Source organism: Phocoena sinus, chromosome 18 (genome assembly GCF_008692025.1).
Source record: "Phocoena sinus isolate mPhoSin1 chromosome 18, mPhoSin1.pri, whole genome shotgun sequence".
Taxonomy (NCBI): Eukaryota; Metazoa; Chordata; class Mammalia; order Artiodactyla; family Phocoenidae; genus Phocoena; species Phocoena sinus.
Genome location: NC_045780.1, coordinates 71,333,947 through 71,478,125, shown reverse-complemented (window position 1 = coordinate 71,478,125; position 144,179 = coordinate 71,333,947). Strand labels below are relative to the sequence as shown.

Sequence of the window (144,179 nt, the reverse complement as noted above, 5' to 3'; positions counted from 1 at the left end):
TTAAAAACTGAGGAAATCTGAATGAACTATGGACTTTAGTAATACTAATGCATTAACACTGGTTCATTCATGGGAACAAAGGTATCACAGTAATCTAAGGTGATAATAATAGGAGAAACCAGGCGACGAGTCAGATCTTCCTCGACTCACAATGGGGTTACATCCCAACAAACCCCTCCTCAGTTGAAAACACTGTAAGTGAAAAATGTATTTAACGCGTCTAACCTACCAAACATCACAGGTGAGCCTAGCCTACCTTAAACGTGCTCAGAACACTTACATTAGCCTACAGCTGGGCAAAATCATCTAACACAAAGCCTACTTTATAATAAAGTGTTCAATATCTCATGTAATTTAGTGAACACTGTACTGAAAGGGAAAATCGGAATGGCTGGCTAGGTGCAGAACGGTTGTAAGAGTATTGGTTGTTGACCCTCGTGATCGCATGGCTGACTGCGATCCAGGGCTCACTACCGCTGCCCAGCATCATGAGAGAGGATTGGATCGCATGTCGCTAGCCTGGGAAAAGATCAAACTTCAAAATTCAAAGTATGGTTTCTACTGAATGTGTATTGTTTTTGCACCATCGTAAAGTTGAAAAATCCTAAGTGGAACCATCATAGGTAGGGGATCATCTGTATCTGGAAAATCGCTGTATTTTCTTCTCAATTTTCTGTAAATCTAAACTTAACTCTAAAACCTAAGTTTCCATTGGAAAAAACAACAAAAACTAGCCCTTGCTGGACAATGTCCTCCTACCCATTGCACAGAAAAGACTGATGTCTTCTATGGCTCTAACATAGTGGTCACAGCAGGGGAGGCTCAGATCCCGGAAGCTGACCTGTCTTTGTATCTGGGTTGAGGTGGAGTATGGTCTCCATAAATGGGCATCACGTCTTCATGCTAATCCAGCCCAATTCCTTCCTTTTGTTCATGCCACAAGCATCTCCCAGTTCCCTAAGTTCAAGACTTCAGAGTCAGCCTCTCCTTTTTTGTCCCATTTTCTAAGCCCCGTCGCTTCTAACTCATCATTTTATCTCAAATCCAGTACATCGACTCAACACCATGGTCTAGTTCAGGCTCTCAGCATCGATCATCCACACACCTTTATAATTCTCCGTGCCCCCAGCCTCTCTCCAGTTTCAATCTGTCCTCCAACGTCACCGGAGGTAGCTTCTCCAAACAGGTATTTCATGGTGCCAACCCTGCTTAAACGTTTCCCACTCCTTTCAGATCGAATGCACACCTACGAGCACTCACAGAAGATTCTGTACTCTCTGACCCCAACCCATATTTCCACTTCCTTTCCCCACCCCTCCCTCTGATACACCTTACACTGAAGTCACACCAGGTTGCCACTGCACTTCACAAATACATTTTGGATGCCCAGGACTTCGAGCCTTTGCATGTCCTTAGAGCTCCGACAGGAATGCTCACGGCAGAGGATACCTCTGCTCACAGCTTTCTCTCACTCCCCCAGACAGGGACTCTCCCTTACAGCGCCACCCACATGATTATTCCGATTTTCACAAGAAGAATCTCGCACGTGTGAGGACCACCTGCCACCCACCCGTGTCCTCCACACCTACAACAATGCCTTTCCACGATGGGAACCCAATTCATGTGCGTGCACGCTTCCACTCAGCAGCTCCCCGCAGCCCCTCTGGGCCACACTCCCTGGGTCCCCTTGTCGTCACCACCCTCCACCTCCCACCCCCATCAGAACCTTCTTTCTGAGATGACCACACCCCTGCCCACTCTGCTGAGGGTCAGCCAGGACTGTCTGCAGCAGAATTACAAAAGAGGTGGCACCTTGAGCTTAGCCACAAGGCAAAAGCACAGGAGGCAACACAACTGGTGACTGCCTCTCTCCCCTTAGTAAAATATATTTCCTTGTGTCGCTGACTTGTGTCCTTTGTATCCGGCTGACTCGAGATGGAGCAGCTACAGCCCTCAAGGGGACAAGGGAAACCATCTGCTTTCCCTAATAACTCTAGCGTTCCCGTGCTTCCTCTCCGACTAATGAGAGCTACAGATTCCAACAGAGAGCACAGGAGTGGTCCCTGCCCAGCCCCAAGCCCAGAGGCTGGTGTCCCACTAGCCTGGCTGACATGTCAAAGTCTCCTCCTGGCCCTCAGAATTGATGAAACACTCCCCCAAAGCAGCCAAAGATACCATCAGATCACAGGTCCAAGAAAGGAGTAATGAATTGCTTAGAAACCAAATTCATAAGAGAGGAAATTATAAATTTCCTCAAATAAGTTATACAGAAAGTCAAACATGTTCACACATACTGGTTTTTAAAACTAAGCTTAAAAATTGGGCCCTAGGGGGGCTTCCCTGGTGGCGCAGTGGTTGAGAGTCTGCCTGCCGATGCAGGGGACACGGGTTCGTGCCCTGGTCCGGGAAGATCCCACATGCCGCGGAGCTGCTGCGCCCGGAGCCATGGCTGCTCAGCCTGCGCGTCCGGAGCCTGTGCTCCGCAACGGGAGAGGCCACAACAGTGAGAGGCCCGCGTATCGAAGGAAAAAAAAAAAATTGGGCCCTGGGGAATGATGGCGGAAGAGTAAGACGCGGAGATCACCTTCCTGCCCACAGATACACCAGAAATACATCTACACGTGGAACAACTCCTACAGAACACCTACTGAACACTGGCAGAAGACCTCAAACCTCCCAAAAGGCAAGAAACCCCCCGACGTACCTGGGTAGGGCAAAAAATAAATAAATAAATAAACAGAGACAAAAGGATAGGGACGGTACCTGCACCAGCGGGAGGGAGCCGTGAAGGATGAAAGGTTTCACACACTAGAAGCCCCTTCGCGGGCAGAGACTGCGGGCGGCGGAGGGGGAAGCTTCGGAGCCACGGAGGAGAGCACAGCCACAGGGGTGCGGAGGGCAAAGCGGAGAGATTCCCGCACAGAGGATCGGTGCCGACCGGCACTCACCAGACCGAAAGGCTTGTCTGCTCCCCCGCCGGGGCGGGCGGGGCTGGGAGCTGAGGCTCGGGCTTCGGAGAGGACTGGGGTTGGCGGCGTGAACACAGCCTTCAGGGGGTTAGTGCGCCATGCCTGGACGGGAGGGAGTCCGGGGAAAAGTCTGGACCTAACGAAGAGGCAAGAGACTTTTTCCTACCTCTTTGTTTCCTTGTGCGCGAGGAGAGGGGATTGAGAGCGCTGCTTAAAGGAGCTCCAGAGACGGGCGCGAGCCGCGGCTAACAGCGCAGACGCCAGAGACGGGCATGAGACGCTAAGGCTGCCGCTGCCGCCACCAAGAAGCCTGTGTGCGAGCACAGGTCACTATCCACACCCCCCTTCCGGGGAGCCTGTGAGCCGGCCACTGCCAGGGTCCCGGGATCCAGGGACAACTTCCCCGGGAGAACGCACGGCGCTCCTCAGGCTGGTGCAACGTCACGCCGGCGCAACGTCACGCCGGCCTCTGCCGCCGCAGGCCCACCCCGCACTCCGTGCCCCTCCCTCCCCGAATTAGCGGCTCCTTTAACCCCGTCCTGTCTGAGCGAAAAACAGACGCCCTTCGGTGACCTACACGCAGAGGCGGGGCCATATCCAAAGCTGAGGCCCTGGGAGCTGTGAGAACAAAGAACAGAAAAGGAAATCTCTCCCAGCAGCCTCAGAAGCAGCAGATTAAACCTCCACAATCAACTTGTACCGTGCATCTGTGGAATAGACAACAAATTATCCCAAATTAAAGAGATGAACTTTGAGAGCAAGATTTATGATTTTTTCCCCTCTTCCTCTTTTTATGAGTGTGTATGTGTATGCTTCCATGTGAGATTTTGTCTGTATAGCTTTGCTTCCACCATTTGTCCTAGAGTTCTATCCGTCTGTTTTTTCGTTTTTTTTAATTTTTTTCTTTTCTTTTTTCTCTTAATAATTATTTTTTACTTTAATAACTTTATTATATATTATCTTACTTTATTTTATTTTACTTTATCTTCTTTCATTCTTTTCTTCCTTCCCTCCTTCCTTCCTTCCTCCCTCCCTCCCTCATTTCTTTCTTTCTTTCTTTCTTTCTTTCTTTCTTTCTTCTACTAATTCTTTCTTTCTACTTTTTCTCCCTTTTATTCTGAGCCATGTGGATGAAAGGCTCTTGGTGCTGCAGCCAGGAGTCAGTGCTGTGCCTCTGAGGTGGGAGAGCCAAATTTAGGACACTGGTCCACAAGAGACCTCCCAGCTCCACATAATATCAAATGGCGAAAATCTCCCAGAGATCTCCATCTCAACACCAACACCCAGCTTCACTCAACAACCATCAAGCTACACTGCTGGACATCCTATGCCAAACAACTAGCAAGACAGGAACACAACCCCACCCATTAGCAGAGAGACTGCCTAGAATAATAATAAGTCAACAGACACCCCAAAACACACCACCAGACGTGGACCTGCCCACCAGAAAGACAAGATCCAGCCTCATCCACCAGAACACAGAAACTACTCCCCTCCACCAGGAAGCCTACACAACCCACTGAACCAACCTTAGCCACTGGGGACAGACACCAAAAACAACGGGAACTATGAACACGCAGCCTGCAAAAAGGAGACCCCAAACACAGTAAGATAAGCAAAATGAGAAGACAGAAAAACACACAGCATATGAAGGAGCAAGATAAAAACCCACCAGACCTAACAAATGAAGAGGAAATAGGCAGTCTACCTGAAAAAGAATTTAGAATAATGATAGTAAAGATGATCCAAAATCTTGGAAATAGAATAGACAAAATGCAAGAAACATTTAACAAGGACCTAGAAGAACTAAAGATGAAACAATGATGAACAACACAATAAATGAAATTAAAAATACTCTAGATGGGATCCATAGCAGAATAACTGAGGCAGAAGAACGGATAAGTGACCTGGAAGATAAAATAGTGGAAATAACTACTGCAGAGCAGAATAAAGAAAAAAGAATGAAAAGAACTGAGGACAGTCTCAGAGACCTCTGGGACAAAATTAAACGCACCAACATTCGAATTATAGGGGTCCCAGAAGAAGGAGAGAAAAAGAAAGGGACTGAGAAAATATTTGAAGAGATTATAGTTGCAAAATTCCCTAATATGGCAAAGGAAATAGTTAATCAAGTCCAGGAAGCACAGAGAGTCCCATACAGGATAAACCCAAGGAGAAATATGCCAAGACAAATATTAATCAAACTGTCAAAAATTAAAAACAGGGCTTCCCTGGTGGCGCAGTGGTTGGGAGTCCGCCTGCTGATGTGGGGGACGCAGGTTCGTGCCCCGGTCCAGGAGGATTCCACGTGCCGCAGAGCAGCTGGGCCCGTGAGCCATGGCCACTGAGCCTGCGCGTCCGGAGCCTGTGCTCCGCAACGGGAGAGGCCGTGGCAGTGAGAGGCCCACGTACCGCAAAAAAAAAAAAAATTAAATTAAATACACAGAAAACATATTAAAAGCAGCAAGGGAATCCCCATAAGGTTAACAGCTGATCTTTCAGCAGAAACTCTGCAAGCCAGAAGGGACTGGCAGAAAATATTTAAAGTGATGAAGGAGAAAAACCTTCAAGATTACACTACCCAGCAAGGATCTCATTCAGATTTGATGGAGAAATTAAAACCTTTACAGACAAGCAAAAGCTGAGAGAGTTCAGCACCACCAAACCAGCTTTACAACAACTGCTAAAGGACCTCCTCTAGGCAAGAAACACAAGAGAAGGAAAAGACCTACAATAACAAACCCAAAACAATTAAGAAAATGGGAAAAGGAACATACATATCGATAATTACCTTAAATGTAAGTGGACTAAATGCTCCCTCCAAAAGACACAGATTGGCTGAATGGATACAAAAACATGACCCATATATTTGCTGTCTACAAGAGACCCACTTCAGACCTAGAGACACATACAGACTGAAAGTAAGGGGATGGAAAAAGATATTTCATGCAAATGGAAACCAAAAGAAAGCAGGAGTAGCAATTCTCATATCAGACAAAATAGACTTTAAAATAAAAGACTATTAGAAGAGACAAAGAAGGACACTACATAATGATCAAGGGATTGATCCAAGAAGAAGATATAACAATTGTAAATATTTATGCACCCAACATATGAGCACCTCAATACATAAGGCAAATACTAACAGCCATAAAAGGGGAAATCGACAGTAACACATTCATAGTAGGGGACTTTAACACCCCACTTTCACCAATGGAGAAATCATCCAAAATGAAAATAAATAAGGAAACACAAGCTTTAAATGATACATTAAACAAGATGGACTTAATTGATATTTACAGGACACTCCATCCAAAAACAACAGAATACACATTCTTCTCAAGTGCTCATGGAACATTCTCCAGGATAGATCATATCTTGGGTCACAAATCAAGCCTTGGTAAATTTAAGAAAATGGAAATTGTATCAAGTATCTTTTCCGACAACAACGCTATGAGACTAGATATCAATTACAGGAAAAGATCTGTAAAAAAGTACAAACACATGGAGGCTAAGCAATACACTACTTAATAACGAAGTGATCACTGAAGAAATCAAAGAGGAAATCAAAAAATACCTGGAAACAAATGACAATGAAAACACAATCACCCAAAACCTATGGGATGCTTCAAAAGCAGTTCTAAGAGGGAGTTTATAGCTATACAGTCCTACCTTAAGAAACAAGAAACATCTCAAATAAACAATCTAATCTTACACCTAAAGCAATTAGAGAAAGAAGAACAAAAAAACCCCAAAGTTAGCAGAAGGAAAGAAATCATAAATATCAGATCAGAAATAAATGAAAAAGAAATGAAGGAAACGATAGCAAAGATCAATAAAACTAAAAGCTGGTTCTTGGAGAAGATAAACTAAATTGATAAACCATTAGCCAGACTTATCAAGAAAAAAAGAGAGAAGACTCCAATCAATAGAATTAGAAATGAAAAAGGAGAAGTAACAACTGACACTGCAGAAATACAAAGGATGATGAGAGATTACTACAAGCTACTCTATGCCAATAAAATGGACAACCTGGAAGAAATGGACAAATTCTTAGAAATGCACAACCTTCTGAGACTGAACCAGGAAGAAACAGAAAATATAAACAGACCAATCACAAGTACTGAAATTGAAACTGTGATTAAAAATCTTCCAACAAACAAAAGCCCAGGACCAGATGGCTTCACAGGTGAATTCTATCAAACATTTAGAGAAGAGCTAACACCTATCCTTCTCAAACTCTTCCAAAATATAGCAGAGGGAGGAACACTCCCAAACTCATTCTACGAGGCCACCATCACCCTGATACCAAAACCAGACAAGGATGTCACAAAGAAAGAAAACTACAGGCCAATATCACTGATGAACATAGATGCAAAAATCCTCAACAAAATACTAGCAAACAGAATCCAACAGCACATTAAACGGATCATACACCATGATCAAGTGGGGTTTATTCCAGGAATGCAAGGATTCTGCAATATATGCAAATTAATCAACGTGATACACCATATTAACAAATTGAAGGAGAAAAACCATATGATCATCTCAATAGATGCAGAGAAAGCTTTTGACAAAATTCAACACCCATTAATGATAAAAACCTTGCAGAAAGTAGGCACAGAGGGAACTTTCCTTAACATAATAAAGGCCATATATGACAAACCCACAGCCAACATCGTCCTCAATGGTGAAAAACTGAAAGCATTTCCACTAAGATCAGGAACAAGACAAGGTTGCCCACTCTCACCACTCTTATTCAACATAATTTTGGAAGTTTTAGCCACAGCAATCAGAGAAGAAAAGGAAATAAAAGGAATCCAAATCGGAAAAGAAGAAGGAAAGCTGTCACTGTTTGCAGATGACATGATACTATACATAGAGAATCCTAAAGATGCTACCAGAAAACTACTAGAGCTAATCAATGAATTTGGTAAAGTAGCAGGATACAAAATTAATGCACAGAAATCTCTGGCATTCCTATATACTAATGATGAAAAATCTGAAAGTGAAATCAAGAAAACACTCCCATTTACCATTGCAACAAAAAGAATAAAATATCTAGGAATAAACCTACCTAAGGAGACAAAAGACTTGTATGCAGAAAATTATAAGACACTGATGAAAGAAATTAAAGATAATACAAATAGATGGAGAGATATACCATGTTCTTGGATTGGAAGAATCAACATTGTGAAAATGACTCTACTACCCAAAGCAATCTACAAATTCAATGCAATCCCTATCAAACTACCACTGGCATTTTTCACAGAACTAGAACAAAAACTTTCACAATTTGTATGGAAACACAAAAGATCCAGAATAGCCAAAGCAATCTTGAGAACGAAAAACGGAGCTGGAGGAATCAGGCTCCCTGACTTTTGACTATACTACAATGCTACAGTAATCAAGACAGTATGGTACTGGCACAAAAACAGGAAGATAGATCAATGGAACAGGATAGAAAGCCCAGAGATAAACCCATGCACATATGGTCACCTTATCTTTGATAAAGGAGGCAGGAATGTACAGTGGAGAAAGGACAGCCTCTTCAATAAATGGTGCTGGGAAAACTGGACAGGTACATGTAAAAGTATGAGATTAGAACACTCCCTAACACCATACACAAAAATAAGCTCAAAATGGATTAAAGAGCTAAATGTAAGGCCAGAAACTATCAAACTCTTAGAGGAAAACATAGGCAGGACACTCTATGACATAAATCACAGCAAGATCCTTCTTGACCCACCTCCTAGAGAAATGGAAATAAAAACAAAAATAAACAAATGCGACCTAATGAAACTTCAAAGCTTTTGCACAGCAAAGGAAACCATAAACAAGACGAAAAGACAACCCTCAGAATGGGAGAAAATATTTGCAAATGAAGCAACTGACAAAGGATTAATCTCCAAAATTTATAAGCAGCTCATGCAGCTCAATAACAAAAAACCTAACAACCCAATCCAAAAATGGGCAGAAGACCTAAATAGACATTTCTCCAAAGAAGATATACAGACTGCCAACAAACACATGAAAGAATGCTCAACATCACTAATCATTAGAGAAATGCAAATCAAAACTACAATGAGATATCATCTCACACCAGTCAGAATGGCCATCATCAAACAATCTAGAAACAATAAATGCTGGAGAGGGTGTGGAGAAAAGGGAACGCTCTTGCACTGTTGGTGGGAATGTAAATTGATACAGCCACTGTGGAGAACGGTATGGAGGTTCCTGAAAAAACTACAAATAGAACTACCATATGACCCAGCAATCCCCACTACTGGGCATATACCCTGAGAAAACCATAATTCAAAAAGAGTCATGTACCAAAATGTTCATTGCAGCTCTATTTACAGTAGCCTGGAGATGGAAACAACCTAAGTGTCCATCATCGGATGAATGGATAAAGAAGATGTGGCACATATATACAATGGAATATTACTCAGCCATAAAAAGAAATGAAATTGAGCTATTTATAATGAGGTGGATAGACCTAGAGTCTGTCATACAGAGTGAAGTAAGTCAGAAAGAGAAAGACAAATACCATATGCTAACACATATATATGGAATTTAAGAAAAAAAAAAGTCATGAAGAACCTAGGGGTAAGACAGGAATAAAGACACAGACCTACTAGAGAATGGACTTGAGGATACGGGGAGGGGAAGGGTAAGCTGTGACAAAGCGAGAGAGTTGCATGGACATACATACACTACCAAACGTAGGGTAGATAGCTAGTGGGAAGCAGCCGCATAGCACAGGGAGATCAGCTCGGTGCTTTGTGACCACCTGGACGGGTGGGATAGGGAGGGTAGGAGGGAGGGAAATGCAATAGGGAAGAAATATGGGAACATATGTATATGTATAACTGATTCACTTTGTTATAAAGCAGAAACTAACACACCATTGTAAAGCAATTATACTCCAATAAAGATGTAAAAAAAAAAAAGAAAGAAAAATTGTGCCCTGGACCACTGAATACCAAGGGGGTATTCCGTAAAGCCCTTTCTTTGTTTTCGTACAATTTGTCTAATAATTTGAATTATAAAGCACATGAGTTTTTTCCTCTAGTTTCCTGTTTGTTTTTCACATATATTATCTCTTCTCCTAAATAGTAATTCTTATTCTTCAAAACACATCAGGCTAACGATTCAGTGTGGCGGGGTGGAGTTTGGCACAAAATTACTGGAGACCAGTGCTTACAGGTGTGGCCCAAATTTGCTTTATGTCAGTAAAATTCCGAGTGGCATGGACATCTACACACTACCAAATATAAAACAGATAGCTAGTGGGAAGCAGCCGCATAGCACAGCGAGATCAGCTGGGTGCTTTGCGACCACCTAGAGGGGTGGGATAGGGAGGGTGGGAGGGAGGGAGACGCAAGAGGGAAGAGATATGGGAATGTATGTATATGTATAACTGATTCACTTTTTTATAAAGCAGAAATTAACACACCATTGTAAAGCAATTATACTGCAATAAAGATGTTTAAAAAAATAAAATTCCTCCCTTGCTGAAAAGAACTAAATTTTTTCCCCTGGGACCTAAACCTGTCCTGCATGATCCTGATAAGACCTGATGTGGTTCTATACTCAAAGTAGAAATTCAGTGAATGTTAAAAGGCTAGCATTGTTTTAGGCTACAAGTTTCTTAAAATTTTTTTAGCAAATTTTATAAACAAGTTTGCCAATGTCAAGAGCAACTAATATCTTAATAAGAATCAAAATCAGAAATACCGTAGTTTCTTATTTCAACAGGTTCTACATTTGATCATTAGAGAGCAGTAATGTAAAATGTTTCTATTCTTTTTTGCTCTCCAAACTGATATTTGCAGCAGAGTTAGCAGCTGATAACAGAAAGGTTATGAAAATTCTAGCTAAAATTAAAGTGCCAAAACTGAATCTTCTGGATAATGAGAACTGATTGCCTCTATTACTGAAGAGGAAATGAAAACAGCAATAGAGAAATTTGTAAGTAGCAAGTGTCCCATGATGATGAGTACCAATTGGAAGAGGATAAAGCTTTTGAGGGAGAATCAAAAGATCTGTTGTGCAAGATTTATGAGGACTGTCTACTTATGAGACCCATGAAAGCCCCAACGCAAGAGCATTTGTTCTTGTAATCTGTCAAAAGTTCCAACATTGGTCCTGTTTGCTTAATTAATTGCACTGGAAAAAAACAAAGCCCTCCAGGTAGGAACTGGATGACATAATTCAGCTTGAGATGGGCGGCGGTTTTTTGCATGGCTGCACTTACTGTACGTGCAAAATTTCTAATTTGTAAGTGCCAGCAAAGAGATCAGACCTCCCTTCTATAGCGACTTTTGAATTTGCACAGAAGCCTTTATCACGTAGAAGAGAGGTATTTGCAGAAGCTTTTAAACTTATTTCATTTTCAAGAACTGTAGTAAATGAAATATAAAACGTGAGCCCCTTTGTTACTACATCAGTTACCAGTAAGGGTGCTTCCTTCTCCCTGGGAAGAAACATGTGGTACCTAGATGCCTTTTCACTTCATTTCATCTGTTGACAAAAGAAGTTTATGTTCAATCCAATAGTGAAGTGCTTCAAGGTAAAAGTTAAAAGTCAACCATTCTTGGTAACTGTGTACTTCATTTCATAGTAATGTGTTCATTCCACTTTTCAAATTACTTTTAAAACCTGGCCTCATCAAAGCCAGCAGAATCTGCAATTAAACACTTAACAGAAAAAAAAAAAAAGACAAAGACAAAAACTAACTGCTTAGCAAGTCGCAAAGAATAAAATCCAAATCTCTTCAGCTAAAGGCAACTTTTCTGACAGACGGTCTTCAAGTAATCTTTACAAACTTTGCAGTTGATCGTTTATTTATTCCCTTTGGTTTTTCTCAGAAGATAGCCCCATACTCACTCACAAAGGAAAAGAGAAAATTCCATGTTATTTCAGTTGCTTCTGAAATCACCCTACCAGACAACACAAGCACACTTCACATCATTCACCTGAGAAGAACTTGACTATGGTGACATCAGAATCTCCCCACACTCCCATCTCTCAGCACCTTTTGTTTCGATTTGACCTGAAAAGCCCTTAATACAGATGAACGGCTCAGAGGGCAGGTTCTCCTTAAGGCAAGATTTTCCAGCCTGGGAGCTTATTTGACTCAAAATATTTATTTCCTTTCCTTTTTATACAATTATTAAGAAATTTTATTTCCCAATGAAGTAAAAGGTTAACTATAGCATATTAGAGAGTGAGGAATTGTACCCCCATGTTCACTGCAGCATTATTTACAATAGCCAAGATGTGGAACCTAAGTGTCCATTGATGGATGAATGGGTAAAGAAAATGTGGCATATGGCATTAAAAAAGAGACAATTGTGCCTTTTGTCACAACCTGGATATACCTTAAGGGCATTATGCTATATGAAGTTAAGTCAGACAGAGAAAGACAAATGCCGTACGATCTCACTTATATGTGGAACGTAAAAACAAACCAAAGCTCGTAGATACACAGAACAGATAGTCAGTTGCCAGAAACACGGAGTAGGAGTGAAATGGGTAAAGGGAATCAAAAAGTACGAACTCCTAGCCATAAAATAAATAAACATGGCAACTATAGTTAATAATACCGTAGTGTACATTTGAAAGACGCTGAGAGTGGTTCTTGTACGTTCTCATCACAAAAGAAAAAATGTGTAACTGTGTGGCGATGGACGTTAACTAGATTTATTGTGGTGATCATTTTGCAATATATTCAGACAAGGAATCATTGTGTTTTACACCTGAAACTAATAGTGTTATACATCAATTATATCTCAATAAAATGAAAGAATCAGGAATTAGTAAACCTAGGTATACTTAAAGGTACTTATGGAAAGAATCTTTTAAAACATTAACAACTTTGTTATAATACACATTTGATTTATAAACTGATTTTTTGACATTTTCTTATCCTCTGTTTGCATGTGAAATTAATATCTCTACTTTTCAAATATCAAAACCAGGCTAACTAAAGAACTATTGTAGAGTTTTATGGTTATAGGAATATATTGTTATTGCACTTTGCCAAGACTATTACACATTACTGGAGACGTCATAACAAGAAACAAATTGCTGGGGAAGCTATTAACTATTTAGTATTTCTAGCCCATATGGAAATACTAATATTATGTATTCATGAAGATATGATAGGTATGTTTAGTACGAAATTAATATTCTCTCCATGGAATGGTTGGGTTTTTTTGGTCTCGCTTTTGTTTTTAGCATTTTGGCCAAATTCTCATAAGTACCAATGTCTTTCAAAGTTAGCACAGGTAGGTCTTCCTCATGATATAATGTACTGGGGAGACTGCATTCCAGAACAATTGATTATGGTTATGAGAGCTATTTCAACAGATTGGCTGACCCATCAAAGAAGGAGTATGCCAAGCACAGAATGGTAACGAGGCATTGCTCAAGGGGTGGCCGGCTTTCGAGAAATTCTCTAGGGTTTCATTAGGGGCCGCACACTCACCACTCAGAATCATCAGACTCCAAGGCCTGTTGAGCCAGTCCTCAAACCTAGATGCAGCCTGAAAGAACTCAAAGCAGGCTGAAGGGCCATGATCGAATGGGAAGCGTTGGTGTCTGTGTGTGTTTGTGTGTGTGTGTGTGTGTGTGTACAGCCTCTGTGCCTACATTTGCCAGAAGGTAGAAAGAATCAGAAGAGGTGACAAGTGAGCTACACCTTGAAAAGCGACTCAGAGGATGTCTTATGAATAAGGAGGGAAAAGCCCTCCTGTAAGGGGGGAGTGAGTGGCACGCAAATGCCCAGCGGTCTGAGCAAACCCTCTGAGTTAAAGGACAGCAAGATGTTCACAGCGGCTGGATTGTAACGTGAAGGGGAAAGCTGTGGTGTAATGTCCGTTTCTCCCTGGACAGCTGATGATTCTGGAGGACCATCCTCCAGGACTGGCTTAGAGATACCAGCCAGGGCACGTGATCCTTTAGGGCCCAGAAGGATGGCCTCGGAGGGGCAGAATGGTATAATGTCGGCAGAGACTGTGGCCCAGATTCTGGAGCAGATTGCCTGGCTCTGCCCCTTTCTGGCTTTGTGACCTTAGGTGTTTTACTTACTCATCTGTAAAATGGGAATAGTCAGAGCATCTGTCTTAGGGTTTTTATGAGGATTAAATGAGTTAATTATTTGTAAGGCATTTTGCAGGCATCAGGCAAAGAGTAAGCATTACTTAAGTGTCTGGTAAATAAAACAGTGCTTGCGGCAATTAAAACATCAGCTCTGGGCTTCCCTGGTGGCGCCGTGGTTGAGAGTCTGCCTGCCGATGCAGGGGACACGGGTTCGTGCCCCGGTCCGGGAAGGTCCCACATGCCGCGGAGCGGCTGGGCCTGTGAGCCATGGCCGCTGAGCCTGCGCGTCCGGAGCCTCTGCTCCGCAACGAGAGAGGCCACAACAGTGAGAGGCCCGCGTACTGCAAAAAATAAATAAATAAACAAACAAAAAACATCAGCTTTTTATCAAGAGTACTTGCTCTGGATTCCAGGCTTGAAGAGAGCCATTTTTTACAAAAAGATACTTCAAGGATCACTGAGGTCTCCTGAGTCTAGAATCTTAACCCAATAACTTGCTCAAGGAAGAATTCCAGTCCTGACCCATGTATTTAATTGAACTGAACCTTACGCAAGAAGTTATGGGTTGTATCCTAAAGGTGGTAAGTACTGAGCTCCTCAACAGAAATTGAACATGAGCCTCTTGGCTTTAGGAGACAGGTAAGGAAAAAGACAGCAGATGGATGGGTCCCAGGCAGAGCCAGGAGAGAAGCTTCTTCCCTCAGGACTCTCTGATTATCCTTTTCCTCTCTGAAAAGAAATCATTCCTTTTTATAGGTTCTTCAGAAAGAAATACAAGGTTATTAAGAACATTTTTTAATTCACATAGCCCAGATATTTTGGGGTAACTGTGTCATATTACTGAGTTATGTGTCCAGATTGTATATTTTAAAAATTGCTGTGTATATATATATGAGCAAATGAAAAATGAACTGTGAAATTCCTTATAATTGCAGCTGCAATCTCCTAAATGGAGCATTAAAAATTTTACAGGAACCTCTGGGTGGCACTTTGTCTTCAACTTAAGCCTGTGTGGCATGAGAGTCACACAAACCTCATTGAGACAAATAGAAATGGGGGACAGTTTGCTAAATCGTTTGAGATTTCTATGGCAATCTACTGTCCTCTACTCAAAATAATGAAAAAGACAATATGCCAATTTCATCACATTAAAAGAAATGCATATATACATGTATGTGACACAAAATTCTGACTTTTAAATTCAGTCATACTAATGAAAAATATGTCAGGACCAGCGTCTGTTAAAAATTAATTATTGTAGTTAACAATTTTAGAATAAAAATCTCTTTCCAATGTTTACAACTTAGAGACTTAACATTTCCTTAAGATGCAAATTAATTTGAATGTCTCAGCCTATCTCTCCGCCACCCCAACATCATTCTTCCCTAAATAAAACTTTACCTATAAAAATAATGGGTGAGAAAACCTGGATAAAAGATAACTTACATGTATCGATAACTTGGGCTGGATGGAAACCATGACAGACTTTCCTATGTGATTTCTGGAAAAAACAACTACATCCAAAGATGCTCCCTTTAACTAAATAATAAAATTTCTTTTGAAAAACAATAAGAAAAGGAAGTCAGGAAAATAAAAAGAAGAATGCTTTCTATAAGAGACTAACAAAAGATGTCTCATGTCACAAGTTATATTACCTTTCAATACAACTGTGCTCCCTAGTGGGGACTTCTGAAAGGTAAATTTTTTAGAAGTTCGTTTCATGTAAGCATCACCACATATGCCAAATGATCCATTAAGGATACTCCATTATAGCTTAAAGAGTTTTCAGTTAAACACACAGGGTATTGTGGCCTAAGATGCTAAGAAAATACACAGCTCCGTTTCCATTTGATGTAACTCTACAGGAAGATATTATCCACAGAACATCTGCTGCATTAAGGCAAGCATTTATACAATGCCTTCAGAACAATTTTGAAGATTCTGACCTCTCTGGACCAAAGTCCATCTGTCTTAAGGTTTTGGAAAGTTGGTCAATTCTCATTTTCACACATGAGATCTGTGTATACAGAGGGTGCATTGCAAACATGCCTAAGGACTTAAATTATATCCTTGTGTTTCCTCGAGAACTTTCTACCACCAAGCCAACCCACCCTTCTGACCCACACCTCCAAGACCTTCTGTCTCGGGTCTCTCTCAAGCTGGGAATGTCAGAGATTAGAGTATGGACTGTTTGAACTTACTCTGAGTTATTCTGCTCTCTATGTGCCATCCCACTGAGAGTCAAGGGTCCTGAAAACACCTTTGAGCCCAGATTACATAAGGAGTGTCTGCATGCTTGGAAAGAAAACCAATAGCTGCAATTCACTGAGAACATCCTAGACTCCACACACTAAGCCTGCCCTGAGAACGTTCCGCCACGTGAGCCCCTGAAGCCTGTTCAAAGTCAGTGGTGCAAAAATATCCCCAGGGGATCTTGAACAAGTGCAAAGCCAAAGATGCAAAAGAAAGTTTAGACAGCTTACTTCTGGAAAGTGGAGTTCTCCCACATGGTCCTTTATGTTTTGCTTTCTTTCCACTCATTTGCTCGCCATAAGTCACCAAACTCAGTTACGCAGGATGGAAAGAATGCCAAGAACCCAACTAGTCTGAGAGAGATCGGGAGTGATGTGAGGGGGCTATAAGGACCAGGGAGGACGTGAGCCCTTATCTTTAGGATTTTCCATAAAAGTGGAGGCAGGGAACGAAGGCATTCTAAGTGGGTGATGGCAGGATGAACAAATCTGAAAGACAGGAATTGCCATGGAGTATTCAAGCAACAGAGAGCACGCCTGCTTCACCGGGTGGAAGGTCTGTGTCGAGGATCATTGGGGTGGCTGGGGCCAGATAGAAAAGGTTCTTGAATGTCAGCCTAAGGGAGCTGGAATTTAGCACACAGAAATGAGAAGTCATTAAAGGCTTTTGAGATCATGAAAACCACATTTCAGGAAGGCTTATCTGATAATGATGTGCAGAAGAGATTTGGAGGGACAGGGTGGATTGAGGAAAACTGGAAAACAGGAAGTATCAACGTGCCCTCAGCCAAACCTCTGTCTTTAGCTCCGTTTGGTGACTTGGTGTCAGAAGGAGAAACCCAAGCAGGGGATAAATAAAGAACTTCCCCCATCCGTCTCACTGTCTCCCCACTCCCCAGGGCTAATCCCACCCCATCCCCTAGAACAAGCACCCCTGGGAGAATCCCAAGTCCAGCTCTGTACTCCTCCTCTCTTTATTCACTTGCTGAAGACATACAACTAGATAAAGAGAAGCCTTTCCTTTTAAGGGCACTGGATTCTGCTTAGCTGATAAGGACCCTTTAAGATCGGCAAGTCCTCACCTGGGACAGGGCCAACTAAATAGGTCTGAATTGCCCTGGATAAAAGGCCTCAGTCTACAGAGCCTCCTTATCAAAGCTACTAATCTTTCTGAGTATTCTTCAAGCTGTACTCAGCCCTACTGAAGTTTTCTCCCACCTGCTTGTCAAGTTTGAGGTCAAGTTTGAGGTCCACAATGTTGCCAAATGCCAGGTCAGACTTGCCAGTCTCATTCTAAGGACAGCACACCTCTCTTTCCAGCGAGACCTGTGCTGACCTCAGCTTGCTTGACCTTAACTTGTCTCTCTAGCACTGCGGGTTTCCAGTGACCATAATGGACCTGACCCACCTTCTAATATGGGTGCAGTCACCTAAGGAAGTAGCAGCCATCCAGTCATAGGTGGGAAGGAAAAAGGAAGCTTCCATCAAAGCATCCTCGATTTCTCCTATCATACCGTAGTGAAAGGGCTAGAGTCAAATCATTCTAGAAGATAAAATGTACAGATCATTTCCACGGGGTCTTGTGAAAGTCAGAATCATGTCAGTGGAATTCAATCTTAAAATGCCTTTGTGGCACTGGTATTAGGTAAAAGGCCCAGAAACTCATAGTGATTATGTGCACAGGCAAAAAAAAAAAAAAAAGAGAGACAGAATGAAAAAGAGACTTCTTTGCTTTTCCTCTTTCAAAGAGATGTAAATTGGGTCATTGAAGAAAAACTCAGAATGCTGGCTCTCAAGAAATCTTCATCACTAAATTCAGGTCTATTCATTTCTTTCCTGTTGTACAAATCTGGAATGTTTTTTTATAAAATATTTACATCCTAAATGAAGTTGAGAGAAGGCAAAGAACAGAAAAATGGAATTGTTAATGAAATGCAGTGGAAGATAACAAAGGTACTGAGGGACTTTGTTCTATTTAGGCACCTACATAAAATACTACAGCCTAAAAGTAAAATATCTATAAGCAAACGCAACCCAAAGTCCTGAAAATGCAGATGTGTCTGACAGTGATACCCAGGGATGTATGATGGAAGGTCTGAGTTTGTTCTTTCATTAAACAGTTATACCTTTAATAACAGGAACTTATTAAAGTTTAAGGAGAGATAATTGAGATCAGTCTTGAGGACCAGAATGAGTTTGGCAAGTGGAATAAAAGAAGAGAACATTTCTCATAGAGAGAAGAGAACAAATTAAGGCCTAGAAGCATAAAGGGGCAGGAAGCCACTTTCAACTCTTCTTAGCCTGTGTTCATTCCAGTGGAGGTAAATGACCTTTGAAAAGTATAAAGAAATGAACAAATGTAAGGAATTTTATAATTGCTTTTATCCTTTGGAAGCTGAATTTGTACAATCTGTATTTCATTCTAGAGATACCAAAAATAGTATAGCATATAAGTGAAACAAGTCAGAGAAAGACAAATACTGTATGTTATTACTTATATGTGAAATCTAAAAAATAATACAAACTACTGTATATTCAAAACAGAAACAAACTCACAAATATAGAAAACAAACTAGTGGTTACCAAAGGGGAGAGGGCTGGCAGGGAGGGGCAAATTAGGGATATACGATTAACAAGTACAAACTACTAGGTATGAAATACATAATCAAGGAAGAATCAACATTGTGAAAATGACTATACTACCCAAAGCAATCAACAGATTCAATGCAATCCCTATCAAACTACCACTGGCATTTTTCACAGAACTAGAACAAAAAAATTCACAATTTGTATGGAAACACAAAAGACCCCGAAAAGCCAAAGCAATCTTGAGAAAGAAAAACAGAGCAGGAGGAATCAGGCTCCCTGACTTCAGATTATACTACAAAGCTACAGTAATCAAGACAGTATGGTACTGGCACAAAAACAGAAATATAGATCAATAGAACAGGATAGAAAGCCCAGAGATAAACCCATGTACATATGGTCACCTTATCTTTGATAAAGGAGGCAAGAATATACAATGGAGAAAAGACAGCCTCTTCAATAAGTGGTGCTGGGAAAGATGGACAGCTACATGTAAGAGAATGAAATTAGAACACTCCCTAACACCATACACAAAAATAAAGTCAAAATGGATTAAAGACCTAAATGTAAGGCCAGAATTATAAAACTCTTAGAGGAAAACATAGGCAGGACACTCTATGACATAAATCATAGCAAGATCCTTCTCGACCCACCTCCTAGAGAAATGGAAATAAAAACAAAAATAAACAAATGGGACCTAATGAAACTTCAAAGCTTTTGCACAGCAAAGGAAACCATAAACAAGACAAAAAGACAACCCTCAGAATGGGAGAAAATATTTGCAAATGAAGCAACTGACAAAGGATTAATCTCCAAAATATACAAGCAGCTCATGCAGCTCAATATCAAAGAAACAAAACCCCAATCCAAAAATGGGCAGAAGACCTAAATAGATATTTCTCCAGAGAAGATATACAGATTGCCAACAAGTACATGAAAGGATGCTCAACATCACTAATCATTAGAGAAATGCAGTTCAAAACTACAATGAAGTATCACCTCACACTGGTCAGAATGGCCATCATCAAAAAATCTACAAACAATGAATGCTGGAGAGGGTGTAGAGAAAAGGGTACCCTCTTGCACTGTTGGTGGGAATGTAAATTAATACAGCCACTATGGAGAACAGTATGGAGTTTCCTCAAAAAACTACAAATAGAACTACCATACGACACAGCATTCCCACTGCTGGGCATATACCCTGAGAAAACCATAATTCAAAAAGAGTCATGTGCCACAGTGTTCACTGCAGCTCTATTTACAATAGCCAGGACATGGAAGCGACCTAAGTGTCCATCAACAGATGAATGGATAAAGAAGATGTGGCACATATATACAATGGAATATTACTCAGCCATAAAAAGAAATGAAATTGAGTTATTTGTAGCGAGGTGGATGGACCTAGAGACTGTCACACAGAGTGAAGTAAGTCAGAAAGAGAAAGACAAATACCGTATGCTAACACATATATATGGAATCTAAAAAAAAAAAAAGAAAAGAAAAAGGTTCTGAAGAACCTAGGGGCAGGACAGGAATAAAGATGCAGATGTAGAGAATGGACTTGAGGACACAGGGAGGGGGAAGGGTAAGCTGGGACGAAGTGAGGGAGTGGCATGGACATATATACACTACCAAATGTAAAACAGATAGCTAGTGGGAAGCAGCCGCATAGCACAGGGAGATCACCTCGGTGCTTTGTGACCACCTAGAGGGGTGGGATAGGGAGGGTAGGAGGGAGACGCAAGAGGGAGGGGATATGGGGATATATGTATATGTATAGCTGATTCACTTTGTTATAAAGCAGAAACTAACACACCATTGTAAAGCAATTATGCTCCAATAAAGATGTTAAATAAATAAATAAATAATCTTACTATCTTCTCACCTGTGAGGTCTGTTCTGATCTTTCCAGGCAAGCAATGGTAGTATAGTAGTTTTGCCTTCTCCCTTCTTATAATTTTTGTTATCTTCCCAAGCAGTGATCACTCCTCTCACATCTTCTTGCTCTGAGGAGGTTAATTTAGAAATAACTCTTGACGTCTTTTTCCTTTTCCACAAGCATTCTTTCATTCTGGGCTTAATCCTCTTAGCCACTATTCTTTGTCGGTTATGGCTATTGAATAAATATTTGTAAATTTAAAAAAATTTTTAATAAATAAATTAAATAAAATAGATAATCAACAAGGATATATTGTACAGCACAGGGAATTATAGCTGTTATCTTGTAATAACTTTTAATGGAGTATAATCTGCAAAAATACTAAATCACGATGCTGTGCTACTGAAACTAACATAATATTATAAATCAACTATACTTTAATTAAAAAAATAGTAGGCATATTAGGGGCATTATCCCTTTGGTAGACCACAGAAAAACTTAGTACCCAGGTATTTGCTCCTGAACAAAAAGAATAAAACAGTGGAAACTTCTCCTTCTTCTGCTCTTTCACCAAGTCATAAAGCGCTCCTTAACTGACCTAAGGGTCTCTACAGAGAAGAATGGAGAACCACACAGGAAGAGTAGAAATGCAAAAGAGAAATCTAATAATTTCTTGAAACATTTTATCTACTACTCTCCCCTCCCCTCTGTTCAGTGGCTCTTAATGTTGCTAGGTTCTGGATTCGTCCAAGAACCGATGAAAGCTGTGGACCCCCTCCCCAGAAAATTGCACACGTTGGTCAAAGTTCAACCCAAAGAACAGAATCCACCTGGGAATTGTATTTTGTATTTTTCACCCACGACAGAACAGAAAGGCTCCCTGGATGGCAGAAAGTAAGTTAAAAAGCATAGAAAAAGAGTTAACAGAAAACAAGCACAAAAATATCTGCACACATGTAGCCTATCCAAGGGCTCCCAGCTCAAAACTTCGCCATAGAAATAGAGACCTTAAAACAACAAGCCCAGGATGAGATAAGACAGGGAACAAAGCACTCTGCATTAAGCACCGAAGAAAAACAGAACATGGTTATTCTTTCATGTCAACCTGTCCACCCTGCAAAAGCTGAATTGTACAAGCCACCCTGCAAAAGCCGAATTGTAAAACCAACAGGAGAATACAATCATGTGACTTGATCTTCAATTTCCTCATCTGCAAAGTGGGTACAATAATAAAATCGTACCCTATCTACCTGCTGGCATGGCTGTGAAGGTCACCATAGAGAACATATGTGCAAAAGTTCAGAAGCTCTCAAGTGGCTATTATTATTATGTCTGATCCAAGATATAGATCACCTTTAGGGAATCGATAGATACTTCTATAATCCACTTGAAAGGAAAGGCTATTACTACTGAAGTGCTCTAATCAATTAATAGTAAATACTGCATTCTAAAATTAGCTGCCTCAACGTAAGTCCACTAAATAATATCTGACTGATCAAGTAGCATTTCCACGAACAAATATCTATTAAACACGGGTGAATCTGAAGCAATGTTATTATTGAACCAGTATATATGGAACGCCAGATGCACCCAAATATTACTCACAGGAAACAAGCACAGGGAGCTGAAGTTCAGCCTCCTACTGGAAATGCACTTTAAACTCAAGAGATCCCATTGGAATTCACCACCCTCCCCTCAGCCCAAACTCCCTCCTCTCTCCTTTTCATTCTCACCATCCATAGCATCCCTGTCCACCTGGGCTTTCATCACTTTCCATTCCACTTCCCGCTCCTTCAACCCCCATATTCAGTTAAGCAGCAAATCCTGTCATTCAACCACCAGTTGAATGACACGTGGCTAAAGGCAGTGGTGTCCCAGACTGGAAGAAACCCGGATTGCTGAGCCATCACTCCAAGGACAATCACCCTGAAATTTCAGGGTTTACCTTAGCATAATCAAATGCGTAATTAAGGTCCAAAGATAATCAGTATATCTAACCTTAGATGATCTTAGAATAATTTAAGTTCAGACACCCCCTTCCCATCTTACACAACTATGCATCCTGATTTTACCACCCTTCAAATTCATGGCTATTTTTCTTGTCCTCCTCCTACTTACCCACATGATTGCCGTTCTTTCTTACATCTCATGCCTTTCTTCTGGGTTCAATCTTCTTTTTCCCAAAGTAAATTTATACTGATGTTTTTAATCAGGAGTTTTGTTGGTGGAAAACTACTCAGGCTTTCTTTATCTCTAAATCTCTTTATTTTGCCCTGCCTCTTGAGATATAGTTTAACTGAGTATAGAATTTTTACTAACTATTGCTTTCCCTTGGCACCTTGAAAATATTATTCCATTACATTCTAGCATCTATTTTTGCTGACGATAAGTTTTATGTTAGTTTAACAGTTATTCTTTTGTAGCTGAGCTATATCTTTTTCTCTGGTTGCTTTTTTTTTTTTTTTTTTTTTTTTTTTTTTTTTTTTATGCGTTACGCGGGCCTCTCACTGCTGCGGCCCCTCCCGTTGCGGAGGACAGGCTCCGGACGCGCAGGCCCAGCGGCCATGGCTCACGGGCCCAGCCGCTCCGCGGCATGCGGGATCCTCCCAGACCGGGGCACGAACCCGTGTCCCCTGCATCGGCAGGCGGACTCTCAACCACTGCGCCACCAGGGAAGCCCTCTCTGGTTGCTTTTAAGATCTGTTTGCCTTCGGTGTTTTGAAGTTTCATCAGGATGTGTTTACGTGTGGGCTTATTTATTCAACTCAGGATACACTGAATTTCCTAATCTGAAGGCATATGCCTATAATCAATTTTTTCAAAGTTTCAGTCACTAAGTCTTCCAGTATTTCCCTTTCCCCTCCTTCTCTTCTTTCACTCTGGAACTTCTACTAGAAATATGTTGGACCTTCTAATTCTATTGTCCACATCTCTAAACTTCTCTTTGTTATATTTCTATCTCAATCTTTCTGTACTGTATTCTTGACAATTTTTTTAGATCTTCCAGTTCACTAATTCTCTCTTCATCTGTTCACTAAAACTGTAGCTCTATCTGGACTTTATCTTACCCTCTGAGAATTTTATTTCAAAATCTTTTTTTTTTTAATTTCTAGAAATTCTATTTTGTTCTCTGTCAGATACATCTGGGCTACTCTGATAGTCTTGTTCTCATTTTGATAACTTATGCATTTAATCGTGCTGTAGTTACTGTCTGATACTTCTATCACCTAGCCTGCTTGGAGCCGAAGCCTGTTGTTTGTCTTCCCTGCTGACTCCTTCAGGAAGAACTGTTTTCTACCAGCTTTGAGTCCCAGTTCCACAACTGAATAGGCATGTTATCTTGGGTAAATTACCTAACTAAATTCAGTTTCCTAGTCTGTAAAATGGAATTAGGGACTAATTCCTGTTTCGGAGTATTGCTGCAAGTGTTAAATGAGGTCATATGTCCATAGCCCTTAGCATAGAGACTCAGCTCTAAAAACATCACTTCTGTTACCAGTGCTCAGCTCTGGATTCTCTCTAGTACCTACCACAATGCCTGCTACTTGTTGGTACTCAGTAAACGTCTGATAAAAAAACAAAAAAGTAGATGAAAAAATTGAAAGTTAAATCAGTTATGGCAAACCTTGCTATAAAGAATTATCCAAATACTAGTACTCCTCCGGCTATAAATGCCTAACTTATAAATACCTCAAATATTCATTCATTCATTCTCTATACAAGAACGACCACTGTTCTAGTGATGCGATAAATGACAATGAATGATACAAAGCGCCTGCTCCCATGGGGTTTGCATTCCAGTGGGGAGGATCTGACACTAGATAGAGCATTTATTAGATAATTGATTGACAGATAGATACATAGGAAGCAAAAGGGGAGGAAGGAAGGAAATAGATAATGATTAAGGCTTAGTCAGAGAATTAAACTAAAGTGATGCACTGGGAAGTAGTTGGGTTAATACTTTAGATCTGAATGGACTTACGCTAGAGTAACACTGAGCTGAGATCTGAAGGATAAGAGAGGACCAGCCATTTGAAAAGACGAATCAAAGCATCCAGGCAAATGTGACAATGAATGCAAAGGCTTTTAGGGAGCAGGCTTTGCTCTTTCAAAAATCACAACGGCTAGTGTGTCTAGAATGCAGCCACATTAGGGGACGATGGTCTAAGACAAGGTCAGGGAAGTAGACATGGGCCATATTATGCAGGGCTCTGTACACCAGGGTAAGGAATCCGGAGTTTATGTCATCAGTGCTGGGAAGCCATTGGAGAGTTTTGAACAAGAAAATATCATCTGAGTTCCATTTCCAAAATACCACACTGGCCGATCGATGCTTGAGATGGAGAACTGTTTGAGCAGATGCCAAAAAACAAAACAAAACAAAACAAAACAAACAACAACAAAAAATGAAAGCTGGGCAATTGCATCCTTTTTTCCTGACCCCCAATCTACCCTGAAACTGCTGTCACTGCCACCACTACTCTACCATCACCACCAGTGTCCACACACAAAGCTCTGGTCTCATAAGGCCATCTGGTGACCAGATTCAGAACTGTTTGATCCTGTAGCCTCTGAAAACACCCACATCTTCCCAGAAAAATCCCCCAAAGTCTTCTAACTTCTCAAATCAAACTCTTTCCAGTCCTACATTTAAAAACATCTGTTATTCAATTTAGTTATTTTCTTTCTTTTTTTTTTTTTTTTTACAAATAGAGAGCAATAGGATCTTTTATTATTTTTCACTGTAAGTAAAACAAAGTCTGGACTAGGCTCTAATGTCATAATCTTACAAGGCTATAATTTTATTAGTGAAATTTAGTATTAATCATAGTAGGTTTCATGGGGGGGACAAAATGAGCCTGAAGTTATTCCTCCCCTTACAAACCACTTACAAACACTTCTAGAACATAACTAAGGGGTAACCAAGATAATTTATGATGTTGCTTTACTAAAAAGGTTCGAAGTCAATCTCCTGTATGTATTTTTAGTTCAGAACGTGGTCCACATGTGTAATCATAACATCTGGAACAGCTGGTATGTGCCGAAAGAAGTTCATGATATTTTTTTTTCTTTGCTTAAGATAGTAGCAGTTTGAAAGATGAAGCTTTGTTTCAAAGAGGAAAGCTATTTATAACTGGCAGTTGGCAACTGTTAAAGCTAGTTCTGGCTAAAATATATATATGAAACGAACTGCCCTTTTCAGCGGTGTAACGGTCAAATCAGAAAACCCTCAACTTTCTCCTGGCTAATACAAAGCAGCTCTTTTTACATTCATTTAAAAATATTACACCAGGGCCCTTTTGAGAGTATTTTTCCACTTGCAATAATGTGGCTAATTGCAATGATATAAGGAGACCTACTTTGCTACACTGATATTTTCTTGTCCATCAAATTGAAAGATTTTAAAAGCGATGCTTACTCACTCAACTTTATTCAGGAAACTTTGACACATTATAGCAAGTCTGTTAAAAATTTATTTCCCTGGGCATAAAGAGCTCCTGCTGCTTTGCTAGGCGGAGCTGAAGCAATGAATTTTTACCCCAGACATGACTAGTTGACTCTTACTTTGGGGATGCTTTTGGGTCTTCCCACATCAAAGCGAGATCTGGAAAAGAAGTAGTAAAATTCCTCTTTGTGGGAAAATTAATTAACATGTGATTTTCAGTATCTGTTAGTGGATGAAAATAAGACAGGTCTGTTGAAAAGCACTGCACTCTTGGTAAAGACGTTTTTCTCCCAGCTCAGCCTTCTTGCTATCTTATCCCAAAGTACCTCCTCTCATGGGAATACTCTACATGAAATGAGTTAGGGGTCTTAGCCCTCTTCTTAGCAGACACTTGTCACAGAATCTTTCACCACCATCGGCAGCAATTAGCACTAACTGGTACCCTAGACAGCAGTGGAACAGGAAGGTCAGTGATGGAGTGAGCGGGCCGAACGAATTACCCTGTCGCCCCTGGAAGTGAACTTATCAGTTCTGTGCGGAGGTGCTCTGTTCCTGCTACCACTGCCGGGCCTGCGAGTTGGATGAAGGAGGAATTTATTCTCTGAGGCTGTCCAACAAGAGTACTGGGGAAGGTCAGGTCACGGAGTGGGTCAAACAAAGCTGTTGAATTATGACCACTAAGCAGCCATCACCCCAAATTACCTCACCCCTTCCCGTCTCTCCCTGTCGCTTGAAGTTTCCTCCTATAATGTTATAAATCCAGTCAAAAAGCAAGTGCTCTGTCAGCATTTTTCTCTCCCGTCCCAGAGCCCACACTGTTTATACTCATTGCTGTACAACAAGATCACTCGGAGGCTGGGAAGAGACGTCATCATTTGTCTTAGCTTTGCTTCCCTATATATTCATCCTCCCTCCTTTCAGGAGACACAAGGAGGGATGGTGTAAAAATAAGGAAAGGAAGACCTGTGCAAAACTTTCCCTTTGTAGAATAGTCATTCCACTAAGTGCCCTTGTGTTTTGTCGTTCTAATACCTTCACCATAGCTACTTTAAGCCAATGGTTTGAGAAATCCTTGAGCGAATTGTCAGGGAGTAATTAATAACTCTTTCCTCGGCTACAAGTAGCCACCAGATGACTTGGCACCACTCATAAAACAGCAGAAGGCAAAGGAATGTTGGCATCCTGCCACCTCATGAAAATCACTCCTCCATTCCACTTAACTCAGATGCCAGCACTTTCCTGAAGGCTGAGAAGAGAGGAACAGAAAAGGGAGTGGGCATTTGATTAACAACATAACAAATAAACCAGAGCACCAGCGTATAAGTCAGTGCCCTCCCGCCCTCCTAAAAAGAACAATACATTTGAAACTCAACCCAAACTATTCACTTTCCACCTTTGCGTTACCTAGAAAACACTTCTTATCTGAGTTTTTAAGCATTCACTTGGAGAAAAGAACCAAGAAGAAATGGCTGACCTAGAAATCATTCAGCCTTGCAGGGATGCCGGAGCCCAGACATTAACCAAAGCCAAGAGGGACCTTTCAGGACCATTTATAACCAGATCAATATGTCAACTAGTCTTGCCCTCAACTCACTCAAGCTTTTGTTGGAATTGAAAGATTAGCCCAGAAAAGAACCTGCCAGAAGAAATGTATAGGAGACAAATTTGTTCTGCTTATCTTCATTTGCCTTCCTCAGAGGAATCCAGGATGAAGTTAATGAGGTATCTGGCCTGGACATCTTTTATTCTCATCCACTGACAAAACACCTGACAATAGAAAATGTTTCGCAGCATTTGTGAAATGAAAGAATGGGTAAATACCTGGATGGTCATTTACAGGCTAGTAAAGGAATAAACTTTATAGCAATTAACCGAGCTCATTCCATTCAGCCAAACTGATGCTCTTGGCTAAAGCCCAGAATTAAAGTGCCTGGAGCAAAATGAAAAACGTGTAACACTAGCTAGAGGGTGACGTTCTTTCATTTATTCAATCAACAAACATTTATCAACAGTTAGGGTGTGTCAGCCCCTGCACTAGGCACTTGGGCACAAAGATAAAAAGCATCGACTCTGTGTCAGTCAGAGTTCAGTTTAGTTGAGAGGGTAGAGATGAGAACAAAGAATGACAAAGCAGTGGGGAATTGCTCTCCTCGGTTACATCAGGAGGGTCCCGGGGAAGGGGGCTACCAGCCCTGGGAAGGTGACTGAGGAGGGACATTTGAGCTGGGCCTTTGGAGAGTGAGCAGGAAACCAAGATGGAAAAGGAGGATAGTGTTCCAGGCTGAGGGGGCAGGCGGAAGAGAAGGAAGGGGCTCCTTGGGAAGAGAGAGTAGTTGAGTGTCCAGTTCATAAGGAAAATGAACAGGGTAGAGAGAAAAGGAGGCAGAAAAGGTGGAAAGAGGGGAAGAAAAGTTGTGGGGACTAAGAAAGCATGTGGGGTGGAGTGTGGGTGACCAGGGCCTGTGTGCTAGCGAGAAAGAAGTTTGGACTTGAGTCTACAGGCCACAGGGTACCACAAAGGAGTAAAGTAGGGGAGTTAGAAGCTCAGATCAGCTGGAGGACAATTTACCTAATTCGGTTGGCTGGGTCAGTGTCCCTTTGTTCCTGTTCACTTCCTGGGTGTCCTTCTGGAAGTTTGAATGAGTGAATGTTCGCAGAGAGATTCTGTTTTTTTAAAAAACAACACAGTGTGGAAAATAGGTTGGAGTAGAAGAAAAAGTCAAAAAGACCGCTTATGGCTATTTCAAGGGCAATACTTAGGAGATAAAACGGATAAGCCTCGATGACTAAACGATCTACGAATTAAGAGAGAAAATAGACTTGAAGATGACTCAGAGGTTCTAGCGCAGTACTGAAATGGTTGAAGAAATGCTTATCAGAAGAAGACTAGAACCTCTATTTTTCACTCCAAATAAGAGGCACTGGGCTCTCAACATAGATTCAAGATTTTCATCACTGTGTTGAACTATTACATGCTTAAAGGCATAGGCCAATGGCAGGTTTCCCACCTGTGCCAGAAAACAGCAAGAAATACTTTGATCCTGACAAGCCTTACAGAGATCAAGGAAAGTATTTTCTTAAAATATTGCAGTTTAGCAAAGGTACAGTTTTTGTTTTCTGTGCCTATGGTGCATGAGAAAGCAAAGGCGACGTTTGGAATTAAGGATGAAAATGCATTTCAGTGATAAAGCCCCATGTTCATTCATTGCTAAATTCCTGATTTTAAATGCAATCTCAATTTTACTCTCCCCTGAGAAAAGCACGCATTTGTTTCTGTATTAAAGTTAGAGCTCAAAAACCTGTGCGAGGTCCAGAAACAACAGACAATGATAGAAAAGTGAACCATGTTTCGTATGAATATGAGACAGACAGTGGCAGTGGCTTGTCTGGGCCAGGGTGGCCCCTCCCTCGGTCCTCCTCTGGCCCAGGCCTTGGGGACCCAGACCTGGGCATTTTTCATTTTGCCTTTGGCACCCAGAGCACAGGCTTTCAAATATGCAGACAAATGGATGGACATAGCTATGCAAATAGTCTCTTCCCTGTTGCGAAATGTACCTGAAAATCACATTTTCCCAAGCTTGCCCTCAGGCACTTTAAATACTCAAAACCAGGTAAATGTTTCAATTTATGCTGAAGTTTGCAAGTACTCCACTATGTAGGACTTTTACTCAACTCCAAAAGGAGAAGGGTTTTGGTTTCTTCTAATTATAAGCCAATTAAGTATAGTTTTGCACAATAAGGTATTTCATTTGGTTTTTGTTCTGTATCAAAGTGACACAGGAAAATTATTACTACTTCCTAGCTGGTTCTAGCCATTGGTTTTATTTTTTGTTCTTCCTCTTTCTTTTCTCTTACAAACCCCGGGAATCAAGGGTAAAACACGTTTTAATAATATTTATGTTACAAATGTAAACACAGGGAAGTCAGAAAATATTTTAATAAGGTTTTCAAAGTCATTATAACTCATCCAAGCTGTTCTCATGCAAAATCCTATATTCTTGTCCTGTTTTCTAACTACCTAGTTTACTGAGGAAAGGATAAGTGTGGGTAACCCCTGTTTGCAAAGAGAATCTTCATTTTTAACTTCTGTTGACTCACATTTGTAACCCAGATAAAACGAATGACTGAATTGTTTTACTTATACTCACAGGGAAGGCTTCATTTTTCTTACTCTATTACTTGGTAACACCTATCAAGAGCTAATTGAATTGACTATTCATAATCTACTCTACCTCCTCAAAGCCATGTTCTACTTCCCCTTTGGTTTACGATCTGAAACATACCAAAGATGACCTGAAGCGTGTGTGAATTTAAATCCCATATGAATTGTGCCAGCTTTTGTATTTTGCCTTTACATTCAAGAAGAGCTTTTTTCTTTTTTTTCAACTCCCAGGCCACCAAACCCTTTTATTAATAAGCTGCAATAGAGTGAGATTAGTAACAATGATAATCATAAACATCTCTGTTTATTGAATACAACTTGGTGAGCAATGGTGTCAGCACTTTTTATCCACTTACCTCGATTAACCTTCACAGGAAATGAAAGGTTCACTGCTCTTTCTCCATTTTTAGCCTGGTGGACCTGGGTCTGGGCTTTGGATAGAAACCTGCCCACTTCCATCCAGTGAATAACTGGTAGATTCCCTCAGGTGAGGGGTTCAGAAGGCCCCCTGAGTGTCACGAAGGACTGACTGACAGACTTCACATTATGTCAGTGGAAAGGGGGAAACTGCAGACTCCAAGCTGGGGATGTTTCCCAGTTTCTGTGAAATCGAAGGGGGTAGGAGGGGTCAAAGTGTTGGAATGTTCTAGAAATTGTAAAAGCCCAGCCCCCCCCCCCCCTTCCCCCTGAGTAGAGGGGACCTCCTCTGTCCAACTCCACACACAGCCTGTTTGCTCAGGGGACATACTGGGAGACAAGGAGGAGGGAGCTCATGTGCACAGAGGTGCCAGCCTTCCCACCCAATTTGGGGCCTGCAGGACTCCTGGGGTCTGGTGAGAAGCCTGGATTTGGCATTTCTGCCCTGTTCTGATTGCCTGTTTCATGACCTTGTTTGCTGCCCAGGTCAGAGCAGCTCCCTGAGCCCATCAGGGGGCTGTCCTTCCTGCTTCTCCAGTCACACGATCCCAAGTGACATTCCAAAACATTGCTCCAGGGTCTTTGCTTGGGTTGGGGGGGAGGGTCAGCATATTTCTGTGCATCCAGTTCCCTCTCCTAGCATGAAATGACGGCAGCCCTCTCTTTCTGCAGCCCACCAACATCACCTCTCTGGGAAACTGGAGCCTGGTTACAATGCTGGGACACACTTCCAATGGGATCAGCAAAAATCAAGTAATCCTTCTCTAATTCCTCTGTGCTATTTTGGACAAATTGACTAACCCCAATGCATAGAGTTCCCTTGTTGCATCTCTGGATCCATCGAAGCACCCAGGAATGCTGGGGGGGCGACACATTCTGGGTTACAGAGGAGGACCCTGACTCCTCTGGTCTTCCCAGACATGACAGCTGATGGGAGGCCTTAGGGACCAGTCCCCTGCAGAGGCGTTAAGAAGAGCTTTTTTCTGACTTCTCATATAGAGACGGAAGAAAACAAAAAAATGGGCCAAACTAAGCCGCCTGCAGAGTGCCCTCTAGTGAAAGACCGAGGATGCTGCCTTCCAACCCGGGTCCTGCCCTGACAGGATTTGTTAGGGGAAAACCACCTCGTCTTCCTGAACCCTGCACAAAACATTTTAAGGATCTAACTCCCAATGCAACAGATATCTTGACATCTAATCACAGCTGCCTGGTTGTATTACTGTTACACTATTAAAATTCCAAATCAGCTTATTAGTGTATGCATTTCTTCCGTGAATAAAAACAGGAATTCTAACAGAACTCTCCTTAAGTCGGTAACAAAGCCGGAAACCATCAAGATGATAAGGCACTAAAACCTGGGGAATTCATCTTTAAATTGCTATCAAAGGAAAGAAAAACCAAAAGTGTGGCAGTCATTCAATGTAGCAACAGCCTCTCCTAATAAAAACCAAAATGCCATGGGTGCAGATATTGACCAAGACAAAGAGGCAAAGTTATGTCTATTAAAGATTATTCATCTAAGTGGCCATTTGACAAACCTTAGCATTGTGAGAATGTTAGGTAAATTTAAGGTTTCACTTTGTATGGCCTGTTTCCACAAAAGATTTGAAATAGTTCAAAACAAGATAGTATGGTAAGATGATCTATTGAGAGAAATAATTTCTCTAGAAGGAATTGAAGTTAGAAAATAAAAGCTTTTCCCCAATGACATTGGGAGGCACTACGTGCTACTTTAAAGCTGCATTGTCAATGGAAATATGGCTGTGAGTGGTGTCTACAAAGAACTAGACACAGAGCGCAGACCCCTGGGAACACTGGCAAGGGCTTCCATGACCCCCTAGGAGAGGCAGTCACTTCCACAAACCAGCAGGAGAAGCAAAGCCCCACAGATGGTGAAAAAGCACTGTTTACTTAAGTAGTAACAGTATCAGCTGCCCTGGACCAAAAACTCTTCCCACTTTTTCCAGACCAAGCAAGCCTCTGGAGTTCTTGAACAATACAAAGAGTAGAGCCATCCTAAGATTAATACAATGCTCTTCACTAACCCTAAAGACTGAGAATACCTGTGTGTTCTTAATCTATTTTTAAAGTGAGAAGTATAATTTTTTTCACACCGATATTGTGGTTCATGTCTGTTTTCATAGTAAAATATAAACAGACCTAGGAAATTCAACTCAAATAAGAAGTGGACTAAATATGCCAGCTCTAGCGGTCAAAATGGCTGTCTTTGCCTCGATGCTATTTTGAAATGATCAGGTTGCACTGAATGGTAAGTAGGATTTCTTTTAAAAGGGAAAGTTCCAAAGCAGGTTTATTACTGTGACTTACCTTGAGCTTTCTGAAGAAAACATAAATGGTTGTAAGAAAATATTGAATGTGGCTTTCAAATTCCCTAAATGAATCTACATATATAGGAAAAATGTCTAACGTCAGATAGGAAGATCACATTCCTTCTTGACCCTTCAGCTAGGAGCCAAGTTCAGGTAGGTACTTATAATTTCTCATCTCCTTCAGGTGGATGACCGCTCCCTACCTATTACTCAACCCTAGCATGGGCTTGAGTAATTTCATCGGTTAGCAAAAGGGAAACATTGGACTCTGACCTTGCAAAGCAAATAATTCTTTGAGTTTATGGCATATAGGAATTTCCGCAGGAAATCCCATACTCTCCCTGGGTGGGCCCAGACATGTACAGCAATGCATTTCACGACTGCATTTCCTGTAGACCTGAAGTCTAAAGTCAGATTCCTAGAAGCAAGATTTCTTGATTCCTTCCATATCTATGAAGTACAGCCACTGCCTGCATTCCATTGTTAAAGTATTATGTTCAGAAAAAGTGCTTTCCATCTAGGTCAGACCACCTCCGAGCACTGCCTCAAGTCTGGAAGACCACAATTTAAGAGGAGATATTGAGTAATTGGAGTATGTCCAAGGAATATAATCAAGATTCTCAAAGTAATGTCAAATGGCACATGATTGAAAAAGCACTGGAAATGTCTGGCTTGAAAAGGACAGACTGTCTCATGCTTCTCTCATTGCAGCTTTATAGAAAAGCCTTGTTTTGTGTGGAGAGGCTTATTTTTTGTTAGATCTAAGAGGCAAGCAAATTTCAGTTCCATATAAGAAAGTACTTTCTCATAATTAGAATATACTGCATTTTCAGAAGATGATTTCACACTAAATAAGAGGTTGGACTCCTAACCTCGAAATTCCAGGTTCCTAATCGTCTATATAGCTGGTTAGTTCTTTTTAAAATATGTATATATATATTTTTTGGCATGAGGATTCTGAATCATTTCTGGAGTCAATAGTTTCTTCTAAAGCAGCTCAGTCAGACAAAAACACTTGATTTGATGCCAGTAGGTACGATTCCCATCACCTTACAGATGGGGTAGTAGGTAAAACCAAGAAGGCATGGACTTCAACGTTTGACTTAAGTTCAAGTCCTACTCCACCATTTGTAGCCTGTTGTGACCTAGGTTACCTAGCTTAACCTCACTAAGCTTTCATTTCCTCATCTGTAAAATGGGATAATACTATTTAGGTACACGACCCTCGTAAGAATTAAATGAGATAATGAATATAGGGAGCTTAGCGAAGTCCCTGTGGCTCAAAGAAACCCTTCAATAGAGGGCAGCTGTGATATCAGACAACTCACAGCCCTTCATTGCCCCTGCACCTCAAGCACTGCACTGTTTGAAGATTTTCCACATGCATCCTAGACATCCACATACAGAGGAAGGTGGGTGGGGAAAGGGAAGGACAAAAAGTTTTGTAGGCCTCATCCATACACAAATAAATACCTCTGAACACACACACATTTCTTCTTAAAAACTTTTTTTTTGGTGTAACTGTGGATTCACGTGCAGTAATAAGAAATAATACAGAGACATCTGATGTAGTCTTTATACATTATACGCCTTTTAATGCCATGTTATTTTCTTATGATGTTAGGCATTGTTGTCTGGTATTTTCCCTCCATCCAACGTATTGACGCAAAAAGTGGAAATAATAAATGTTGCTGAAAGCACTGAGAACCTGGGTGAGTCTGTGAGTCACTGTTTGGGGCCTGTGAGTCACTGTTTTTCCCTTCTCTCGACACATCTAGCCCCCGGTTGAGTCTTCCTGTCTAGGTAACCTGCCCACTGCTTTGTGGACAGCACAGTCCCTGTCCTAGGAGACTGAACTTCCTGGATTCTTGGAAAATGGTGGGTTTTTTTGGCTTGTTGAGCAAAGGGTGTGGTTTGTGTTGAACATGGTAATATTCCAATTTCTCTTGATTAATCAATTAATATTCCAGTGCTGAGGTGAGGTAGTATGTTTTCTTTCTTCCCACAACAATTAATTAATCTGTATTGGCTGAGCCCCAGAGAAAATGTATCCTAGGATATATCTGAGGTTGGTTTCAATACAGTTGGGGGCTTTCAGGTGGAAAATTCTCCATTTAGCAATTACATGCAATGAGAAAACTCGGAATTCATAAGTGATTCAGTAACTCACAAGCCACGAGAGTGCAATAAAAGCCACAGAGGGACAACCTGAGCTGGATTCGTCACCTACACCAAACCAATACTTCTCCCAAAATGGCTAATGAACAGGATCTTGTAGGGAGATTTTAAAAAATACAGATTCCTATACCAAAATGCACCCCTACCAACCCCTGAAGGTTCTAATCCAGTGGGTAAAGGCAGGGCCAGGGAAACAGTATTTTCTCTAAAGTTTCACAGGGGTTCTGAGCGCCAGCCAGCGTTGAGAACCACCACTCTGAGCCGGCAGATCAACACGATGCCTGAGCACTCGTATTAGGAAAGAGAAAAGGAATGCTTCCCTCCAACCCCACTTTCAGAATATTCCAGCTGCTTTTATTTTTAATTATTTTTTACAGTGATGATGACGAAATCCAGTTTTTCAAGTTACTTCACAGAGATCATCTAGTTGGAGGTATGATTAGGCCAGTTTCATGGAAGAATGTGGCTCTAATTCATCACAAATTTGAAAAGAGAAAAAAATGCTACACCCCATTGCCAGAATATTTCACTAGTGGCAATAAAAAAAAAAAAATCTCACCAATGCCAACATCTTCTAGCCTATTGGGCAGGTGGGGAAGGTAGGTGACAAATGGGGTGCTTGCCCAGATACCTACCTACTGCGGTGAAACCAACAACTCCCGCACCCCAGGCCTGACAAACTCCTTTGCACCACAACAAATCCTACCCCAAATGCTGTCACTCTTGTGTATATCAGAACTTTCCCTCTAAAAAGACAATACAAGAGTTGGGAGTCAAATCTCTGGTGCTAGGAGCATCTACACATATTTTAATTAAGAGCCCATTTGAATATGGAGCTATTACACACTGTAGCAATAAAATTAAACATTGTCACTGCCTGTTCTTTAATAGCTTACAAGCATTTTATATTCAGAGTCCCCAAGCTAGAGTTTCAAGAAATATCCCTTTAGTCTTTGACTGTGAAACAATCTCCATATAATTTTTCATACTTCCTTTTCACTTCACAGACTATTTATAACCACACTTAATGAGCTAGACTCAAAATGAACATAAATGGTACATCAACATAAAAGAACATTAAGGGCAAGCAAAAAGGTTAGTCTGTATCATACCATGCTGATAAAGTTGTCTTCCCAACAACTTAGAAAGGATAGAGCCTACAGGAATATATGTAGGGGGTTCATGGAAGGTCCCACGGGGTAAAGTGTTCATTCGAGGAAGAGGGTGCATTTTAAGATATGAATGATCGGACACAGAATACGGGAAAGGGCGCATCTCCCTGATATGCCAAAATGCCCTCGTTTCAAATGATTAACACTCAAGGTTGAAGTGTCATGTATGACAACAGCGGTTCTCAAAGTGTGGTCCCCTGGCCAGAGAACCTGTTAGCGATGCACATTCTCGGGCCCCACTCCAGATCTGCTGAATCAGAAACTCTGGGGTTGGGACCCATCTAGTTGTGTTTACCAAGCTCTCCGGGTGATTCTGAGCCACGCTCAGGTTTGAGAACCACTGTACTACAAGAAATGAAAATATGGCCAGATATTTATACTCTTGCCTCTCCTCCCCTCCCCCTCACACACGTACACAAACGCACACACATGCAGCCAGGAGCACGTGTATAGTGTTCGAATAACTGGAAACCAGCCCTTGTTTTCCCTCTTCTTGGAGACTTTATTTCATTTCGTGTACACAGCGCTGAGGCAGGGGTGGAATTTAAACAATCCCTAATGAAGGCAGACGGCACCACGTATTTATCACATTTTACTGTGCTGTATTTACCCCTTACCGCTTTGGGTACATTTGCATATAATCTTTCATAATTCAATTCACTTGTTTAAATCATTTCTTTTATTTTCACTTATTTATTCAGATGGGGAAGTTCATTTTACAGATCACTGGGGCCTCCCAGTGGCAATGTTTGGTAATTTCAGACTCGGATTTAATTCCCCGAGTTTTGAGGGAATGGTATCCAAATCCCTAGCCTTTCACCTAGTTGGTAGAAGCAAAAGATAGAGTCAATGCACGCTTTTTATCTGAAGTGGATTTTATGGGCATTCGAGCTGACATGTCCTCAGATGCTGGCTTCCACTTCTTGCACCTATCAGACTCCACGTTCGGGCACTTGCTGAGTAGAGAGGTCGGTCAGTGGGCTTCGGTGTCTGCTGGTCAGTGTACACAGGAATATGCGTAATAAATAAAGAGAGAAACTTGTCCTGCGATTCCTTTTCCTCAGTAATCTTGAGGTTTTCTCTCTAGAGTTTCCTGCCTACCATCCCGCCTTGGAAGTTGTCACTGCCCCGGGTAGCCAAGTCCCGCCGGAAGTTTACATACATCCTTCTCTGTTTTCTGGAACATTCTGTGCTCTGGCTCACGTCGCCATCCAGAGGCGATGGCCAGGGTCCTCTGAGCGGGGCCCTCAGGGACAGCCCCTGACAGCTGCCCTGTGCTGACGTCACGGCAGCAGGCACCGGCCCGGCCCCGCCCGCATCGCCTAACATCCAGTCAGCGGTCCAAGCCTCCCGCCAGGGTGTGATGCTTACTCAGCAGTATCTGTATCGCCCTCCCGGAACCGCGGGGCCTGTCAACGGATAAACCTCAGGCTGATGGACGCCCTTGGCCGTTTCCACTTAGCCAAGTACTCTGGTGTCCTTCCAGTCTCCCCAGCACAGCCCCGGTGCCCTCTGCTGGGGCTGCAGAAGGCCACGCTGCCTGAGTCAGTTCTGCCCTCGCCTGGGAAGATTGCTGGAAAGGTGGTTTCCTGGACTGGGATGCTCCCCTCCCCCCGCGGCTTAGCTCCGTGCTGATGCAGAGTGAGCCTTCCCACCTAGGAACAGCCCTGTAAACAGCCGCGTCACTGACAGATCGGATGATGTTCTAAAGTTCAGCCCCGCCCCCTTGGCCTTTCCCGCTGAGGAGTCACCTGAGGGCATCCTCTGCCTTCACCTCATTCGGCCTGAGCTGTTTTAAGATCACTACATATCTTTAAATTAATCTTTGTCCGATTTCTTTTTTTTGCAAAGAAAATTTTATTTAAATCTTTGCTTATACACTCATTCTCCTAGTGATTTACTGTTCACAATGCAGATACATAGCAATAGTATCCCACTTACGCTAATTTGTACAAATAAAGACAGCATTCACTAAATTCAGAGCAATTAGTGAATTGCTCCGAATTAGCTAGAATAAAATTCAAATTCAGGATTTTCTTGCACGGTTCAGAGTGGAAAATGGACACAGGGCAGTTCTCGAAAAGAGCAGAAGCTTTGGTGCCTTAGAGACCGAGGTTCCCATCCCAACCGGACACACATCAGAGAAGCTGCTCACCCCCACTGAGCCTCAGTTTCTTCATGTGTAAAATGGGCTAATACCTCCAGGGTATTAGAGGTATTCAGTGAGCTCTATGTAAAATATCTAAAACAGAGACCAAAGCTGTGAGTATTCCGTAAATGGAGTTGTTTCAGCAAGGATTATTAGAAGCTACAGTTTTTCCAGAGAGTGGTTCAAGGGGGTTACTCTCGGCTTCCCAGAAAGCGCCCCTGTCTCCATCTCCTTTCCCAGCCACAGGTTATTTCTCCAGGAAGTCCTCACTGACACCCTGGTTGTGGATTAGTTCCCCTCCTATCACCACACCTGACACTGCACTGAAAACATGTCTGTCTCCCCCTCCATGCATTGACTTTGCTGCATCTGCCCATTTGCACTGAACCTGAAGCCTCCAGGAGGACTGCCCCATCCACCTTGTTCACTGTGTGTCTACAGCCCCTGCCTGGGGTTTCAGTAAATACTGAATGAATGAATGACAGCCATTAGATGGCTACCTAGAGAAGAAAAATAAAATATCAGGAAAGTAAAAGGTATTTACATTAGTTATTTTGCATTCTTATAATTGCCTTTAAGTCTCCTTGAATTACCTTCAAAAAAATATGAAATCTGTTCCCAGCCGCTCTAGCACTTTGCTCCCCCCACCCCAAGAATGCTGCACATTCTTATTATATATTATATTTATTAGAATAATTGTATAATTATTCCAACTAATTATAATCATATTAGAATTATTCCTCAATTCCTCTTTTGAATACATGATTATAAAATATGCTTATCATGTTTGACACCCTTCTCATTCTTAAACTGACGACATATTAATCACAGAGATCCTAAGGAAGAAGGAAACCCTTGGTAGAAAAGTGTTAATAATTTACTAGTTGCAAACTGTACTTTTACCTCTGAACACCAGGTGGGTAAAAAACATTACTCATGTTTTTTTAATCTAAGGATTTCTTACATTTTTATGGCCTGTTCTTTGGGCTTATTTATGATGGTTTGGGACAAAGAGAAAACCTTTACCATTACGATTCATACTCTTCCAACAAAGGAAACACAGAAAGAGATAAGAAACCCAAATTAAACCATGGCATCAGATAAGAAAACCCAAATTAAATCATCTCACACACACACACACACACACACACACACACACACACACAAAATCCACTGAAGGTAAGGGGTGACTGATAATTTAAAATCAAAACAAAGAAGAGTATAGACATACGGACTGTGGACAATGAAAATATGGAAATTTTCAAAAGCCTAAGCTACAAAATCTAGCATTACCAAATAAAAAATTTTCAGATGCCTTGTGTCCTGTATTTGTGGCATTATGAAATAATGCCTAGCCATTAAAGTATTTTTATATGTATGCCTTATTTTAGTTTTAGTCAGTTTGTGCTTTTGTTTAGAAAATCTAACAATACATTTTGGTATGCTAAAGTGTTAGTAATTAGCAGCAGATAGCCAATATTTTCCTTTTTTTTTTTCTGTTAATGCCATTTATCAAAAAATTGACCTGGACATCTGTTTTCATTTTTAGTGATGCTTTTAAATTCCTTGATGGTTGAGTGCCAATTCTAAAACTTGATTGGATTTCAAGGAAAGACAATTGCCTCAGAAACAAAGAAACTGAGAGAAGTGAGAGGAAAAACTCCTGCCTTCAAGCTTTCCCAGTATAAGCATTGTTGATGATAGAGGCCAAAGGTTAGTTCAATAGCACAGGCAGTCAATGGTGTGTGCCCAGCAATCTAACTACAACATAGCTATACGCAATCCGAGTAAATACTCATGTCCAGGCCAGAAACTCTTAGTAAAAGGAGTTAGTATGACCACAGTACTAATTGATGCTACCTAAGGCCACCTAAGACACAACTGTCCCATTAATACAACCATACAATTGTACAGAACACTGTCTTTGATTATGTGTGAAACTTGGAAGCAGAGCCCATACTGAAATTGGGCTTGCAGGTAAATATTCTAGACTTAATTTCACATCACAAACTCAAAAATGTCAAAACCTGGATGTGGAAATCATTTGTGAACTATTTCCAGACTCCATAAAGCAGACATGAAGAATTAGGTCCACACACAAACACACCACCAAATATCTATGATTTTTCAATTTTGCTTTGCCCGTATCCCCTACGTTTTGTGAAAGGATTTACCTGCTGCATTCCCAATCTTATTTAGTACTGCCTTATAATTTGGTGGAAAAAATGCACATATTTGACAATTTTTTTACTTCCTTCACATGTAGATTTCCATGAAAATTAAGTTAAAGTGGAATTGAGAAAAGAGGCACAGTATAATTAACTTTCTTCTAAACTTATCACTAAGCTTACTTATCTGATCTACTTAATTTGACTTTAATTCTTTTACTTCTAGAGCCCAAGATCGTTTTCAGAATTAGTACATGTAAATATTTTCTTGTATCAAAATCCTACCCAGTGGATATGTTTTACTACCAAAGGATATTCAGAAATTACTTATCTGCTCTCATGCCAACAGCAATGCTTAAAGCAAGTTGGACGTGATCTCTGTGTACCAGGCATTCACAGAGAACACCAAGCTGCTGGAATCTGAGGATTTAAAGGAAAAAAAAAAGGAACATTCCATTCTGTTATGTTTCCTCATCTTCCTTCTTTATTCTATGGCTCCAAATCTCTTAGGAAGTCACCCAATGTCACAATTCTTTATCCAAAAAGGGAACCAAATGTTAATATGGCATGAAAACCAATGTTTTAACATTCTGGTAGACAAAAATTGGTACAAATGAAATAGGATAAATCAGTAAATTCTAAGACAGAAGATTTGAGTACAGTATTTAGTTTCATAAAGTCAGCTGATATGGCCTGGGGCACAAAAACTCTCGTGTTTACATGCATATAACAGAAATTTTAAGCTGCAGCGTATTGCCAGCAAGTTGGTATGTCTGCTGTGAAGCAATAATGATTCTGTGATAACCTCTATTAAAACCCTGACAGTCAGTATTGTTACTCTATTAGAAACCCAGAAAGTTACTGCAAGAAATAGACTAAGGTTTTCAGTAGCGTAGTTTAACCTGTCAAAATGAAAGAGAGAAAGAGAGAAAGAAAGAGAGAGAGGGAGGGAGGGAGGGAGGGAAGGAGGGAGGAAGGAAGGGGAGCAAAGACAAAATTCACAGTAAATTCTCTTGGGTTAAAGTTAACACATCAAATCCTAGCCATTAAAAAAAAAACTGTAAGATAGAAAAAAGCTACTCAAATTACATCTTTTGGAATTCAATTACTGTAAAATTGAATCTAGAAAAGTGTGGAGAAAAGATAGCACAAAGATAAAAGTAGACAAACACGCAGAATGGAGTGAAGCAGGAGAGACACAGGGTATGTGGGTGGGTGCTCCAATTTGCAAGGGAATGCTATAAAACAGAATAAAACAATGGGTGTTGAGCATTGTGTTTGACAGATTGACACTTGGAGAAAGAGGAACTGTTAAGAACCACACGGCTGGCTTGGTTCTAACACAGTCTTTGAAAGAAGGACACTTTAGTCTAACTAAAAATAGCTTAGTAGTGATATACAACCTTTTTTTAACAGAGGAGCCATTTTTTTCATTTGTTACCCCAAGATTCATGCTGTTTCACCTAAAACCCTCCTAGAAGCCTCTGAGACAGCTTCTCGGAACCTTGAGACTCTGCTGGCCAGCTCAAAAACCACAGTGGCAGTAAATTCTTTCAGAGTCAACAGACCCGAATATAATGTGGGGGAAGGAGGGCAGAGCCTCGAAAACATACCTCGGGTCTAGCTGTGTCTGACCTCAGCGCGGCCACCTGGGGGCTCAGTCCTCGTTCCAGCCCCTGTTCACTCTTTTGCTCCCCGCGTGTGCTGTGCAAACGACCTCTCAGCCGATGACTCTGATGTTCTTTGTTCTGTGATGTCCAGCAGCTCGGACCAAATACTCCGGAGTCAGCCTCACACTCATACTCAACATGGAGAGAAGGTCGGTGGGCATTAGCTTCCAGACTCTTCTAGAAACGACCCCTTCTCGCCACCTCCGGGCACAGTCCCCGCCGGGGCCCGGGCTGCCATCCTCACCACAGCCTCCCCGCTGGTCCCTCCGCCCTGCGTAGTATATCCTAGGAACATCAGCCGGAGTGGTCCTTACACGGAGGGGTAACTGCTTCACTCCTCTACTCCAAACCATCCCGCGATCCTCCGCTTCACCGGAGGAAGAGCCAAGGTCCTCGCAATGGCCTTGAGGTTGCGGCTGCCCTGATGTGCTGCGCAGACCCCTCAGGAGGACTCATCGCCTCCACGCGGGCAGCGCTGCTGGCCAGCGGCCCTGGGCTGTCAACGTCCGCGGGCATCGCCTCACCCCACCCCCGGCGTAAGTCACCTCGCCCAAGGTCACAGCCTTCCCGGGCCACCCGCGTCCGGTGACTGAGCGACACGGGTTATCAAGGCTCAGCAGCCTCAGCGCCCCCCGTCCCCGCACCCAGGTCCAGAGCCCCATGGGGGTGGGTCGGCTGAGGCCGTGCACGGCAGCTCCACTTTTGCCCCGCTTCCTTCTGCCCCTTCCACAGGTCTTGATCCCCACGACACTCCCTAAAAATGGCCTGCACATCAAATGCCTCCTCCTGGCCTGCTTCCGGAGAACCCAGCCTGCCACGAAGGCCCCGTCCCGCCGCGGATGCTGAAGCTTCCTAGCCTCCCCGCTCGCCCTGCTCCGAGCTCACTGGCCTCCGATGTTTCCTCCTGAGGACCGGTGGGCTCCGGCTTTAAGGTCCTGGCAGAGATGTTCCTTCTGCCTGGGACACACCTCCCCAGATACCTGCACTGCTGCTTCCCTCACCTCCTTCCAGCTTCGCTTAAATGTCACCTTCTAAATAAGCCTCCCTGACACCAGAGAAAAAGATTCTCATCTTCTCCTGATGCATTTGCTTACCTTTCCAGGTACTGATTTCACTTGAAAGAAATGACTTCACTCACTTACAAAAGAGTTGGAAAATTACTGTTTTAAATACATAAAGGCAGAGCAATGGTTAAAAAAAAAACAAAACACGGGCTCTGGACTCAGACCTGGGCCTGAGTGCCTAGCGCTGCCACTCTGCAGCTGTGTGGCTCCACCCCTGGTGGCCTCGGCTCCTTTACCTGTGCAGTGGGTATACTGATATTACATAGACTCTTAGAATGGTTGTGAGGATTAGTTGACTTTATGTACACAGCAGGCTGTGAAAACTATAAAGGGGCGTATAAATACTGGTAATTATTGAGAGATGACCCCAGGAACCGTGCATACCAAAAAACCCACTGAGAGTACATTTGCATCCTGGCTTAAGGTCAGAGTCCTAGGAAATAAACTTTTCAGCTCTGTTCAACCCTGAGTAGACTGAGAACTTCCAGCAAAGCAGAAAGGGCTGGGCAAGTACCACCCCGAGGGCACAGAGCCTGCCTAGCCAACATCACCGAGAACCCGGAAGAGTTACCAACCGCTAGACTTCTTGCGTGGTACAAAATCCTAATATTTTGCTCTTCTTGCACTGACTTTACTTACTTCATACTTTATTCTAATCTCTAAGGTCCTTGTGGAAAAAAAAAAAGCACATTGGATTTCAAATATCTAGGTCTCTATATGTTTATCAGAAGAGCTTTAAACTTTAAAACCAGCCATATGTCTGGTTATTTGAGATTAGAGACTGAAATCTTTTCATGTGTATTTTTATACACATGAAAAGTTTTTATATTTATTTCTCTTTCTGTGATGCAGAATAACTGTACTTGGCCTAAAAGTAAAACAATGGCTCCTCCAAAATCTCAACTGATTTTATGTTTTCTTCCATTCATTTTTCATTTACTGGAGTGAAATGTCCTTGCCTGTAACCTCGAATCCACCAGCTTGACTGATTTCAGAGGGTGTGCTGGAGACCCACCCTGCCAAGCAGAGAAGACAGACCACCAATAAGCTGGCACTAATGAAGCCACAATAATCTAACATTGAGCATTACCTTCTCTGTCTGCCTAGTCAGATTTATTTGTAGAGCCCACTATAGTCCGTTTCATTATTTCTAAAGAGAGAATCACATAAGCTTATGTTTAAAACATTTTAGACATACTATTATTAAAAACCATCATTCTACAGTTATACATTTACAATAATTGCACCATTTATTAAGATGATAATAATTATAAATGGTACTATAGAAAGATAAGGAAAGCAGACATTGTCCTAACCAATTACCACACAGAATGGCTTTGCCATCCTATACACCTGTGTGCTATATCTGGGAAAATCCCTGTCTGGGGCAAGGTGCGTGTGCACGTGTGTGTGTGTGTGTGTGTGTGTGTGTGTGTGTGTGTGTCCCCTTGGGAAAGTCAGCTATATCAGATCATCCAGGTTCTTTGTTAAAGCAATAATAATCACTAGAAATTGCTTTCCCTTTCCAAGTCCTCCTCTGAGGATATCATGCACTCCTCCAATTTTTCTTCATAGCTTTATACAACTTAATATTCAGGCTAGGGAAACTGGAAATCTCCTCCAGGTTAAACAACTCCTTAAATCTATCTACAAATTTATTTTCCTTCTCCAACCTGAATTTCATGACCCAGAGGATGACGGTGGTTTCTTTGCACAGATGGTCAAAGGTAATGAGGAGTTCTTCCAGAAATGGATGAGCATAGACAACATCGGCCGCCAGGATGTAGTCAAAGTTGCTGGAAGCCTTGGGAAAGTTCTTGTCTAAAGCTACACCCCAGGAGAGCTCTTTAACCTGAGGCAAATGCTTACATTTCATTTTGGTGTTTTGGGAAATATTACATTGCAGGTTTCCAAGTAACTCAGGTAAATCTGTGGCAGTCACGTGTGCACCTGGGAAACAAAGGACAGTAGGAAAAGTAACCTTCATGGGATAAGGTAAAGCAATTAGGTTTCAAGCCACCATGCACTTTGCAATTCTGCACAAATGCTAACCTCATGTCAAGGACTGGTCAGTACACACAGGAGGGAAATCCCTTCAAAATGGATGCTAAGGCACCTTTATGCCTCTCCTTAAAAACAATTAGATTCCCCCAGGCACTTCTGCACTCTGCTGCATTTTTCTGTTCTCCTGGTTTTTTGTCTGTCTTGTTTTGTTATTGTTGCTGTTATTTTCTATTTATCTACTTAAAAAATCAAGAGAAAGGGAAATTCAAAGTATTTGGTACCCTCATTGGAACAATCAGATGTCACAATTGAAAGATGAAAGGGTTCTTCACTAAAAGAAGTCTGAGCCCCAGCCACGTGAGACCAAACGGGTGTATATAACACTGGGCATCGTATCGTTGACCAGGAAGTGCTCAAGTGTGAGAAATGGAGGGAGGAGAGAAGACTTTTCAATGTCATTACATGGAAAGTATCAGGACACCCATGTTCATGCCCACATATAGTGCTCATACAACCAAAGATCATAGACACAGGACAGAATGCTCAGATGAAGAAGAGATAAACAATCCCCAAGGTAAAAGTGAATACTGGTGGTCATTGTCAGGAAGAAATCAGAAAGCAAAAACCAATAAAATTTGGCCCTTAAAGTGAACTTTGAGCAGTAGCGGAGCCTGAAAACAATGTGTAAATAAGCCTAGGATTGGCTGATTCTACATCATCAGACATGAAAGAAGAAATGGAAGGGAAGTCTAGTTCAGCCCAGACCGGTTTAGAGCCCATTCTTCACCCAAGATGGCAAGTTTCTCTGGCCACTGACTGTATTTTCTGGAACATATTAAAATGGGAGGAAAATAAGCATTTCATTGGTAGAATCACAGAGATATGAATCTCTACATTCTAGTGGGGTGGGTGGGTCTATCATTTTTCACAAATCTTTTTAAAATCCCAAGATAAGGAAGGACCCCCTCTGTCCCCTGACCCTGCCCATAGGAATAGAAACTATCTGACTATTAAGATCTTTGTGTCTAGAGAGGTAAATATCATCACTGACTAAACAAAGTTTCCAACTTTTGATATTTATTTCAAGTTATAGGAGCAGACCAAAAGGATCAAACCATAATTCAAAAAGACACATGGGGGCTTCCCTGGTGGCGCAGTGGTTGAGAGTCTGCCTGCCGATGCAGGGGACACGGGTTCGTGCCCCGGTCTGGGAGGATCCCACATGCCGCGGAGCAGCTGGGCCCGTGAGCCATGGCCGCTGGGCCTGCGCGTCCGGAGCCTGTCCTCCGCAACGGGAGGGGCCACAGCAGTGAGAGGCCCGCGTAACGCATAAAAAAAAAAAAAAAAGACACATGCACCCCAATGTTCATCGCAGCACCATTTACAATAGCCAGGTCATGATAGCAACCTAGGTGTCCACTGACAGATGAATGGATAAAGAAGATGTGGTACATATGTACAATGTAATATTACTCAGCCATAAAAAGGAATGAAACCGGGTCATTTGTAGAGATGTGAATGGACCTAGAGTCTGTCATACAGAGTGAAGTAAGCAAGAAAGGGAAAAACAAATACCGTATATTAACACATGTATGTGGAATCTAGAAAAACGGTACAGGTGAACCTAGTTCCAGGGCAGGAATAGAGACACAGACGTAGAGAACAGACATGTGGACACAGTGGGGAAGGGCAGGGTGGGATGAATTTGGGGATTAGGTTTGACATAAATACACTACCATGTGTAAAATAAATAGTGGGAACCTGCACTATCGCACAGGGAGCTCAGCTCAGTGCTCTGTGATGACCTAGATGGGTGGGATGGGGGGCAGGGAGGTCCAAGAGGGAGAAGATATATGTATACATACAGCTGATTCACTTTGTTGTACAGCAGAAACTAACACACTGTAAAGCAATTATACTCCAATAAAAAAATATTTTTTAATTATGAATGAACGACTTCCCAAAACACAAATTCTGCTCTAAAATGAGGAAGCCTTCAGGAATAAATCCAATGTGCCTCTGACGCTGTCCATACTAAACGGAATGGTGACTTTAGAAAGCAATATCAAGACAGAGCAATCTGAAAATTATATTTGGAGGGGACTTCAAGGGTCTTATATTTCCCCAGTGTTTAGAAAGTTGTAAACTGCTAAATCTTGAATTCCTCTCAAGAGTTTAGAGTGGCAGGTGTGCACTTCTGAGGATGAAGGAAATCAGGACAGATGTGGGCAGCACATGTCAGAGAAGGCAGCTAAATTAAGGCCATGAAATAGATAACAGCAACAAAAAAGACTGAACTGAAGCAGGCTCAGGCATACATATAGACAATCACACATTTAGTTGGAAAAGAAGATGCTGGTGAAAGAACAAGGGATTGCAAAAGAAAAATGGAAATAACCGAGAAAATTGATGGACAAACGCCTAAACTTAGAAGCAGACGTGATTTCTCATACTCTTTCTCTATTCTAACAGATGCTTTTTCATAAAAGCATAGGACTTCAAAACCCAAAAGGAATATACAACTACATGGCAATGCTGAAATGGGGCTAAAATTTAAATAAAGATCGTCTGAGTCCGCATAGTCAGCTCTGCTTATGCCTAGTATTTCACACGTCCTCCAGCAGTCAGGATGCTGGGGTGCACATCCCAGTCAGCCAGGATAAAAATCCAGCTTCCCAGAAAACCAAATGGGTGACTTTAACATCAGTTTCCTGATAAAGCCCATTCAACAAATTAAGGGGTTAAAAATAGGCCCAGGTCATAGTAAACTGGATAGTAAAAGCAACTAATGATACAGGATAATGGAATTCGCTGATCCCACTCAATCAAAAACAACTGCTTACCAAGTAAACTCGCCACGATGGAGACTAACCCTGTTCCAGCTCCAATTTCAATCACATTTTTGTCAACCAGGTTATACTGCTTTACATTTGTTTCCAGAAAATAGCATAGAACAAGGGCCTATGAAAATTCAAAAAAAGAAAAAAGTAGTGCTTGGCAAGTAATCACAGAAAGTAAAATTAAACTCTATTAGATAAATACCCCACGAACGCTATGATACGTATGTGAGCCCATGTGAGTGCATGTGTGCATCCATACACATCACTACAGAAAATTATCCACAGAAGTACATCCTTCAATAGGTTCAACACTTAGGATAGGAAAAGTCCTTGGGGATTGTTGGGGAGAAAAGAGAACTAAGAATATAGAGTTCAGTTACTTAGGCTTGATTATCCTTAAAAGAAGCAACTTCTAATAATAACAGTCATTTTAAAGAAGTGTGTGGGGTTTCCCTGGTGGTGCAGTGGTTAAGAATCCGCCTGCCAATGCAGGGGACACAGGTTCAAGCCCTGGTCCGGGAAGATCCCACATGCCGCGGAACAACTAAGCCCATGCGCCACAACTACTGAGCCTGCGCTCTAGAGCCCGTGAGCCACAACCACTGAGCCCACGTGCCGCAACTACTGAAGCCCGCATGCCTAGAGCCCATGCTCTGCAACAAGAGAAGCCACCACAATGAGAAGCCCATGCACGGCAACAAAGAGTAGCCCCCGCTCACCACAACTAGAGAAAGCCTGCGCACAGCAACAAAGACCCAACGCAGCCAAAAATAAATAAATTTATAAAAGAAAAAAAAAAAGAAGTGTGTGTTTGGGATTGAGGCAGACAGTGTGGGGAGGGGGTCTGCACCCTTCACAGGACAATTGATAAATAAGTGGTGGTCTTTTAGAATATTCTGCGTGTTGAGACTGAAATGGATTTCATTATAATTGTTTAACTCAAATGGAACCAGTTAAATGGGAAATTAAAATGTTTACTATTCTAAACTTCTGTGACTTAGAGTCACAAAAAACTGAAGGTGTAAACAACACTCTTTATTAACGCTACAAATCAGAAATAGAATTCATTGGTAAAAGCATCTTCCCTATTTCGTGATTTCTAAATTTTAGTGTTGTTTGAGGTCACAAAAGAGAACCATGGAGCCTCCTTTCTCCTTCCAAACAGTATATAATAACGAACAACATTGGATGAGAACTCATTGAAATGCAGCAAACTTTGTATGAATTCATACCGATGGCCAAACAATAGCACCGTAACAATCCATGGCTTCAGTAATCCGAATCTCATGACCAACGAAATGAAATCCCTCCCAGGAGATGGCTGTTACTAAAGTTGGAACAAAACACCTCCGCATGATCTCTGCAACCACTTTCCTGTCATCATCGGCTTCTCTGTTCTCTGAAAGGAGGGGAAAAAAACACAAGGCAGTGGTTGTGGTACTAAACCACAGCGAAGGAGAACCTGATGGAGGTGCAGCATCTCTACTTATGCTCAGTTGCTTTTGAATAGGCACTGATTTTAGGTGCAACATAATAATAGTAAGGTAAGCTATTTGAAAATAACTCAACAGAAGCTAATATTTCATACATCAGGATAGCAACATCCTTCTGAATTTCACTGAGGTTGAAATCACCATTAGACATTTCTGCGATGCTATGTGAAATAAACAATAACTGATATACTTTTTTAAAAAGCAATGTATCTTAAAGGCTACCAATCTATTCACAGAGCGAAAGAAAGATTGGTGATGGAATCTAAGATCTCAACTATTCGTATTGGCTACACAGTGCGATGCCAGTTATTTGAATAATGGAATAGTAGCAGATCTTTTATGACCTGCCTTTACCCAGACAAAAGACATTTGATACCACCCAACAATATACCCTTGTATTATTTTATTATTACTTATTTTATATTATTATTTGGTGACAACTCATGGCATCTTAACATCCACAATATCACGTATGTTTCATAAGCAACATCAACCACCAATTACTGAGCACATACTTCACAGGCCAGACCACAGTAAATATGTATATAATATTTCTCGTAATTTTTGCAACAACTTGTGAGGTAGGCATTATTATTTGCACTTTTACAGATAATGAAACTAAGACTCAGAGGGCTTTGTCAGCTTGACCAAGCTCATGCAAATTGTAAATGAAGGAGCCAAAATTTGAGCTCCATTTGGTTGCTCTAAAGCCACTCTCTGCACTATTAAAAAGCTATGATATAATTTTTAAAAATCCAGTTGTCTCTAAGAATTCAGAAACTAGTTATGGGGCTTCCCTGGTGGCGCAGTGGTTGAGAGTCCGCCTGCCAATGCAGGGGACACGGGTTCGTGCCCTGGTCTGAGAAGATCCCACATGCCGCGGAGCGGCTAGGCCCGTGAGCCATGGCCGCTGAGCCAGCACGTCCGGAGCCTGTGCTCCGCAAAGGGAGAGGCCCGCGTACCGCAAAAAAAAAAAACTAGTTATGGAGCAAGATACACATCTCTCTCTAAGCCTCCATTTCCCTGTTTGTAAAATGTGAAAGATAAAAGAACCTACATCAAATAGTGTTGGAAGATTTAAATGAGATGATGTATGTAATGTGCTTAGCACTTTATTACATAGAGTTCAATAAATTATTATAATTATTGTAATTGTAACTTATTATATTTTGGTCATGAAACTAAATGATAAAACAAGATCACCACATAAACAAAAATATTGGATTGTGTGGTACTTGATTGAAAATTCTATAGTTACTTGTAGAAGCAGTGAGTAGAATGGTGGTTACCAGGGGCAGGGGGTGGGGGAAACGTGGCGATGTAGGTCAAAGGGTACAAAGTTTGTAAGATGAATAAGTGCTGGAGATCTAATGTATAGCACCATGACTACAGTTAATAATAATGTGCTGTATACTTGAAATTTGCTAAAAGAGTAGATCTTAAATGTTCTCTCACACACACAAAAAAATTTAAGAAAATGGTAACAATGTGATGTGGAGTCTATGTATCTATACATGGAGGATAAATTATAGATTAGAGGTATTTACCGCAGAATGGTGACATCACTGTGAACTGAGAAAGTAAGACTGTTACTCCAAAGAAGGGACTGGGAGCTTAAAGATGAAGAGGCATCTTTGAACAGCCCTAGTTGGGGAATAATCCAGGAAACAGATGAGGTCATACGTTAGAACACTCTGGCACATTTCCCCATGTCTTCCTCCTTTTCTAGTCCCTTACTAGCTTCTCCTTGCAAGACAGGAGAAGCCATTCATCTGATTAGCAGCTTAAAATGTGGATTGGACCACGGTTTTTCCTAGTGTGAGGGGTAGCTGTGCCTTAAAATGCCAGCCCTCATGTGCTGATACCCCCTTCCCACCTCCCTTCATGAGGTAGGCTGAGCTGGGCAAAGCCCTGCCTCAGAGAGAACTTAACCAATAAGAGTATCTAGGGCTGCAGTCCTTTATTTTCAAGTAGAATAGAATCATTGCTTACATCTAGATGATATGTTAAATGTCTGCCATTCTAAACATGTCTTTCAAAATTCTTGTACACACCTCAAGGCTGAAATTACATTCAGCAGTCCCAAATTCATACTTGCTGTTTTGAAATATTTTTTAGTACAAGATACAGAAGATGATATGAATAAATGGAGAGAGGCTCTATACACAAATGGGGTGACTTATACTATAAAAATGTCATATATATTCAATACAATATCAATCATAATTCCAGTTAGCTTTTTTAAGAAACTTGATATACTCACTCCAAAACTTAAGTGGAAGAATAAACATCCATAAAGAGTTAACTTTGTAAAAGAAGAATAAGAGGTAGGAGAATATCTGCTTTATTAGATATTTAGGTATACCACAAAGCCATAGTAACAAAAACAGTATGGTATTGGTGCAAGAGATAAATAAATGGACCAGTGGGCAAAATAGGGATCTCAGAGACAAACCCATGTAGATAGAGGGGGTGGGTTAGCTGCCACATTATATGGAGAAAAATAAAACTGGATCTCTACGTAAAATCTTTTATAAAGGCAGATTCCAGAGGGATTAAAGACCAAATGTAAGAGGAAAAAAAAATTTAATAGTATAAGATGATATCTTTGTGAAAGTAGGGAGGAGAGAACCTTCTTAAAATCCACAATACCCAAAAGTGATGAATATTCTTATATCAAAAGTGAAGATTTCTATTCTGTGAATGAAGATTAAAAGTGTGGATGAGATTAAAAGATGACAGATGAGAAAAGATCTTCTACAATGTCTAAGACTGAAAAGAGATAATATCTCGAATATACAAGAAATCTGTATAACCTCCAAATTGACAAGGAGAAAGATAGTAACCACAATGAAAAATAAGCAAAGGAGATAAACTGGCAGATTACAGAAGACGAAACCAAAAAAGCCACAAAGCAACATGGAAATGTTCCAACTCAGATATAGACAAATTAAAACAAGGTATCTCTTATACTCATTAAACTTAACAAAAATTAGAAGCTGGACAGTGCTGAGTGATAGGGGGCTTGTGGGGATGGCAGAACCTCAGGTACCACTGGTGAGAATACAGAATGTTGCAGTCATTCTGGAGAGCAATCTAAGGTATTTTGTTAATCTAAGGTATTTTGTAGGACATTTTGTATAATGTCCTACAATCCAGCAATCCTGCCCCCACCCCCAAATTTTTACACAAGTCCTTAAATGGATATGCGTGAATATATTTATCAAAGATGCATATCAAACACACTAGAATGGTTGCCAGGAGGGAGGTGGAAAAGGAAAGGAAGTAGGAAATGCGTAAAAGAAGAATAGATGAATGGATGAATGAGACAAAATACAGAGAGATATACATACAACAGTGGGGTCTTTCTGAGATGATGAACATGCGCCATGAAAGTAAGTGAAGGCCTCAAGAGACTTTCCAATCTCTCCACGGCACTGAGGCAAGAATGGGAGTGAGGGGTCTTGAGTCTCTGAGTCCTAAGGGAAGATGTAGTTGTCAAACTGTCCTATGAGCTCCAATAACATCATTTCCTAGCATTCGAGGAATATAGTGGAAAGATGGAGGTAAATTAAGTTTGCCCTTGTTGGAAAATTCCTTCAGTGGCCATAATCCAGCAGGGACATTCAGCCAAGATGATTTCCGGTCCTAAATTCTGTGATCCCTTCACAGAGCCCTGTCTAGGATCCAGACAGAACCAAGCATTCTCCAAAGGACTCTAATCTCACTGTGTGCCACAGAGGGGCCCCCCTCTACCACCCACTCTATCACCACCACAAACACTGACCTTTGGCAGAGATGCAGAGAAAACAAAGAGATGAAAAACGGATAGTCTTCAGCATGAGTCACCTCTTCTAATATATTTCACTATATTTCTCCTTAAACCACGGCCTGTATTCACATTCACAGGAAGAGCTCTAAGAACCAAATAATATTGGTAATATGTTGTATTTGAACTTTAACTTTCACTTCACTAGATTCACTTGCCTTGCTAAGATGGGGGGTGGAGGGGCAGCTTTTGCTCTGGAAGTTCTTTAGGGAAAAGCAGAGAACATTAATTGCTTCCTTGACCTTCAGCTGAATGTGCCCTCTTGGGTCTCCTTGCAAACCCCTTGTAAATGCAGCACCTCTTTGAAAAGTCACCTAACGTATCAGGGATTAATAGATGTTAGAGTACACTAAATCCCAGGAGCGTCTCCTAAAGTTCCAATCATTGTTCTAAAAACTTTGCCAGTGAATATCTACAGCTACCACACTGACATCTCCGACTTTGCACTTTCTTTTAAAGGTTAGTTGACCAGATCAGTGCTGCTGTCCCAACAACTACAGTGTAATAACAAATAATTCCTGTTTTTTCACTATCTTTCTAAATAAACAGAGCTAGTCATTTTTTTTAATGAATGACATCTTTACTTCTATATAGAAATGAGATTAAAAATATATATGTGAATATATTACATAATCAAAAATGACTTACACCCCTCCAAAATAATCTTCTAAGAGATTTCATGAAACAACAGTAACCACTATTAATTGCACATACACTCTAAAAGAACACAATTCTATCCATCGTACATGGTCATTTGAAATTAGTCATACACCTAGGATGACCACATATCCTTTAGAAAACATCATCAAGCTGAAGAAAATTTAACTGACAGTGTTTTAGTATTCTCTTTGGCATTTAAAGACTATGTAACTACCACTCATTCTGTAAGAAGAGACACTCATAAAAAATAGCATAATTTATAGCAGGAAACCAAAATATACTGAACTTGGCTACTTGAAATAATTTGTCTAGATGTAATACATTGGATTTTAAAAGCAAATGTACACACATGAACAATTATGTCCATCTTAAAACTTTGCTGTTTTTCAGCATTAACTTCTATTTAAAGATTTTGAGGTAAGAATTTTTTTTTGGCTGTGCCTTGCAGCTTGCAGGGTCTTAATTCCCCGACCAGGGATTGAACCCCAGCCCACCGCAGTGAAAGCACCGACTCCTAACCACCGGACCGCCAGGCAACTCCCTGAGGTAACAATTTTAACCATAGTTATTCATTTAAATCAAAAGACAAGTTTAGTGTTTTAGCAATATCACCACCCATTTCAAGGTTGATGACAAGAACCATTGGACAGGAATCTAACGCGAAGAGCTGCACTATTACAAAGGTGTCCCTAATGTCACCTTGTTGTAATAACAGGGGGACATCTATACTCCAAACATAATACACAAAGAGTGGGCCCCTCGAAGTGCATGCTTAGTTATTTGTTGATTATGGGATTGAATCTTGAGAAGGTTAATGAATGAGTGGATACTCTTTGGTTTTTAGGTAAGATTTGAACAGCAACTTTCCCCCAAAATTAACAGCATTATCACACAACGGAATTCTGGTTTACACTTCTGAAGAATAATTTTTCCATACATATTCTCTGCTTGTTATCTAGTACTTAGGCTTCAGGATAAATAACTAAAACGAGGAAATGTTACACAAAATGTTGGATTTGGTTTCCCGGCATGAAAATCAGAAAACTTCTGATATCTACCATTAGATAAGAGCTATCTACTAGAATCTTAGAGTATTATTTTATTAATGAATTTAATATTGAACACAAATATTAAAACAGATTGTAAATAAAACATAATCAAGAAAGTATTACATTTATGTTGCTCTCTTAGGCTTATCTATTTTAATGCTTTTTTATACATAAAAAGGCTTAACACCATTTTCCTGCTATTAAATCTTTGCTGATAGTGAATAAAATCTACCAGGTGCTCTTGTTCGCCAGAGAATTAAAGGGGTTTCAAGTATGAAGTAAAAATTAGCAAGATTCTGCCCTTCATGATGATATTTTTCTTAAGAGGAAAATTTGACAGTGAATTGATTTCCAAGGCTGGATTGTAAGAAGCCTTCAAAAATAGAGGCTCTGTCTGTATTCTTCTCTTTTATACTTTTAAGGTCAATAACAGCAATAATAAATGGAAGGGTCAAATCACAGAAATAGATGAAAAGAAAAAAAATTCTTTAATAGCTATGACAAGTGAATTCAAGCTTCCATTTGAGGGCTGTCACAGAAAACTGTCTGTGAAATTTAAAGTAAAAACCCCTCAACGAAATGAAAGACACTGTCATTCAATCGAATCTTCTATTCAAATATGAATGTCATGTGCTTCTTAGAAATACCTAGAGAATTTTTTTTAAAGATGATAAAGGTATTTTCAGATTAGTGAATGGTCACAGGTAAACCTGAAAGCTACAATTCTGAATGCCTCAGCAATGTCAAGGTCTCGGGCCCTTATGTTGAAACTAATTCTTGAGACATTTTCACAAATGTTTTTTGTCTGGATGTCCATGTACTTTCAAGAATAAAAAGAAGCTGTAACTTTCATCACGTGGCTCAAATGATAGCTACAATTACCAAAGAAAGAAAATTCATTTTTTTACTGACACTGCTCAGGATGCAAGTGGGAAAAAACAGAACCAAATCTAGTTGTACTCAGAGCCTACTGCTGGGATCATACCGGGGAGAGACAATTAAACAGATGTCAATGAAGTGTGATAAGTAGAATAAAAGAAATATTTCTGAGGTGCTATGGGAAGCACCACTGCTTGGTCAAATCAGGAGAAGCAGCCTCAAGGAGGAGACATTTGAGTTGAGGTGGAGGGAAGGGGAAGGCTGCCAGGCAGAAAAGGAAGGAAGCAAGGTCAAGGGAGACACAACACTGCCAGGGTGTGGAGGCCAGCTTGAGAGCCTGGAAGGACCGGGGAGCTGGTGTACAAGCTGGTGCAGAAAATAAGCCTGAAGAAAGCAGGCTGGGATCAGACCTGTGGGCAATGTTGACCTTTCTTCTACAAGGTGAACAGGAGCCAATAAAAATCATTAGGACAAGAACTGACACAATCAAAATTGGTATTTGAGAATTGACTTCTGGCAGCAGCAGCTGAGGCTACGTTAGAAGCTAATGGGAAGACGCAATAATCTAGACAAAAGATGCAAGAGTCTGAAGTGAGGCAGCAGCCCTGGGTCTGGGAGCCAAGCGTGAATTTGTGAGCTCTTGAGGCAGTGGCAGATGCCCTGTCGAGGGCAATAAGTGACGTTCAAACTTGACATTCAGCCCTGAGTTTTGAAGATATCTGAGGCAGATAATCATGTTTGAGTTATTTTTATTCAACACGTGGGACATTTATTAGTCTTATCTAGCAGATACTTATTCAGGTTACTTTTTAAACATGTAAAACATGTCGATGGATGATTTTCACATTAGTAATTATGCGGCTATAGTACTCCAACTAGTATATTAATATATTAACTCAAGACTCTAGTTTGGTATGTTTCTTAAGCAGCAAACTTAAGAATTACTCAAACTTCCTTCTTCTTCTGTTGAGGCAATGTTGCTTATAAAGGCCATATTTTCCATTAATCCAACTCTGTAAAGATTTATGAAGATCCTTGTGAAAGACTTAGTGCTATCCCTAAGTAATACATTGTACCTGGTCCTGAAAAGAGTCAACTGACTAGTGGCTGGAAATACAAGATCATCCCTAGTGAGCAGATTTTAAGTCCAGCCATTAGGCCTCAGTTATAGCTAATTCATTCGTTCCCTCATTTACTGAGTACACGGGCACTGTGAATACAAAGATAGAGCAACATATAAGTGGTCGAATAGAGACTTAACTAGTTAACTCAAAAACAGAAAGAGAAAGCTCCATGCCTCAGAGAGCTCAGCAAAAAATGACCTGAGCCTTGATGACTATAGGTTTGTAAGTCAGATAAGAGAAGGCAAGATATGCTGTACGTAGGCATCTACATGTGCAGAAGCCCACTGGCAAAAGACTCTTGACCAATTTTCCAATTTGGGAAACTCTGAGAACTCGAATATAGGATAAGTGGTGGTCATAGCATGAGATAAAACACTGTGTGTCATGCTAAGAAGTCTCGATTTTATCCTATAGGAAACACTGAGGCACTGAAGAATTTTAGGGAGGAGGAGAATGTGACAAGATGTTAATTTTTAAAAAGATCATGTATCTGTGGATAAAGAAAGGGAGCCAGCCCAGGGTTGGGGAGGCCAGTTAGAAGGCAGTTACAACAGTCAAGAGAAGAAATAAGCAAGATGATGCTGCAAACAGGGGGTGAGGGGTACAGAAACATATTAGGAGGTAAAGATCAACGGGATGTGATGGTGACGGGTGTGGGGAAAGGGGAAAGACTGGCATGATTCCAGGTTTCGGGGTAGCTGGAGAAATGACGTTGCCATAAACTGAGAGAGAAAATACAGGCGGAGGGGCAAACCTGCCAAAGCAAAATTATTTTTTAATGCATCTGGATCTGCCATCTGGCACGCTGGCTACAGAGGTGTGCTGCTTGGATTAAGAGAACGTGCTGCAGCAGGTTCACCTGGCTCCTCGGAGGCCAGGCTTCCCCCGGGCTGCCCCGAAGCCGGCCCCTCTCCCGCTGCAAAGGATGCTCGTCCAGGGGGCAGCTTCTGTGGGGTGACTCCCTGTGGGCCTGCCCAAGACCTTCTCAGAGCTGTGATGCAGCCTCTGCTCACCTGGACCTGCAGTGATGCGAAGGCTCTCCCGGCCTTCTTCTGCTCCTTCCTCCTTTACCCTCCACAGACATTTCCTCCAATAAATCTCGCGCATGTTAAATCCCATTCTGGCATCTGCTTCCTGAAGGAACGGAACTAACACAAGGCAGAACGGAGGACGTCAAGTAAGCAGCTGGAAGGACAGATCTGGGAATCACTGCATGGGAATCACTGCGCCTCTGGTTAGTACGAACCTGTTCCAAGGCTGCAGACCCTGAGGAGTGTCCTTTATAACACACTGCTACTTGTGCTAACAGCCGGAGAGCCACCGTTGGCAAGAGTAGGCAACCTAAGAGATTCGGAATAGTTAACGTGGATGAGGTTTTAGACAGTTTAGATTATAATGCAACATTAGAAACCATAGACAGAGGAATTTTTAGCATCCACTACAGTCCTAACTTTAACCTGTGCATAACTAAGTGACATCCTATAATTCTTTGGATCTTCAGGCCAGTGTTGAAATACAAGAACGGGGCTGTGGGTTTGCTCCATCCTTTCCAAGCACAAGATGACTAAGTATAAACAGTTAGGACAGGAAAAGTCACTACCCTACAGTACTTGAGAACTGAGTGTTCTACTGGTTAGTGGGAGCCTTTCCAACAAAATGCAATCTGACTCTGTCCCAGTGGCACACGCTTCATCCCCTTAGCACTGTGCCTATGAATGTATTTTTAAAGCTTCAGCTGACAATGTAGGTGATTATGGGCTGTGTCTGTTCATGTTGTAAACTATTTTCTTGTTAGTTCTGTCTCCACCTTACCTTGAACTTCTTCCATGGCCTTTGTAATTTGCCGAATTATCATATGCAAAGTTGAAACCAAGCATTATGGTAATGATAATGATGACATTTTATTCATAAACTGCAGAGAAACTGCATCTTCATTCAAATCATCTAAATGGCTGGATTCTCTAAGTGATTATGACTTTAAATGTTTAGATTTGCAAAAATTACTACAGCAAAACCGTACATGTTTAAGCTACATAGGCTGCCAACACTGGGCATACACCCAGCTCTCTTGGCTTAAAGACACGCTCACCTAGGTAGAGGCCACCTGGTATGCCTAAAAAAGGCGAAGAAAACAGGACTCTAGTCCTTAGAAAATATCCACAGTGTAAAGGAGAAAGAGAAAGAAGCCAGGATAATTAAATTTGTACTACAACTGTTCTACAAAACCATGGTAATAATTCTTCTAGTCTATGTCAAGAGCATATGTCTGCACTTTTTAATCTCAAGACAGTGGGGATATATTACGTAATCTATGCAAAGTCATACTTGATGTTTAGGATGATGTTAAAAACAGTGGGTCAATTCCAAATAATTCCACTGGTGGTAGAATTCAACCTTAAATTCTCCTTACCACAAGAGGTCAAAATACATTATTATTTGCCTCTAATTAATACATCAGAGGGACCATAAGCACAGTCTAGAAATATTTTATAGCCTAAAATCATTTTTCATGGAAGCATTTGTAAAAAATCTTTAGTTTTACATAAAACTATTTTATCTCTCTTGCAATCTTCCTATCTGAAAAGAAATAACCACAAAATCACAATCATATATTTAGTGTACAGCACTTGGGGAAAAATGTATTCCACTTTTCCAGATTAAAAAAAAAAAAAACTCTAAATACCTAGCAAGTCTATATATTTGATTTATTATCTGTCAAAATTATCTCTAACATATCATCAGGCCCACAGGTATAGCAGGGGACATTAAACATTATTAGAGATAATTACAGGTTAGCAAACACAAGCCAAGATATAATATGGCTTATTATATAGTATGCATATAAGATATAATATGCAATTGATAAAAGTCCTAGCTCTCTTTATGACATCAGCGAACACTGCAACGGTAAACATTTACATTCTTTTGTTTCTCTTCTTAGAATTGGCCAAATTACATAAAGAAACATAAAATAATTTACCTTTTTGAGCTTTGAGATCCATTAAGCGATGAACTAAGGGATGGCTATATATTGATGCTTTCTTGATCATTTCTTGAAAACTAGGCAAATAATACATTAAAATATCAAATGGTAATAATTAATTCAAAATGCGTGTTAAGTGCTTTCATATTTACCTACTAAAGTTTAACATCAAATACAGCAGAGAAAATTGTATTAAAATATCTTATTAATAAATCATGATTTTAAAAAGAGTGCACTGAAATGCAATCTATCTAGTACAACCAAAATTCAGGGTCAGAAATTTTAGAAGCTCCTGGAAAAAGAAAACACGTTCTTCACCAGAGACCACCTCAGCTATCATGAAGCAGGGCATCATCTTTATACTGACTAGTCAGAGAGCGATCCTAAAACTTAAGAGGCGATTAAAACATTGGGAGACAATGGGTTTCATTCAGTGTAGTGAAAACCATAGCATTAATCTAAAACAAAGCTTCCTACATAGTAATAGATGCAGAGTCCCTCTCATCCGTGGTCATCAGCATGTACCCAGGGGCAAAGAGCCCAACCACCAGATGGTTTTTTTAAGTAGCTTCTTTAAAGAGAAATCCATACAATCTCAGCAAACACATTTAAAATTAAAGAAATTCAAGTATTTTATGCCTCTCAAGCAGAGCATATCATGTGAATAAGCTTAAACAAGCTGTAATTCCAACTTTGGAAAACAACAATTTGACGTTCTAGGTATCAGGTTTTGAATCATTTAATAATCACTGTACTACCATGAATTTATATTCATTCCTTTCTTCTAAGGCTCCCAAAACACATTTCATAATCAACACGTTTTTCTTTACAATATGCTCAGTAAATTAGGAGACAAATTATTTTCCCTACAGTTTACAAATGAGAAAAATCAAAGGTTACATGGCTAAACAGTAGCCCAAGTGGTCACCCATTTTGTTCCCAATTTAGTTTCTCTTCCATTAAAGAAAGCAGTCTTTATGACACATGCCTACCTGAAGGTCAACATTCATTAAATGTTAAGTCTGGACATACCTATATATATGAGTTAGCTGAGTTTCTAGAAGGTTAAAAAGTATCATCCACAACTTTTGCTTTGCTGATGAGACCTCTGATGGTGCCTGAAAGGCGAGCACCAAAGCACGCAGTTTACTACTGTACACACTGGCAGCGAGTCCTCACAGAGAACTAATCCTGACAGCTGCAGCTTCACAGCCTCTGATCATACAGCAGTGAGGTTGGAACGCCCATAAATAAGGGGGTTGAAAAATGTAAGTAGGCACATTCCACGTGAGTGTCTCGTGAACAGAGCAAGAGCCAACAGGTAAGTAAAAACATTCCTGCAAGTGAGTGAAGGCTATCGGGGCAAAGCGATTATTTTTAACTTTGATGCCAGGAGTTATTTAAGAGTCCACAGCTATGACGTCCTGTGAAACGGAGGCCATGTGTTTTTCAGGTCATGTGTCTGGGTGCAAACACTATTTTTAGAATCAGACAACCACACCAGAATGTTTGAGAGTGTGTGTGCAGCAGTGATCTGGACGCAGGAATTATATTTCCACAGTTCCTTCCTACTCAGAGTGAATAGGAAGGCTGAGGGTGTATGTCGCCTGTGCACCTGCTCGTGTGCGTTTAGGGCTGCATCTCAGAGTACAAATTAATTCCCCCATCACTGAAAATAGCCTGAATAAGAAGTTATTACAGGTAATGAAATCGAGCAATATTGTAAAGTTAAACTTAGGAGTGTGGGTACAGCTTCTAAGAAATACTTCACATACCACGATGGACGGAGGTCACGTTAATGTATCGGACAGGACTAGTGGTCTGGGAGCCTGATTTTAGTCATTCCTGTCAATAATTAGCTTGTGATTTTTAGGCATTGACTCAGTGTGTTTCTTGGCTTCCTCATCTATAAAGCAGAGACATAAAAGGTACATAATATCTATTTGTGAAATGAATATGGTAGGTAAAAAACATCCTGGAAACTGCAAAATCCTAAATGATGAAAACAATTATTCATAGGCAGCTAATTCTGGGCAGAGGACACACTGCCTTTTTGGGGTCTTTTTAAAACAAGAATTATTTGGAACATAAAAACCACCTGTCTCCTCCCACAAGTTATTTAAAAGATCAAGAAACCTCAGTGCTGGATTCCCTAAGAGGCAGAATATCTAAATGAATCATCTAAACCGACATGATGGCAATGATTATTTGTTTCATTGAATGGTTAAAAAGAAGTACACAGAGACTTCTGCCTCCCAGTATAACTAGAAAAGCACATTTTACACACACACACACACACACACCTGTTACAAGGCATCAGACAGCTTCCAAGGCAGCCAAGAATTCCATGCTTTTGCTGATTATTGGTGTAAAGGGGCTGAGAAGCCCAAGAGAGGAACACAAGAAAGGACACCAGCAGAGCTTTAGCTAGGGAGACAAGGGAACTAGGGAGACAAGGGAATAGTGTTTGCAGCTGGCGAGGCTGCCAGGAATTGGGAGCCCAAGATCCCAGAAAGAAGGGACGGAGAAGTAAGCCTGACACTCAGCACTGACTTTTCATTCAAGGTATTTGCACAGTAAGATGTTTAGGGCAAGATGCTAATTTTCCAAGCATAATGTGGCTAAAAACAGAGCAAAGCTCAAAAGACGAGAGAAACACCCCAGCAGCTAGTATCCCTGGAAAACTACTTTTTAGGAATGGGAGGAAACTAGGAGATGGAGTCTTACAAAGACTAGCCTTGCATCCACTCGGTCCTGATTGAAGTAAAATAACGTTCCCCTCTGCTGCCTGCCAGAATACCTTCTGGAATCCTCTCCAGAGGAAGATGCACAAGATCCACAATCTTCTATACGTAACGTCCAGCATTCATTCAAAATTTACTAGTCTACTACTAGGAAACAAACCCACACGTAACCCAGATATTGGAGCTTTTTGACACAGACTTTAAAGTAATTGTGATTAAGATATTATAAAAAATAGATGACAAGAATTACACAAGAACTGGAATCTGTAAGTCAAATAGAACTGAAAATAGAATAAATGAAATAAAGAGCTCCACAGATGAATATAACAGCAAATATAAAGAAAGCAAAAGAAAAAATTAATAAGCTGAAAGATAATTAGAAAAAGTATATGATGGTCACCATCCTAAGTAAGTTGCAGGTGTCCCACTTACTTTGAATAATGATACATTTGCTTTGCTGCTGTTTGTCTTTAACAGGCAACCTATTTTCTAGGTAATATAAGCACACTGAATTTTGAATTAGAAGATTAGAGTTCAGGTCACAATTGTTTCCTACTAGTTGGGTGAATTTGGTAAAGTCAGTTAACATCTGTAAACTTGTTTCTTCCCTTCTAAAAGGATATACCTTGGTTGCAGGGTTAAGAGAAAAAAAAGGTATACTATCAAACTGTTCTGTAAATACTGTATTTATGGCATAAGCTACTAATGATTTTTTTCCAGACTTCTATCTTTATTAGCGTACAGACGAGTAAACAGGCTTTTTTGCAAACACATCTAGGTCTTCTATTAACGGATCCGAATATCTATTTTTCCTCTCTTTCTGGATACACAGCCCATGTAGAGATTACTTTTCTGAGTGCTCCTAGTATATGGTCAGTTCAGTTCAACAGGATGGGAGCAGAAATGATTTTTCTAGTCATCTTTAACATAAGACATTCGGCTCACCCAAGGACTCTGGTTCTTTCCTCTTCCAGCAGGTTGAAACGCAGATGTAGCCGTGACCCGGTATAGACCACTGAAGCAGTACAGCAGCCTAGGGGATGGCTGAACCTGGGACCCTGAATGACATCAAGGTGCACAACTGCCTTACCAGCTCAGACTGGCCAGACTGTTGACTGAGAGGTAACGTTCCAGCGTTTAGGCCACTGCATGTGAACATCTCTTTGCTACAGCAGCTTAGCCTTCACCCCAGCTACTGCAGTGCAGGACAAATGTCAATTACCTATGAAAGGCAACAAAATTAAATTTTAGAAAAACTACTGCTTTTCTACCTACAAACACATATGCAGAAAACTCCCAATTATAAGAGCTTTGAGAAATGAGAATAACAAGAAAAAGTTAATGTCTCTCTCCCCAACCCTTCCCCAAAAGCGTTCTGCTTTAAATACCTCCAGAGAAAAGAAGCATTAAGAAAAGACTTGAGTTTATGTGGAAGTCAGTGTTGATTTTAGTAGAAAGCTGTCAGAGAAGACTGAAGCAGAAGACATTTCAAATTAGGAAGGAATAAATAACGAGCAAAGAAAAGCAGCAGCTGTAGTCCAAGTATTTGAGAAGTTGGACTGAAATGTAAATATAAATGAATATAAATATATTTATATAAATAAGATGAATATAAATATATTTTCTTCTCGTCTAGGTCGGAAAGTCAGAGGAAAAGCACATTGAGTGAGTACTGATCAACAGAAATCCTTTTTCCCTTTTTAATGTTGTCAGAAAGCATCAGATGTTGTATAATAATAGAAACATGAGGCTTCCCTGGTGGCACAGCGGTTGAGAGTCTGCCTGCCGATGCAGGGGACGCGGGTTCGTGCCCCGGTCCGGGAAGATCCCACATGCCGCGGAGCGGCTGGGCCCGTGAGCCATGGCCGCTGAGCCTGCGCGCCCAGAGCCCGTGCTCCGCAAGGGGAGAGGCCACAGCACTGAGAGGCCCGCGTACCGCAAAAAAAATAAAAATAAAAATAATAATAGAAACATGAACAGACAAAGCCTGTAAATACAAGGAAATATTCAATGAAGTGGAAAACACTAGAAAAAGGTAATATATTTAAAAATAAATGTCGAGTTTAACGTCCGCATTTTTAAAAACCACACAACAAAGACTGTGCAGATACTCTGAATTTTATTATTTCCTCACAACAAATTCATGACGAAATGTTAAGCTGTACCCAGTTAGAGAGAATACATGTGTATTTAGGTGTCTTTACATTCTCCTCTTCCTTCCTCTCGTACTTCTCCGTTTCCCCTCTTTCTTCCCAAACACAGACCTGGCGGTCACCAGGACGGGCTCTGCCTTCTCTCTGTCATCATCGCTGGAGCTGCTTGTGGTGGCACCTCCGTCTCTCCTGGGAGCAGGCTGCACTGTGCTCTGTGCATCTGAAGAGCTGACTCTTGACTCTACAGCTGCTTTTCCCCTTTGCATGTTCGCTACAGGGAAATATTCCTCATCCTCACTTGAAGAGGCATCAGATGACTGCGAGAGGTAGGCCTCCCCCAAAAACCCACCACATTCATGCCCCCGTTTAGAATCCGAAAGCCTCTTTCTTTTCGGGCTGGATGACTCTTTCCATCTATTTGTTGTGCCTCTCTTCTGGGTTCTTCCTTCTGCCTTATCAAGGAACTCAGAGTCTTTCTCCATGGCAACAGAAACTGCTTCTATTTCACTGGCTGCTTCTTCTCTTTCTTTTCTCAGCATACATGTCACAGCTCTGTTAAGTCTCTGGCTCTTAATACCCTTAGCCTCCTGTTTCTCCTGTTGAGCTAATCTAAAGAAAGAATCAATTCGGAGCTGCGTCTAAAAAAATGAAATAAAATAATAATAACTCAGACAAGCAAGTAAACTTTCTAAAGCAAATCAAAGAAATCCACCCTGATTACTGGCATTGGATGACTCTTTCAGAAAATACTAATTCATTCTCTCTCAAAAGCCGATCTCCCCCAAATGAATGACTGGTAGCAAATTTTACTTTCAAGATCGTACTTAAAGCAGTACATGTACCACCTCCATCAACTAAGCCCTCCGCCCACATATCAAGTAGGAAATCCCTTCCTCGGCACTGAAAGAGAGTTAAATATTTTTCAGGGGCCAAATATATCATCTTCTTTTAGAGCAACACAACTTCATGGGGTCTGTTTCTAAATTCTACTCTTCCCTTCTTTTAAAAACATTGTCATCATATGATACCTTCAGGAAGAAACTTCACAGTATTATATATTAGGAGTCGTAAGAAATATTCCTGACTTCTGTTCAGCAAATCCACTTTCAGGAAGACATTCTTTAAAAATAGTTACATTTGAGAAAAGTCACATGCCTGATGTTCATCACAGAATTACATACGAAAACCTGAAAATTCAAGGTCTACTAAGTGAAGTGAACCAAGTTAAATCTCTCTGACAAAATGTAATCTGGCCATCTGAAACAATGAAGGCCATGCAATACAAAGAAAAAAAACTTACCTTCACCAGTGAATGGGGGCTTTATTTATAACAAATTGCACTTATGTCTGATAATAAATATATGTGGGAAGGAGGGGAAAAATAAGAGAAAATGGACGTAAATGTTAACATCCATATTAGAGGAAGCAAACAATGAGTTAATTCATTTTTTTCACTTTCTAATTCTGGGGAGATAAACTTATATTAACGTCTACAATGAAAAGGGAGAATAGTATTACCATAAAACTTATCTGAAATTAAGGAGTAATCAGTCACTATGCCAACTAGCTTTCCTTGTCGGTGGGCGTACAATGTTTCCAGTACAGAAAGTCATCAAACAACGCGAAAGTTTCTGGAAAGCTGGTCTACCTCCGTTTTTTGTTTGTTTGTTTTTCCAAAATTAACCCAATCTAATGGAAAAGGATTTAACTTGAACATGTATCTTGCAGGAGCTGGTCTGAATTCCACTGAATGGTTTCCCTGTATGTATGTTTTGTGGGCTGCCTCTGGGGTGGGAGGAGGTCTCTGTGTGGGCAGGAACACACTCAGGGATAAAGCGAGATGCTGTTACCTACCTAAGGGAACTGAGGGTCACCTCTCCTGCCAGTACACTATGACTGAATTAGTACCTTTGATGATTCATTTACAGAATTTAAGAATATTAGTACTTGAAGACACTTAATAATCAGAACTGCTTTGGACTGGGCACTTCTTAAACTTTTTAAAAATGAAAATAGCTCTAAAAGGGTTAAATATTTAACCATAAACACCTCAGTACGCAATCCATTATTAGATCGTTTTTCTCAAAGTCAGAGTGAATACAAAAGGATATCAAAGTTCAGCCCTAAGAGTGAAAGTGGAAAATGAAGACAAAGTCCAGCTTTCCCGTTTTGTTTTCCTCTGTTCTCTTACTGAAGTATAATAATTTTTAAATGTATGTTACGTGCTCTAAAATAAAAGTAACTAGTCTTTAACAGCTGGCCCTCACAGCTTTCCTAACTTTACTCTCTATCCTGAACTTAGGAAAAGAGCTGCCGTGATTACCTGCTGGACATTCAGTTGCTTTAATACAGGAAACAGAGATTCATCTGTCTTCGTCCTGTTCCAGCCAAAATACCGCTGACAAAATATGCAGGCAGTTAAGACTCATACATGTTTTTAAAGACATTTAAACAAGTGATAAATAAAAAGGTCCAAAGAAGCCACCCTTGATTCCATTCCCCATGTCTCCAAAGATTTTCTTATTTATAAAGATTAAAATGATAAAAGAAAAGAATAACAAAGCAAATTATTCCAACATAATCATCTGGCATGATGTTCTTATAAATATCCTCTAAGATAAAAGATATTCAACTCTCATTTTAGGACATCAAAGACTCATGACTATGAAAAAAGGTTAATCTAGAATAAAAACAAATTTCTGATATCACATATATTTCTTTTTTCTTTGAGAAAAGATGTAGTTAGAGTAATACTATGGCAAACTTTTAAACATCTATCCAAATGATTATTTAAATATGCAGAAAGGAACAGTAATAGAAAAAATAAAACTAACAATCTTTTCTATTCTTTCAGAATGAATACTTAAGTATGTAGTGTATCTATGAATGCTTATCACTACTTACTTGAAATAAAGATTCTCTTTAAAACTAAAAAGATGATTCACAGTAACTAAAACATGGAAGCAACTCAAGTGTCCATCAACAGATGAATGGATAAGCAAAATACAACATTACATACAATGGAACAGTATTCAGCCTTAAAAAGGAAGGAAATTCTGACACATGCTACAACTTGGATGAAACTTGAAGACATTATGCTAAATGAAGTAAGCCAGTCACAAAAAGACCTAAACTGTATGGTTCCACTTATATGAGGAACATAGTCAGAGTAGTCAACATCACAGGGACAGAAAGTAGAATGGTGGTGGCCAGGGGCTGGGGGAGGGGAAAGGGGGAGTTAGTGTTTAACAGGGATAGAGTTTCAGTTTCACAAGATGAAAAGAATATGGGGATGAATGGTGGTGACAGTGACACAACAATGTGAATGTATTTAATAACCACTGAATGGTATGTTTAAAATGGTTCATATGGTAAATTGTATGTTATGTGTATTTTACCACAAAAAAAAAATTAAGGAGAGAGAGAAAGGAACAGAAAGGAGCATCTTAGCTGACGGAATATTTAAAAAAAAAAACGGATCCAAGTTCATGTCCCATAAGTTTTAAACCAAAACACATATTTGACTTGATATTCCTGAGGTTTGAGGAAGGGAAAGGATATTCTCTAATCTTCTCGAGATCGGGTTTGCCCCACAGAAACGACCCCTTGGACTCATCCACCACAGGCTTGAGGTAAGCGTCTGCCACGGCCGGGTTAGGGAAGCCAGGCGTGAGCTGCAACTTGCGTAACTTTTTTTTCACTTTGGTGTCATAAGGATTAGGTCTTATCTTCTTATTCTTTTGAGCTCCATGCCACCACTCGCTACAAGGCAAAGGAAACAAACCTTCGTGAGGCAGTAAGACCTTATGGCAGATGCACCGCAGACAAAGGGCTAAACGTAAAGTTCAGAGACGTAAACTCAAGTTCCACCCAACTCCAGAACAAAGCCTATGACTTACAGAATGACAATGGTGTCTTTCTCGTGTTATGAACACAGTATACAATGAGGCAATCACTGACTGACCCCTTCCTCTGGGCTTGGCACTGTGTTAACTGCTCTACAGGCCCCGTCATCACACGAGCACAGTCCTGCCACTGTCCTCACCTCACAGACAAGGAAACTGGACTCAAACAGAAGCCACGTGCTCAAGATTTCACAGCTGGGACTGGTACAATCTCCCTCCAGAGCCCACACTCAGAGAAAAGTCACAGTTCCTCTCCTTCCCAGTGGTAAAATGAAGTAATAGCAACGTATCCATATTATTTACCTCCAGTCAACTATAGTCAGGAACCAAGAATATTTAATGAAATGTAAAAATGCCAAGAAGATGTTAAAATTTTAAAATGCAGAATATAACTCTACATCAAGTGTGATCCCAATACTGGGGGAAAAAATGTATATATGCGGAGAAAGAAAGAAAAAGTAAACAGGGATATTTAAAATAATAAAAAACACTAACAACTGTTATTTTACCGTGTGCTAGGCAATGTTCTAAGCAAGGATACAGCTGTTAATTTTCTTGATGTTTTATTCCTTTTTCAATTTTTCCTTTGTGAGTATAAATCACTATGGTGGGTTAAAGCCCATTCTTGGACCCTCCTCCCAACAAGAAGTGTTGGGGTCCATGTCCCTTACCCTTGAGTCGGGCAGGCTCCGTGGCTGAGGAAGGGACATTGTGCCAGGCCTTTAAAGACTGCAGCTTCCACTTCCTGTCTCTTAGAATATTCGCCTTGCAAGCAGCCAACATGCTGTGAGGAAGCTCCAGCTCGTGAGGAGGCCCAGATGGAGAGGGTCCAGGCGCCCCGGGCCACGTGCTGGCCGACAGCACCGCTCGCCAGCCACGAGCGAGGCACCTCACGGGGCCCCTCTAGCCCAGTTGAGACGCCCCCGACACACCTGGCACCAGGCGAGGCAGCCCCACCCCGCGCAGCCTGATTGAACTGCGGATTCACAAGCAAAATCTCTGACTGTTGCTGTTTGAAGTCACTGAGGTTTACGGTAGTTTGTAATGTGGCAACGGACAACCAGAAAAATTTACACAATTAGGATAAATAAATGGCATAAAAGTTAAAAACATAAATATTACCCTCTCCCATCTACGCACTAACGGAACCTAAAAAACCCTACATCTGCTGCTTCACGTACTCATTGGTCTGAGGACCTGACTCACAGGCGTGGTCTCCACCAGTGCCGCACCTCACCAAGGCAGGAGTGCCATCTGGTGTTCTAACTTCAGTCTTCGTGCAGGATCAAAATGCAGAAAGGAAAAAAGGATCTATCTTCATCAGTTTTAAAATACTGTTCAAGAGGGCGCTGGGAGAACACCTACAATTCTCCCCTACTCTCTTGTGAATCTTCATCTTTGAAATAGTACTCATGGTTGCCAGCACAACACACTGTAAGCTCATCAAACCAAAAGGACCACCCCTCCTTCAAGCAAGAGGGCCAGGCACTTGAGGGTGGAAGATGGCATCTGCCCATCAGCTGAGCTCGGGGGACACAAGACGGGGCAGCAGCAACTGTGATAAAGTGGAAGGGTTTGTGCCCTGACCAAGCCAGTGGGGTGGAATTGCTGTCCTCTGTTTCTGGGCTATTTGGGAATTGGGGCTCAGTATTTTCAGATGCCATTTCCCCCCAGGAAAATCCAAAATTTTCTGTGAAATCTCCCCCAATTTAAATGTTGGTAGCCCACTCAAAATTAAAGAACATACTGTGTAGGCCAAAGCAAACACAGCTGGGCTGAACTCAGCCTGCAGACTCAGAGCTGCTCTGCTTTAAAGGGGGGCCGGCCGGCCAGGGTCTGGTTAGGAAAAGGGAGAGCAGAGAAGAAAGCAAGGCGACAGACACTCCCAGTCTTCTGCTCTTCCACTGTCTCCGCGCCCTGTAACTGCACCTGTCCTAGCCCTGCAGAGCCAGGCAGGCAGGGGCAGCTCCTATCTGCCATCAGCGAGCTAAAAGACCAAGGCAGAAATTGCTAGAGCTGACTAAAAACATAACCATTCAAACAGCAACAAACGAGCAAAAACTGTTGAGAGAAGAAAAACGGCATAAACAGGCATTCACTAGATCAGCATGGCAAACTCAACAAACATGAAAAAAAATTACTCTCACCAATAACCAGGACACCAAGTCAAAAAGTTAGATACCACTTTCACTTATCCTAAAATAATAATCAGATAAGAACTCAAAGACATGTATATAAAGTCACTCAAGGCAGTATTTGTTTAGACTTTTAAAAAAACCAGAAATAACAGTTGGCATTTGATTAAATCAGTTATTCATGATACATCAGAAGAGTCCTATGGAGTCATTAAAAACAGCAATGTAAATCTATACGTCATTGATAATATGCCCTGTTCTATCACCAAATGAGTTGCAGGTAACACAAAAAGTATACAGCATCGTCTCATGCTTGTAAAAAAATAATAACAGACTTATGAGTATACTTGTACGTGTGTGTGATTATATATAAAATGCATGTGTATATTGTGCATAGAAAAGACTAACACTGTATAAACCAAAATGTTATCTGTAATCTTTATAATTCATATTTTGTCATTTTTCTAATGTGTGTTTGTTATTTGTATAAAAGTTACTTGTACTTTTGCAAGTTATTTACATACCATGACTTACAAGCAACCTAACAACGTACCTCCACTATATACATTTCCTCAACAATAAGAAAATTATGAAAAGAGAGATGACGAAAACAAAAAATAAAATACAACCCTATGTGTGCTAAGGCTGGAGAACAGCAATCATTCAAACAACTTTGTATTTAATTCTAATCACTGAATCTTCAGACCAGAACATCCCGAAATTTTTGAAACCAGGAGCTACGACTGGAGAGAACACTAAAGAATCATTAAATCAGCTACTGCCAAATAGTATCCCATGTCAAACTGATGATTTTAAAAGATGCCATCACAACCTGTGACTAGACAAAAAACCACTGAATTGTACTTTAAAAGAGTAAAATTTATGCTGTGCGAATTATATATATATTTTTGAAAAATGCCACCAAGGAGCAACCTTAAGAAAGAACTACTTTCACAGACAACTTCGTAACTAGCTCCATCTCAGAATCTCCAAAAACAAAGAGTGTACCCCAAGTACAGCACGACTCTGGGTTCCGGACAGAAGGAGACGCCACCACTGAATACATCACAGTCTACACGCAGAGAGAAAACGTTTCTGGCATATAGCTCCATGCCCCCGTCTGGTCGACCTCCCTCAGAACACTCGGCACACAGCAGTACAAGCACGTGGATGCTTCTCCCTCGCCCCCAGGGTGTGGCAGCTCCTTGAGGACACCTACTCCAGCCTAGCACACTGTCTAGCACATAGTAGCTGCTCAGGAAATATTTGAATGAATGAAATGGTAAACTCTACACTCCCAGGAATTCCCACTGGACTGGCTATGTATCCTCAAACTCGGGTAAGCCTGGCACCTCTAAAAATAAATGCCTATGATTTCATCAAACTCTAGAAAAGGGAAAACAAACTTTAGTAACCCCAACCATTACCACCTCCTGTTTTCTCAGGGGACAATGACTTGTGACAGTTCACGATGTAAGGAATAGTTCTGTTTAATTTGGGTATTTATATATAAACACCTGAATTAAAGAAATTAAGAAAGGACTTACGAGAATCTTAGGAGAGGTTCCAGGCCATGTCCAGGGAATTCATTGAGAATTTCCATGGCTGTAACACAACCTACAGTTGGTATTCCTTCCGTATAATCACTTCCAAGCAAATAGGCCAAATTTATTAATTTGTTCCGGTCCAATCCTATAAGAGTAAAAGTTATTATATATTTTTCCACTTTTTATTTTATAAACATTTATTACATAACATTTATAAACACTTCATTATATAGATAATATACATGTATATATCCTTATCCAATACCCAAAGGTATCTCTCTTTCGCTATTTGAAATAGATTCCCTTTTTTTCTTTTTTTTTTGCGGTACGCAGGCCTCTTACTGTTGTGGCCTCTCCCGTTGCGGAGCACAGGCTCCGGACGCGCAGGCTCAGCGGCCATGGCTCACGGGCCCAGCCGCTCCGCGGCATGTGGGACCTTCCCGGACCGGGGCACGAACCTGCGTCCCCTGCTTCGGCAGGCAGACTCCCAACCACTGCGCCACCAGGGAAGCCCTAGATTCCTTTTTTTTAAATGGCATTGTGCTTGGATTTTTCAAGTTTCACGCATCCTTGCAGTTTTAAATGCCATATAACCTCTGACCCCCAAATTCGGCGCTCTCACCAGGACATCTCCTCTGAACGACAGTCACGCACACTCAACTGGCACCTTAACATCTCCGTGGAGATGTCTAATGGGCACCTCAGAGACAACACGTCCAGACCCGGGTCTTCACTCCCGCAACACCCACACCCGCTCCTTCCCCGTTCCGCCACCTCACCAAGGCCAGTCCACTCCTGCGCTGCTGCGAGGGAGAGGGGGTGTCATCCCTGACTTCTCCTTCTCTCACGTCCCAGCCCAGTCTACCCGCAGAGCCTCTCCACCACACTCTGGACTCTCCTCCTTCCTCTCTGACCTCACCTCTTGCCATCCTTCTCCTCATTCACTCACTCTGGCCCCTGAAGTCGTTTCCTGGGCCTGCCATAACAAAGTGCTCAGACTGAGAGCCTTACACAAAGGATTCATTTCCCCACAGTTCTGGGGACTAGAAGCCTGACCTCACGGTGTCGGCACGGTTGGTCCCTTCTGAGCCTCTCTCCTTGGCTGGCAGACGGCCGGCTCTCCACGTGTCTGCACGTGGTCTTCCCTCTGTGTCCTAATCTCTCCTTCTTACAAGGACACCAGTCGGACTGGATTAGGGTTCACCCTAATGACCTCATCTGACCTTAGTCACCTCTTTAAAGAACCTATCTTCAAACACAGTCATACTCTGTGGTACCAGAGTTTAGGACTACAACACATGGATTTGGGGGAGACACAATTCAGCCTGTAAGTATCTCCATGCCTCCCTAGAACACACCAAGCAGGCTTCTGTCTCAGAGCCTTTGCACATGCCAGTCCCTTTGTCTGACATGCTCATCCCCACGGTATCCATAGCACGTGCTTCCTCTCTACTTTAGGCTCCAGCCCAAAAGGTGCCTATTAGTAAAGCCTTTTCTGACCACAAAGGACATGTACTTCCTGCGACTGCAGGTCATTCTCGCCTCTCTTTTACTGCTCTGTTTTTCTATATGGCTCATACCACTGTCAAATTACAATTTATGTATTTTTTTTACCATCTGTTTCTCCTGCTAGACTGTTTTATTCTCTGCTGTTTCCCCACTTCCCATTGCCAAGAACAACAACCGGCATCTAGGAATCGCTCAGTGTGTATTTGCTGAATCAACGGGAGGATGAAGGATCACTGCCAGAAACAACAAGGACCATGAGGCTCCTGATTCCAGCAGGAGTGACCCCCACCTGTCTCCCCACTCTACCACCTGTGGTTTACTACGGAGAGCTCAGGTAACCAGTCAGAGCGTAACCAGGCCTGATGATTAAAACCGCAGAAAATGTCTGAACATTACTAGGGTTTTAATTTCTTAGTTCCAAATTAAAAATCGTATTCTGCTACAGAAGCAAAAGATCATTTATATGAAAACTTGTACAGATCTACCATTTCCATTAATGCACCAAATTAGCTCCTTGGAAAGAAAGAATTCATACTACAAAATTCTGAAGGTAAATTTCAGAAAGCAATCGTACTCTAAAGTCTTACCTAATTGGTTGTGAAAGTCCACATACTGGTAATATTCTACAAACTTGTTTTTATTAAAAAAGTTTTTATAGACATGCCGTGCTCCGAACAGCCAAATGTCACTGTCATCAGTGATCGTTCCGGAAGTTTGATCAGTCAGATCCAGGATGGCGCACTGAGCTTCTGCTTCCATGGGAGCCTCGACGTAGGGGATGCCGAACAGGCGAAGAAGTTCCTGAAGAGGTACAGACACACAATGACCCCTGCTGAAGTGCAGGACCCGGCCTCTACCCGGAAGTGGGAGCAGTGCTTCAACAGGTAATTTAATGCATGTGCCCTCCGGGAGTCTGATTAAGGAAAGACGTCGGTAGGTATTGTTCGAGGACACTCAAGCTGTCCACCTACCTGGCTTTCCTGGAACATCTGTCCTGTCACAGTAGCCGCGACCCGTTCTTGCTGCTGTTTTTGAGCTTTCAGTGACTCCTGCTGTGTTAAAAGGTTACTCTCCAGCGTCTCCAGCTCCTCCTATAAGATAATTTTGCTTGTAGGTAATTATATTAATAACCCAATTAAGTTCATTGGTTATAAAAAGCCTGTATTTAGTCTGACTGAAGTTACCAACAAGCTTTTTCTCCTTATGCAGGTTTCCACTTGGATTTCTGAGCGAGTTTGTAATAGCTTTAGAGTTCCCTCACTAACCCACACGGGAAGTGGACACTATCCCGGCCAGGAACCTCCACAAGAAAGGAGCCATGTCAGCAGGAGTAAGAAAATGGGTGCAAAGAGCTATTATGTCTTCCTTCATCAGCTCCTTAAAAACTCAGAAGCTACTTAACTTGGCTTCCTCAGCAATGAGTAAAAACATGATGTCACGTTATTACCAGGTCAACATCTTGCCATTCGTTGAGCAAATCGTCTGCATCTTTTTCTTCAGGTGGCTCAGTGCCCACGGCCTCCCTCTCAGAGTTGCCTCTTGGGAGGCCCTGGGGGTCACCTGTGGCTTCTTGCGTCTCAGTTCCTACTGGTTCCTCTTCACCTTGTTCAGAGGGAGGTCTGGAAGCTTCGTGTAACTCAGCTTGAAGTTCATCGCTGCTATTTATACTCTGCACTTCAATGAAACTTCCTGTACCAAAATAATAAGATCATTTTGTCTATAACTAAAACATTTAAATTACCCTGAAATCATCAAGAGCTTTCCAAAGTATCCTGAAAAATGTTTTACCCTAAAAAGAAGAGATTTAAATGTCATAGAAAACATGTAACAGTAGTATATTGTTATTAAATAAATTTATTAATAAGTGCCTGTAACTTCAAAATAAGCCTTTTCAATTAGATACACTGGCACTGTCTTTGAAATTAGGGACCACGCTCTCAAACATCTGCATATTTGCTTTATACAAAAACTTCCTCTAGGGCTTCCCTGGTGGCGCAGTGGTTGAGAGTCTGCCTACCGAAGCAGGGGACGCGGGTTCGTGCCCCGGTCTGGGAAGATCCCACATGCCGCGGAGCGGCTGGGCCCGTGAGCCATGGCCGCTGAGCCTGCGCGTCTGGAGCCTGTGCTCCGCAACGGGAGAGGCCACAACAGTGAGAGGCCCGCGTATCGCAAAAAAAAAAAAGAAAAAAAAAAATGTCCTCTAAGTTAACTAATATTGTTTTGAAATTCAAAAAGAACTACCAGGGTATGTACACAATCATGGAGTTTTTAAAAAATGTTTGTATGCTATTTCACTATGAACACAGCAAAGAATAACACTGTGACACAGAAGAGAGAACCCTGGATAAGGACACGGAAGAAACAGCTCTCCCTCTCCCACCTCCTTCCTTCCTCTCTTGATGTCCTTTCTTCTCTTTGAAAAGCATTTATTGATTCCCTTCCTTCACTTCAGGGGGAGGAGTCTGGATCTGAGGACACACTCAGGACGGAGGGGCTAGGATCAAGGGGACAGCCAGGACCAAGGAGGAGGCCAGTGATATCGGGAGCTGGTTACAAACAGAGAATGAGCAAGTAAGTAAATACATTGAAGATAACAGAAGGTCCCTCACTGTTAGACAGGGAAATTATAAAGAAGGCAGAGTGTAGAATGAGATCTGGGATGCTGGAGAAGAACTGCAGATACGAGCGTGAGCTCATGGGTGTATACAGAGCCCCACGAACAGGTGCCAGGCAGGGTTGGGATTCAAACCCCATCCAATGGCCCCAGAGCCAGAGCTTCTTGGTCTACACTGCACTGCTCTCTCCCGTCTCCACCCTCTGGTCACCTCTGCAGGGGAGCTGAACCAAGAAGGCCAAGTGTCCCCGTGGCTCAACCTCACCTGGGAACGGCTTGGCAACTCAAGTTTCTGGCCGTTCTACACATGTCCACAAACGACCACAAAGACACTACCATGAGGACTGATTCTGGGGTTAGATATAAATTTTAGTGAGTAGGCAATTCTGCAGATTTGAAATCTGTGAAAAATGAGGATTGACTGTACATAAGCGTACACAGATATAGACATATAACATACATGTGTACATATAGAAAGCGAGAGAGACAGAGAGAGAGATATGATAAAGCCAATGTGGTAAAATGCCAGCCACTGAGGTCCTAGGTGAGGGAAATAGAATGTTTTTTTTTTTTTTGCGGTACGTGGGCCTCTCACTGTTGCGGCCCCTCCCGCCGCAGAGCACAGGCTCCGGACGCGCAGGCTCAGCGGCCATGGCTCAAGGGCCCAGCCGCTCCACGGCATGTGGGATCTTCCCAGACCGGGGCACGAACCCGTGTCCCCTGCATCGGCAGGTGGACTCAACCCCTGCGCCACCAGGGAAGCCCAATAGAATGTTTTAAGATACTTTTTCAACTTTTTAAAATTTGTAATTATTTCAAAATAAAAAGTTAAAAAATTAAAGGGAAACTCACCTTTACCTTCTCCAACTAGGGCACTCACTCCCTTTAAAAACAAAAATGAAAAGAGCAGCCAAACAGCAAAGGTCAAGTTTCCTTTACTAGCTGTGTGTCCTTGGCAAAGTCACTTGTCCTTTCTGGACCTCTAGTTCACCACCTGAACAATGTGGATCTGGACGACACTAAAGCATCTCTCGGTTCCTGCAGATGTGAGATCCTACTTTTCTTTATCTCTAAAAGAGCACAAGCACTTACCATCAGATTCACTTTCTTCAGAGCCTGTTTCCTTTGGTTCCATGGAAGCTGGAACTGAAATTAAACCCTGGCCTGCAGATTCAATGGTCTCATGTTCTTGGATGGTTTTCAAGAAATTCTCATGCTCTTTGGCATTAACAGATGCCACATTTCCTAAGTCACTTATTGTCTCTAAAGGGACACTTAGTGTACCACTCGATTCTTGCACACTGACGGTGCCTTCAGGAGCAGGGTTCTTTTCAGATTCTGCTTCATCATCACTTGAAAGAACAGAGGTGTCATATTTACTCTCAGGTGGAAGAAGACCTTGCTGTAGCTCAAGCACTTTGGTATACGTTCCACTCCTTGATACGGAACTCGGACTTGTCGGAGGTGTCGGTGTCCACTCTGGTCCGCTCTGGAGCCCAGGTGCATCCCTGGGTAGCACCACAGTGTTTTCCAAAGGAACTGAATCTTTTCCATCCTTAAGTGCAATCTCATCGTTTGTCTGAAAGGCTTCCTTCACCAGGGGAATAAACGACATCTGCTCTTTTGGAACGCTAGAGTCGCTGCCTTGACAAAAGACAGTCCTCGGTAAGTGAGCCGATTCTGTCCGCTCTTTGTCGGCATCAGCGCTGGTTACAGGCTCCTCTGCGAGGTTCACACTGGCTGCGTGAGATGCTGCTGCCAACGGCACTCCTTCCCCATCTCTCATTTTAGGTCCGTCCTCAGTCTCCTCGTCAGAACTGCTCTGGAGCAGTTTCGGTTTTCTCACGCCTGCCCCTCCTGTCTGCAGGTCACTCCTGGCACGCACTTTCACGTCTTCATCATCATCGTCGAGAGCTCTCTGCATGGCCAAGAGAGTCAGCGGCGACACAGAACCCGCACGTGCGGTGGCGGGCGCGCGCCTCACATGGCGCAGCCTGCGGGTCTCACTCTCCAGCTCATCTTCTGAGCTGCCGCCCAGCAGGGCCGCCTGCAGGGCCAGTAAGGTTCTCGGGGAAGGAGGGGAGGCGTCAGGCTCTTCCTTTGGCTCCAGCTTTTCACACGGAGATGACTTCATGTCAGAAGACCTGCTGTGCATTTCACTGCATGAAGGAAGAGACTCTGAATCCACTTCTGCAACTTTCTTAGCTTGAATACCTTGAGAAAAATTAAATACTCTCACTATGTAGCTTTACAGTGTGACAACATGCTTCTAGTTAGATGAATAAGAGCATACCGGTTCTCATAAATGAATTTATAAATTCTCATTTAATCAGCAACTAAGAGTTAATTTGTTAGTTAATGTTAAAGTGGGTTGGTATGATACTACTTAATACATTAAAAGCTATATACATTTATTATTGCATTAATAATAATTATAGTCAATAAATTAAGTAGGACTTCATTCATATTATCTGGGGGTGGTAGCTTATAGAATTCAGAGACACGACATATTTTTGGATTTTAACCATCAAGTAAGTGATGGTACCTGATACCTTTAATCAAGATGTAATGTGAAGTATCTTCAGAGACCACCCTCCTTGACTCTACCTCCTTCAAAAAGCCTCCTTCATCTTCATATTGCCTTTGGATTTGTCCTGAATGTTGTTGATTCATTTCCTTTTGGACGTTTTCTATGTGTTGGTTTAGATAGTTTTTTTTAAGCAAGCCTTTGAGCTGGTACTGTGAAAAGTCATTGGACTCCTAAGGCAAAATAAATAAATAAAAGTTATCTTATATTAAATACAGATAGTATTCTCATATTTCCATCCTTTTCCCCCAAAGGGGATAAAGAACAAGTGATTTTTTTCATTGGTGGTACTTTCATACTAGAAAAAGCTATAATTGCTTTGTTAAAGGATAATCTTTCAAACAAAAAGAATTGGGCAAAAGAAAGGAAATCATGGATACTGTTTATGATTCCATCATTTACTCAAAAAACATTTATTGAGCATGTGATGCATGCCAGGCACTGTGACATGTTGATTCTGGCTTAACAGACAATCTTTTAGAATGCAAGTAAAGTGCCCAGCACAGTTCCCGGTCCATAAAAGACACACAAGAAATCACTGCAATCACAGTTATTAGTAATACTTAACATTTATAAAGCACTTCCTGAGTAAGACATTCTTCTAAGTGTTTTTAAATATATCATCCCATTTTATTCTCAACCACCGATGAGACAGACGTCATTATCTCCATTCCACAAATGAAGAAACCGAGACTTAAACAGCTTGAGTAACCTCTCTAGAGCTGCATGGCTAGTAAGTGGTAGATCTGGGGTCAAAAGCAAGCTACCAGGGCTTCCCTGGTGGCACAGTGGTTAAGAATCCACCTGCCAGTGCAGGGGACACAGGTTTGAGCCCTGGTCTGGGAAGATCCCACATGCCGCAGAGCAACTAAGCCTGTGCGTCACAACTACTGAGCCTGTGCTCTAGAGCCCGTGAGCCACAACTACTAAGCCCACGGTCCACAACTACTGAAGCCCGCGTGCCTAGAGCCCGTGTTCCACAACAAGAGAAGCCACCGCAATGAGAAGCGTGCGCACCACAACGAAGAGTAGCCCCTGCTCGCCTCAACTAGAGAAAGCTCGCATGCAGCAACGAAGACCCAGCGCAGCTAAAAACAAATAAATAAAATAATAAATTTATTAAAAAAAAAAAAAAGCAGGTTGCCAAGCCTTATACTAAATTGCTCCTATTACTATTAAGATTATTACTCTTATTACTTACCAATACTACTATTACCAATTTTGCATTTGCCCAATGTTCAGACAATGCAAAGGTCCAGTCTGTATGACTTAGAACTTCCCTTAGCTACCAGAAGGACGGATCCAACGAGCTGTGCACCATCCTACCCTGGCCTACCCATCCCAGAGGCTCTGTGGTGGCAGAAAGAGAAAAAATGGAGCAAACCATCAGGACTGCCTCTCTTTCTCCCATCCTTCCCACTGTTGTTTACATAATCCAAATTCTATTTCCTCAAAGACCAGCCAGAGATCCATTTACACTCAAGAAACAAAATGCTGGATGGATAGACTGAACCTGGATGTTTCCCCTGAAACAAAAATAAATTTACTTCTGTCCTTTGAATATCATTTCTGTACATCTTAGCATTTTCCTATGTTCACGTTCTTTGTGGAAAAGAAGATAGGAGTGATGGGAAAAGAAACAGCTCCTGCCTTTTTCATATTTTTGGTATCAAAATATGTTAATATTCTACAATGTATATTATGGGTTAAAATAACTTTTATGAACTAACCTAAGAATTGAAGCACTAAGCGTACACTAGGCACTTACTATGTGAAAGATACTGAGCTGAGTGTTAAAAATACAGAGGTGAGCAAGGTCGGCACATTTGGGTGCTAAAAATCTAAAGAGACACTACAGGGTGCTGTGAGAACACAGAGCAGGAGACAAGACCTGGTCTTGGTGGAAAGTCAAGAAAAGCTTCCCTGAGTAATTATTTATAAGTTCAAACTTATAAATGCATGTTTCATAGTATCTCGGAGATAAACAAATGACATTTACTGTAAACGTATATTGTATAAGTAATGCTTATCGATTTTCTTTTTCTAATGAAAAATTTTGCTGATATTCTTAATTCTAAGCATTAATGCGCAGTTGTATAGTTTACCTCTGGCATTGCTTCAAATAATGTTCTTCTTCGCTTGGTAAATTCTTTCATATCAGTCAAGATTTCATGCTTTATTTCAGGGGGCAGGCTGCTAAAGTCTTCAGACTCAATATCTACTGCATGAGGATTCTGAAAGAACTCCTCCTGTAAAGAGTAAAATGTAACACCATGAAATTTACACTTTATACACTTAATTCTATTCACCATGACAGATATTTTTCGGTGCTTGTATCATAAACAGAGTTCTGCATATTCTACAATAGGCTAAACACAGTTGTACATTATCTGCAATAGGCATCAAAGTGAATAGGCAGATTAGGGAATGTATCCATTTACTCATTCATTCATTCAAAAGAAAAAAAATACTTGGCAGGCACTGTTCTAGGTGCTAAGGAACTACAGAGATCATGTCAGCTAAGGTCCCTACTCTTAGGAGCAGAAGAAGACACATGATAAAAAATAAATGAACAAGATAACAATGAGAAAACAATGCAGGTTAATCTGATAGGAGAGTTAATTAGAAGAACAGAAAGACAAAAAACATTATCTGATAGAGAGGACCCCACTAGGAATAATGACCTGCAAGCAGGGACACAAAAGACACCCAAAAACCTGCTCTGGGACAGAACATCTCAGGCTGAGGGAACAGCAAGTGCAAAGACCCTGAGGCAGAGATAAGCCTTATGAATGTGAACAATATTTACAGTCCCCTTAGTTAGATAAGTTCTGTCTTGCTCTTAACCTAAAATCAAAAGTAGTCATTAGTAAAGATAAAATAATACAATGTGCTCTCTTGTATGTATGCATGTTGTGTGTGTGTAAACCAGCAAGCACTTAGGACAGGCCAGTCATTTCGCTCAGAGCTTCCCATGTTTTCCCTCAGGAATGCTCCCATTGTCCCTACGAGGAAAGCATCAATATTATTGTTTAAAAAAAAAAAGGAAATAAAGCCTTGGAGAAGTTGATTTGTCTAAGATCTCACAGCTAGTGAGCTGTAGAGCCTGGACTTAACTGCAAGTATTTCTGCCCACAGGGACCACGGTCTTCATCAAGACTGTGCTCACTTGCTGCATTAATAATGCAGGACCTTCACAAGCTGAAGAATCTTGCAGTTTCAGCTCTAAAGTCTTCTACCAGACATACCAGAATAACATGAACATACAAGAAACGGTGAGCTTGGGAATCAAAGAATGTTACCCACTCTTCTGAGAAATGTGGAAAAAATTACAAAACCTTGTATATGCAGCACAACCTCAACTTGTAAGCAAGTTGTGCATTAAAATATGCGTGGTGGTGGCTCTGCAACCTGTGCACGGTTCTCTGACCCTCTTCTCGCCTAGCTCCCCTCCCATTAAGTGGGGGCTGGCCCTAACCAGCTGCCAGTGAACAGAGCGCCATGGAAGGAAGGCTGTGCACCTCCCACAGCTGGCCAGAAAGGGCAGCGCGGGCCCTGCTGGCACTGCCTCTTGGGCTCCTGCCCCGGAACACAGTGGCAAGCTGTGCCAGAGCTCAGGCCACACGGAGAGGCCACAGGCAGGGGTTCTGGCTGACAGGTAACAACAGTTGCCGGGCACGTGGGGGAGGAGGTCTTTGAGGGGCTCCAGCCCCAGCTACCATCTGACTGCACCTACACAGGAGACGCTGAGAGGGAACTGCCTCGCTGAGCTCATCAAGCCCCAGAACAGAGAAGATGATGATGATAAAAGACTGTTTTCACAGCACTAAGTTACGCAGCAATAGGTAACCATGGCCTGTGCGTGAACATACATCTTCATAAATATATACATACACACATACCCTTGATACACATACACATACCCAAACACACACACACACACACACAGAGAGGTATTCAACTACACGGGGGCGGGAGGGGTACTAATATACAGCAAAATGTTACTAGAAGTTATTCATGGGTGATAGGCTTCCCGTATTTTTATACAAGCATTTATTGTTATTTCTATTTATTTATTGGTTGGTTGTAAAAGAAAGATGGCTTATTGTGGATATCTAGATAGGCATAATTCCATACATATGTTTATGAGTCTGTGTATATTATGTATGTACATTCACAGGCACACATATATACACACACTAAAGAAGGTTTTTGTATTTTTTACCAAGAACACTCATAAATCCATACTACTTCATTAAAATTATTCATTTGCATGTTATTCATTTCAAATAGAATAAATCCTGAATTCAAAAATTATTTAAATACCTGTAGTGCTTGTTTTTGATTCATTCTCTCTTGCCATTCTTTTTCATCCTCCTCTTCTGAACTGAAAGTCAAACACATGTTTATAATATCTATGATTTAGTGACTACCTACAAAAATATTTCTTGAGTGCAAGGTGCTGCTAGTTATGGGAGCTGCAACAGTAACACGGCCTCAGTCTCACAGTGTGATGGGGACACCTGTAAGCGAGCGATCGTAACATGACCTAATATCTCCCATCACCAGGGCAGAGCAGGTTGCCGAAGCTGCAATTAGGGGTCACTTCACCCCAGGAGCTTTGTGAAATCTCCTGCAGTTACACTGCCTGATTAAGGGGTTGAAGTTTTATCCTAGAGAAGGAAGAATCTAGGAAGTGTTTTAAGCGAGGAAATGACAACATCAGATTTGGGTTTAGCAGGTTCTACACTACCAGCCAGACACTGGGCTTGGCAGGGAGGGGTTCCCTCAGAAGGGTACGATCAGAGATGGAGACACAGACAGAAGTGTGGAAGCCAGGATGACACGATGATGGCCGCGGCGGTAACTCACAAGCTGTGTGGCCTCACAGGAGCCCCGGGAAAGGAGTTGGGGAAGGACAAGCTGGCCCTCCACCTGCACGTCAACCAAAGAAGCTGCTGAGGACTAACATCCAGCCGGAGGGAAGAGTGCACAGGGGTGCCCGAGGAAGAGTGGCCAGAGAGGGTCCCAGACATCAGGCTGAGAAATGCAAAGCAGCCACTGGATTTAGCAGGGAAGACGTAGTGTGCGGACTTTAGTGATGGCATGAGAGAGAAAACACCGGGCTGAGAAGCAGGTAGAGACAGCTGGGGTCAGTGAAGTGTAAGAAAAACCAGAATCCACGTCTCCACGAATTCTAAATAAACAGTGCTAGCACAGGCTCCAGAGAATGAGAAAAGAAAACTGCCACAAACCACCAAAACACAAAGGTAGTAAATAAAAAGTTTAGTCTTAAAAAATATTCTAAAAGGTGTCGAGAATGCGTATTTCAGATGCATTAATTCCCACATGCCTTATGTAGATAAAATAGAAAGGTTTAAATCTGTCTGAATACAGCAATAACATTTTTAAGTAGTTAAAACATTTACCTATCTTTCTCTGCCTCTTGTAAAGGTGGCAAAACATAGATGTCATCTTCTCTTTGAACTTGAGTAAGACTGGGAAGTGCTTCCTCCCTGAAAAGTACACAGAGACTTCAACAGAGATCACAGGAAACAGTATTCTGAGAGTCAATAATACTCCCCAGTGATCACACAAACGCTGATGAGGAGGTGAAAAGGGGAAACCCAGGGGCGATGGGTTCGGCCCCTGCTAGCCTGGCTGCCGGGCTGCTGGACAAGAGAGCAGCCTCCAGAAAGAGGGGACCTGGTCTCGGCGTGAAGAAAAGTGTTCTGAGAGTAAAATGTGCAAAAGCAGCGCGGCAGCTTTCCTTTCTCGTGATCAGAGCTGATTCTCACAGAACAGAGAGTTTTCACAACTTCAACTAGGTCAGATGGACACCCCATTTATTTCTCTCATTACGGAAAGGCAGCCACAAGAATCTGATGCAAATATTTTAAATTAATCTTTAAAATTAATGTAATTCCCCTCTTGCCTTTTGCTTTTTAAGGCAGTTTTGATAACTTGTCTTTTCAAAAATGTTTTCAAAAGCTTCTCGGTAGTTTTTTTGGAGTCATTGGTTGCCAAGTCCTTTCTCTGCCTTCTTTTAGCCTGTGAAAAGAAAGGATACAGGATTTTATTTCAAGGTATTAGTATATCAAAAACACTTCTGTGGGTTTTTTCCCTAGAGAATTTGGTTTGTCTGAGTTTTCGGACTATGGTTGTTTTGGTATCTTCTCCTAATTACCGTATGAGTGAATACCTTCAGGTTTTTGCTGTGGAAAGGACACCCAGAGTTTCCAACTAACCAGTACTTAATGGGCTATCACACAATATATTTGGGAAGCTATTAATTTACTTTCAATTTCTTTTAAACATCCTTTATTGTCCTTAAGTAGCCTAAAACTTGATATACAAGTAAGTAAGTGCTTCCCTAAAGGGATTATTATATTAATTAATTTCTTCTTTAAAATGCCACTGTTAAGCCAAAACCAATTCCTGATATTAGTTTTTATAAAAATACATTACTGGTATGTAACTCTGTCCTTCCACATCCAAGATTATGTCATAAGAAATCCTAAAATGTATAGAAACATCTTGTAAGAAATGTCCAAAACAGGGAAAAATGGAATAGTCTCGGTGCTTACAGTTTAATACAAGGCAGAAATATCAAAACATTCTTTCCATTTCCTCTTTTTTAACTGAGATAAATTGCCATATAACGTTGTGTAAGTTTAACTGTAGAACACCTAAGAAGACACTCTATTGTCTTAGGGGAAAACTCTCTATTGTAACTTCAGTAGTTTTATTAAAAGTTAAATATTATTGCACCTGTGATATACTTTCAGAAACAAACCTCTTTTAAAAGAAAAGTGTTTGTTCAAGATAAATTTTTAAAAGTTGAATTAAACTAGATATATGTCGAAGTTAAGTCTTGATTTCCAAAATTCTAAGGAGAAAATTTAAATTTTATGTGAACTTTTCCTTCTTTCTAAGAATGCATAAAGAAAAAAATAGATGACTCTTACCAGAGTCTGTTTCTTCAATAGTGGAGCATCCCCATCAAACACAAAAATAGGACGAATTCGAAAAAATAAGAGTTTGCAGAGCCGATGGAACAAAGTAAGAAGATGAGCATTTTCTATTGAGTTCCCATGGCGATCCCGAACTCCTTTAAGTGCTTGGTTTAACCAAATGCTAATATCTAGAAGGATTGTTAATGGAAAACACTTTGCAATTTCTTCTCTCACCCTCACAATTTCAAATTCCTAATGTCTGATATCATCCAAAGATTAAAACTGAGCACCCATCACAACTTACTTGAAACTGAAAAATGGTTAGCCCTGATGGAATCTACCTAAAATCAGTTAACTGTATTTGGGACCTGTTATCACTATTTACATTCTGAATTTTTAAATCTTACATAGACATATGTCTCCTTTAAGAAGTCTAATCGCAAAGAAGTGCTTCTTTAAAAAAAAAAAAAAACCAATGATCTGTATGGAATTTTAGTAAATTAACACAACTTTTTTGGAGAACAATTTGGCAATTCATAGCAAAAAACTTTAAAACTTGCATTCTATTTTATGTAAGAATTCCACTTCCAGACATTTATCCTCAGGAAATCATCATAGACTTACAATAAGAGTTACTTATAAGATGGCTTGTTTATAATAATGAAAATACTAAGAATAAAAGTTTTCCAACAGGTCTTTTTTTAAATTAGATTATGATATAGTGATTTGCTGGAATCCAAGGGTCTCTTAAAAATGGAAGTCGCAGAAGCACATGAGGCAGAGAGTCACAAAATATTATTAAAGGAAGTAAAACGGTTACAAAAGTGTGGAAAATATAATTCCATTCTGTAACATATGCAATATGCTAAATATTAAAAAAAAAGACTCGAAGTTCAGACATCAAAATATTAAGAGTAGTTGTCTTCTGCTGTGATTACCTAATTTTTCCTTCTTGGAGTCTTCTTATATTTTTAAACTTTACTAAAGAATGCTTTTTAACAGATTGCTTTCTATTTGTTCATAAGAGAGGGACACAGCCCTCTGCCCACTCCCCCGACCCACCATTAAAGTGCTGACTTCGGCAGTGATGGCCCGCAGGCCCTCCCCTTTCCTCCTGTCTGCACTGGCTACCCAGGTGACGTCCGCCCCCCATACCACAGCCCATAGAGCACCGAGCTCCACACACGCGCGTCTGCCCCAGAGCGCTCTCCCAACTCCAGGTCGGACGGCCTCGTTGACATCTCTACCTGATGCCTCAGCCGCTTCAGACTTACCACGATCAAAACTGCACTCCGTGCCTTCTCAGCAGGCTACTCACGCCCCCATTTCAGTGGATGTCACTCCCATCCACCCAAGCCAGAACCCTGAGCGCCATCCCACGTACGCCTCCACCCAGCCATTGCCAGGTCCTATCAGTTCTACCTTTTTATCTATCTTGAAACTGTTATGTTAGATTTCACCGACAGACCTGTAGTGAAAACTACAGTGGAAAGCTCCCACTGCCTTTAGAATAATATCCAAAAGTCCTTCCCACGGCCTACGAACCCTGAATGATCTGTCCTCTGTTCACCTCTCCTGGCTCATGTCGAGCCACTGGGTTTCTCTCAAACCCTGGAAGTCACTAAGCTCCTTCCTGCCTCCAGGGTCTCCTCCTTGCTCCTTCCTCAGCCTGAAAGAGCCCTTCCCTCTCTGAGCCTAGAGATTCCCTACCCTTAGGTCTCAGTCTAGGGGTCATGCCCTCAGCCGAGATTAAGACCTCCAGTTACACACTCCTATTCAAAAACACCTTGCTTATTTCATGGCAGAAATGTTTCTATGCACTGGGGATACAGTACTGGACAAAACAAAGCGTTTGCCCTAATGGAGTTTACAACCAGTGCGGGGGGAATCCAGACTGTGAGCTCCATGACATGTGTAAACCACAATGCTGGGCACTGCTCTCCCTCTCAGAGCACACAGGAGGCAACAAAGACCTGCTTTCAAATGAGATGAACGGTTAAATATTTAAATGAATGCACATTACCTACTTACTACCATAAAAAATTAGGCCCATCAACAATTCACTTAATAAACATTACATAAAAAATAACTAGTGGAGAGCAAGCTATTACTAGATTCATTCCTATGATATTTGAGGGCTACTAGGTGCCAGGTATATCCAAGATCCTAGGGATAGAACAGTGAACAATACAGCTATGAAAAAAACAGATAGGGCCCCTACCCCTGAGAAACTTGCATTCTAATGGGGAAAACAATGAAAATCAAGTACAGACGTCTAATACATTAGGTTGCTGGTAAGTGCCAAGAAAGAAATAGAGCAGAGTAAAAGGACAAAAGTGTGATTGGTGGTCAATAGCTCTTTAGTTAGGGAAGTCCTATCGAAAGAAGTAACTAACGGAGGCCTGAACGAACAAAGAGGAACGAGGGAGAAAACAGTGGGGCAGGAGGTTCAGCAAATGCAAACGCCTGGGACAGAAGCAGGCTTCCGTTTAAGGACAACATGGCAGGTGCACGGCCAGAGGAGCAGTAAGAGGAAGTGATGGGTGTATATAGTCACTGGAAGGTTTCTAGAATGTGACTGAAGGATCACCCCAGTGGACATGTGAGGAATAAACTATAAGGAAGCCAGCTTTAAACTAGTTACAACAGCCCGAGGGAAAGCAGAACGCAGTGGCGAGGATGATGAGAAGTGGTCAGAAGAGGATCCATCCTGGAAGTAGGATCTGGCATTGGCTTAGCTCTGTATTGGGTCAATGGTGTTGTTACTGGGTAAATATTTCTAATTGGCTTGTTTCTGGTTGCTACACCATTGTATCAGATGGAATAAGTTTCTACTTAGCCCATTCCTTTAAATGCTATAATCAACGAGAAAAATATAATTTCAGATCAGTAGCTCTCAACTCTGCTGTCCTTTGGAACCAGATATGAAGCTTTTGAAACACAGATTGCTAAACATAGGTACACCTAAAATTCTAAATCATAGAGATTGAGATCGGACTTTTTTTTTTTTAATTAATCACAGGTAGTGCCAATTCTCAGCCAGGTTGAGCGTTCCAGCTTAAAATTCTGGTTTTTTTTTTTTTACACTCTTTGACATAAACCACAGCAAGATCTTTTTTGACCCACCTCCTAGAGTAATGGAAATAAAAACAAATATAAACAAATGGGACTTAAAAGATTTGCACAGCAAAGGAAACCATAAACAAGACAAAAAGAAAACCCTCAGAATAGGAGAAAATATTTGCAAATGGAACAACAAAGGATTAATCTCCAAAATATACAAACAGCTCATGGAGCTCAATATCAAAGAAACAAACAATCCAGTTAAAAAATGGGCAGAAGACCTAAATAGACATTTCATCAAGGAAGACCTACAGATGGCCAGGAGGCACATGAAAAGATGGTCAACAACACTAATTATTAGAGAAATGCAAATCAAAACTACAATGAGGTATAACCTCACACTGGTCAGAATGGCCATTATCAAAAAATCTACAAACAATAAATGCTGGAGAGGGTGTGGTGAAAAGGGAACCCTTCTACACTGTTGGTAGAAATGTGCATTGATACAACCACTATGGAAAACAGTATGAAGTTTCCTTCAAAAACTAAAAATAGAACTACCATATGACCCAGCAATCCCACGACTGGGCATATACCCTGAGAAAACCATAATTCAAGAAGAGTCATGTACCATAATGTTCATTGCAGCTCTATTTACAATAGCCAGGACATGGAAGCAACCTAAGTGTCCATTGACAGATAAATGGATAAATAAGATGTAGCACATATATACAATGGAATATTACTCAGCCATAAAAAGAAATGAAATAGACTTATTTGTAGTGAGGTGGATGGACCTAGAGTCTGTCATACAGAGTGAAGTAAGTCAGAAAGATAAAAACAAATACCGTATGCTGACATGGAATCTTAAAAAAAAAAAATGGTACTGCTGAATCCAGTTTCAGGGCAGGAATAAAGAGGTAGACATAGAAAATGGACTTGAAGACATGGGGTGGGAGGGCGAATTTGGGGCAAAACGAGAATAGCATCGACATATATACACTACCAAATGCAAAACAGTTGGCTGGTGGGAAGCAGCAGCACAGCACAGGGAGATCGGCTCTGTGCTTTGTGATGACCTAGAGGGGTGGGATAGGGAGGGTGGGAGGGAGACACAAGAGGGAGGGGATACGGGGACATGTGTATGCAAATGGCTGATTTGCTTTGTTGTGCAAGAGAAACTAACACGGTATTGTGAAGCAATTATACTCCAATAAAGATATACTATTAAAAAAATTTTTTTTAAATTTTATTTATTTTTGGACGTGCAGTGCAGCGTGTGGGATCTTAGCTCCCCGACCAGGGATTGAACCCTCGCCCTCTGCAGTGAAAGCACAGAGTCCTAACCACTAGTCTGCCAGGGAATTCCCGCAGCTTGAAATTCTTAAAAAAGAAATATGCAGAATTAGGCAAGCTGAAAATATTTCCATAATTTAATTTGTCTAATTTCAATAAGTTTATAAAAGGCAACATTAAATTTATCCTAGGACTGGAAAAGTTAAATGTGCAGCCAAGCCAAAAACCATTTTACAGATGAGACCCAAAAGACCAGTAACATTTTGAAACAAAAAATAAATTACTTTAGTTCTATTGTTAGGCGATGGAAAATTTAATTAACCCCTATTAGTATGCAAAGCCTAAAGAGACTGTAAGATTTTGTTAATAGAGTTACATGTATTTTACAAATGTTAAGGTCCATAAGAGACAAAAGTTTAATTATTAATTCTTTATTATTTGACACAAACACTTAGATTGCATAAGTAAACAAGACACTCATCTAGAAATGGTAAAAAGACCAAATTATTTTAGGGATCCAAGAATAAATTATGAAACTCGTATGTCATGAGTAATTTTATTAACAAATAAAACCAAAAAACCTGAATATATTTCAGATATTTGACTTGGAATTCCCATGAAAACGAAACAAAGCAAAATCAATTAGAGAACAGCAACCAACTAGTCTCCTTTTACATATACGTATATATGCATATATATATACATATATATGAAGTTATCATTGTAACTACATTACCTTTGACAGTCTTCTTTTAATAATTCATTCTTTCAGAAAAGCCTAATAACCCAATGAATATGACTTCATGTCCCAAAAAAGTTTCTGAGTCATCTGAAAATAGATGATCTAAATTAAATTCTTTACATTTATTTTGGACAACTTTCTAAAAAATCAGAATGCTGAACTTCACATCACATCTCAATTGTTTTACAAATTATTAATTCTTCATACGGGCTGCAACGTAAACTGATCTAAATCTTTGCTGAAGTCTTAAGTGTTCCTGACACTGAAAAATGCTTTCATTCACATGTACAACATATTGATAGTTCTATGAAGAAAATCTTCAGAAAGCAGTAATTTGAGAAACCACTAGAGGGCAGCAATAGCACGTGTGCTTTAAAAAAACTTTCCCACAAGCTACCTGGCATAAAACTTTTAAGCCACAATTCATTACAGATGTTATTTCAAGATGACTCACATTGCAAAAAACACAATCATCATCATCATGTTACTTTATTTAAAAAATTATCAATGCTCCATTATGTATAAGTTGTCTCTATACGAAAGTCAATGGCTCCTTTCACTGAATCCCCACATCCTCTGACAGTGCATTTACCACGGGACAGCAATTATTACATGACTGTCTCCTCCACTCCGAGTGGAGATCCTAGGCTCATAGGTTCCCACTTAGGGAACTGGTGTAAGGTACCACCAGCTTCTGGAACACAACAGACACTCAGAAAAAGAAAGAAAAAGAAAATGAAGACTGCTTAATGAATAAAAAGATCAAAATGTCAGAAACAGCCTTCACATGTTTTGGTAATGAAGAAAAACATTAAACCCCAAAGGCACAAACAAAACCAGCCAAACATGCACACAATCAACAGTCCTTAAAATGTCCATCATAGAGGCTGGGAAGAAAATAATTCACTGTAGACCTTTTGAAATCTTTTCAGTGTTGTACTATATGAATTTCCTATTCCAAAATACATAACAAAAGATAATAAAAGTTACTTTTTTTTAAAAAAAAAAGGTCAAACACTTGCCCACACTTTTCTTCCTCTAACAAACATAAAGCAAGACTCAGGACAGCAGGCAAAACTACTGGTCCGAAGTCCACTTCGTTTTCTCCGTGCTGACCTCCCTGTCGGGATAACAGATTTAGAATTTACCATACTAGCAGCGACAGTCACTATTCTAAGCTTCTTTCATTTAAATAACCCCTTCATTCCTCACACCAACCCTGTGTGCAAAGACTATTATCACCTCCACTTCCCGGATGAGAGAACTGATGGATGAGAGAACTGACGCATACACAGGCGCAAAGCACCGCCCCTAAGTGATTAAAACAAGACTCCAATCCAAAGCTGTGTGACTGCAAAGCCAGAACTGGTAGATTGGGATTGACATATACACACTACTACATATAAAATAGATAACTAATAAGGACCTACTGTAGAGCACAGGGAACGCTACTCGATACACTGTAATGACCTATACGGGAAAAGAATCTAAAACAGAGTAGATATATGTGTGTATATATATGTGTATATATATATATATATATATATATATAACTGATTCACTTTACTGTACAGCAGAAACTAACACAACATTGTAAATCAACTCTACTCCAATAAAAATTAATTTTAAAAAGAAAAGAAAGGAAACATCCCAAAGAAGACCCTACACCTACCCGCCTGGGTGAGACCTTCAGCCTAACAACGCCCCTCTGCGCCCCCTGGAGAACCTGAGAGCAAAATCCTGGCACCCATCGTGCATCCGTGGCACCGACACCCGGAAAAGGATACCCACGGCAAGGACCTTCCCCTCCAGCGTCTCCGGGTTGACCTGCCGCCCGGAGCACTCCAGCAGCTTCCAGAGCCCCTGGACTCCCATGAATGAGGTGTGCCCTCGGAGCGCGTCTCGCGGGCGGGATCGCGGGAGACCTTTCACTCCAAGTCTTCCACAAGGGGCTGCACCAACGCCCCGGACCCCGAGAAGAACTCCCCAAGCTCCCACCCGGAGAAGACGGAAAACAACCAGGAGCGCACAGCTTTCCAGGGAAAACCGGCCCCGGCGAAAACCGCACTTCCCAGAACCTGACACGGCCTCGCGTTAGAAAGACGGGCCCAGAGAAAGTCGGAGGCACAGAGGAGCAGGTCCTCGTCTCGCCCAGCGCTTTGGCCCAAACTTCTGCACTCCTAACAGATGACCAGGGTGAGGAGACAGCTCAGGCGAGATAAACAGCCAAAAGACATCCCTCAGGCAACCCCTGTCTCCTCTGGGGGTGGGGGGCCGTAATCTCACACGAAATGGAGCCGCCCGGCTTCCGTTTAATGCGTCGCGCAGGGCGGAAGTCCCGCCTCCCCACGCTGATGTATATCCGCTGTGCCGTTACACTCCGGAAGTGAGGGGGTGGTTCGGTCTTCGTGTTTGTATTGTGTCGGCGCCCTGCTTCCTCCACACTGGCATCTTGTTGCTGTTAAATGTTGAAACCGTACGCAAAGCGTCTGCCTTCAGAGGTTGCGGTTTTCTAGGTGCTTTACCGGTATCAGTTTTTTCCCACTGAGCCGCCACTTGTGAAAACTCTTAATACTGAATATTGTTTTACATGTGAAAGATGGACCCTTTGGTTGGTGTTTGTAATTAGTAAGTATTTATTTGTCCGGTAACTTGTAACACGATTTAAAATCTTAACCCTTGAAATATAGTCTTCTCCGGCCTGTAAAATTTAGGAATCCACGGCATGTAGATCAGAAGTAACAAGAAACTAATTGCCAGATTAGCACCTGGGTAGACGGTGGCTCGGACCCTCGGGCTGAGATTCACACCCCGACCGAGCTACGTTATGATGTTTATCGTTGTTCAAGTCGCATTTGTTCAGAGTTAGTCTCTTCATCTGTAAACTGAGCGGGCATAAAGCCAATCTTGCAGACGGTTTTAAGCAAGGATCAGAGGTAATGTTTGCAAAGTACTTACCACTCGGAGTTAATAAATGATAGCCTTATCGTATATATTGGTTCAAATTTGGACCACTGAAACTAGATTCAAAATCAGTGAAAAGATTGATTAGAAATCAGTTTTTAGCAAAGCTATGTTCTTGCCCAAACAGATGGGTTCCAGTAGCCAAGTTTACTTGACCTAGTCACAACTAATTTTCTGTCAGGGATAATCCTGACAAAGTACTTATTTTCATTTCCTCAGTGTGTAAAGTAATCCCAGAACTGTTGTTCCAAAATGTATTTTGCCGGAATTAATATAATCGCCTGTTCAATTTTTGTCTCCCCGCCTCCAGTAGTTTACAGTTGACTGTAAACTTATTGAAATCAAGAACTATTTTGTTGACTTACATACCCCATTCCTGATATTTAGCAGGAATCCTATAAATATTGCCTAAATGACCACTTTGCCAGCGTCAAGTCTAAATCTCTGCAGGGCATCTTGCACCCTGTTGAAAGAGAATTTCCTCAAGCCAGGCAAATGTTAGTTCAGATCCCATCTGAGCCATGTCATAACCCTGAGTTATGGGCTGAATTGTGTCCCCTTCCAAAATTCATATGTTGAAGCCCTAATCCCCAATACCTCAGAATGTAACTGTTTGGAGATAGGGCCGTTTCAAAGTTAAGTTAAAAAGAGGCCATTAGGGTGAGTTAATCAATCTGACTGATGTCCTTATAAGAGGGAATTTGGACACCCAGACACTAAGGATGATTGCACAGGGGAAAAACCATGTGAGGACACAGGGAGAAGGAGGCCAGCTGCAAGCCAAGGAGAATTCAAGAGAAACCAAACCTGTCAACACCTTGATCTTGGACTTCTCTCCTCTGGAGCTATGAGAAAATAAATGTGTTGTTTAAACCACCAATCTGGTATTTCGTTATGGCAGCCCTAGCAAACTGAGACATCCTAGGATCCTAGGCAAGTTTCTTCACCATATAGAATCTGAATAAAATGGAGATGCCACTTCTTTTGTGGTTGCTCTGAGATCAGTGACTTAACATGAAACACCTAGTGGGTAATGGTGCTCAAATTAATTTGTTGAGTGAACGAGGGGGAAAAACTCTGTGGGTAAAATTGAAATACAGAGTGTGACTGGATTGTAGATCACCTTGCCTGAGCCCCTCCAGCGTCTGGGAGAAGGCAAGTTGGGAAGTATTATAGCTGCTGCACCAGCTTGGCCTGATGATGGGGCTTAGTAGCGGGAAAAGTAACAGTTTCAGGATTTGGTCATTTTTTACTACCTGAAAGCTGGGTAAAAACAAATAGCCAATGTGAACATTTCAGTACTACAAGTGCTTGTAAAACCAGAGCAACATTTCTTGAATACAAAATATTTTTTTAAGGAACAGCAACTAAGGAGTGTACACTTGATTTGTAAGAAATTGTTTCCTTTAGATGCTGTTTAAAGGGCTCTCCATCAAGATTCTGACAGGAAAATACACATCGTTTAGGCCAATAATAATAGCAAGCACTTAAAGAGCAATTCCTATCTACAAAGCACTGTTCTAAACACTTTACATGTATTAACTTATTTATTCTTCAAAACAATTCATAAAATAGATCCTTTTACCAATGAGGAAATATGCACAGGAAAAATAATCTCAACTTGCCCAAAGTGATACAGCTAGTTAGTGGAGAGCCAGTAATATGAACTTTCATTGCTTCTATGGAGACTTCAAAGAAAAATTGACCAAGAAATTAAATATGACAGGAATGCTACTAATCTTGAAAGAGAAAGGTGCAGTCACTTGCTTACACATTCTGGAAAAGCAGTCCCTGTAAGTCTCGGTGTGCTCTTGATAACTGCCAAACTTGTAAGCCAAGTTATTAAGTGACTGGATATATTAAGACATTTATAAAAGTTGATTATGCCAATAAGCAATACGTATAAACTCATCCTCTTTTCCTAGATGTCACTATATTCTCTATTTTATGTTGCATTCATCTCCTTTCTTTACCAATCTCTTCTCTGAAATATTTGGCTGAACTACATGCAATTGCTGATATTCAACCATATCTGACCTACAAAAATTAGTTTAATTTGGTTCAAGCTAAAGAATTAAGTTTTCTATTTCCTCTCATAAAGTCTTAACAAAAATCTAAAATTATAGATATATGCATATTGTCTCACTGATTATAAAAGTCAGATAGAAGATGTTTCTTATACTGCTTACACAGAATTGACAAATTGTCATGTACTTCAAACAAGATTATAAGGGTACTCCTTAAAACAAAGGTTCAAAACATTCTCATGATTAAAAGTAGAAAACAAAACTTTATTGATGAAAACTTCTTAAAAGTTCCAGTATGAAGTAACAAAATCAACAACCTACAAATCTTTCAGTCCTTTGCATTTCAAGCAAAATATTCTCTTCAGAAAAATGCCCATTTCATAATATATATCCCCTTCTGTAGGCTAGGCATGTCTGAGTGGATAAATGGATATAAAATTCAAAAGAGAAGAAAATGAAAATATTTTAAAAAATAAAAATCTGAACGTTCTCCTTGAGGTGTATTATGATGTGGTTACCAACATATTCAGCACCTTGTAATAATCAAGTTACTGATTTGAGTCCCAGAACAGCCCCTGAAATGAAAGAACAAGAGATCCTAGTTGTTTGTGAGTCACAGGTTGGCAGCAGAAGAAAAACTGACAGCAACTGGAGAGGAGCTTAAATACATGAAATCCACACTTTCTGAACTATTTCACACTCACTTCAAGCAGCTAATTGTCTACATGTTTTTAAAAAGGAAAGAGCTCAGAGTCTGGAATACGGATAGTTGCCCTCTGAGTGATGGGGTATTCCTAACATGTCCTTAATTCTGTTATCAACATATGACGCCATATGGCAACTATCAGATCTCATCTCACAGGTTACCTTGGGTATAGAAACTTCAGATGCCACTTGTTCTTTTACTCTACCCCTAAAGCAAGGTTTATTGTAGACTTATGAGTCTTTCAAGACCTAAAGTTCTTGTCAGCATTTGACAGTAACATACCAAGAAAGTCAAGAGTACCTGAATCGATGCACTAAGTTACCCATCTGCACCAATAGAAAAGATCAGTATCTTGAGTCTTTTCTCTTTTGCCTCTTTATTGAGAATCCTGAGAAAGTTGATCAGGAAAAAAATGAGGCAGGCAAGATATCACTACAAGTAAAAGAATTTCTAGACTCACTAAGTCATTTTAAATGAGCTTCAACCGCTAGAGAAAAACTAGAAATCAACAGCCCCAATGTTTTTGGGCAGATACTTAGTACCTTACATTTTGAGCTTGGGAACAAAACTGCAACAAATATCTGGGGGTCAAGTCATAAGAAATCACTTCATGCTTAAGTATTTCAAATCGTGATGCTATTGAGTGAAATTGTGTTTGATTTGTTTATGTGTAATTTTATTGGACTTTGTGAAACTGCCCAGAATGTTTATATACTCTTAACTTTTAAAAGGACAAAAAAAACTCTGTGCTTATCTGGTTATATACCGCAAATCACCCATCATAATCATATACAAGCTTATTTACTGGAGAAACTACAAGGTTATGTGTTGTACCACAAGATATGTTCCTATTTAATACAGACTTAAAATCTTGTACTGCCTTAAAGCAGTCCTGTATAGACAAGCTGTGTGAATAACACAAGTCGTCAGTATGCAGCATGGTCAGTCATTCCCATCGTAATCACTGTAACCCTGGTAACCACTGTTCCTTCTCTCATGGATACTTGACATCTTTTTCCATGTCAAGTCCTGATGGAAACTAGCGCTAAAAGACCGGCCCAGACGCCCATGCTGCTTCTTGGAGATATTGTCCTCACTCTCAGATTTGGCAATTCCCTGGGCATGTGTTGAAGGTTGTGATTCTTGCCTAATGGTTCCAAATGGAAAGTTCCAAAGGCCAAATCTTTGCCAGTTAAGTCTCTGGAATGCTATGATGCAATGCAAATTTCCTCCAACCTGAGAAAAAAAAAATGTTGGGTTCAGAAAATGATAGGAAATTAATTATACTAATATGTGGGTTCCCATGAATTCCCTTATTTTCCCCCCTTCACCTGCATCAAAACAGGGCTGATCCTTTGATTCATAATCAGATCACATTATCCTGCATCTTTCCTGACCAGCTGCCTTTACAAAAATATAACAATGCCCACAGGAGGCAAAACCCCTTCCCCCCATATGCCTGTCTACCACTCACACACGCTGTACCCGCCCAAGTTGACTATTCCAAACACCAAGATCGTTCCTCTTCCTCTCCCTCCTACGCATTCTTCGTATGATAGTAGGAAAATATGGACGGGATGTCTACTCAATCCACAGAACATACCATTCCCTGAGAACCACCCCCAGCAGCCTTGTTGGTACACATGGCTCTGCCCCATGGCCACAGTTAATCGCCCTGGGAGTGAACACCTGACCCAAGCTGGGCCAAGACTACAGAACTGGGCTGGAGGCATGCCAGTCTTAGTCTCGACCGTTCATCTGAAAGGGAGACCTAAGTTGAAAGACGATCTTCGGGAAGTAAATAGACAAATAGACAGCTAAGAACAACACAACTCCCAAGAGAATAAGACAGACTAGCTCCCTGGCCCCTGCTAACGTTCTCTTGCGTGGTACCCGTTCCCCCTGAATCCAGGCTAGACTTCTTAACCTTTCCTTTTGAAGATACCCCTGTGTCCTTAAAGTAATTTTCACTTTTCTGTCTAAAATGGTCTGAACTGGGTTTCTGTTATTTACAACCTAGAGTGCTGGGTAAAATAACTGCATTTTGGCCAGTTGAGAAATACTTTGAAATACAATGGTGTTCTTACCTTCTTTGTTTTTCGATACTGCAGCCCCCTCTCTAAGTGCCGGATATCTAGATATTCTGGATTTTGAGTGTTTAGATCAGTAACAATATCCGCCCACCTATTGTTAAGGAAGATACAGCACAGTTTTCTTTAAGTTCAAAATCCTATTGTAATGGAACTTTTCACATGAGCAATTTGCTACAAAAGCACCATGGCAATAATTCTCTTATCACAGGATTGTTGCATCCAGTAAGCTTTCATAAATCCTTGTTTTTATGACAATTCTGTTTATCCAACTATTGCCAAGGTTAAAAGTGGTTACTCTGCATATGAAATAACTATATATCAGCCTGTTAGATGACATCCTGCAGGGTAACATAGTAACATTCGGTATTTCCTTTCTAATTGGAGTCAAGTACATTTTCAAAAGATGTATAAGTTAATATGTCTTTACTCACAAACAACATGATTGATTGTATAGAAAATCCAAAGCAATTTGTAACTGCTTTGGATTGCAAAACTATTACTAAAACCAATAAGTGAATTTGGTAAAGATACAAGATTTAAGTCCTATATAGAAAAATCCATTGTATTTTTGTACACTAACGGAAAATAATTGGGAAATGAAATGTTTTAAAAATCAATTTGCAAGAATAATATTTAATATCTTGTAATAACCTATAATGGAAAATAATCTGAAAATATATATATATATATATATATAACTGAATCATTTTGCAGTACACCCAAAACCAACACAACATTGTAAATCAACTATACTTCAATTAAATAAATTTACAATAGCATCAAAAAATATACACACTTAGGGAAAATTTTAACAAAACACATATAAAACTCTATGCTAAAAATACAAAACATTGCTGAAAGAAATTAAAGCTCTAATTAAGTGGAGATATAGTCTATGTTCATAATGGGAAGACTCCATATTGTTCAGATGTAATTCTCCCCAAACTAAACTATGGATTCTATGAATTCTACTCTAATCAAAATTCCAACAGGCTTTTTAGCAGAAATTGAAAAAAGCGGGGAGAGGGAAGGAGTTAACATACTTTTTGCAGTGAATAGCAGGATGTTTTCTACTTGATTCTCCAATTAAGATCCAATATTCTACTTCCTGTGGTGAGAGGGGGCCCCTGCTAAATAAAAAATACATTCACAGTAAGCTTCATAAAATCATTCACCTCCTTGAAAATAATGCTTCAATTATACACTGATAAAAGATACACTGAAGTTTATGCATAGATAGCAGTCACCAACACTAGAATAGATATTGGAGTTTAGGCTTGAACAAATATCTGAAGGCCATTAAAGAGAAAGCATAAATTAAATTTAGGTTTAGAGGGCTTCCCTGGTGGCGCAGTCGTTGAGAATCTGCCTGCCGATGCAGGGGACGCAGGTTCGTGCCCCGGTCCGGGAGGATCCCACATGCGGCGGAGCGGCTGGGCCCGTGAGCCATGGCCGCTGAGCCTGCGCGTCCGGAGCCTGTGCTCCGCAACGGCAGAGGCCACAACAGTGAGAGGCCCGCATACCGAAAAAAAAAAATTTAGGTTTAGATCCCCTCTTACAAAATATAGGGCTAAAAATCCACCTCTCAGCATTTAGGAGGAAAAAAAAAATCCTAGCATGCTACCCGCCAGTACCCTTAAGCTACACTTCTTTCAGTTTGCATTCAAAAAGTTTCAAAAGGCATCCTAAAAATAAAACCCTAAAGCAGCAATACACCTGTAGAACTTTTAAACAGACTGACACCCTAACCCCACCCCTGGAAACTCTAATTCAGGTAGGTGTAGGGTGGAGCACAGGGAAGTATTTACACAGCTGTAAAAGCATCTCAGGTGGTTCTTAGGTTCAGGCAGAGGTGAAGAGCTCTCCTCTAAAGGGGGCCAAGTAGGAGTACCTACTTCTTCACGTTTTACATTTGACAGGTGTCTGGAGTAAGGTGAAGTTGCAGGATCAAACTATAGAAAAAAACCACAATAAACCCCACAGCCAGAGAGATGAATAGGACACTTCAGCGTCTGGAGAGACACCGTGGGTTTTCTCTTGCTTCCCGTTCACAAAAATACAACGTCCAGCTTCCCCACCCAAAGGCCGCATGGCCTCCAGCCTCAAAGAACCCACCCTACCCCAGATGACCAAGCCACGTTCTCCCAGCCTGACCTTCAGCCCTCGCTGAGAAAGCAATGCTGCCTGTTCTCCTTCTCATTCACCAATGCCACCCACCCAGATAGAACAAACCAGAACTCAGCAGGGTGAGGATAACTGTGCCTATCAATCAACGCTTCTACCCAGAGTACTCATGGCTTCTGTTTTCAACATTCTCAAATAGGACACTTCTTCCTCTGCTTTCAACTACCCTGGCATTATCTCAACCCATCAATAAGAAAACTTGCTAAGGAGGAAAAAAAGTATTAACATTCAGTCACCCTCTCTTATTTACAGGCTGTCTCTTCTAAAACAATACAAGTTTACCTGGAAGTAGACATACATAGTTGATAAAATAGAAACTTTGGATCAACAAAGGAACAAATATAACCATTAGGGTAACATGGTTCCTGATATTAGAAATAAAAATTGGCTGCAGGCTTCCTGGTAGCCAGGACAAAAGGGGAACCCTGATAAATTTCATGTTATTCACCATCAGAAAGGAAATGCTTTTTAATGTACTCAGTTGCGACAGTCTTCTTGACACTAGACTCCACAGTACATTTTCCCTGTGGGATCCTGGATGAGATCACTGAGACATAATATGTAAAGTCCTTTGCAGCCGTTTTATAATAAACGTAAAAGTGATTTTTCAAATGCCTTTCTCTTTTCATGACTCTAACAATAGTATCTAAGTGGATAATGTAAAAGCACAATTAACCAAACAATTCCGCAGACGATTAAGCTACTATGTTTAAAAGACTAGTCTCAGTTGATGTAAGGAAAGCAAATCACGAAGTCTTCCAATGTCTAATCAACCAAATATTTCTTAAATGCTTTCTACAATATATTTTCCTGGTGGAGTATCCACATAAAATACAGAAATGCTTACCTGAATGCTTTATTAGCTTTAACAGGGGTTGCTTCAAAGCCAATTGGACAAAAATAATGATTTTGACAATGGTAGATATAAGCTAACGATTCATCTTTCAATCCATGAGTTAATTTCGACAAGGCCCCAGAAGCTACAAAAAACAAAAACAAACCAATTGAGGGACCATAAAGCACTATCTATGCTTTATACAAACAACTAGTTAAGGACTCAAAGACAGAAAAGATATTACTTGGAACACATGGACGTTGCTGGGGAAAAACAATGAAAAGCTATCTAAAGGTTAAAAAATAATTAATGGATTTCAGTTTTACCCTTTAGACTGAAATTCAGGCAAACTGAATAGCAAACTAAAAAACTGAAAGTCCTTGCTTACCCAAACCTTCAAATAGCATACATGCTTGTCTACAAAATTTAATTACCATGTAAAACCTAATACCTAGTGTATATAGCAATGGTCTCAACTCCTCTGGTTGTACACATCTGTCACTTGAAATTTCTGAGTAAGCATGCCCATTATAAGCATGTTTGTTTATAAGCTTTGTACATATACTACTGTACTAATATGTCTTTCTAAAAGATACACAAAAAGTAGACATTTTTAATTAGATTAAAATATAAACATTCTAATACATTCTTCCCGTACCACAATGATCACCTTGCAGCTGCCATAATGCGGACATCCAAATCTGAAGACCACTGAGGTATATGGATAAATATAAACTCCAAACAAGTTCCAAAAATGAAAACTTTTCCCCACTAACACACACTTCAATCCCTTCTACAAACCAGAGGAAAGACTTTCACAAGCCAAGTGATAAGAACATCTTAAGAGACGGGCTGGTAGTACCACAGCATCCTCTTAATAACTGCTTCTCCTTGTATATTTCCCATGGCTGCATATATTACTTATGAAGTAATTTCAAAAGTATTACCATAAGAAATGAGTTTTCACCAGCACTAAATACTTAAAGCCATTAACTGAGGTTTCATTAACTTGCATCTCCTGGAAGACACTAAATTATTCATGAACAAATAGCCCATTAAAACTGGAAATCCTGAAAATAGTTTAAGTCGATGAAAGCTTGCAAGTTATGGTTTTTCCGATTGACTTTCTGGCCACTGAAATAGCTGAAGACCAAAAATGGCAGGTCAATGGCTGTAGAAGAGCCAAGGAGGCGGGACGCCGCCCCGACTTCTGCAGATACAATTTGTGAGTTCCAAGGAGACAGTAATATTTCTGTCTTAAACTTTTTCTCCAAGGTTTCAGCTTGGCCTTCCCCACAGATATTTACTTCATGGCGTACCACCAGAGCATACCTGCACACAAGGCAATCTGTTCTACTAAAATCTCTATTTCATAAGGATAAATAGGTCTTTCTGCTGTTTTGGGTTAATTTTCCCAGATGAGTTAAAAACTGACATCCAAGGGCAGCTCTAAATGAAGAATGATAAGACCTAAAATTCAGAAGATGGTCAATATTTCATTTCCGTAGTTGAACTTGATTGTAGAGATGTTTCAGGATAGTAAGCGAATGTAAATAGATTTAGACTCCTCATAAATTCAGTAAATACTAAAGATGTTTATACACATAAGTGGCTTAGAAAGAACTCTTGAAATCTTTTTAAAATTGTGAAAATGCCAAGTAAAAAGTTATCCGAAATAACTAAAACTTTTTAATGAAAGAACTTTATTGTAACTTCCTAATGGAAATTTTTAAATATTTCACACTTTCCTCCTTAAGTCAAATGTAACACAAAACAGCTGATTACTGTGATTATGAATAGTAGTCACATAAATATACTAGAATATATTCAGGGGCAAATGAGATAGTTATGAACATTTGCTCTCATTAATAGTCACAGTATTTCATCTGCTACAAATACTCTATGACCAAGTCCTAGTTTTCTAGAGGACAGAGGTGGTGTTTCTTCTTTGGAGTAATTATCATGCTCCTCAAGAATGTTTCTTCTTCTTACTTCAAGGTTACATAACAACATTCTGATGGATTTAGATTAGGAATCAGCGAACTTTTTCCTAAAGGGCCAGTTAGTAAATGTTGGAGGTTTGTGGATCATGGGCAGTATGCACAGTACTCAACTCTGCCACTGTAGCTGAAAGCAGCCACAGACAAAAGCAGCCAAAGGCCATGTGTAAGCAAATGGATATGTCTTTGTGCCAATAAAACTTTACTCACAAAATGGGCTGCCGGCTCATGGGCTGTTGTTTGCAGACCTCTAATTTAGATCAATAATTTTCAAACATATTTTGAGATGGAATCCCTTCTGCAAGGGAAATTTACATGCCAGCCCAGTCCATAACAGGGATGAAAGCAGAGTTGCTGTGGCCAAAGAGGAGGTATAGGGAATCTAGGTGCCCACCCCTTGCCCCCCACCAGCCCGAGGCAAACTCAATTGAGCACAGATTGAAATTTGCACACTGAATTTCCTGTCAATGGAAGGAAATTCCCATCTGAATTTCCTATCAATGGAAGGAAATTCCCATCTGAATTTCCTATCAATGGAAGGAAATTCCTATCTGAATTTCCTATCAATGGAAGACCACACTCTTTATAAAGAAGCTGAATAGCATCTCTTTAGAAAGACTGCAGCAGTAGTTCTCAAACTAGAGCACAAAGGGCTTGTTAAATAACAGATTGCTGGTACCTACCCCCTCGGTAACTGACGCAGTAGGTCTGGGGTGGGGACCGAGAATCTGCATGTCTAACAAGTTACCAGGTGATGATGATATTCATCCAGGGGACACATTTTGAGAGTCACTGGTCTAAGATTAAGAGGAAAATTTCGTTTAACTCAACTCAGGAAGTAAATTATGAGCATCTACTAACTACAACAGCAACCACAGGGAAACAAAAGATAAGGAATGCACAGTACCTCAAGCTGCCCTCATAAAACAAGTAACTTTGATATAGGGTGGAAAAGGACAGTGCCACAAAAAAAGGGTGTAATTCAAAGGAGAAAGCGCACATCAGGTTTGAGGAACAAAGAAGGGGGTGGCATCCAAGACAGAACATAATCAAGTGGCAGCATTTCAACAATCCAGACAGAGGAAAGAGCATGAGGAGAAAACAAAACCACTGCAGGGGAGGGATGGAATCAGGGAACAGCGTGTAGCCCAGTTCAGAATGTAGGGCACGATAATGTGGAGAGGTCTACAGTAGGGCAGCCCCCAGAATTTCAGGGTAAGGTCAGAAAAAGATCACCCTCTGAAATAAAAGACAGTAAAGACAATATTTAATACATTAAGCTAGTCATCCAAGAAAGTGGTTCTATTTAGGAGAAGACATATAAATGTGTTACAGATGGAAGCTAAATTCAGAACGACGTTGAGTCTAGACCAGAGTATATCGAAAAATCTGAAACTTAAGAGACAGAGCAACCACTACCAAACGCAGAGCCATGATGTGCATGGTGTAGAGAAAGCAGAACAAACTAGAATTAGCCAGGCTGCTGTACTGTGAAGAACAGTATATGTCCTGAGCGCCCGAGAGAATCCTGGTGCTTTTGATAGTGTATTTCTCACCCTCAGTTAATATATTAACATTAACATTTTTGAGCTTGTTTAGTACAAGTCAGTTTTGTAAAGCCTTATCATCTATAGAAGAACTCCAGAGAACTCTAAAAGAACTCATTAGGATGTATTTTTATACCCTCAAAGACAAGGACCAGATTCTGTAACCCAGCAACATAGTATCATCCTGCAAGGCTCCTACTCCCTTGACATCTTTTAAATCCAACTGGTACGTGGAGGACAGCAGGGAAAGACCAATCTGTTCTTGCCTGGAATGATGCTAAGGAGTTTACGCTTTAAGCAAGCACTAGAGAACTCCCAAAGTAAAAAGGGATATATTAGCACCACACGTCGAAAAAATTTATCCAGCCTTGTGTCTAATATGAACTGGAGAAAACCAGAGGACGAGGAAAACAGAATATGAACGCACAGTCCACCCAAGATGCATTAAGACACTGTAGTTAACTGGTAGCAATGGCCAGGGTGTGGGTATACATGAGTTATGTCAGGATAGGGCAGAGGCAGATATTCTTGGCTAAGCAAATATAAGAAGTTACAATATCTACCAGAAGAATAAAAATGAAATACATGAATAGTAGTGTAATTTTCAAGCTAGGCATTAAAAACAAATGAATCTAGACATCCTTGGTAGCTAAGTGAACCAACAGTTTGAAGTTACTCAAATAATAATAAAATAATAATAATACAATAATAAGAAGTGAATAATAAGTGAACCAATAGTTTGGAGCTAACATTGGCAACTTCTGGCAGAAATTTTTATTATGAGTAGTTACATCTCTAAAAAAAGTACTTCAACTCATATTCATAGTCAAATCTGTTAATTCTGTCTTTATTCCAGGAGTGAGCTCAGTTTACATTTCCTGAAGGCCCACCGGAAATAAGCCTGTCAATCAGCAAATAGGGAGTTACGAAGGAAGCGTAGTCCCCAGGAAAACTTAAAGCCTGTTGTGGGAAACAGGCCTGATATTCCTTAAAAAAAAATCTAAACAACAACAAAAGATACAAAGTATTTTTTTTAATGCACACTAACAACTAGCAATGGTTTTCACTACTGAATATCCCAGAGAAAAATGAGAAAAGCCTATCTCTGCAACTCTTTCTTCTACCATGAGAGGGAACAGAAAAGACTTCTGCTTGACACAGGCAATACTCTCCCAACTCTGAACACAATCAGAAGTCCCAGGGTCACACATGCAAGGCCAGGGGGCATCAAAGGGCTATTGAGAGCACTCCCTACGGTCAAGGAGACGGGCAGACACGTTAAAAAGATGCAAGGTAGGGCTTCCCTGGTGGCGCAGCGGTTGAGAGTCCGCCTGCCGATGCAGGGGACACGGGTTCGTGCCACGGTCTGGGAAGATCCCCCATGCCGCGGAGCGGCTGGGCCTGTGCATCCGGAGCCTGTGCTCCGCAACAGGAGAGGCCACAGTAGTGAGAGGCCTGCGTACCGCAAAAAAAAAAAAACAGATGCAATGTAATATACGGCTGCACACTCCAAATGCTAAACAACAGATGCAAACAATCAGAACTACAGGAATTAAGAGAAATCCGAGCATCAGAGATAAGACAAGGCTTGCAAGGGACCACTGATTCTTGAAGCAGAAGACAAGAATATTCCAAGGGGGAAGCAGATCAAATATCCTTCAGGAAATACGCATAGACAAAGAGACAGCAAGGAGTGAAGGGTTGTAATGGGGACGATGAACACAGGAATCAAACTGGGAAAATATAGTATTGAAATTTACTTTTGAAAATTACAGCAACCATTCCTTTCCCCTCCCAGAAAAGAGGGGGTGGGGGGAGAGAAGAGCTTGTTTATCCTATTACTCGAAGGAAAAACACTAAGGTATGTTGGAAAGTATATTCTTTCTTAGTTTCTAATTGCCTGATCAATTACGAGAGTGTGTTGACAGCCTCACTGGAAACAAACAAAAAAAATTACACACCATATAAAGCTGCACTTCCCACGAAGACAGGCCCCCCTGCAAATGCACAGAGTTCAGTTAGGAAGAATAAAAGCTAACATTTATTGAGTCTTTACTCTGTGTCAAGCAAGGTGTCAAGTGTATTACAAATATGTCTCCTTTTATCTTCACAGTGACCCCATGGGGTGGCTCAGTAAGTGAGTGTTTACGTGCCTTGTTCAAGGTCACAAAACCAGTATGTGCAGAAACCAACATATGAACTCCAAGTTTGCCTGACTCACAACCAACTTGATAGACCTGCTAAAGGTCAACAGAAATATACCCTATTCTTTGTTCACTCCTTGATTTTGATAAACCATATACCCTCTCTGCTGACAGACTCCCTGCTTGACCAAACTTCAGTTAGGCATCTCTGAGCCCTCTCCTCAGCTAGGCTGGGATCTTGGGCTTCTGCGTCCATCCTTGCTGAATCCAGTTTTAGCAAAATTCCTGCTGAAATCAGTTTAGAGAGAATCCCCCCACCCTGAATACCTGATCAACGTCCTCACCCTTCACCCTTGGCCTGCCTGTCATAAGAATCCTGTTAGGCCATTTAGCAAGATTCCCCACAGCCCCACCTTGATGTCTCCTCTTAATAACTTTCCATCCACGGAACCACTCACTTTGGGAGTTGGCTACAAATTCCCAGCTGTCTTTGTTGTATTCAGGGTTGAGCCAGATCTCTCTCCCATATCCCAGTTCTGCGTTACAACAGTCTTCAGTAAAGTCTTCCTTACCCTTTTAATAAGTGTCAGAATAAAATTTTCAAGTATCAGAATAAAATTTTCTTTAAAATTTTCCTTAACACTGTATTGTAGGTTTCTGATTGTAAAGTCAAAAGATGACTGCGAAGGGGCTTCCCTGGTGGCGCAGTGGTTGAGAGTCCGCCTGCCGACGCAGGGGACGCGGGTTCGTGCCCCGGTCCAGGAAGATCCCACATGCCACAGAGCGGCTGGGCCCGTGAGCCATGGCCACTGAGCCTGCGCGTCCGGAGCCTGTGCTCCGCAACGGGAGAGGCCACAACAGTGAGAGGCCCGCGTACCGCAAAAAAAAAAACAAAAAGATGACTGTGAAATTTTAAAAATGGAAATTGTCAAATAATTCAAATTATTTAACTAGCGCATAACTAAAACAATCCTTAGGATCGACTCCAAAACTCTGTTATAATCAAGACCCTTCTAAAATAGAACTTTGTCCCTTTCATAGTCCATTGTCCTGTTGTTATATGTTATTATGCAGGTCTGACATCAAATATTCTAAAATCCTTGCATTCCCTTTTAGGAAGAGGAACTGCAAATTCCATGCCGCTTCCTGAAAGGGTTTTAGTAGCAGGCAAGTAAGCACATGCGCGCACACGCGTGCGCACACACACACACACACACACACACGCACGGACACCATGGACCCAAACAATACAATGTGTTAAAGTAGTGTTTATGACATGCCTTGAATCTTTAAAAGTTTTTCATGCAAAGATGAAAAGAGTTAAAATATTAAACTGTATATTGAAAAGTGGCCTACATATTACTATTATCTATTATGGTTTCCCCTTGGATAAAGAGTGATAGACTGTATTTTGGATTTGCATCATGTGCCATGAATCAAAACCAATCTTCAAGATGGATCCTAAAGCGTGTGTGTGTGTGTGTGTGTGTGTGTGTGTGTGTGTAAATCTTCTATATGTTTACTTACCAGTTTCTCCAGCTGTTTTATTCTTCCCATGAGGCTTATATAGAACATACGAGCATCCTTTTACGTGGAAGTGGTCGTTAATTTGTCTAAACCACCTGAAAATAACAAGAAGACTCGCTCATAGCTACAGTTCCATAACAAAGAAGGCACTATTCCAACTCCAGAGAAATTCAGGCAGAGCCCAAGTCTGGCATATCTACCAGAGGTTGGGCCCAAACAGTTGGATGCATGGTTTACTATCAATGCACATCTACAGCATTATTATTTTGCAGAACTAGAAATAAGGTATTGCTTCTAAGCGAGGGCTTCGTACCTCATAAGTGTCGTATTTCCAGTGAAAGGGCCGAACCTAATATCCTCAAACGGGGGTTGAAAACCCAAAATATGTAAAGCTTCTTCTTGGGTGATAGCTGGAAGACTACGAAAGAAATATTGCCTTTCATTTCACAGTTCCAATCATATGCAAATATAACCTGTCTCAATGTTACTGTGTCTGTCTGATTTGCAAACAATTTTAGTAGTATTTTTCATTTTTATTTTATCAAAAATAATGCATGCACATATTTTTAGCTAAAAGGCCTAAAACAAAATATGGCAGTTTTTCCCCAATTTATAAAAAATCTGTTCTTAAAAATCTTCCATTATACAAAAAGCAACACCAAATAACTTTTGAATTTGGAGTTGAGGGATACCACTAAATTAATATACTTACTTTCCAGCTCCCATTGTGCTATATAAGAAATTCCAACAAGAAATTAATGAGGAGATACCACAAGAAGTCTTATACTGTGGTCGGCTTATGCAGTACCTGAGAAAATAAGACTGTTTTCACTTGAATGAATACAAAATATGCATACAGAAATAGAACACTCATGGCAACTGAGTGTGTTACATAATGAAAACTTTGATCATTTAAACCACCAATGTAAAATCTTTATTCATTTAAAGTATTTTCATATTTATTCAACACATTATAAATGCATAATGACAATAAATCATGTATTTTAAGAATGATGGCTAAGTATGACTATTAGTTAAAGTGGATGTTACCCAAGCCAATGGAAAATAATGAAAGATATATAAATTTAGACACCAACTATTAAAATTTCGATGTAAACTCCTAGTTGAGCTACACATATGATTATTTGCAACTTCAGTTATAGTTCCTTATACAGTGTGGATATTAACCCCTTATCAGGTATGTGATCTGCAAATGTTTTCTCCCACCTTGTAGGTTGCCTTTTCACTTTGTTGATTATTTCCTTTGACGCACAGAAGTGTTTAAGTTTGATGTAGTCCCATTGGTTTATTTTTTCTTTTGTTACCTGTGCTTTTGGCATCATACCCCAGAAATCACTGCCAAATCCAATGTCATGAAGCTTTTCCCCTATGTTTTCTTCTAGGAGTTTTATAGTTTTAGGTCCTACATTTATGTCTTTAATAAATTTTGAGTTATTTTTTGTGTACGATGTGAAGAAAAGGTCTTAAAAGACCTTTTAAGAGGTCTTTTAAGGTATCCCTCATTCTTTCACATGTGGGTATCCACTTTTCCCAGCACCATCTTCTGAAGAGACTGTGCCTTCCTCATCCTGTGGTCTGAGCACCCTTGCAGAAGATTATTTGCCTGTTTACATGAATGTCTATTTCTGAGCTCTATTCTGTTCCACTGGTCTATATGCCTGTCTTTCTGCCAGTACCACACTGTCTTAGTTACTGTAGCTTTGTAATATGTTTTGAAATCAGGAAGTGTGTGGCCTGTGTTGCTCTTCTGCAATCACCACCTTCCCTGTAATTCACTAGAGGCAGTGTCCTCAGCTGGTATCTAGGGGATAAGCTGGAATCTTGGTGGCAATCGGCACAATGTTTCCTTCTGCAACCTTCTCTGCATTTCTGTAGTGCTAATCTGGATCTCCACAAAGAACCCAGATTCTTCCCCACTGACTCAACGGCTCATACCCTTAGATCTAACCAAAGAGTCACCAACCAGTTTGGGGTCATCCATGAACTTTAAAGAAAACTGCATTGTTTGAGGCCAGCTGTAATCTGTGAGTTCTTGGCGTCTCCTTTCTGTTAGTCCAGAATGCACAGGATTTGAAAAATGTATTAGAGCCTATGGTTTGGGGATGATGCTATTTCTTTGCTTCAGGGAAGATAGAGGTTTCCACATTTTTCATTTTGCTCTTATTGTTTTCATGGGTTTGAGGGAAGGAGTGGAGTAAAAAGACCTTACTCTGTCATATTTTAATCTCCCTCTTCCATCTTAAACACTTCTTCACAAATCCTTGGGAATCAACCCTAGGCACTTTTAAGATTTTTCACATTTTTTCATCAATCCAAACTTGTTTACTGGTCTTGCTCATGACCAGCTTAAAACTTTTACCGACATTCTACTATCTTCTGTGGGTCTTTCCATTCCATCTCTAATCTTGTAATATACTCTGGGAAATAAGCTTGCGATCCTGGTAATTTTTCCCCCTCGATTATTTCTTCTATCTGTCCTTCCTCATCCAAGTCTTTATGTCCTCACATATTATACTATTAAATATAATTACTCATATATGTGGTTATAACAAATCTTAAGTCTAAGGGATTCAGAGCAAAATGTGTAAAGCCTCGCTCCAAAAAACCTGAAATTAATGTTTTTGATTTGTGTCTCTTCTCCAATACACTCTACATACTAACTATTGATACTAACAATTTATCTTTGTAAAATAACCTTTTGTTAAGAAATCATCAATGGCTTATCTCTACTCCAGAAAAAAGAATCTAAATCCTTAGCCTGATATCCAAGAACTAGATTGTGACGTGTGTTATAAAGAAAGAACACGGGGACTTCCCTGGTGGCACAGTGGTTAAGAATTCGCCTGCCAATGCAGGGGACACAGGTTCAAGCCCTGCTCCGGGAAGATCCCACATGCCGCAGAGCAACTAAGCCTGTGCCTACAACTACTGAGCCTGCCCTCTAGAGCCCATGAGCCACAACTACTGAGCCCATGTGCCACAACTACTGAAGCCCGCGTGCCTAGAGCTTGTGCTCTGCAACAAGAGAAGCCACCACAATGAGAAGCCCACACACTGCAACAAAGAGTAGCCCCCGCTCACCACAACTAGAGAAAGCCTGCGTGCAGCAATGAAGGCCCAACGCAGCCAAAAGTTAATTAATTAATTTTAAAAAAAAAAAGAAAGAAAGAACATGGACTTTGGAGTCCAACTCTCTTCAGTTTCAATACCACATCTGCGTATTTGCTATGTGATGCTGAGTAAGTTTCTTAGCTTCTCTGAGCCTTGCTCCAGACAGGCTGATCTACTTTTCATCACCAACCTGCCAGACACTTTCCCACCATCCGTTCAAAGACCTTTAGACCCTCCATCCCCTCAGATTTCCTCTCTTAAGACCCAGCTCCTCAGTGAAGCCTTTCAGTGATCAATACCGTCTCTCATGTTGGTTGTTTATTCCCACCCATCATCTGACAAATTTCCTGAGATATTTTACATTTTCCACTGTTCTCAACTAGATTGGAGAACAAACACCCGTTTTGTACATCTCTGTATTCTCAGCCCACAGTAAATGGTCCAATATTTATTAAATAAGTGAAAAAAAATCTAATATTTCTAAAGCCTCACACAAAAGGATTTTTAAAACCTCAAATTATAAAATCAGTAATATTTAAAAGCTATCACAAATTAAACATCTTTTTCTTTAGAATAGGGACTGTATGTTAAGGTCACCAAATGGCCCCAGTTGGTAAGTGAAAGATCTTATTAAAAGAATGCCAGTTAGTAAAGGCAGAAGAAATGATAGAATTTTGAAATTGCACCATTTTATAATAGGATTCGGGCAGGGGTCATCAATGGGTCTGGCTGAAACCACGAGGTGAAAAGTTGACGGTTACCTAGATGCTAACCCAATGCCACCGTCACCCCACTGATTACTTGATGGTTCCAGAAGAAAAAAGGGAACTTGACAATGTGGGCTAAGGCTGTTGCCACCTCCTTAATCCAGTAATCACTCTTAGGATCTCTAATATCAGATGACCAAACACCATGTACCTTCTGATGGGATATCAGGATGAAGGTCACAGGGCCACCTAGGCAGTATTCTTGCCCAAAATGTTCAACCAGAATCTAATCAAGTCTTTATATCTAACTTCCGGTTTATAAGGACTGAGGTTATATGAGTAATTTAGACCACCAGCAGGAAAGGAATCACACAAATTGGGGAAGAATCAGATGGGGAATGTTCTAGTTCAGAAGAGATTTATGGGCCACAACAAGCAAACACAATATGTGGTTCACGGTGGGTCCCACTCTGAACAACCAAGTGTGAAGACATTTTCGGAAAAATCCGGGAAATCTGAATTTAGCCTGGAAATGAGATGCTAAGGAAATACTGTTAACTTCATTAGGTATGACAATGGTACTGTGGTTAGGTAAAAAAAAGGTCAATTTTTAGAGATTACCATCGTCTGAGGTCTAATACTTTCCGCTGCTTAATATCTTCAAGAGGAGAATACTGAGGCCACTCCCTTTGATGTCTTCTTACTTTCTTGTCTGAAGTTTTTTTCTTGGAAATTTGCTTCTTTCCATTGCCTAGAATACAAGAGTATAAAATGAAGTCAAATGAAGATGCCAAGGCAATACAATTAATTATGTAACAAAATATAAAAGTAACTAGGTCTGAAAATGCTATTTGCAAACATACTGAAGAAATACATGTATCTTCAAGAATACGCCCCTGCCTTAAAGAGAGACAGAGAGAATAAACACACATTTAAACAACCATGAATGTTATTTCCTATCAGGTTCTTATATTCCAATTCCTGAGCTAGTTACTTAGCTAGTAAAATAATCAATCACAAAATGTTTTGCCACATCTAGAAAATAAAATTACCAACAGTAAAATATTTAACTAGACCACTTTCCAGAAAATGAAACCTTTCTATAAAACAATAAAGCCACATTAATGTAACTCTGTTGAGAAAGTAAAAGCAGTAGATCCAGTAATCCGATGATGTGATATTTAAAAATAATTCCAGGCCTACAGAGACCACAAAATAGATTAAGAATGATGTACATGGGCTTCCCTGGTGGCGCAGTGGTTGAGAGTCTGCCTGCCGATGCAGGGGACACGGGTTCGTGCCCCGGTCCGGAAAGATCCCACATGCCGCGAAGCGGCTGCGCCCGTGAGCCCTGGCCGCTGAGCTTGCGCGTCCGGAGCCTATGCTCCGCAACGGGAGAGGCCACAACAGTGAGAGCTCCGCGTACCGCAAAAAAAAATAAAAATAAAAAGAATGATGCACATAAGTACATTATTAAAATGCAACTTTAGCACCAGGAGCCAGAATGGAAAACAAAGTCTCCTTTCTGTGTGCAAGTATGTACACATGTGTGGCCACGTGCACACACACACACATCACACACATTCTCCAAAAGACACAGGGGGAGGGGAATTTGGGAGCCACACAAAAGGGGAGGCAAAAATGAAAGTGAGACTTTACACTCTTTAATTTTTATACTTTTTTATTTCCATCTAATCAATCACCCAGTCAAAAAATTATATAAATTAAAATATTATTAAATAACATCCTAGCCTCATTTCACTAAAACACCATTAACATTTCAGATAGCTGCGTGCACTTTAAAATCTCTCACACATATCATATTTTAAACAAAATAAATCTGTTACAAAAATTAAATAAAAGCTAATATTTCATTTTTATGAGTTAGTCATAAATTATAAAACATAGATTATATAGATATATGCCTAGAAAACAAACATGGAAAAGGATCCATTTTATTCATTCTACAATGAAACAATTTAGCGCCCAAAACCAGCTGGAACCAACAAGGACTTACTGTATAGCACATGGAACTATATTTAATATTTTGTAATAACCTATTAAGGGAAAAGAATCTGAAAAAAATATATATATATACACACATATGTATAACTGAATCACTGTGCTGTACGCCTGAAACTAGCATGACATAGTAAACCAACTATACTCCAACTTTAAGAAATACATTAAAAAAAACCCAGCTGGACCTCAGAAACTGTTGTTACACAGGGAATTTCTCTAATTTGTATAAAATGGCGTAATATTGAACACTAGAAAAATCAAGAAACAAGGATTTTTTTCCCCCTTCCCTTTAGTTATGCTTCCTAAGTCTTCACAGAAACGCAAAGTTTCTCCCAGAGCTGAACAACCCCTGGCAAACACGAGCAAAATCTCATTCTGACAAATTTCTTTCACTAATAAAATAAATCTTAGTGGGTGAGAAGATGGAAAATCTACTTTCCACCGTTCCTTGAGATGTCTTCACTGTCCAATAATGACTTAATTCCCTAAGGAGTTTTCCAGCCACTTAGATTTTTAGTGGCTAATGAAGCACGGTAACCTGTGACCTCAGCAGCTCATAGGGTCATCTGTACCCACCTGCAGTCCTCAAAGACTCACCTGAGCCTGCCCTCTGTTCTCTCCTAGCTTACTCCCATGAACCCTGGGATAAAAAAAAGTATATATGGTCTATATGAACATCCTTCATGACATCTCCACACTGCCAAAGAGAGAGCTGGTCCCACAGGCAAAATTCCAGTCAATTTGAGGAAGGAAGCTCTGTCAAAGTGGAAGCCACATTTGAGGGGGGAGCATAAAAGAGCAATGCCTGAACATTTTTATCTCCCCATCACGTCAACTCCAGTAACCATTGTCCACTGCCCCTTGTTATTGCCATATTCCTTCTTCCATCCCTCACCCTGCTTACAACATACCCATTTAGCTCCCAAACCAAAAATACACACACACACACATAGACACACACACACACACACACACACACACAGACTGGCTTTTAGAGAAAGGTACCAGGATAGCAAATAAAAATAGAATACTCACCATCTTTTTGACTTATATAACCACAGGACAGAGTTCCAGGCAATTACCGTCATTAGAACGTGAGGTTGGGGGGATCCCAGAAATAGGGCCAGAGAAGGGAAGAAGCCAAATTTGACCCAAATCTTAGGCTGACCCTTGAACTGTGCATGTACAGAGCAGAGCCCAAACAGTACAGCTAAGGCTAAAAGAACTGAACTGAGATTTGAGATGTCCTCAGAAGACAGAATTTGCAGCTTTAGTCCAACCAAATTAATTGCTGCTAAAATTTTAAAAACAAACAAACAAATAAAACACTCTTTGGGGGACTATATCAGAATCCAAAATCACCATAACATTTCCACCATCCTGAATGCAATCCAAAAGTACTGAACACGTGAGAAAACTGAAATATGTGACACATTCTCAAGAAAAAAGATAAGACCAACTCTGGCATGACCAGCAGGTTAAGATTTTAAAGTGGGTATTATAACTATGCTCTATGAGATGGACAAGGTGCTCTAGCAATGAATGAAAAGATAGCAAACCCAAGAAACTATTTTTTAAATGTAAATTCTAGAACTAAAGTAAACAATATCTTAAATAAACAATTCACTGAATATACTTGACAGCTATCTTTAAGAGACAAACTTTAAATATAAAAAGACACAGTTTGAAAATAAATGGACAGGGCTTCCCTGGTGGCACAGGGGTTAAGAATCCGCCTGCCAATGCAGGGGACATGGGTTCAAGCCCTGGTCCAGGAAGATCCCACATGCCACGGAGCAGCTAGGCCTGTGAGCCACAACTACCGAGCCTGCGCTCTAGAGCCCGCGAGTCACAACTACTGAGCCCGCGAGCCACAACTACTTAAGCCCACGTGCCTAGTGCCCATGCTCCACAAGAGAAGTCACCGCAATGAGAAGCCCGTGCACCGCAATGAAGAGTAGCCCCCTCTCACCACAACTAGAGAAAGCCCACGTGCAGCAACGAAGACCCAACACAGCCAAAAATAATAAATTAATTAAATAAATAAATTTTAAAAAAAGAAAATAAACAGACGGAAAAAGATACACCATGCAAACATTAGTCAAAAGAAAGCTGGAATAGCTATATTAATATCAAACAAAGTAACTTTCAGAACAACAAATATTGCCAGGAATAATGTGGGATGTTTCATGAGAAAAGGGTTAATTCAAGAAGAAATAAAAATCATAAATGCGTGTGTACCTTATCACAAGGCTTCAGATTACATGAAACAAAAATCAACACAATTAAATGGAGAAAAGACAGCTCCACAATCATAGTTGGAGACTTTTAACACCCCATTTTCAGCAATTGTTAGAACAAGACAAAAATTAAGTAGCAACATAGAAAATATGAGCAACATTTTCAAACACTTTGATCCAGTAAATATTTAGAACACGACACCCCACAACTCCAGAATGCACCTTCTTTTCAGGTGCACGGGGAACATTCAGCAACAGAGACCATATGCTGCCTCGGGAAACAAGTCTCAGTACATTTAAAAAGACTGTGAGCTTAGCACAGGGAGCTATACCCAATACTTTGTAATAACCTATAAGGGAAAAGAATCTGAAAAAGAATATATATATATATATTCAGATTTTATATATATATATATATATATATATATATATCTGAATCACTGTGCTGTACACCTGAAACTAACACCACATTGTAAATTAACTATACTTCAATTAAAAAATAAAAAAAGACTGAGGTCATATGTCCTCTGGAACTAAATTAGAAATCAGTACTTAGAAAAACCCTAAATACCTGGAGATAACATAGCATACTTCTAAACAATCATGTATCAAAGAAGAAATAACAAAGGAAATTAGAAAATACTTCAAATTAAATGACAATAAAAATAAAGTGTGTTAAAATTTGTGGACTGCATCTAAAACAGTACTGAGCAAGCAATTTAGAGCATTAAATACTTCGGTAGAAAAGTCTTGAATCAAGAGGTTAGAAAATGCAGAACAAATAAACCCAAAGTAAGTAGGAGGAATGAAATAATAAAGATCATAAATCAATGAAATAGAAAACAGACAATTCAGAAAATTAGCAAGCTAAAGCTGATTATTTGCAAAAGACAAACAAAACTGATAAACGCCCAGCTAGGAAAAAAAGAACATAAACTACCAGCATCAGGTATGAAAAAGGAGCTATCACTAAAGACCATACAGGTGTTAGAGGGAGAAAACAGACGGTTAGAAACAACTTTACGTCAACACCTTGATAACGTAGATGAAACGGGCAAACTAAACTTTGACAGAATTGATGGGAATCAAGACAACTCCATAATCATAATTAGAGATTTTTAATACCCCTCTGAAAACCCCTCAAAAAACAGGAAGAGAGAACACTTCCAAACATGTCTTAGGAGACCTGCACAGACATGATGAAAAAAAAATTATAGACTGATCACCCACAAATAGAGACACAAAATGAAATCCCCGGACACCGCGAGAATTACAAATTTACATAACATTCTGTAAAACAAGTTGATTTTGCAAATGAATGAGTAGACAGAGGTTTTACAAAACGATCAGAGAAGCCTAGAAGTAAAGTACAAACCTGACTTCTGCCTCTTTCTAGCTGTGCAGTTGTGCCCAAGCAATGTATCCCCTCTACGTCTCCATTTCTTCACCCATAAAATGAAGACAACAGTACCTACCTCACAAAATTCCTGTCTTACTGTGAGTTCAAAAGAAAAAAGTGGAGAGCATTAGTATCTGCTCCAGAACCACCACATTGTAATTGTGAAGGTTGTACACTACACCCTCTTAAACTGGGCAGTGCACAACCTACTCAGTGGCACCTGGAGACCCTGCTGAGTGTTCAAAAATTTTTAACAACAGAAAAGCCAAAATGTTATGTAGTAAAAAAGAAAACTATGGGCTTCCCTGGTGGCACAGTGGTTGAGAGTCCGCCTGCCGATGCAGGGGACACAGGTTCGTGCCCCGGTCTGGGAGGATCCCACGTGCCGCGGAGCGGCTGGGCCTGTGAACCATGGCCGCTGAGCCTGCGGGTCCAGAGCTTGTGCTCTGCAGCGGGAGAGGCCACGGCGGTGAGAGGCCCACGTACCGCAAAAAAAAAAAAAAAAAAGAAAAAGAAAACTACATTTTTTTTTTTTTTTTTTGGCTGCGTTGGGTCTTCGTTGCTGCGCACGGGCTTTCTCTAGTTGCCGAGAGCAGGGGCTACTCTAGGTTGCGGTGCACGGGCTTCTCATTGCAGTGGCTTCTCTTGTTGTGGAGCACAAGCTCTAGGCACGCGGGCTTCAGTAGTTGTGGCACGTGGGCTCAGTAGTTGTGCCTCGCAGGCTCAGTAGTTGTGGCGCATGGGCTTAGTTGCTCCGTGGCATGTGGCATCTTCCTGGACCAGGGCTCGAACCCATGTCCTCTGCATTGGCAGGCGGATTCTTAACCACTGCGCCACCAGGGAAGCCCCAAAACTAGCTATTTAATTGAGAAATATGATTCATGTCACTGCAAAACCATGAAGTAGTATGTTATTCTAGCCACATCATTAACCATTACTAAACTACTGAGTACTTATCTACAATACTTGTGTTTTACAGCACTCTTAGATTTGTTCAAAGCTCTCAAAATGCAAAGGTTATGTTTGAAGTTTCCAGTGGCAACACATTAGTGAACTAAATGTCCTACGCCCAAGATTATTTTTTAAACTATGTCGACAAACAACATGATAGCAATGTGCCTTGTTTGGTATCATAAAAAGAAAATCTGTCTGAAGGCAAGTTTAAACAAGATATATTGCTTGTTTTCTCCTTATTTTCACATGAGAACATCATGGCTCCTTCCTTACCTGATTTGTGTTTCAAATTCGTGGTCACTCCATCAAATTCAGATTTGTCAATTTCCCACGCAAGAGGTAGCTTGCCCAGGCTGTTGGATAAGTTCTCCAAGCTATTTTCTTCATTGTAGATGATTTCCGATGTACTGGTCGGGATGCCAATGTATCTTGAGGAATTATTTCCAGCAGATAAGGAGGTACTATTGGGGAGGCAAGAAGAGCGGGTTGGATTTGGAGTTTTGTAGATTGAGGTCGCCTGGTTGAGAAAGGCATAGTCTGAACAGATGGCATAAATTTTCTCCCGAGTGTGGGTCACTGGACAGCTCCATGGATAATGACCATCTCCTTTGGGACCCAAGGGTTCTCCCGAGGCACGAGTGCAGAAAGATTGTACGGCACCTTGTAGATTCTCTTCGGGAGACCTTCTCTCAGATTTGCACTCACCATTTCCAGAATCATTTGTCCTTTCTGCTTCTGCAACGTTAGGCATTGAATGCAACTATAAAAGTTCTGTTATGAGGAAGAGGTTGCAACTCTTTCTATTTCTTGAAAAACAGCTGTGACAATTGTTTACAGCATTCTACAACAATGTGAGCGCTGCAAAAATGGGCTCCTAAGAAAAGAGGGAAGAGAAAGAAAGATCAACAATCCACTAGACACTACAAAAACACTAAAAAATATTTTAAGTGTTTCATATGACTTCATTCAATAAATATTTATTTTACAGCTACTATATGCTTAAGTCATGATCACTGACCATCTGTCTTGTTAAAAATTATTTTAAAATGTTGCTTTAGGATAATAAGAAAGACAAGTAACTCAATTTAAAGATGGGAAAAATATCAGAATAGTCATTTCTCCAAAGACGGTGTAGAAATAGTCAAGAAGCACATAAAAAGATGTTTAGCATCCATAGCCATCATGGAAATGCAGACCAAAACCACAGTAAGATACCACCTCACATTGACCAGGGTGACTCGAATCAAACAGATTAACAATAAGGATCAAACAGGATGTGGAGAAATTGGAACCCTCATACACTGCTGGTGGGAATGTAAAATGGTCCAGTAACTTTGAAAAACAGGTCCTTAAACATTATACATAGAGTTACCATATGATCCAGCAATTTCACTCCTCGGAATATATCTAAGAGAAATGAAGACATATGTCCACAAAATGTTCATAGCAGCACTACTCGGAATAGCTAAAAAATGGAAACAATCCAATGTCCATCAATAGATGACTGGATAAATAAGATGTAGTCTATCCTCCACCTCACTCTCCTCTCCCCATGGGCCACCTTTCCTTTCTCTGAATGCTGTCTACTCCTTCTTCCCCACCTTTATTTAGTTAATTCCCATTATCCTTCAGATGTCAGCTCAAATGTCACTTTCTAGGGGGATGATTTCTTTGCTCCTCCAACCAAGCCAGGTCACCCTGTACAGACTCGTACCTCATTCACAGGTCTTTACCAGGGTGCAATTCTACCCTGTGTGTTAGTGTGTTTACATGATGAATGTCTGTCTCCTGCAAGTCTGGTTTTCCTGCCTACTGTATCCCCAGGGCAATTTGTAGAAGTCTCATCAACAGATATTCTTAAGTCCCTGCACCATGCTGGGTATTACTGTAAGCCAGGGATTTGGAGCCTAGATTCAGAAGGCCACCAGGAATGGCCTTAGCAATCAAGAGCTGGAGTTCTAGCCAAGGGCACTCTTTTTCTCCTTCCTGGCTCTCATCTGTGAGAACTGAGGTTCCCTAATCCAGTAAACAAGGTCATGCTGTATGAAGATTTACTAATAAAAGTGATTGCAGGACCTAAGCTCAATGACTTAATGATTTATTCATAAAATCTTATCACAAGCAACAGAAGTACTGTTTAACTCTGTGCAAAAGACATTTTATAAAATGGCCAGCTTTAAATGCACCGCTGGAGTAACGATTTTTAAGTCCCTGGAAGGAACTGCTCTGTAAAATAAACATTTGTAAGTCCAATGTTCATGGCCTGGGTTACACTCTCTTTTCCGGTTAGATTCTTAAATCCTTATTTTTAAGCATCAAGTTTGCTTAGAGAACTAAACATCTTAAAAAGTCTCTTCAGTAAAGCCTTCCACGTATGACAACTACTATGATCTGTATTCTGCACGGAAGGCCGCTTAGACGCAGGGGCAGGTAAGGACTTACTAAGGAGGACTTACTTATTGTCTTTATTACTAAGGAGAATAAGTAATATTCTTCTGAGAGCCAGACGCACTAAGCCTCAGCAGGTCTGATCTCGGTCCTTCCCCTCCAGACCCTTCCCCACGCCCTCCACGCCCCTTCCGCGGTCAGACCTGAGCCCCTTCCCAGGAAGAGGCGCCGGCTTCCGAAGGACACCGGGGGTCCTCCCGCACTCCGGCCAGCGTTGAGCCCAAGCTCCCGGGCAGGCGAGCAGAGGGCCCTCCGCCCTTCTCTGCGAAGCTCGCGGCGCCTGGAGGCCCCCAGGATGGAGGCAACAATCGCGCAGGCCCGTCCCCGCCGCGCGGAGCCGCTGTGTGCGGAGGCGGCGCGGGCGAAGAGGAAGGAACGCGGCTGCGCTCCCTGCCCGCGCCGCTCAGTGGTCCCTGCGCCTTCGAGGGCCGCGCGTCGCCGGGTCCCCGCAGCGAGGCCTCCGGGCCCCTCCTCCCGCCTTCCGCCCGGCGGGAAGCTGGAGTTCTCGGCGACGGGGAGCGGGCAGAGGCCGGCGGGTGTCAGCCTCCTACCCGCCCGGGGGCCCGGGGACGCTCGCGTGCTCAGGGCGCCCGGGGGGGGAATGGGACGCGGGCAGATCACTGCTCCCGGGAGAAGAGGGAGCCCCCGATTCGAGCTTTTGAATGCACTATTTGATAGCATTACTAATGACAACTGCCGAAAAGGAAACAGTAAAGAAAACCCCCGCCCAGGCCCGCTTTGGCTGGCGGTTCCACCGGCCCATCAGAGTTTGGGGGGTGCAGCTGAAAAGGTCGAGAGAAGGGGGGAAGGGAAGGAGGAGGCTCCCGGTACGATTTCGGAGCTGACCGTGACCCCTCCTGAGACCGCGCTGGCCCCGGGCGGGCGTGCAGGGGCAAGGGGACGGCCGCCGCGCGTTCCGGTCCCGGGCCCTGCCGAGCATGGCGTGGAGACTGACGCCGGGCGGGAGCCACCGGTATCCCCGCGGCCCCTCCAAATCGGGCTTTGTTCCCGAGAGGACTCGTCCTTTCTCTCCCGGACCCTTCCCGCCACCCTGCGGCCCAGCTCTTCACCCCACTTCTTCCCCGGAGGACGGGTCCCCACGCACTGGCGTCCACTCGGATGGCCACCGGGCACCAGAGAGGCCAGGGGCACCCGGCGCGCAGGCTGCGTTGGCGACGCAGAGAGCAGGTGGGCGGCGGCAGGCCTGGTCCGCGGCGCTCCAGTGCCCGGCGGAAGGCACAGCGCACAGTCGCCGGTGGCCACCTCGGCCCCTGCCCACAGCCCGATGTACCTCTGGCCTGTCCGGTGGGGTCGGGTCGCTGCGGCCGCAGTGGAGCCCGGCACCGGTCCCGGATCACAGCTTCCAGCGCTCGGCCCGCGACGCGCCTCCGGTTACCCTGGGGCTGGCGTCTCTCGTCCCATCGGAGCGCGCGGGGACAGCGCCCTGACGGCTGTGCCGGGCGACCGATCGTCAGATATCATTGACAACACCTTCCTTTCATCGTGTTTTATACCTGCCCTCTGCACGTGCGGGGGACAGAGTGACAATTTAAAAAAAAATCTTAGCTGTGCCTCCAGGCCCACGTGCCCCTCTACTGGGCAGCTACTATTTATTTGTCCGCTGAAAGCGGTGACAGCAAAGTAAATAAGTGAGAGATGGTAAAACCTGGCGGGATTTCCGCTAGTCCTGTCGCGAACTACACGTCCCAGGAAGCCTTGGCGCCGGACGCGTGTCCACTGCGCCATCCACTTGGAGGAGGCCTTACTCAGTCCGGGCGGACGCGCGGGCCAATCCCCTCTCCGTGCACCTTGGGCTGGAACCTGAGACGCGTTCGACCTCAATGATGCTCCAGTTACAGAAGCAACGCAAGTTTGTCATTATCCCGAGGAAGAGGAGCGGCGTGGTCCTTGCGCATTTCAGTAGAACTACTGGCACCTTTCAGCTGGACAAGCCAGCGCCCCGGTTGTGACCTTTCCGGGGAGACCCACGCGCCTGTCCAGCACAGCAAAGGACCCTACTTGGAGCCGCGTCTGCTGCTGCGATCGGCCGACGTGCCCCTGCCGGAGCCGCGGCTGGTTCCGTCCACCTCTTCCACTTCATTTATCTGTGGATCATTTTGAGTCCATCTTGTAAATGTTTAGCACTTTGCTGCTTTACTGCTTCTTTCTGGGGACAGTTCCAGCACTGGCCGAGACCGGCGGAGAGAGGCGACTGAGCCCGGAGAAGAGCGAAATATGGGGACCCGGGCTCAAAGCAGCTGTGGTCCTTCCCGCGCGCTATTTCTACATCCAGGCGGTGGACACATCAGGAAATAAGTAAGTCGAGCAATGGCTCCCTGACTATTTTGGAATACAGTTAAAACTTACTGGTTTTCCCCTTAAGTTTTGTTCGCCCAAGAACTTGTTTCTGCACAGCAGTTTAAAATCCAGGACATTTGGGTGCTATTCACATCTGGTTTTAACTGTTCTCCCCATCCAATCAATTTTTCTCTGTAGCTTTACAAATAATTTCGAATTAGCTCTTCTCCTGGCTATTTTGATAGGGATTTCCCCATGGCTGGGGAACAAACTCCTGTACTTTGCTGAAAGTACTCTTTCTAATTATTTTTGCATAAACTGTTATAAGGAATTTAAACCCAGTTGTTAGAAACTGCTTGGTTGCACCTTTCTCTGTTTTCAGGTGGACCTCTGCAGGTAAGCAGGTTTTGAAACTCAAAAGAAAAATAAAGCACTATTTGAAACTTTAGAGTTGAGGGGGAACGTATCAAAATATGAATCTTCTATGTTTGTTACAACTTTATTTCATTCCACTGAATTCAACAGTTAAAAGTATACTTGAAATTTATTTGTAGAATTCACTTCTGAAATGATTGTCTTTTTTTTTAATTGGTGGATGCTGACTGTGTGTATTTTGTAGGCAGAAAATCTTGGGACTAAGAAGTTTCCCAAAGGAAAGGAGAGTTATAAATTTTGTCACTTGTCTATAAATAGTACGATTGGGGAAACTAAATACCATCTTAATCGTAACAGCCAGAGCACTCACTCCAAAAAAAACTTTTGTACAATGTCACTTGGGTGATATACTACCTACTAGCTTTTGCCCGTGGCTGAGCATGATTTATAATACTGATTCTTTTAAAAAAAATCTTTGAGAGAGATTTTTCAGAAAATCATTATCTTTAGAGGCACCATTTCATCACAAATTTCCAGATGGGCATGAAATAAATAGTAGGTTGATAAGACTATTTTTATATATGAAATGCATAAGTATGTTCTATGTTTACATAAATTAGTAGTCAACATATCTCCTTGCAATTTTCTAATAAAACTGTTTTATGTTATCTTGGCCATTGTAATCCTCTTCTTTTTTTCCTCTCTGATCCATCCTATTCATTCTGGTACTAAAAGCATAAGGAAAAAGAAACAAGCATATGTTAGGGGGAGAATGTGGAGGAGAATAGGAAGGTTCACAGACTAGAGAACATAATCTTTGCACGGTTGTTTCTTAAAATAATCTTTATATCTCATTGTTCTTCCCATCACAGATTCACATATTCTCCGGGTGAAAAGGTGTTCCAGATTAAAATCTCAGCCCCAGATGAGCAATTCACTAGAGTGGGCGTCCAGATTTTAGACCGAAAGGATGGGTCCTTCATAGTAAGATACAGAATGTATGCAAGCTACACAAATCTGAAGATAGAAGTCAAATTCCAAGGTCAACATGTGGCCAAGTCTCCATATATTTTAACAGGTAATTTGGAACATAATTTTAACACAGCAGTATTTGAACACAATAATACATGTCATTTGATCAACAAAAACAAGTTAGTTAGCGTGGTATTTTTTTCACTAAAAGAAAAAAATAGACATTTCCTACTTGAAAGCTAAATTGAGAGTCCTGGTAAAAGAGAGAAATGCATGATTCAAATGGAAGTTACAATTTGCTAAAGAGGAAAGAACATATTAATAGAGAATTTGCTCCCTAAAGGCACAACATTAGCAAGAACAATCAAGCTATATATACGGTCGTCGATGGGGCTTTCTTAATTAGAGATATATGACTTAAGTAACTGATGAGTGTTATTGAAATTTGGTCGGTCACTTCAGGAAGAAAGAGGACTTGATGGGAGAGCGGGGGAATTGACTGTGGGTTTTTTTTTTTGTTTTGTTTCAGTGCTATTTTCCAGAGAAATTCTGTTTTCTTATACAGGATAAGAGTACAACTTTCTTACCTAGAGCCATATCATTCCCTCTCAGCAGAGACAGTACCCTAAAATATTAGAGAAGCAGGGTATATACAGACACACGAATCTTCCTTGTCTCCCTGCTCCACGAAAGGCAAACATTTTTCTAGAAAGTGCCTCCATTTCTTCCCCACACTCCACCAGGACCACACAGTACCATATAACCTGCCAACCTTAAAAGATGTCCCATTGTCTACTACTGCCTGGGTCAGGTGACAATCTGAGACTCATAGAAATAAATGACAGTGAAATCTCAATTCAGATTCTATATTATGTTAGTATTATTTCTACAAACATGTAATTAATTCATTATAATATTAATGAAATGGGTGTTCTGAGGATTACTTTGCTTCTTTATATTTTCTTTAAAAAAATATATTATACTAAACATAGTAGGGGTGTTTTATTTATTTGTATTGGTTTTATTTGTTTGCTTTTTGCTTTTGCCTCACCTCAAGGCTTGCAGTATCTTAGTTCCCCCACCAGGGATCGAACCCAGGCCCCGGCAGTGGAAGCGTGGAGTCCTAACCACTGAACCACCAGGGAATGCCCATTTGTATTGTTACTTATGATGATTTATCCATTGAGAAAAGTACCTTAGACCCTTTAAGAACTAGTTTGTATAATAGACCATTGAAATATAAATTTCTATCATTTTGTCTTTCATTAAAACAGGTATACTCCTCTGATATCCTTTTACCAATGTTTGGTTATTCTTAAGTACACAAAACATAAAGAGTAATGCTTTGCCATACAGCAGAAGCTAACACAACATTGTAAAGCAATGATACTCCAATAAAAATTAATTAAAAAAAAAAAGAGTAATGGACTATGGTAGCCACTTAGAGCAAAAAGTAGCACCGTTGGCTTTCTTTTGAACTCATGCCAAGTGGGCCTGACTGTGAAAATATCATAACACCTAGCTGTGAAGAGCGGTCAGAAGAGACTTAACTTGAGATACAGCAGGGTAATAAAAATGTTTTTCTTTTTAAAATATGTTTTCCATCAAATTGCCCTCCCCATCTAAATAGGCAAAACTTGTAAAGTCATATTACGAATATTTGTTACATGTTTCAAATGCTGAGTGAAATTATTACTGTATACTTTGTTCCTTGTGTGTAATTAGGGCCAGTTTACCATGAGAATTGTGACTGTCCTTTGGAAGACAGTGCAGCCTGGCTATGGGAGATGAACTGCCCAGAAACCATTACTCAAATTCAGAGAGATCTGGCACATTTCCCTACCATTGATCCAGAAAAGATTGCAACAGAAATCCCGAAAAGATTTGGACAAAGACAGAGCTTGTGTCATTATACCTTGAAGGATAACAAGGTACAATTCATGACTGAGGGTTTCTTGCCTTAGTGATTTTTTATTTTGACCATTTGGCTACAACTAGCTACATAGTTTTATTAAAAATCATTCTGCAGATCATTGTGATAAGATTGATCTCAGTGAAGTCAGTCGGTACTTTTAGACAAACAGTAAACATTCAGTTCTCTTCCAGGTTTATATCAAGACTCACGGTGAACATGTAGGTTTTAGAATTTTCATGGATGCCATACTACTTTCTTTGACTAGAAAAGTAAGTATTTCTTTTCTTGGATATATAATAGACGATTTGAGCCCAGGTTTTACACTATAATTTTTCAAAATAAAAATAATAACAATACCAGGGTTGTTCTATTCTGGACCCTTAAGTACTATATACTATTCTGAAGTTTTATGTCAGGTAGTATACCTGTATTAGTCTCCTAGGGATGCTGTAACAAAGTACTGTAAACTGGGTGGCTAAAAACAACAACAATTTGTTCTCTCACCATTCTGGAGGCTAGAAGTCTGAAATCAAGGTGTCAGCAGGGCAGTGCTTCCTCTAAAACCTATGGGGGGATCCTTTCTTGGCTCTTCCTAGTTTCTGGGGGTGCCCGGCCATCCTTGGTGTTCCTGGTTTGCAGCTGCATCACTCCGCTCTGTTGTCACATGGTGTTATCCTTGTGTGTTTTGACATCTTCATCTCTTCTCACAAGGACACCAGTCATATTGGATTAAGGGTCCACCCTAGTCCAGTAGGATCTCATCTTAACTAAATACAACTGCATCAGCCCTATTTCCAAATAAGGTCATTCTGAGATACTGGGGTTTAGGACTTCAGCATATCTTTTGGGGGGGATACACTCAACCCCAAACAGTATATTATAGATGAAAATACCTGGGACTTACCTGGTGGTCCAGTGTGTAAGACTCCGCGCTCCCAGTGCAGGCGGCCTGGGTTCGATCCCTGGTTGGGGAACTAGATCCTGCATGCATGCCACAACTAAAAGACCCCGCATGCCGCAATGATGATCCCACGTGCCTCAATGAAGATCCTGCATGCCGCAACTAAGACCCAGTGCAGTCAAAATAATAAATAAATAAGTAAATATTTTTAAGAAAAGAAGATACTTTACAGTAAAATTATTTTGGTACTAAACCTACTTTGAGCCTAAAGGAGAATTGCCATATGCTGAATCCTGTCCCTGGGTGTAGTGTGCTTTAGCAGGGTTTTAGTGGAGTTTTGACAATGATAGTGAAATGGCTGATATGAAAAACTATACCATCATTTTAACCATCTTGGCTTTCTTTTCCTAGGTGAAGATGCCCGATGTGGAGTTTTTTGTTAATTTGGGAGACTGGCCTTTGGAAAAAAAGAAATCCGATTCAAACATCCATCCGATCTTTTCCTGGTGTGGCTCCACAGATTCCAAGGATATCGTGATGCCTACCTACGACTTGACTGACTCTGTCCTCGAAACCATGGGCCGGTGAGAGACGGGTCCCAGACGACCCAGAGCCTTGGTTTTCTTTCCTTGGTGAGTTCTTTCCCAACAACCCTTGCAATGTGATGGTTTGGGAGAAAAATCTGTTGCACTCTGTCTTCCAGAGTCAGTCTGGATATGATGTCTGTGCAAGCCAACACAGGTCCTCCCTGGGAAAGCAAAAATTCCACAGCTGTCTGGAGAGGGCGAGACAGCCGAAAAGAGAGACTTGAGTTGGTTAAACTCAGCAGAAAACACCCGGAACTCATAGACGCTGCTTTCACCAACTTTTTCTTCTTTAAACACGATGAAAGCCTGTATGGTCCCATTGTGAAACACATTTCATTTTTTGATTTCTTCAAGGTATGACATCATCCGTGGCCAATCCTTTGTGTTTTTCCAAATACCTGCATTTGGGGGCGGGAAATCAAGGCCTGTAAATTTCAGGGGTGAGAGAGGTGAGCACAACATTTTAGGAACAGTGAGGAATGGAGCCCCGGGGACTAACCAGTTCCTAGGGGGGAAACCTGGGGTGTACTCAGTACCTAGACCTGATATTAAATATGCACCACAGGAGCTTGGGACCTGGGTAGAGCTATAATTTTCCCCCCAACTGACCCTCAAGAAAAGCATATTTTAGCTCCAAATCCTTTTTTATTAATAAATACATGTAAGTAATTTAAAAAATATTTCTCCCCAGAGCCATAGCATCATAATAGACTAAAGAAGAAATATAAACCAGATGTCTCTTATTGGGCCTTCTGGTAGGGAAATGACTTGGAATCCATCCAAACATTCTGCCCAGGAACTCTGGGGATGCTACACACTTTCTGTGTCTAGAATGTGGATTGTTCCTGTTTCCCCAGTATGGATCCTTTCTCTGACAATTCCCCTTTTTCAAGCAGTGGGATGCTGCCCTGATCTCTAGACCACTGAGGGGTTTTGAAGCCCCATGGGGTGAGCAGGGAAAAGTGGGCCAAAAAGTAGTCAGCTGTCTCCTGCAGGTGGGAAGGCCAGTGATTAGCTGTCTGTGCTGTAAATGGCCTGATTTTCTTTTGATGGGTTACCTGGTACGAGGAAGACCTAAAGAAGGCCATATGTTGAATTGTCTGTGTTTCTTCCACATGCATATCACAGAAATTTTGGAAAGAAATGGGAGATTTGATACCAAATCAAATCTGATACCAGCCATCCCTCCTCAGAGGGTGTTTTATCAGACCTTTGCTTTCTTTCTACCTGTTGAATTTGCTACAGCTAAAGACTGTTGACTACCACAGTGCTATAAATATTTTGATTCATAGGTGTTCTTGCCCCAGAGCTTGTTAATTTCATTAAAACTTGCATGTGGCCACCTGATGTTAAAAGGTAACACGGCATAGAATGTGCCATCGTGAGGTGCTCACGTGCCATCAAGAAAGTAGTAAATGGATTACAGAGTCACGATAAATCTACCTTTCCTTAGGTTGTAGCCTTAGGACAACAGTTTTATAATTTTATTGGCTGCCCCACCATTAGCCTTGTGGACCCTTTTTGAAACTTGGGGGAACATCAAAATGTTAGAGCCCTTAGCTCTAGGTCAGCATGTTATATATAATAGCGCTTACTAAGTGGTGGAGGCCATGGGCAAAATCTGGCCAGTTTGTATCTGAGGTTTGATGTGTGGAAAGAGAAGGAGAATAAAGAAGAGTGGGAAAAAGGAAATTTAATGGAGGTTCTTCTACTTTACTGCTGTTTGCAGCATAAGTATCAGATAAACGTCGATGGCACCGTTGCAGCTTATCGCCTACCGTATCTGCTAGTAGGTGACAGTGTGGTGCTGAAGCAGGACTCCATCTACTATGAACACTTTTATAATGAACTGCAGCCCTGGAAACACTACATTCCAGTTAAAAGCAACCTGAGCGATCTCCTAGAAAAACTTAAATGGGCAAAAGATCACGATGAAGAGGTAAGGTCAGTCTCTTTGTACCCCAGTTATCATGGGTTCATTTTCAATGTCTTGTGCCTGGAAAGCATTCGGGATGCTTAGATGTAGACCCTTACCTGTAAATGGGAAGCCACCTCCCCGCGGATAGCACAGATCCCTTCAGGGTAAACACAGGCATAGTGGCTTGGATTAGCTGTCCACTCTGCACGTGACACAAAAAGCTAAACCTTGGCCTTGATTATGCTCTCTCCTTTAGTCAGTTTGATTTGAGCCCCAAGCACTGCCTCACCTCACCTAGCAATATGAAAATGAAGATGGCCAGCCTGGCAGGAGGAAAAACTAACTGTGCTCTGGATTAAAATGAGGGATTGCGTGAAAGAAGCATCAAACTAACTGTCTGCTGAAAATTGTTAAGGCAGTGCATTAAGCATCTTACATTTACTTTGCAAAGTCATTGTTAGTTCAATTATTGTATGCCTTTTCTCCCCAAGAGAGGCCAATTCTAGAAGGCCCAATATGACTTCTCAAACTTTCGAGTCTTAAAATCGTCCCTTTGATTTGAACAAACATACTCTGTTAAATGTTCCCTTTACCTCACAAGACCCCAAAGATATTTTTTCCACTATTGTCCCACTAAAATGTCCTCTGAAGATCAGTTAGCGTATGTCTGTATGGGGAAAAATATGTTTCATGAAAGCATATTATTCTTGTTCCCACAGGCAAAGAAGATAGCAAAAACAGGACAAGAATTTGCAAGAAATAATCTCATGGGTGATGACATATTCTGTTATTATTTTAAGCTTTTCCAGGTCAGTATTTTCTAAGAAAATAGACATACTTGTAATTGGTCATGTTAGTAGCAAGTAATATTTCACTTAACAATTTCTAATAGTATATTCATTAAGGAGATATATGTATACCTCTGTAGGCAAAAATCAGGGATAAATATTAAATAATAATGAAAATAGTAGAAAGCCAAAGATTAGCTAATGGAGAATGCTACAACCTTAAAAGAAAAGTATTAATGTTAGAACCATGCGGTATGTGGTTAGAAAATTGGCTTCTGATCCTACAGAGTTACTGGGCGTGGATTCACATTTCCTCTCTGTACAATATTGCTGCTGCCTTACCATTTCTTTTTCTATACAGTGCAAGGTATGTTTGGACCTGTTGTGCTGACCCCATGTGGGCCGTGACTTTTCTTGGAAATTGTTTTTATGGACCTACCCATTTAGGCATTGTAATTAGAGCATATCTGACAATTTGAAAAGTTCTTTTTTTTAAAAAAAATACAGTAGTAAACAAGTAATTGGCTAATAATAGTACTAGATCTAAGTTAAGATTTTTTAAATTCAGAATTGCAGATATTGAGCCCCGTGTCTTAGGCTGAGCTGCAGAACAAAGTTTGTCATTCCTGGTCCCTGCCCCCTTTATAACCTTTCCTGGGGGATGGTGAAGTATGTAAACTGAAGAAGGAGCTGGGGGGACGTACTATTTGAATTCCTAAAGAGCCACAGGGTAGAGTTCATTCATTCAACTCACATTTTTCGAGCCTAAGCACCTCGGCCAGAGCTTAGCCCAGAGCAAGCACATGATGAATGAAGGTACGACTGAGGCTGTACCAGCCATGGTGGGTCAGGCAGAAATAGTCTGTCCTCAGATTCTCAGTCTAGGGAAGATGGGAAGCACAATTATTTTCACTACGTGGCAGAAGGTCAAAAAAATATATACCGTACGAGTCATATCAGTGAAGCGTAGACTAAGGAGTGGTCCCTTAGAAATAGGCAGCCAGTGCCCAAAGGTCAGCCGCCTCTCAGAAGCTCTGTTGTTGGGCTTTTAAGGGGAATATGGAGGACCTTGCATATCACAACTTGACATGTGAGTTAAGTGGACTGTGTTCTAGCGGACTCTGGCGTATCTAATTTGGTAAGTGGATGTTAAGTGATATATAAGACATGTTTTTGTGTTGTTTCCTATACAGGAATATGCCAGTTTACAAGTGGGTGAGCCCCAAATCCGGGAGGGCATGAGGAGGGTAGAACCACAGACCGAGGATGACCTCTTTCCTTGCACGTGCCATACAAAGAAGGTAACCAGAACTCACCTTCTAGCCAGTGTCAGAGTAAGAACTAACAGTGACCCAACTCTTCATTCATTCCTTTCCTCGTTCAGTCAGGCAACAGCTACCTGAATTCCTCCTGGAGCCTCCAAGCAATTCATTCTAGTAGAGGCAGATAAAATAGATCCCAACAAGGCAAAAGACAAGCGCCAAGATGCAGTGAAGTGAGCTCTCAGCAAAGTGGAGGGAAGCCATTTTTACTGTGAGAATTCAGATCACGTGGCATTTGAATAGATGTTTACAGTTTGAAAAGTGTTTTCACACCTATCATCTAAGAGCTTCATTTCCTTGTGAGATCGTTTCTGCAGAGCTCATCATCCCAGTTTAGGGATGGAAAAACGTATAACCATCATTATTCATGTTAACATTCATGTAAAAGCAATCTCGGTTGATACCACTACATACTGATTTTGTTTATAAAAGGCACATGCACATATGGACTTGGCAGGCTGAAGAGGACCTTAGAGATCACCCAGTAAATGCCTTCATTTTATAGTTAACAAAACCGAGCCCAAAGAAGAGTTTAGCTCAGAATCATCTATCTGGATTATAGCAAAGCAAGAACCAAAAACCAGTGTATCACCTTCAAATTGTGTGCATAATTGTGCATAAAGACAGTGTGATGGCTTGGGGGGGGGCGGTGATTGTAGGTATTTTTCATTTGAAGGAATATATACTGTATAAAGTTATTATATGTATTATATGTATATATAAAATATGCTGGCTTGACATTATTTTAAGCAACAGCATCATGTCTCTGAACGGACAAACTCAGAACTGTGGCATTGGAACCAAAGTTGAGAGCGCAGATTTGGCAATTATTACGTCCACCTCTCAAGCGGGTTTAAAAGGAATAAGAAAACTACCAGCCCCGATGGCGTGATGGAGCCACACCTCATCCAAGTTCACAGATTGTTAAATATTTAGGAATTTTTCACAGTGGTTAAATTTTGGAATCCACGTGGTGGAAGTATTTACACCATGACAACAGTACATGCTACAAATCAGTTTTGGGTGTCTGTTCTGTTTTGGGGGGGAACTGATTGGCCACCAACTGGCTCTCAGAAGTGGTGCATCATCAGCATTAATTCCTCTCAGTGCTGCAAGGCCATAAAATCAGTGAAAGCCAGTGACAAAACAGAAATTTCCAGACTCGAAACGTGCTCCCACATGGAGTTAGTGATTTGATATCAGAATGCTTCTGTTGGCTCCAAATGAAAGTGGGCAGCTCCCTTTCTCCACTCCTCTTTTTAAATTTTTATCTCTAAGTGACTTTGAGGGGTGCCAGATGATTCCCCAGATTCATAGCACTTAGGGACTAGAATGATAGCTTTGTTTATATTTTGCCCATTGTCTACTCTAGCCGTTCACTGATACCATTCATAACACAAGCCTTTTACCATAATACAGACCCTTAGATGTTCAGGTTCCCCACCAATGTGACTTTACCCTTGGGTGATTCCAAATAATAGTCCTAAAAGCCTCTAGCAATAACTTGGCTTTTTCTCCCCCCTTCTTTCATCTTTAGGGGAAAATAATTAATAGACTAACATAAGCCTTCTTGACTCGTAGAAGACTTCCTGATGGCTCTAAATATTTTGTTTCTTAATTGCAGACCAAAGATGAACTCTGATACGCAAAATACCTTTCCTTCAAATAATGGTGCTCTGAAGACTCTTCTTAACTGAAAAGAAGAAGACTGTCTTTTAAATATTAATTCCATGGACAATATAAAATCTGCTCTGTGATTGCCTGGATTATGAAGATATGTTTCTTCTTATTATTGCAGTATTCCCATGACTGACCTTTAAAGCACATTTTTAGAATTTTATAATAAAAGCACTTTTATTTTAAAAGGCTGTGTTGTGCTAATTGTTAGCTGTGTTTGGACCATGGAGCCTTAAAAAGAGAGGGTGTCTGGGTCCTGGACTCAGAGTGAAGCGTCACAGAGCCACCACCTACCCACACACAGGGTTTACATGAGAAAGCAATAAACCTCCGTCTTTTTTTTTTCTTAAAGATTTTTTTTATGTGGACCATTTTTAAAGTCTTTATTGAATTTGTTACAATATTGCTTCTGTTTTTTTATGTTTTGGTTTTCTGGCCGCGAGGCACGTGGGATCCTAGCTCCCCGACCAGGGATCAAACCCACATCCCCTGCATTGGAAGGCGGACCTCCAGGGAAGTCCCTAAACCTCTCTCTTATTTACACTATTATTTTGGATAATCAGTCCCTCACAGCCAAACCTAATTCTAACTAATACATCTTCCAAGGCTTTTCTTAATCTGGCCTCTGCCTGTATCTTTAATCAAATCTCTCACAGCTTCCTAATATGTACCCTGTAGTCCAGCAAAATCAATCCCTGTTCCTTCTGTGCCTTGTTCCTTACCTTCCTTGTACATGCTTCCCCTTGGTCTGGAATGCCATGACCCTCTTCTTCCTCTGGCTTAGATATCCTTCAGTGCTCATTGCAGGAATCACTCCCCTGAATCTCTCCATCTGTGTACTTGTATTGTTGTCTCTTCCCTGCTATGTGGTCATGATCTAAATTGTAGTCTCTCTCCCTGACCACATGTTAAGCAACTTGATAACAGAGACCGTGCTCTTCTTCTGTTTCATACTGTGCCTGAAACTAGAAAGATGCAATAAGTATTGAATGGATGAATGAATGACTGAACGAAAATTACCCTGAAATGTGATTAAGAGAATTAAAAAGGAACTTGAAGTCCTAACACTGAACAGTAGCATATGGCCCACAAATTCCTAATCGTTTCCCTTCTACCCATCTTCCAGTTAAATAATGTTATAAATTTTTTAAATTGTGGAATGTTTCACATATACAAAAGTATATAAAACATAAACCTCCAGCTTAAAAATAATTATAAGAACACCCTCATGTAACTACTGAAAAAGAATCCTGAACCTTCTTGGCCCATCTGTGCATTTCCTTGTAAAGTCTAGTCTGCTGGCGATTCTTGGTGTTCCCTGGCTTATGGACACATCCCTCCAATCTTTGCCTCTGTCATCACATGGTCTTTCCCTCTGTCTCCGTATCTTCTCCTTTTCTGTCTCTTATAAAGACACTCGTCATTGGATTTAGGGCCCACTCTTAAGTCTAAGATGATTTCATCTTGGGAGTTTCAATTACATATGCAAAGACCCTGTTTCTAAGTAAGGTCACATTTCAAAGTAGTCAGGTTAGGACTAGGACAACTCTTTGGGGGAGCCACTATTTACCCACTACATCTTCTAAAAACATTCCTTTTGAAACTAAGAACAACAAGGATTCCCATCATCACACACTCCATTCCACTTAATGCTGGAAGTCTGAGCTAACACAGTAAATCTAGAAAAGAAGTAGAAAGTTGAGGATTGAAAAACAATAAAATTATCATTAAAAGCAGATGATAGGGGACTTCCCTGGTGGTGCAGTGGTTAAGATGCTATACTCCCAATGCAGGGGGCCTGGGTTTGGGTTCAATCCCTGGTCAGGGAACTAGATTCCACATGCATGCCACAACTAAGGAGCCCGCCTGCCACAACTAAGACCCAGTGCAAACAAATAAATAAATATTAAAAAGAAGAAAAACAGGTGATAGGCTATGGTACACAGAAAATCCAAATGAATCTACAGATAAGTTGTTGGAATTAACAAGAAAAGTTGGCATTTGTTGGGCTTCCCTGGTGGTGCAGTGGTTGAGAATCCGCCTGCCAATGCAGGGGACACAGGTTCGATCCCTGGTCCGGGAAGATCCCACATGCCGTGGAGCAACTAAGCCTGTGCACCACAATTACTGAGCCTGTGCTCTAGAGCCAGCGAGCCACAACTATTGAGTCAGCGAGTCACAACTACTGAGCCTGCATGACACAACTACTGAAGTCCACATGCCTAGAGCCCGTGCTCTGCAACAAGAGAAGCCACAACAATGAGAAGCCCACTCACCGCAACAAAGACCCAACGCAGCCTAAAATAAATAAATTTATTTTTTTTTTAAAGTTGGCATTTGCTAAATACAAAACTAGTATATAAAATTCACTTGTATTTTAATATACCAGCTAGTAACAGAAATAAAAATGTTTAAGGTAAAATTTACAGTAGCTCTGAAAACTATGACATAATTATTTCAGGAATTAAATCTTGCAAAAATGCCCAAGATCTTTATAGAGAAAATTATGAAATCTCTTTAAAAAGTAGTTAAATCGAAAGATGTTACATGTCCATGGATTGGCAGACTCAATATTAAAGATGTCAACTTTCCCTAACATAATATAGAGTCAATGTATTCCCAATCTAAATGTACTCTGCCCCTTTTTCCGTGGAACTTTATAAAATTTCCTTTAAAATGTATGGACCTGCAAATCCAAGAAAAATTAAACACTTTTGAGGAAGTATGAATTGCAAGAACTTTCCCACCATATAGCAAGACACTTTATAAAGCTATAGAATTTGAGACCATGTGATACTGCTGCAGGGACAGAAAAAAATAGAGCAATACCTGAGAGCGGTGCATAAACAGACTGGAAACTTGATCTGTGATCCAGAACTACAGAGAGTTGGAAATAGGTTGCACATTTCAGTGAATGGAGCTGGGACTGTGTAGTATATTAATGATTCTGATTCCAATTTCAATGTGTGGCGGTTCTCCCCACACCACCAGGCTACTTTCCAACACCCGTTGGGTGTCCAACAATTCAACTCAATTCTGACACTCTCTACCCAGAGATAGCATCAGATTCCTCAGGTTAACGGCTCAGTCCTTCACTTCAGATGCCAATCACAGGTCCAGGCTGCCACCTGTGCTTCCAGCCAACTGGCCATAAATCAGAGGTGCTCACAACATGGGTTCAGTTAATTTGCTAGAGCAGCTCACAGGACTAAGGAAACCAGGTTAGTCACTAGACTACCAGTTTATTACAAAGGATATTAGAAATATAAAAACATCCAGATGAAGAGATATACAGAGCAAGGGCCAAAGCAAAGGAGCTTCTGTCCTCATGGAGTTTGGGGCCAGGCTTAATGACTTGTGGAAGCATCTAGGTCACCAACCTGAAAATTCTTCAAACTCCACCCTTTTTGGTTTTTATGGAGCCTTCATTACATAGGCATGATTGATGAAATCATTGGCCAGCCCCCTCCCTTCCCCAGAGCAGGATAGGAGGATGCTAAAAGTTCCAACACTCTAATCACATAGTTGTTTCTCTTGGCAACCAGCTCCCATCTTTTGGTACTTTCCAAAAGTCAACTCATTAACATAACAAAAGACCTCTTCATTGCTCTGTTACTTCAGAAATTCCAAAGATTTTAGGAGCTCTGTGCCAGAAATAGGACAAAGGAAGACAAAATACATATTTCTTATTATAAATCATAATGTCACAGATATTCATATATGGAAGAAAAACAATTGGATACCCAGCATACACTCTATCCAAAGATAATTCCAGGAGGGTTAGTGACAAAAGGCAAAACATAATATAGGTGGGCTTCCCTGGTGGTGCAGTGGTTAAGAATCTACCTGCCAACGCAGGAGACACGGGTTTGAGCCCTGGTCTGGGAAGATCCCACAGGCCTTGAAGCAGCTAAGCCCGTGAGCCACAACTACTGAGCCTGTGCTCTAGAGCCCATGAGCCACAACTACTGAAGCCTGCGTGCCACAACTACTGAAGCCTGCATGCCTAGAGCCCGTGAGCCACAACTACTGAAGCATGCGTGCCGCAACTACTGAAGCCTGAGCACCTAGAGCCCGTGCTCCGCAACAAAAGAAGCCACCACAATGAGAAGCCAACGCACCGCAAGGAGGAGTGGCCCCCCTCGCTGCAACTACAGAAAGCCCACGTGCAGCAACAAAGACCCAATGCAGCCAAAAATTAATAAATTAATTAATTAAAAAATATATATTTGTAATTAGCAAAGAGGCTGTCTCTGAATTATAGTAGTATAATAGAAGTATGATGGCAGCTGCAGTGGCAGAAGAATTATTAATTCCTTCACTTTGTGGCTCTGATAAATTAAGCCTTATAACATTATCAAAAAATGCCAACTCCAGAAGTCTCTGGAACATGTGTTTCTCATTGTACAAAACTGTTTTTCTTTACCCTGAGAAGGTTGCCATTTTAATCCGTCACAGTGGCACTTCCATAAATGGCCCGTATGTTCATTGGACCTCAGATGACACATTAGCATAGCAGGAATTCCTCTGTCAACACTGCCTCTTATAAAAATAAGTGAAAAGTAGGTTCTGACAGGATGGTGTTCATACTATATCTCTGCTTGTCTTATAAATCTTCTGTTTAAATGAACAGAGTTGAGATTCCAATAAGGAACTCAGGAGAACTGACTTTGGTTGTTGAACTTGGAGTCTGTGACCTATTGATGGATGATTAACTTGACAAGTCTCCTCTGTCAGTGTGTTTCAAAGTTTGTTTTAGAGAACCAGATTTTCAGTTTGAACATTTGAATTAGGGTCTAAGAAATTGAATTGAAAGCTTCATATGCTCATATAAACGTACATAAATTTTTCCCTCCTCAAAAACATTTTTCTGTAACAATTTTTCACTCAGCAATAAATCATGGCTCTCTTTCCATAATCTTACATTTTTCTTAAGAAGAATATTTTGGATATGAAGAGAGGACGTGGCTGTAAAGGTGTGGTGTAAGGGTTGCTTGTGATTATAGATCAGTCCCATATTTTCATTAGAGAGCTGGTTACATAAATATACACATATGATAAAACTACATAGAGCTACGCACACACACACATACACACATGTGCACCTGAATGCATATATAGTTGTTGAAATCTGAATAAGCTCTGTGAATTGTATAATGTCAAGCAAGCTCCTGGTTTTGATACTTTTTTAACTTCCCATGAATATATAATTATTTCAAAATGAAATTTTATTTTTAATAAAATTTCAAAAGTAATACATGCTCATAATAACAAAAAATCAACTTCTTCCAATCCCTACTTGCTTCTCAGTAGAACACCTGTTAAAAAGTAGATTTTCAGACATTTTTTGGATCCATAAACTTGGAGGTTAGGTCCATCAAGGACCCAGATCACAATAATTTATCTTCTCCATCCTTTCTACTAGGTAGGAAGGATTGTTTCTAATTTTCAGCTCTCCTAAAAAGAAGGCTGCCTGCTGGTAGTATGATGGGATAAATTTCTCAAAGTGAATTACTGAAACAATGGGTAACTTAAATGTTTATAGATAAAGCAAAACAGAGAGGGACTATACAAACTATTCTCCCATTACTAGGGTTTTAAAATCCCATTTTTCTATATAGTCAGAAACACTAGGTATTATTCATCTTTTTCATTTTTGTCAATTTGAATACAAAAATTGTTTTTTAAAATATTTCCCTGATTATTTATGAAATTGACTATCTGTTTTTTCCTTGTCTTTGACTTTTCGGCCTTGTCAAATTTTCAATTTTAAAATTTTTTTCTTACTGACTGTTTTCAACTCTTTATATATTGTGGACATCAACACTTTCTATTATGTTTGCTGCAAATGTCTCCCAGTCGTTTTTGTCCTTTGACTTTGCTCACAATGCCTATATAAATATAGATGTTCTTAATTTTTATGTGGTCAGATCTGTCCATTGTTACTTTATAATTTCTTGGCTTTGCATCTGACATAGAAAGACCTTCTCACCTTGAAATATAAAAAACATTTTCCTAATTATTTTAAAATATGATCCTGTAAATTTTTAGGATCTTTTGATAGCAGTAAAGATCCCTTCTTACTGTTCTTCTTAAGATTGTTCTCAAATTTTTTTGTCTATTCTTCCAGTTGAACTTTAAAATCACTGTAAAAATTCCAAGTGAAATTTCATTAATTTGAATGGTTGATGAAACTAAAATGTCTATTGTGTTTTCCTATCAGGAAAGTGGTGCATATTTCTATTTATTCAGGTCTTTTTTGGAGAGGGGGGTGGCTCTTAAGTAAAATTTTATGTTTTTTCATATAAGATCTTGAATGTTTTACATTATGTTTTTTCTTGGGCAGTTTCTACAATTGTTTCTATTTTGCTTAGGCTTTTTAAAAAAATTATATTTTTCTAGCTAGTTATTTAATGTGTTTAAGAAAACTGTAGATTTTTCTGTCCTGTACCCAACTACATACTGCACTATTTTATCAGATCTAATAAACTTCACTTGATTTTCTCAAAGAATCATATCTGAAAAAAATGACAGTGTATCTTCTTTACCATATTTATCATTTTACTTATTTTCCAGCCTTATCAGATTGAGTGGGACTTCTAGCACAATGTTGAATAATTGTGGTGATAACAAACATTCTTACCTTGTTTCAGACTTCAGTGGTGCATTCGTCAGGGTCCTCCAGAGAAACAGCCATTAGGTTGTGTGTATACAGAGAGATTTAAGGACTGGCTCACGCCTGATTATGAAGGCTGGCAAGTCCACAATCTGCAGTTCAAGTCTGAAAGCTGTCACGCTGGAATCCTAGGAAAGACCTATGTTGCAGTTCGAAGCGGAAGGCTGTCTGCTGGCAGAATTCCCTCTCACACTGGGGACGTCAGTCTTTTGTTCTCTTCAGGCATTCGACACATTGTGGAGGGCAACCTGCTTGACTCAGAGTCCACTGATTTCAGTGTTAATCTCATCCCACAGCACACAGAAAATCCAGAGTAATATCTGGCCACATATCTGGGCCCCTTGGCCCAAACAAGTTCACACATAAAAGTAACCATCACAAATGGATTTTATTCAACAAGTATTTATTAAGCACCTAATATGTGCCAGACATTGTATTAGGTTCTGGGCATACAACAGGGAACAGTCACTATCTCTTCTGAAAGAAGAATGAAATAAACCTGTAAAAATAAATAAATAAGCAGGACAATTAAGGACTGATAAATAAAACCAGTTATTACAGAGAGAAAGTGGGCTGGGTGGTGGTGACTACTTTAGACTGGGTGACCAAAGATGCTACTGATTTTTCACTGTTAAGCAAAATGTTTGTTATGATTTATCATAAACAACCGCTATTAAAATACGAAATTTCCAATTACTAACTTATTAAAAAGGAAGAGCATTAAAATCTTATTAAATGCTTTTTAGGCATCTATTTAAATGTTTGAGTTTTATTTTGGTTTGTTTTTGTTAAATTCGTAATGAATTACACTAATAGTGCTCTAATTTTGAAACATTGTAAAAACTCCATTATAAAAACTCCAAACATCTAATTATGTATTATTCTTTTAATCCATGGATGGATTAATTGTGCTAATATTTGGCTAAATCTGGCCCACCACTTGTTTTTGTACAGCCTGCAAGCTAAGAATGATTTTAACATTTTTAAATGGTTGGAAAAAATCAAAAGAATAATAATGATGATGATGACATGTGAAACTCATCTGAAATTGAAGTTTTGGTGGCCGCAAATAATGTTTTGTATTACTCTCCTATTGCTGCTGTGACAAAATACCACAAATTTAGTGGTTTAAAACAACACAAATTTATTCTCTTATAGTTCTGGATTTTAGAGTCTGAAATCAGTGTTTCTGGGATAATGTCAAGGTGTTCATGGGGCTGGGTCCCTCCTGAGGCTGAGGGCAGGATGCCTTTTCTGGCTTCTAGGGCCGCATTTCTTACATTTCTTGTCTTGTGGCCCCTTCCTGCATCTTCCCAGCCAGCAGCTGTGTCTTCAAATCTCTCACTGCTTCTGTCCTCACACTGCTTTCTCTCTCCCTGAGTGTTATAACAGTGTTATTCATAACAGTCAAATAGTGGAAAGAATCCAAATACCCATCTACTGGCAAATGGATAAACAAAATGTGGTTTACCCATAAAACTGAATACTATTCAGCAATAAAAAGAAATGAGTTATAAGAGGGAATAAAGTACTATTACATGCTACAGTATGGATGAATCTTGAGAACATGATTCTGAGTGAAAGAAGCTAGCCATAAAAAGACCACATATTGTAGGAAATGCCCAGAAAAGGAAAATCTACAGACAGAAAGTAGGTTAGTGGTAGTCTGGGTTTAAGGGTAGAAGGCAATGAGCACAGTGTTCTTTTGGGGGTGATGTAAATGTTCTTAGATTATGGTGATAGCTGCCAATGGTTATAAATTTACCGAAAACCACTGAAAGGCACTCTTAAAGTGAGTGGCTTTTATGGCACGCAGATAAAGCCGTTTTTTAAAATCTGAGCTAGAAAATTAGGAGACATGTAGAGAAACGTTCATTAAGCTTCTGTAATGCGCGAAAACTCTTGAGATAAATGACCATCAGTGGTTTTCTGCATTGTGTCTCCTTACTTGTGCTGCGACAGAAAAGAGGGTGGTTCCTAACTGCCCTGGGCTTGGGGAAGATTCATTCATCCGAGACGTATTGATTTGCCAGGAATTCTTCCATAAGCGGGAGATTCAAGACGAAATAACAACGACAATAAAGACCCCTACCTTCGGTCCGGGAAGGAGACAAATTCACAGTCCGTTCGGTGACCGGGGTGGAAGGATGATATGTGG

At 40.9% G+C, this 144,179-nt stretch overlaps 4 protein-coding genes across 10 annotated transcripts; 1 reads left to right on the top strand and 3 right to left on the bottom strand.

The window, feature by feature from the left end:
* Nucleotides 1-44,882: 44,882 nt before the first annotated feature.
* Nucleotides 44,883-60,438, bottom strand: LOC116743208 (protein-lysine methyltransferase METTL21E). The gene is made up of 4 exons (XM_032611537.1): nt 60,410-60,438; nt 49,628-49,794; nt 48,399-48,516; nt 44,883-45,501 (listed from the first exon to the last, which is right to left on the bottom strand). The coding sequence occupies exons 1-4, from the start codon at nt 60,429-60,431 to the stop codon at nt 45,098-45,100; spliced, it is 711 nt and encodes a 236-aa protein (XP_032467428.1). The 5' UTR covers nt 60,432-60,438; the 3' UTR covers nt 44,883-45,097.
* A 4,818-nt stretch (nt 60,439-65,256) lies between these two features.
* On the bottom strand, nt 65,257-95,424 carry ERCC5 (ERCC excision repair 5, endonuclease). Of its 2 annotated transcripts, XM_032610874.1 has the most exons (15): nt 93,451-95,424; nt 86,575-86,750; nt 85,542-85,657; nt 85,036-85,122; nt 83,933-83,993; nt 81,712-81,855; nt 79,572-79,779; nt 78,112-79,233; nt 75,853-76,094; nt 75,377-75,496; nt 74,993-75,206; nt 72,897-73,041; nt 68,871-69,071; nt 67,633-67,717; nt 65,257-65,947 (listed from the first exon to the last, which is right to left on the bottom strand). In XM_032610874.1, exons 1-15 carry the CDS (start codon nt 93,536-93,538, stop codon nt 65,357-65,359), a joined length of 3,600 nt encoding a protein of 1,199 aa, XP_032466765.1. In that variant the 5' UTR covers nt 93,539-95,424; the 3' UTR covers nt 65,257-65,356. The 2 variants fall into 2 exon arrangements, with proteins under 2 accessions (XP_032466765.1, XP_032466766.1); XM_032610875.1 differs by lacking the exons at nt 74,993-75,206; nt 75,377-75,496; nt 75,853-76,094.
* Nucleotides 95,425-96,897: 1,473 nt separating this feature from the next.
* BIVM (basic, immunoglobulin-like variable motif containing) lies at nt 96,898-124,295 on the bottom strand. Of its 6 annotated transcripts, none has more exons than XM_032610882.1 (11): nt 123,884-124,295; nt 120,418-121,018; nt 114,151-114,280; nt 110,403-110,498; nt 110,004-110,108; nt 109,691-109,785; nt 102,485-102,617; nt 100,497-100,583; nt 99,448-99,544; nt 98,508-98,596; nt 96,898-97,229 (listed from the first exon to the last, which is right to left on the bottom strand). In XM_032610882.1, exons 2-11 carry the CDS (start codon nt 120,893-120,895, stop codon nt 97,181-97,183), a joined length of 1,359 nt encoding a protein of 452 aa, XP_032466773.1. In that variant the 5' UTR covers nt 120,896-121,018; nt 123,884-124,295; the 3' UTR covers nt 96,898-97,180. The 6 variants fall into 6 exon arrangements, with proteins under 6 accessions (XP_032466773.1, XP_032466771.1, XP_032466767.1 ...); XM_032610880.1 differs by having other exon boundaries at nt 98,458-98,596; nt 123,884-124,269; XM_032610876.1 differs by having other exon boundaries at nt 96,898-98,596; nt 123,884-124,269.
* A 142-nt stretch (nt 124,296-124,437) lies between these two features.
* POGLUT2 (protein O-glucosyltransferase 2) lies at nt 124,438-135,533 on the top strand. The gene is made up of 10 exons (XM_032610883.1): nt 124,438-124,908; nt 126,138-126,343; nt 127,963-128,168; nt 128,344-128,421; nt 129,465-129,637; nt 129,757-129,994; nt 131,370-131,579; nt 132,278-132,367; nt 133,540-133,647; nt 135,293-135,533. The coding sequence occupies exons 1-10, from the start codon at nt 124,727-124,729 to the stop codon at nt 135,308-135,310; spliced, it is 1,509 nt and encodes a 502-aa protein (XP_032466774.1). The 5' UTR covers nt 124,438-124,726; the 3' UTR covers nt 135,311-135,533.
* Nucleotides 135,534-144,179: the final 8,646 nt, after the last annotated feature.

Excerpts from the sequence above, each read along its gene's own strand:
- LOC116743208 (XM_032611537.1), bottom strand. The coding sequence starts at position 60,431 with ATGGATCTCAAAGCTCAAAAAG. Across the intron at positions 49,795-60,409 it reads GGATCTCAAAGCTCAAAAAG|AGAACAGAGAAGCCGATGAT; the intron begins GTAAATTATTTT and ends CCCTCCTTTCAG. Across the intron at positions 45,502-48,398 it reads CATCGTGGCGAGTTTACTTG|GTGCACACGTGACTGCCACA; the intron begins GTAAGCAGTTGT and ends TTTGTTTCCCAG.
- ERCC5 (XM_032610874.1), bottom strand. The coding sequence starts at position 93,538 with ATGGGAGTCCAGGGGCTCTGGAAGCTGCTGGAGTGCTCCGGGCGGCAG. Across the intron at positions 79,234-79,571 it reads ACATTACATCTTGATTAAAG|GTATTCAAGCTAAGAAAGTT; the intron begins GTATCAGGTACC and ends ATTTTTCTCAAG. Across the intron at positions 65,948-67,632 it reads AGCAACTGAATGTCCAGCAG|ACGCAGCTCCGAATTGATTC; the intron begins GTAATCACGGCA and ends TCATTTTTTTAG.
- BIVM (XM_032610876.1), bottom strand. The coding sequence starts at position 120,895 with ATGCCTAACGTTGCAGAAGCAGAAAGGACAAATGATTCTGGAAATGGT. Across the intron at positions 102,618-109,690 it reads TAAAACAGCTGGAGAAACTG|CTTCTGGGGCCTTGTCGAAA; the intron begins GTAAGTAAACAT and ends TGTTTTTTGTAG. Across the intron at positions 98,597-99,447 it reads AGTATCGAAAAACAAAGAAG|GTTGGAGGAAATTTGCATTG; the intron begins GTAAGAACACCA and ends TTTTTTTCTCAG.
- POGLUT2 (XM_032610883.1), top strand. The coding sequence starts at position 124,727 with ATGTTTAGCACTTTGCTGCTTTACTGCTTCTTTCTGGGGACAGTTCCA. Across the intron at positions 128,422-129,464 it reads TACTTTCTTTGACTAGAAAA|GTGAAGATGCCCGATGTGGA; the intron begins GTAAGTATTTCT and ends TTCTTTTCCTAG. Across the intron at positions 132,368-133,539 it reads ATTATTTTAAGCTTTTCCAG|GAATATGCCAGTTTACAAGT; the intron begins GTCAGTATTTTC and ends TTTCCTATACAG.